This window comes from Perca fluviatilis, chromosome 7, assembly GCF_010015445.1.
Source record: "Perca fluviatilis chromosome 7, GENO_Pfluv_1.0, whole genome shotgun sequence".
Lineage (NCBI taxonomy): Eukaryota > Metazoa > Chordata > Actinopteri > Perciformes > Percidae > Perca > Perca fluviatilis.
The window spans coordinates 9,267,051-9,411,229 of record NC_053118.1 but is presented as its reverse complement, the minus strand read 5'-3'; positions in this window follow the sequence as shown (position 1 = coordinate 9,411,229).

Here is a 144,179-nt window from a genome sequence, read left to right as displayed (position 1 = left end):
AGATCTGTGTCTGCACCTGTGTGTAGTATCTGTGGCCTCGTTTAAGTTGAAATGTGTTGTCCACAAGTTGGAGACAGAAGTCCCTGTCACCATCACAAGCCTGCTGGACAGTGGTATTCCTCTGCTTTGCTGGACACTTTATTTCCAGGCAGCCTTTCCCACAGCAGATACAGTGAAGTAATCCATTGGGTGAAGCACTCCTTGCAGTCTCCTCATGCTCAATTCCCCATCTTGTGTCTTGTGTAGTCAACAGTGCTGTTGGGTAGCACAATTTTCTCACCGTGGACACAGCCGGCTTCTCAATGTTGCAAACAACAACTGCATGCATAGCTGAGGTGGTTACTCTCCCTGCCTGTACTCCATACCAGGCAGGTGACTTATGCTGCTGCTTTGTGTGTGTGCTGATGATGTCGGCTTGTTCCTTTGTCACAGCTGCAATGTCTTTCACTGTCTCACAGTGCTGGAGAAGGACAGATAGTGGAGCATGATCAAACTGTGGGTCACGCAGACGGTCTTGCAGGGGTTTTGGCATTGTCCATTGTCGACATACAAACGGCCCTATGTTTATGGAGAACAGGGAGCAGTGACGACAAGTCGTCCAATGTGGCTTGGGGCGTGTGTCTGCTGGCTCGCGTCCGTAGGCCAGGCATTGGACTGTTGTCATTGATGACTCTGTCCAGAGCAATCCTCTGAGCTTTAGCAGAAGTAAAGTCCATCTTGTGGGCAACCTCTCCGTGGACTTTGTTAATTCCAGATGGTATTTTCCAGTAAGCAGGCACATCTGTCACGGTCTTTTTTCCGCGGATGCGGACTGCTGCCTCAATCTTAAATAGTAGAGCCCCAACATGTGTACATGACTCTGCAATGCCAGCCATGCATGTACAGTGTGCACAGCAAACCTGGCCATCGTTGGCAATGATGACCCATGGCTTCAGAGGAGTCTCATTGATGCGTGAAGACCTGAGGAGACATAAATGAACATACATTACGCATTTGTTCATTTGTATTAAAACTGGAAAAAAACAGCAGTAATAATAAAGTAACACTTTACATTAAAGTGATGGTTCGGAGTAATTCACCCTAGGGTCCTTTGCACCATGACCTCGAGCCAAACACCCCCCCAGAAGCTTTTTGGGGGGGGTCGAACATTGGGAGAGTTAGCTAGAGTAGCTTTATCAGCTGAATAGCTTAGCGCAGGGGCTAATGGACCCACGTTTGTATCTTGTAAGTTACCCCACTAATAATGCCCGAAATGATACCAAACGTCTACAAGTAGTGCAAATAGGTTATGCTCTCATAAAACGATGGATTGGAAAGTTTGTAAGTACACCAGAAGTTTATGAACACTTGCCTGCTGGCCTCAGCTCTCTGTTGCTGCTGCTGCTACCTGCAGTTAGACGAGTGCTTAGGGCCGTCTACAAATTACTACACCGAAAAGAGTTACAACAAAAATATTTATTAATTCAATGATTAAATAAGGTAATGTCTCCAAACTTACCTCAATTATTACTTGTCTCCTGCTAGTTATACTACAGCACTTAAAAGTTAAATTAATAAATATTTTTGTTGCATCTCTTTTCGGTGTTGTAATTTGTAGACGTCCCTAAGCACTCGTCTTACAGCAGCAACAACAGCAGAGAGCAGAAGCCAGCAGGCAAGTGTTATTTACATAAACTTCTGGTGTACTTACAAACTTTCCAATCCATCGTTTTATGAGAGCATAACCTATTTGTACTACTTGTAGACGTTTGGTATCATTTCTGGCATTATTAGTGGGGTAACTTACGAGATACAAAGGTGGGTCCGTTAGCCCCTGCGCTAAGCTATTCAGCTGATAACGCTACTCTAGCTAACTCTTCCAATGTAAGACCCAGGTGAAAAAAGCTTCTGGGGGGTGTTTGGCTCGAGGTCATGGTGCAAAGGACCCTAGGGTGAATTACTCCGAACCATCCTAGAATGAATGTGACAATATAAGGATGACAGATAAGGACAACACTTCATTATGTTTCATTCTATGCAGGAAACCAAACATTAACCTCAGCCCCTCAGTAATGTGTATACATGACATATAAATGACATTTATATGTATGACATTAAAGTATAACATCTGAATATTAATTTATATAGCTTAAGTGAACATTGAAAATAGGTTACTCACCCAAAATACCGGAAAATTTCAACATTCATCTTTCTGTTGCTATCCCTCTGCTGACAGCAAAAATTCGTACTACAAAACTGCTGCATTAACTAAGCGAGTTGTGTGAAGCTAGATCTAACGTGACTTTGCTTACAGATTGGCGTGCTCTCACAACAACCACGCTCTTATCTTAAAAAGGCCAACATCACGCTAAGGTTGCTTTCAAGTAAGCAAAACGATGCTTTGAAAACATCTGTTTCGCTGGAAGGGCAAGGGGTAGCAACAGGACAACAGTACAGAGACTGACAGGCCCGATGGAAGGGCTAACGTTAATGTTATGAGAGTATTCAAATACGGGATATTTTACAGGAAAATACTAAAACGGGAAGACAGAGGGAAAAGAGCTCAAATACGTGAGAAAAACGGGAGGGTTGACAGCTACTAACTACACTTTTGAAACACATAGTTACAGTTTTTTTCAATTGTTTACACACAATTTTGAAAACCGGGTTCTTTTTGTCAAAATATAATCACAATTATCCAAACACCACAATCAATTTGCAAAATTCCTAGATTGTTTGCAAAATGAAACACTTCAGTCAAAAAATACACACTTCAGTCAAAACATATACACATATTTGTAAAAATGCTATTAGTTTTCATTTTAACCAACACAGTTGTCAATGATCATACACTATTGCAGCCAGTTTCACACTGCTGTGATAAATAAAAAACACATTTGTAAAAAAAAAAAAATGTAGGCAATTAAATTTTTGGCCAGACATTCTTATGTAAGAGATAATTTAGGTGACAAAAAATAGTGAGAAACTCACAACATCATTCATGATTTGTTTTGAGATCTAAGGAGAATGTACACAAATACTGTAGGCCAACTATAACCTTACCAAGCACTGCACAACACTTGATGCTGCAGACTGAATATTTCAAGTATTTATTTCAATACTTACAGTATTTCTACCATAATCAGTTTCAGTCATCAACCAACAATGATATCAATTACTGTAAACAAATAAAATCTGTAGACAAATAAAAATTACTGCATGAATTACAGTACATACACTTTGACTCTGAAGAAAAGTAAAGTAAAAGTAAACAGAAATGAAAGAAAGCTACAGTAAAAGCAACAAGAATACTGTAACTATTCGTCTCTCCGCCTGCGGATCTGGACGCCATAAAATTTCATGTGTCTATGTCTTCATTGGCAAGGCACCCGCTGAAGAATCGCCTTGTGTGACGAATCCACCCCTGCACTGAAGCTGCTTCAATAAGATCACATGCCTGTTCCATGGCCTGAATGAGGGGCAAACGGTCATAAGCCCGCAGGTCATATACCTTCCACCGCCACGCTGAAAAAAATTCTTCTATAGGATTTCGGAAAGGGAAGAAAGTATGGGGAAGATATAAAACTTCAAAATCAGGGTGATCATGGAACCAGTTCTGGACCAGAGCAGCCCGATGGAATGGGACATTGTCCCAAACGACAATGTACCGCATCTGGTCCACTTGGTGTAATGCGGTGACAATCTCAAGCAATCGGTCAAGAAATGCAAGTATCAGATTTGCATTATAGGATCCCAGATTTGCATGGTGGTGGAGGACCCCATTTTGTGTGATAGCAGCGCAAAGGGGTGATGTTACCCCCGCTGTCGCCCTGGCACATTAGTGATTGCCCTGTGCCCTATTACATTTCTCCCTCTTCTTCTTGTTTTTGCAAGGTTAAATCCAGCCTCATCCACATATATAAATTCATGTTGAATTTCAGCAGCATCCATTTGCAAGACTCTCTGAAACACAAGAAAATAGGATGCTATTCAATATCTATAGCACAGTATATTTTTTGTGACAGAACATTATGAGCAGTGCATGATACCACACCATAGTCAGATGAACAATGCATACCTCCACATACTCATTGCGCAGATGTTTCACTCTCTCTGAATTTCTGTCAAATGGTACCCGATACGGTTGCTTCATGTATATTTGATTTTTCTTTAGTTGACAGAGAGACTCGTTGGATGTTATTGAAAATATTGTCATCATTGATGATATTGGCTTGGATTTCTCGTAGCCTGATACAATTATTGGCCAAAACCATGTTCACAATTGCGGCCTCTTGTGCACGAGTAAACATAGGGCCCCTTCCACCTTGGTGTCCTCGACCCTCAATCCTATGTAAAAAAAAAATAAGAAAAATAAATAAATAAATTTATAAATATATGACAGCCTACAGTCAAATGTCACAGTAAACAATATTGATTATACAAGCTTCAGTTTCAATTTATACTGTGTGGTTAGCTTACCTGTTTTCTCGATGAAATGTCCGAATTACTGACGCAGTATTTCTGCTGAGATTTGGTTGAACTCTTTGTCCAGCTTCCATCAGTGTCAGTCCATGGTTGATAACATGGTCAATAAGTGTTGCACAGATTTCTCGAGTCAAATTTGGTCCTCGTCTTCTTTGTTCAGGTTCTTCTCTTCCTCTACCTAGGCGTCTTCCTCTACCTCTTTCTCCTCTTCCTCCTTCTCCTCTTCCTCTACCTAGGCCTCTTCCTCTACCTCTTTCTCCTCTTCCTCCTTCTCCTCTTCCTTTACCTAGGCCTCTTCCTCTACCTCTTTCTCCCTTCCTCCTTCTCCTCTTCCTCTTACCTAGGCCTCTTCCTCTACCTCTTTCTCCTCTTCCTCCTTCTCCTTTCCCTCTACCTAGGCCTCTTCCTCTACCTCCTTCTCCTCTTCCTCTACCTCCTTCTCCTCTTCCTCTACCGCCTTCATCTCCTCTTTGAGCTCCCCCTCTCATTCTCACTCTTCTTCTTCTTCTAACTCCTTCCATTTTTGTTGAAGACAGGCGAACTCACCTGCTGCCTTTTATAGCACACCTGAGTGCTGCGTTTTCAAATTAGCACATGTGTGCTTCCACACCTGGTAGATGTGTTTATCCAATTCGTTCATTAGTGTGGTAATTGGCAATTCGGTGCTTTGTAATGACAAGGAAGTAACCTCACAATCCTTACCTGTGTCTAAGGTGTGAAAATGTGTGTAGAGTTTTACAAATCACTGTGTGTAATGTTTTGCAAAAAGGGTGAAGCAGACATTGTGTGTAATGTTGTGCAAATCTGTGGAGGTGTTTTGCTCATTGGAGTAGAATTTTGCAAATTGTGTGAACATTTTTATTTTAGTGTGTAAACAATCGTAAAAAACTGTAAAAGTATTACATGTATGAATGGTTGTTAGCACTAACGGTTACTAAACTAGCAGCTAGGTGGAGTGCAGCTTACCTTTGTCCGGATTACTTTTTTCCCACTGTTTGCCGGCTTTATGATCTGCAGCTCCTGAACCCATCCATTTGTGAACTGCACATGAGACTCCAATGATTTGTAGCTTCGGAACTGTTCCGAAGTTTAGGCGCTCACACCACAAACAAGGTAGGCGACGATGTCGTTTATGTAAAACTGCGGCAGCAAGTCTTCGTCAGTGCTCCAATCTTTGTTGGGGAGTTCATAGGGATCCAAACCTTTAATAATGCTGATTTTGTCCACATACCGTTCCCTGGCTTCCCTATTTAAAGTATCCCGGTAAATTCCACATCCTTTTCTGGATTTTAACATCTTTTTTTTTCTTTTCTTTCTCCCAACTCTGCTTCTTCTCCTCGTTCGAATTGCTATATGTTTACATTCGCGAGGCCATCAACATGGCCGCCACGTCCCAGAATGCAACGCGGCGCCCAAGCCCTATAGCAAAGCACTGCTACAACACACACAAGTTCACCATAATCTAAAAAAGAACTACTTACATGTGTAGCCCCATTTACAAGAAGTCTCCCAGCTAATCCTGCCTTGTAAATTGGAGAAACAGCCTTTCTTTTAGTGTCTATGGAGCTAGCTAGCTGACATGATCTACATCTCAGCTACTGCGCATGTGCGAGTGCAATCAAAGATAGTACAGAAGAAGAAAAGAGGTCTCACTCTGTAACTAAAACAGAGACAAGGTGAAAAGAGGAGCTGCAGCAGTGAGAGAGCTGTGCAGTACAACAAAAATATGGTGTTTTTTGAAAATTAAACCATGTAAACTTATTCTGGTACAACCTTAAAATACAATTATGAACCTGAAAATGAGCATAATATGGGTGCTTTATTAAAAATTTAAATATCTTTTGAGATGAAATTGTCACATTTAAATTAACAGTAAATATTTCCAAGGCCTTCAGCTGAATGACTGCTCTGGTAATGGGCTTACCATCATTCCGTTTTTCAGTCACATTATCACACACTCTCCTGTCAGTTTCTTGGAAGCAGCCGTTTTGAGGACCACGGTAAGATTTTCTCTGACTGTTTGCATGTTTAGACGGTGTATCATCTCCACGCTTCGTTGTACTTCCGTTCTATCTTCCGACTATTAGGCTTTTTTGTAGCTGGTTATATCATTTGTTTGATTTTATTTCTTTGATTCAGAGCTTTGCCGCGGGGCGCTCTCTTTCTACAGTCTCCAAGTGATTGCCCTCCAAAACTAAGTGTATTGGGTGCAAAGGTTGACATTACCTGAACCCAGCCATCCAAAGCTGTGACATCCCGTGACACCCTAGCTGACCAAAATGAACTCCCCACTCCTAGGCTCTGGTGATGTCCAAAAATTCAACGACTACACTTTGTACGTCTTATCATCCAAGCAAGGTGATGCAGGCAGCATAACTCAGGAGACAACAGGGAAACTTCCCCTCAGAATCCTCCTACCCACTGAGGAGTCATTCGTGAGCTGTGTTCCTCTGATCTGCACTGACCCCTCCTCCAGGAATGGCAAATTTGAGGCTTGTTTGCTACAGAGCATGCAGAGTGTCGACTGGTAGCTAGTGAGGTGCCAGTTCACCCCCTAAGCACTGCCAATGTGCCCTTGAGCAAGGCACCGAACCCCCAACTACTTGGGCACCTGTCCATGGGCAGCCCCCTCACTCTGACATCTCTACATTTAGTGCATGTATAGGTCCTAGGCATGTGTGTGTATTTACATGTGTGTGTAAAATGTAGCCCAGGCTTAATAACGACACCCCTATATTTTATTTTAAGACATTCCTTTTATTTTAAGTTATTAAAATGTGGTCAAAAGTAGTGGGTAGAAGCTATTAAAGAAAATATTGGAACATGATTTAACATTTATTTATTTTTTGGTTATTTTTCATGGGCTTGTAAGTGAGGCAATGGGGGAACTTTATGAGTCTGTGAGCTGACCAATTATCTATCAACTAGGCTACGTTAGATCACTAGATTTATGTCTCCTCACGTTCCTATTGGCGTCTGCTTGGATTGAGACTCTGAATTTAGACGGATTGCCTAGGATTCCTTCTTCATTCTTCATGGTGGTAGGACAATCAGTAACCAAACTCATATGCCCCCCCAACATTTAAAATCTCTGAACTCTTGTCATCAAAGACAAGTGGAAACAAAGAACAATTGAGCTCAAAGAACTGAAATCTTTTTTATTTTATGTGCGCACTTTATAATTTTAGTTTATTTTTCATACCTGTGTTTTTATCTGTATGTATGCAATATTTCTGTGTGTTTTAATGCAATTTCTCTTAATTTATTCTGGTGTCCAAATCTCTTTGTTGATGTTCAATTCTCTGGCTCTTAAAAATTTAGTTTTCATCTGAATCTGGTCCAAAATAACACTACTACAAGCATAATACATAAATGTACATTCTTACTACACCGTTATAAGGGTTACAAATAGCTAACAACAGAGTGAAAAAATATAATTTCCCCTTGCGGGATCAATAAAGTATGTGTTATTCTTCTTATATGCTAAATCAACTAGTTACATTTTGTGCAACCAGCACCAGACTGTTTATATATATATATATATATAGCAACATCTGTGTTCTACTGTCTGTATTGTGATGCCCAACGTACAAATGCACATTATTATGCACAGAAGATATGGTGACTGCCAAATCTTTGACATGTCCAGAAACCGGACCGTGCAAACACAGGCTGCGATGTTTGCTCATCTTCTAAAACCTGTTGATATCCAAGTCTTTCATAATTTTTATGAGGTGTAGCTCTCCTTCTGACCAGAGATGTGGGCTTTTATGTTGGGTATGCATCTCTACCCCAGCCTTGTAAACCGTTGGCTAGTTAGTTCGTAAACTGGCGCAAACTGAGGTAAAACCTATGGTTGAGACGCATATTACAAATGCGCTGTATACATGTCCAAAGAATGCTTCCAAAACCCGAAAAATACTGGCATATCCCAAATGTCTTAATCAGAAAATGCTATATTCGGAAAAAGGCCTTATTCGGAATATTCAAAGAACTATGCTGTTTACATGACATGTATCAAATTCGGAGTCTTGTCATTTTCGTAATAATAGTGGAATATTGATGTCCATGTAAACATACTCAATGTCCAGAAAAGACAGAGTAGCAACCTCAGTTGTCTCCCTATAGAATGGCCTCTGCATACTTTGATGCATTGAATACAGCACCACTGACCCATGTCTGTACGGAAATCTGTGTGTTAATTCTGAGCTCTGATGGGTTTGATGTCATCCAGTGTATTAACTGAGTGCTCCTAAAAGCCAAGGAGAAGACCCAATATTGGCATGTCAATAAAGTGCGTCTGTCGTTTTCTGCCTTTGCTCATCCACATCAATACATCTTGCCATTTCATTTTTGGATCTGGCATCACTCTGAAGCAGATCCTGCAATTAAAATGTACAGAGCCTGTGTCGCTGTCAGCACAACTTGTCATTTCTAGTTGAGTGTTGTTTGAATCGAGGGAGTGGAGGAGAATTAATCTTGGATATGGCATATTGCAGCTTTCCTTTGTACATACATATATGTATGATATTACGATGAGAGACAGCATCAAAACATGAGTGAGCGGTGAATGATGTGCAGGTTGGGACTGGACTACAACTAACAAATACAAAGTGCATGAACATTTTCTGTATTTTTTTTATGCTTCAGTAAAAAACTGTTAACACTCAGTACAAACCCCAGTTTGTAAAATTGAATAAGGATGTGCCTGCTAAAAGGATATGTCTGGTGTTATTCTATATTTTTGTGGATGAGACAAAGAAGGCAGACATTCTTTGGAGAGTCCAAAACTTGATCGTGTGAGGCAAGGCTGTCTCAGCCTTGCAAAGTCAGAAAAAGTCTGCATTGATGAGCAAATCATGATCACATTCACAGGCCATTTTCCACTCAGTGAATATGTTCCCGGCAAGCCAAACCCTACTGAAATAAACAAAAACAGAAATCACACCTTGCCTTGTCGCCCTCCTCTACTTCTTGTGATGCTGAGGTCATTGGGACTGATACCTGTGCTGCTGCACCTTTCCATAGGTCTATAGTTGGTGACTTGGCTTTGTTAATCCTTGCTGTAGAGAGCTCATGCATAACTATGTCTAGAAAATATGGCAATCGCTGTTTTATACAAAGCGAGTGGGGGGGGGAGCCAGCGTTGAGCTATCATTTTCTTGGTCGTGGTTGATCCAACTAGCCAAATTTTCTTCTGTCTCCCAAGTAGGTGTCATTTAGAGTCATCATTAAGTAACAAAAAATTGGGTCAGTAGGAATTTGACATCCTATCACATCAGATGTTATTGATGTTGTTTTATTCCAAAACTCATGCACCTGCTCACACTCCCAGACCATGTGCAGGAAAGTTCCAGTTTGTTCAGGTTGGCAGAATGTGCAATAGAGAGCAGGAATGACTTTAGAGACGTATCTCTTCTAAGGAGTCCAATATATCCTGTGGCATACGTTGAAGTGGATCTGCTGGTGATTTGGGTTCTTGGAACAGTGGGAAATGTTGTCCCAAACTGTCTCCCAATTAATTACATTCCCCTCCGAGCTCAGCTCTCGCTCCCATTTCTTTACTATTGGGAGTTCTCCTACAGATACTTGCAGCAGTTTAGTATAAATCCTGGACACTTATCCTCTCGCAGGAGAATCAACAAACCATTTAATGATTAGGTGGGTCTCAAGACTGTTCCCCCATGGTACTCCGTAACATTTTAGGGCTGACCTTAAGCGAAGATAAAAGAAAAAGGATGTCCTAGGGATCTCAAAGCTAGTTCTCAGGTCAGCTTAGAGAACGTTTGTAGCTGGCTAGCACTAGTGTGTTCCTGGCTAGCTAATATGTTAATGGTTAGCTCGCCAACCATGGTAATTCATCAACTAGCCCTACAAGTATACATTACTTCCTGAAGCTTGCAGCTTTTGTGTGGACACATTAATGAATTTCACTGTGCCTATGTTAGGGCCTAACAAGATAGAACTACCATATATGTACTTGAGAACAGGTTAATTCAAACAATGTATCCAGGAATGAAATTGTAAAGCCCTCTTAAAACATTAATGATACTATCTACAGCCTACCATTTCAATCAGGAGACTTCGTTTCAGATATGTGATGATTTATTGTACATGTGCGTGAAATGTACAGTACAGTCTTTGGAGATTAGACTCCACCGTCATTTAAAGCCTAGACACTGATGGAGGAGTGAGGAGCCGGAAGACCAACGCCGAAAGCCGCCGGCAGAGGCCTGCCGGAAGAGGCCTGCCGGAAGAGGACCCAGGAGCCGAGAGGGGCGAAGACCGGAGGAGCAGGGGAGGAGGAGGGCGGTGCACTTATCCTGAAATGACAACTGAGCAGCAGAGAGAGACAGGTTTAAAACAGGGATGTTGTGCAGTGATTGGCTCGTGATTTTCATGGCCGCTTCTGATTGGTTATGACTAAAGTGAACACCTCTACAGCTGATGCATTCAGGGTAGTGAGAAGTGATTATGTTTAGGAAGTTGTCCTGAAAGAATTTGCGCTCAGCTCCATTAGAGGTTTTCCCAGCACATCCAACTCGTAAGAGACCCTGGGGTAGACCCAGAACACGCTGTAGAGATTATATATCTCATCCGGCTTCGGCAACGCCTCAGGGTTTACCAAGAAGAGCTGGAAAATGTTGCTGGGCTGAAGGACAAATAGCTTGCTCAGCCTGCTGCCCCTGCCACCCGATCGAAGATAAGAGGATGAAAATGGTTGGTTGGATGGATACCATCTAAATGATTTGCTGAACATGTCAGGTTATTTAGAGAGTATGTTGCAGCCTGCTCCATCCAGTCATAAACACACTGTGTTCATGCAGGCTATGGGACATGCCATTACATTGTAATTACTTTGGTATTACTATTTTGCACAATATATTTTACTGCCTGTCTTTGACATGATATAACCTTGTGAATGTGTCTTTAAAACCCTCATCATCATCGAGGGCCAAGCCCTGTCGGCATCCCATAATTCAAAAGTATCTCCGCACCATAATTCAACAGTTCCCATGCTGCTGTAGCCTTGAAGGGAGACAACCTACATCGTCAGGGTCTCAGACAGCACATGGCACAGGTATCTCTTTATATATGTATTACCACGCATTATCACATATTACAACCACAAATGGCTGCCCATTGTTAATCTTTTGACTGACTGATGGGGGAAAGCAGCGTGCATATTTACACCTATAGTTTAGGCTAAGCCTTAAATATGACCAACCTGATTTATTTGCAGTCTTTATGGACATACATGCCAGAACTACAAGATGGATGGATTCAAGCCAAATTATTCATATATTTACAAGGGTAGGTTTGGATTTTTCAAATCATATGCATGTTCAAAGAGGTCAAAAAGGTCACTGTCATCACTCCGCCTTCATAGAGTGAACCCAGAAATAGGGGTCAAAATCCACAGTCTATGTTCTGTGCAAAAATGCATTCTGAAGTTTAGCTGAAGCCAATAGTGAAACTCTGAGTTCAATTAAGACAATATCTTCTTCCTAACCGTCACATGTAACATGCATGCTGGTGTTTACACAAAGAGTACATTTCTCTCTAAAAACCTACATGGTAAATTGGGCAACTGCCCCAGGACAGAAGAGCCCGACCCCTTATGTGCTTTATTTTTTGTATTATTGATTAAACTAAGATCTAATGTTCATGTATGGGTTTGCTAAGGGGATATTAGTTCTCTCAGCAGAATCTTCAAAAGCCCAGCCTTTTCTGCCAAATGTAACTGTGTGATACATACACTTAGAAGTTAAAGATATAATATGTAACTTTTCTACATAAATGTTAAAAAATGACAAGACCCATATTATGTATTTTGTTGAGTTGTGTACTTACATTATCCCAAATGTTTCCAACGATTTTCAATCCCAGAGAAATCTGTAATTTTAATCAAGAACACGGTCTCTGTCATTTTGTCACCATCGCCTGTCAATGCTGTCATATCACCTTTGTGCATGCATCAAGCATTAGGGTCATCTGCCAGAAGCTGGCATAAATTTAATTTCAATGTAGTTTTAAGCCACATTTCACAGTTTGTTTTGGAGAGGAGGAGGCACAGTGAGGGAATCTTAGCAGGAAGAAACTAATGACGGCATTGCTGCGTCTTTTGTTATTGTTTAGGCCCTTTGCGGAAAAATTACAAAATTACATATTGTACATTTAAGAGTGTTCTCTAAGTGAAAGTAGGTGAGCTTTTTAAAGAAGGGATTCTAGTGACCTTTGAAGAAATCTCTCTAATGTATGACATGCCAAGGAAACATTGTTTGTTTGAGGAACTATATTTCTACTATGCAAAACCAATCAGTCGGGATTACTGCACTCTCATCCTTAGAAGAAATGATATCAAACAATTGCAATGAGAGGGGTTTGATTTCATCAATACATAACTGTCTTGCATCTGGCTCTGAAGAAACATCAATAGTTAGACTTGAGACATGGAAGGTGGACTTAAAAGAGAACATTTCAGAAAACGATTGGAAGAAAACTTGTGATGCATCTCAGAAAATACAAGCTACTCCAATATAATTGGCTGATGCATACATACACAACTCCTGTTAAATTGAAAAAATACAAGAGTAATATACCTCTAAGTGACTGATGAGAACAACAATCTTTGACATTGGTCCAGTATGAAGCAAGATCACTGCAGTCGGCAGCGGCAAAACAAGCTACAATGTAAGTTAATAGGGCAATTGTCCAGCTTGTATTTACCTTCACAAAATTGCTTGTTTTGCCACTGACAGGCTCAGATTAATATTCTAAGTGTCTGACAACATTATGGAAAGACTTTCTAAGGAGGTCGACCTATCTGTTAAAGAGTAAGATCCTTTTTTTAGACATAAAAACATATAACAACAAAAACCCACCAGACTCCATGTAAATAAACAGTAATTTAAGCACCGGAAAATATACTTCATTCAAAGTTGACACAGATACAAAATAAAACTGTGTAAAGCCGTTTTGGGTCGTCTTTCCACTTTTCCAACCATCACAACTCCAGTTTTGGATAAAATAAACACACAGTTTATGAATTTAAATTTGAAACTATTGTTTTTTTAAATGGAGTCTGGTGGGTTTAGCGCTAGCGACTTCAGAGCTGTTTCTGGTTAAACAGAAAGGTCTCAACAAGGTTTTAAAGGTCTACTCTGAAGGGATCCTTTCCATAATGTTGTCAGACACTTAGAATATTAATCGGAGCCTGTCAGTGGCAAAACGAGCACTTTTGTGAAGGTAAATACAAGCTGGACAATTGTCCTATTAACATTGTAGCTTGTTGCAGCAATCTTAGTTAATACTGGACCAATGTCAAAGATTGTTGTTCCCATCAGTCACTTAGACACAAAAACATAGGAAAATAGGGTCCAGGTTGAACAAAACGGTAATTACCCTTTAAAGGCAATGAGGTAAAAAAAACACTTATGCACTGGGTCTGGGAGTGTAACAAAATTAAAACATTCTGGAGGGAGGTGACCAATAAAACTATGTTCATCTTGTCTGTGAACATTCCACTTGACTCTAAGGTGGTTTTGCTATACCTGTATCCAACAAATCTGAATATGAAACCCCAATAATATAAATGTATTGAATATATTATTGTGATGGTTGGGGTCGGCTGGCTGTGAGTCTCTGTTTATTTTTTTCCCTGGCTGTTAGTTTTTTTCTGTTTGCTCTGTCTCTCTCCCTGTGTCTCTTTTTGCTTTCCCTCCTCCCCTCCTGCCTACTGCCTGCCGGCTGACAATACACACCTGCTGACAATCAACCATCACTGCCCTCCCGCCACACACACCTGCCAGCCATCTACAATCAAGCACAGTACTTCCACCCTGGCCCAACAGACCATCTCCGCTGAATCGTTGTCTCAACTCCATTGGTGACACTCGCTATTAACCACAAAAACTCTTTTGCTCTTACCTGTCCTTGTGTGCTTCCCTGGCTTACCCCTCTTTGTGTATGTTCCACAGTGTTCACCTCGAAGCCTTCCAGACACAGTTTACACAGCATTCTGGGATGGGAGAAAAAACGTGCTCTGATTTATTGGCATTTCTTTAAACCAATCACAATCGTCTTGGGCAGTGCTAAGCACCGCACAGAGCAACGGCACCTCTACAAAATAGCCTTGGGAAGGAACTTGTTTGGGTGGAACATGTGAATGTTCATGTTGTTTTAGTCAACAGAAAACTCAGATTGGACAGATAGTCTAGCTAGCTGTCTTGATTTACCCTGCAGAGATCTGAGGAGCAGTTAACCATAGTCAACCAGAGTTGCCAAAACAAAGAAAGTATAAGGTAACGGACATCCGGCCAATATGAAAGACATCCAGACATTCCAGCGGCACCTGAAAAATCCTGGAAGTGGAACGTCGTAGATATAGACTACTGGACAGCTAACCTGCTCTGGAGCAGGTTATGTTCAAGATAACAGATCAACCTGTATAAAGCATTGTTTACTGACAAATCAATTGTCTGGAAAATGACATCACCATTCATTAAAGATTGGTGGTAAGCAGTATATTTTTGACGTCATTAGGCAAATATTCTATAATAACCTTCCAGCATATTGGGAGTCAAGTGGTCTGAAAGAAAACTAGACTTCTGCGCCTTCTCATGGATCTGTTTAATTTTAGCGAGAGAGAGCATTCCTATTGGCGTTCTACACATGCAGCCAGAAGTCAGGTTTCCATCCAATCTAAATCAGGAAAAGAAAACGTTAATGAATACTTTGTGTTAATTAATTACAGTTATGCAATTATTAGAAGTTGGTTCATCGAGATAAGCAACAGGTGGCGCTAATTCTCCAGTCAGAAAACCATTAAACCACTGTAGAAGAAGAGGTGTAATTAAAAGAGCGCCAGTTGAACCCCAAATGGTAAAAAACAATGTAGAAAACTTGATGAAAATATGACATTTCTGGTTTTTTTACCCACTTTCCACACTCTCTCTTTGTTTATCAGACCACACATGAGACAAGAGCTGCAGGAAGGTATCATTCCACTTAAACACATTCTGGCGGTTGTTTTTGCTTTCTACCTACTGCAGCTTTAAAGGGCACATATCATGAAAAATGTCTTTTTCAGTGCTTGTGCGTAAACATTTGGGTATCTGGAGTGCCTACCAGTTATAGACTGTAAATAGTGGATGTAGCAGCAGTGACGTCACACATTTATTATTCTCGCATTGTTAGACCTATCTCCACAGCGCTATGGAGTAAGGTCTGGCTTCTCCTCACATACATTCCAGGACAGGAGAAAAAAACCACTCTGGGTTGTTTGTATTTTTTTTTTTAAACAATCTTCATGGTGGTGCAAAGCTAAAAATGGTTCAGAAACTAACTTGTTTTGGTTGAGTTCTGAGTTTAAAGTCAGAATTCTGAAAATAAAGTTAGAAATCTGGCTTTATTCTCTTCTGACTTTGTAAAAAAAAAAAAAAACTTAATGTTAGACTAAAGTCAGAATTCTGAGATTAGAGACAGAATTCTGGGAAAAAGTCTGAATTCTCACTTTAATCTCAGAATTCTGACTTTTTTCAAAAAACTTAAAAAAAAAATAATTCTGTAGTGCAGTGATGCTAAGATTGGAGTAATATGACAGAGCCTCCTAGACTTAGTTAATAATCTGGCTGCTGAATTCTGGATGAATTGCAATTGTGTGACAATGTGGGAGTTTAAAATGTATGATTTTTTTCTTGCTATTAACCCTCCTGTTGTCCTCGGGTCAAATTTGACCCATATTCAAAACGTTTCTATATCACAAATTTGGGTTTCTTTCGACCAAATTGTCAAAAAGTAGATGGTTCCATACAACCATTATCTTCAGCTCAGTACTTTCATTGCATTTGGGTGTTTTATTCAATTTTATTCTACTTCGTTTAAGAATGCATGATTGTGATTGGCTGGGAGGAGGGCATTAACCCGGCATATTGCCCGCTGACTGAGTACAGCGTCATCAAATAGTAGATCAATACGCCGCTTGTATTTTTTTTCTATCACAGAAATTTCAAACATGAGGTCCATTGTAAAAATAAACCTTGTTTAAAAAAAGTTTCTAAAACGTGTCTGAAATCTATCGGAGGGTCAGTCGATACATAGTTTTGCAAGCGAGATACAATGTAGCAACTACCTTATTAAACTAACGTTAGTGATCAGATGCAGCCTTGTGTGGTTGCTATAGAAACTTAACATTAGCTACAGTTGAGCTACAGTTGAGCTAACATTATTCGCTGTAGGCTAGTTCTAAATATTACAGTGTCTTTAAAATGGACAAATTATTGTCAATTTTAATATATTTGGAGTAGGGAAGACATTTTGAAGGAGGAGGACTGGTTGAAGAGCGACGAGGATGAGATGACAAAAGAAAAAGACAAGGCCCAGGGTACCCGTTTCCGAGATCTGACAGATGATGAGCTGCTTACAATTGAAGACGGGGCCCTGGAATCAAACACAAAAAAGGCAACTGCCTTTGCTATGAAGGTTTTCACCGAGTGGAAGAGCCAGCAGAAGGATAGACTGACAGTGACAACTGACCCAGACACCTGCAGCGCAGAAGAACTAAACGATTTGTTAAGACGTTTTTATGCTACAGTTCAAAGCGCAGTAGGCGAGCCATACAGTGTGGCAACGATGACCGGCATCAGAGCCTCACTGAACCGTCATTTCTCAAGGTTCAATTTATATGCGGACAGTGAGTTTACCACCAGCAACAGGGTGTTCAAATCCATAATAAAAACACATCGAAAGAATGGCCAAGACAAGGCGAAACACCATCCCCACGTCACCGAGGCTGACCTGAAATTGCTGCGTGAATCCACAGCTCTCTCCCCGGACACCCCGTTAGGTCTAGTTTCCAAAGTTTGGTTTGACCTCCAGCTTTACTTGGCGAGGCGAGGCAGGGAGGGCACTCGGGAACTGACTGCGTCCTCATTCGCCATAAAAGTGGATGACGCCGGGGACGAATACGTTAGTTTGTCGTTCAATCTGAAGACGAAGAACCACAAACATTCAAATGACCCAAACAAGGAAAACCTCCGAGGCGCAATGTATGTGGAGCCAGGCAACCCCAGATGTCCAGTCCTGAGCTTCAAAAAATATCTCGCCAGACGTCCTCCGGGTGTCACCGCCTTCTACCTCCATCCACTAAAGGACCCCAAACCACATCTCTGGTACTCCACACAGCCGATGGGGAAGAACTACCTGGGGGACATGCTTCCACGATTGTCCAAAGCAGCTGGTATGACCACCAGATACACCAACCAGTCTTAGAAGCACGGCTGTCCGTCGTCTGTCTGAGGCCCGGCTGGAGTCCAGACAAATCATGTCTGTTACGGGACACAGGTGAGCCTAAGCCTAGGTTATAAATTCATTGTGGTAATAATAACCTGAAGCCTACTGCAAATGTACATTTTTTATAATTTTTTTGCAGGTGTGAATCCAGCCTCAAAAGCTACTGGGCCCATCCTGAGTATCTTTATTTACAGCTTGAGAGCTACCATTGGAAAGTTGCGCCATATTGTTCTCACAAACCAATCAGAGCAGACTGGGCTTTTCGGAAGGCACAGGTGCTAAAACGGGATTTCAGACTGAGGGTGAATACATGAATATTTAGACAGTCAGTATGAGAAAAATATGTTTGAATGTGTTTTTTTAACATTAAAGCATGTAAACATGTTCAAGTAGAAACCCAAAACACAAGTATTAACCTGAAAACGACCATCATGTCTCCTTTTATCTCAGCGAGCAAATATGTACACCTTTGCTTCAGATAGCTTTGTTTATTTGGACGAAACACGCCAACCAGTGATCAATTAATGATGTCTTTTTCAATTTCTGACTAAAATCCTCAAGCCCATAAAGCCTGCATCGAGACTATTTCCAAACATTCGGTCTGCTTGCTCAAACATATTTATCCCACATTGAAACACAAACCATTCCCTTCAGATTTCACTGATCCATGTTATTAGCCTCCACTTGTACTGACAGGCTATTAATCTCAAATGCTTCCTTCCTTTTTCAATGTATTTTTTTTTCCTTTGTCCAAACTGCAGTGCTCTATCAGCACCGAAATTAGCAGTCTGGCCAGGCCAGCCCTGTGTCTGGACCTTGGTATAAAATTGAGTGTCACTGTTGAATTTATCATCTTTAAACTTCTTATCTGCTGTTTAGGACATGTCTTTCAGGAGCAAATTCTGTCTGCCACAAAGGTGATAAAGTTTATTCAAGAAAATTTAATAAACAAGAAAAAATTAATAAAAAATGTAGGAGGGAGCTTCAACTTTGAAAATTTGTAGGGGGCACTATATATAATTTTGGTGACTTAAGCCTCTCAAAAATGTGATTCATTGCACTTAATAATAATAATAATAATAATTCCTTCTGTTTCAATAGGGTCCTTGCACCCATCGGTGCTTGGGGCTTAATTATAAATTATGTGTTATGAATTCTCAATGTGTAAGTCACCGGTTCAGGACCAGAATGGACTTCAGACAGCGGTAGCGTTTACCTGACCCCAGCAGAGAGTCATTGTTGGCGTGATTGATAATGATCCTCGGTAGGGCTGAGTTGACATCCGATCCAGGCCAGGTAATCCCTCTCGTTGCTGTTCCCAAACCAGGCAGTGATGCTACCTTTTTAGGATGCCACTTTCATAAGACCATAATGGCGGCTCGTTTGGAAAACAATATCTTATTTTACGAAGATAGTTCACTTAATTGTGTTTTTGAGAGGCTGCCGCTCCTCAAAAGCGTTGACCTATGAACTTGCGTCGACCTATGAACTTGCGCGTGATCTTCACGACAGCACACAATAATCGTTCTGGGGGCTGGTCGATGTGATACTTGTAGTGTTGCCACTCTTCTGTCCAAGACACATCAAGAACGTATGACATTATGTCTGTCTAGTCTGACATAGTGACTGTTGGTCGTCTGGGGTGGTAAAGACACTGACAAGCTCTCTTCACCAAGGTTTCGACATGAGAGGACCATGATAAGACCTCTGTGATTCAGACACAGAGTTATCTGAAGCTGTCCTCCCTTTCCATTGATCCTGAGGCAATGATAGTTCCTCTTCTACTTCTTCCCAAAGTCCACTATAAGCTCCTTCACAGTGAAGTTGTTCCCCTGGCACCAGTTCTCCAGGTGAGCTATTTCCTCTTAGTAGGCCTTCTTCGTTATCGGAGATCAGGCCCACTACAGCCTTGTCATATATATATATATATATATATATATATATATATATATATATATATATATATATATATATCCAGATTAAGTGTCTTTTCTTAGCCCGCAATTTCTCTGCACCTCCCTTGCATTTTGACTTTTGTTGCAGATACTGTTAAATGACACTGAGCCCAAAAGGGGGAAGGGTCAGACAACAACAAAAAAGAAAGACAGACAGTTGTGTCGGCCCAAAATGCACGTTGGCCAACCGGAAAAGTACCAGATGGCCAGTCCACCTCTGCAGACAGGGATGTTTCTGTCACTCTGGGTAACTCTACTTCCTTGACGGCACCGTTGAGTTGTTGTGTCCCTCAAGGCTCCTTTCTTGGCACTCTTCTTTTTTCTATAAACTTGCTGCCTCTTGGCTAGGTTATTAAAAATGATGATGTGTTTAATCATTTTTAAGACACTATATGCCATTAAAACCCACAGATCATAGCAGCCAAGCAAATCTCACAACCTGCCTCTCTGATATTAAGAGTCTGGGATTATTCTGTTCGGCCCCCCAAATTCCATCAGCTCTTTTGGGGCTAATCTTGGCGATCTGTCAAGAAATAATAAGCAGTCTGCAAGGAATCAAGGGGTCATATTTGATGCTAACCTCAGTTTGAAAAACAGCATGTTTTTTTCCACCTCAAGATGATCTCTAAAATAAAATCATTTCATCAATTGCTGATCTACCAAAAGTTGAACATGCTTGATTATTGCAATGCACTATACTCGGGTATTAGCCATGGCTCTGTACACTGTCTGCAGTTTGTACAAAATGCTGCTGCTCGACTCGGGACTGAGAGGCATGATCACATCACCCCTGTACTTGCCTCCCTACACTGGTTTCCTTTTAGATTTCGATTTGATTTCAAAAGATTGGAAGAAAATAGTGCATACAAATAAAACAGAAACAAAGTTTACTTCATCACTGTTAGGGAACAATTGTGTTCAAGGGTAAAAGAAGCCAACGCCGACTGTCGGTGGGAAACAGAAAACAAACAGCAGTCTCCTATGTTACAAAATGTTTTGTTGACCTATCCATCCACCCTGACCTTGTCAATCTATGGACTTTGGCGCTCTATAATAAAATCACCTGACTAACTCCTTTGCTCCCAACAGATAAGAGTGATACATTAATGGCTCTCACCATGAGATGTAAAGTGTTGTCTCTTAGTATTCTGAACCTTAACACAGTGTTATGGCATCTGATAACTTGTTCCAACTCATGGATGTATTACTCAATCTGGACGCCCTGCATTGCAATTCATACAACACACCAATAAAGCCACTTGGCTTCTTTAACATTTACATTTCAAGTGCCTGCAAACCCATGTTCCTTTTACATATTGTGCCTGTGAAATATATTTTTGAAATAGCAGGTTTATACTATAAACACAGCACACACATCACGGCTGCCCATGAAGATGGTTATGCGGGAAAGCAGTTAAACATGAATAAAGTCCCAGCTGATGACAGATAAGGTGTCTCCAGACTATGACAGATTGGCTCCTGGAGAATTACCTATATCCAGCACTGAAATTCCATTTCATCACTCCGATAAGAGACAAGTGATAGCAGATAGCGATCTGTGTCAACACAAACTAAATTAAAATTGTAGAGACTTAAGAGTTGATAGTATCTCAAAACATAATGCAATTTATTCTGCTAACATTACATGTTTAACTTCAGAGGCCATGGGCAGGTAGGAAAAATGATGGCTGTTGATTGATGGTTGTTTGAAAAAAAATATTTACAAAGACAATGACCTCTGTTAGCTGATGTCACAGACATGAACTTTATGGGGTTTACTGTTTATCTCAAAGCTATAATTTTGTATGAATGCCAGAGAAAAGTAGTGTACATAACTGATAATTGTATAATAATAATAATAATAATTAATAATAATAATGACCAAGGTAAGACATGTTTAATTCTTAGTATTCATTTTTAATTTAATCATACCAAACGTTAACCGGCATAGACAAAATCAGGGCATAAGTACATGCATACATAAAAGTAGAATCAAATTGGGTCCAGATATTGCATTTATGTGGATGTTCTGAATACTTAGTCCGCAGTTTCTCCAGGTGATACAAATTCATGTAGCCAGTTTCTGATTCAATGTTTTCCAGTCCTTAAGAATTTTTTTTTTTGCCAGAACCATGCCCATCAATAAAGCTGTTTGAATGTGTAGAGGGAGGATTAAAAAGTCCTCTGAGCATCCTAAAAGGGCCAATTCTCTGTCAGGAGAGATTGTCTTTTTTTCTGGGGTTTATCATAAGACTAAGATTCTTGACCAGGAAGGATAAATTAATGGGTAGCTGTGGAGGGTGCACTTGGTGGCTGTGCAGATGTGGAGGGTTTGAGGAGTGCCTGCTTGAGCTTTTTAAAATCTGCCCCACCTGACACGGTACAATGGCGGACTTAAATGCACGACTCTGAGAGGTATCACAAGTAACAGTCTTTATTGTTCTCAGAACAAAATGCAGGCAGAGGTACAAAAACGGCAGGCAAAAAAATCGTAGTCGATAACCAAGGCAAAAGGTCTAGAAACACTGGAAAACAAACACTAGGGAAAACCGCTGGAGAGAGTGACATAAGTTCAACTACAATCTGGCACTGGGAAGTGGGACTGGTGAGTATTTATGAATGGAGACTGGGGAAGCTGAAAACAAACAGGTGAAACACATTAGGGGCGGGGACGGTAATCAAACAGGCGGGAAAGCAAACAACGGGAGGAAGACAAGTGACCTGGGATAAGGGCAACTGATGATTTCAAAATAAAACAGGAAATGCAAATGAACACACAACACACAATAAAAGCAGGAACATGACACCACCTGCTCAAGAGTCTGCAAGGTACACACAGATGTTAGAGGAACAATCCTTAACCACTTCTGGGCAAGTCTCCAGCAGGGAATCTGCAACTTTCTTGGATGGACGTCTGGTAGTCATGCTTACTCAAACAAATGCGCATGTTATGGCAATATCTGAATCATGGCTTACTCCTGTTATACCAGATTCCTTTCTCGCGATTGAAAACTACTCGTTATATCGCAGAGATAGGACTGATAGAACTGGTGGTGGTGTTGCTTTTTACGTAAATAAAAAATATGCACATTCCATAGTAAAACTTTCAACAGTATCAGAGTCACTTCAACTAGTAATACATTTTACAAATCAACTTTCAGTTACGATTATTGTCACATACAAGCCTCCAAATGTCAGTCCAACTGCATATTTACTGCAGTTCTCGGACTTAATCAAATCTGTGAAAACTAATGAGCTTGTTATTCTTGGTGACATTAATTTAAATTGGATTGATAATTCATCTAAACTTCTGAAAACAACTGCCATAAAATACGGTCTTCATCAATTAATTAAAGATCCCACCAGATTTGGTAAAACAAGAAACTCTATTTTAGATCTTATTTTTACTAATCAACCGTCCAAGTATGGTATATCTGGAGTGATAAATACAGCATTTTCAGATCATTCACTCATTTATGTCGTTAGGAAATGTTTTAAACAGCCAAAATGTCATAAAAATAATTACATTAAAAAAATACCAAATTCGAAATTGTCTCAATTTAATGCGGAATTTGCTGATGCTGATTGGAGTAACGAAATGTTAGTGCAAAATCCCGATCATTTTCTTTCAAATTTTCATAGAAGAATGGAGACAATACGTCAAAAATATACAACTACCTGTAAAATACATATTAGACAAAATAGAGTGCCTTGGGTAACTTCTGCCATTATACAGCTTCTAAAAAAGAAGGCCTCTCTCTTGAAAGCCTACAGATTATTAAAATCACCTGAAGCTAAGCTTATTTTTACACAGTTTAGAAATAAGTGTAATTTTGAATTATACAAAGCAAAACAGTCTTATTTTGAAAATCAAATTAGCCAAACAGTTTCCAACCCAAGAGCCTTATGGCAAACAATGAAATCTATAACTGGTGAAAATAAAATTAAAAATAATAATAGTCTACAATTATCCATAAATGGTACTCTTCTTACTGATCATGATAAAATTGCTAACTCTTTTAATGAGTATTTTATTGCATCTGTACAGGAATTATCCTCTAGATTTACTGTTCCTCTGTTACTCACATCAGTACCAGCATTATTTCAGCAATTCTCCTTTTCTGAAATTGTACAAAAGGATATAACTGATATTCTGTGTTCTCTGAAGACCTCTCATGTTTCTGATGTCAATAATCTAAACATGAGTTTTCTTAAAATCCATGCTAGTACTCTTATACCACTTTTTCATCATTTAGTTAATTTATGTATTAGACAATCAGTATTCCCTGCCATGTGGAAAACAGCCCAGATCACTCCGATTTTTAAGTCTGACGATCCAACTAATGTCTCCAATTACCGTCCAATTGCAATTCTTCCAACCATTTCCAAATTGCTTGAAAAAACGTTATATAATCAACTAATCAAGTACCTTGAAAATAATAACCTGCTCAGTGATTGCCAGCATGGCTTTCGACCCTTGCGATCAACTATGTCGGCATTGCTGCTTCTTACTGAACAAATACGGGCATCTTTAAATAAGGGTCAGATTACCGGAGTTATTTACATAGATTTTCAGAAAGCTTTTGATACAGTAAATCATCAAATTCTGTTAAACAAACTTCTTTCTTTTCATTTGTCATCCTCTGCAATAAATATGTTTACATCATATTTAAGAAAAAGATCTCAGACTGTAAGAATCGGCTCTTTAACATCACAGCCACGAGAGTGTTCTATGGGAGTTCCACAGGGCAGTATTTTAGGTCCTTTACTTTTCCTTATGTATATTAATGATCTTCCTAATGTTCTTAATTTTTCAAGTTCTTTGCTATATGCAGATAACACTGTTATTTTTCTTTCTGGTTCAAACATCAATGCAATTAATTACCAACTTAACACAGATTTGCAGTATTTACATAACTGGCTGCAAGATAATCATTTAACACTTAATGTTAAGAAAACACAATGCATGTATTTCTATTCATCCAGGAGACAGTTATCTATATCCAATCCTATCACTATTTCTAATCAAACACTTTCAGTTGTGTCAACATATAAATATCTTGGAGTCTGTCTTGACTCGCATCTCACCTATCGAGATCATGTCCAAACCTTAACCAGAAAGTTAAGCCAAAAGTTATTTGTCTATAGCAAAATTAGACCTTATTTGTCGTTTTCTGTTTCAAAAACCTATCTTCATGCCATCATTCTGTCCACTCTGTCATATTGTTTACCGATTTGGTCACTTACAACAAATTAGATTATTGTACCAGTAACAAGACTTTATAATAGAGCTCATAAGATCCATGTCAGGCTTCCAGGCTGGACTCACCACTGTACTGCACTATCTTTGTGTAATGCCTTGACATTTCAGCACTATAAGTTAAGCCATGGGATAAACCTGTTTCACCAAATTTCATATGGACACAGTGTAACTGCTTTTACTAAATTAATTCAGAAACTTAGCTCAAGGTCCGTGCGTACTACAAGATCTGTTTCGAATGGAATTTTGCCTTTACCGGCTTTTAAAAACTGTTATGGACAGAGATCCTTTTTTTATGTGCTTACTAAAGACTGGAATGAGATCCCACAGCACATCAGAACTATCACATCAAAAAGACTATTTAAAACAACATTTGCCCGTCATCTAATGGACCGGTATATCTGTGACCACTGAGACGGCTCTATGGCCCCTCTTGTTGCCAAATATCTTGGTTTGTGTATGTTGTTGTCTCTAGCTGTCTAGTGTGTGAGCTTTGTTGTATATGTGCCATTTATGTTCTGCAGAGCAGGAACCTGCTGAAAATCAGTTTTATACTGAGCCAGGCCCGATTGTGTCTAATCCTTTCCTGTTTTAATAAATAAAAATGAGAAATGAGTCTTGTTTTCGTGGCTTTGTTTCTTTGTGAGTTTATCATTATTTTGATAATTTAAAAGGGGAAAGTTCTGGGTCCGACCGCCTTTTGTGGGTTGGCCCAAGCTTCTTTCCTTATTTTGTTCTTTTTGGCCAGACCTCCATAGTTTTGGTTAAATATTTGGTAGTTAAAGGGGCAATATGTAATACTGACAGCTAGCTTTTGAAATGGTTACTGCAGTTCAAATTAAAAAGACTGGAGAGAGTCGTCACCCCGGGCCCCTCCTCCCCAGACTCGAAGTTCACGAGGGTTGCGAACGCTAAACCCAACGTTCCACAATGTCAATGTTAGCTACGTAGATTCTAGTCTCGCATTGCCAGACATTACTCCACAGCGCAGTGGAGTAGCTAGATGCTGGCTATGTTGACGGCCATAAAAGCCTTGCGGAGCTCTGTACCTGGCCGACAGTCCCCTTTTATCAGCTAAACATAACAACAACCGCTAAAAAGACCGAGCTGGCGATCCTCTGTACCTGACTGACAGCCCCCCTTTCTCGGCTTAAAATTACTACAACAACCGGTTAAAATCTACTCATTTGGTGGTGGTAAATAGTTGTGACCTGCCCTCCCGAAGCGCTTTGAGTGTCTATGATTAAGCGCTATATAAATGTAATGAATTATTATTATTATTATTATTATTAAAAGACCGCAAGCTTGCGGTTGTCTGAACCCAGGGCACAGTCACTGTTTGGCTGAACAGAAGCGGGAAAAAAATAAGACCACCAGCTCACGGATGTCTGTACGCAAGGCACAGTAACCATTTGTCGGATACAGCCACTGAACAGAAGCAGTGGGAAGAATTTTGGCAGGGATAAGATTTTCCTTCTTCTACTTTCCAGACCCCGTTATACATAAAACATTAAATAAACACATAGCCTTTTTACACTGCTTATCTATACACTGTACATTACACATTATGGTTGCAATTCAGTTTGTAACAAAGTGGGAATCATCTTACTGTCCATCATATCATAACTTTGAAGCTGGCGATGGTAACGTTAGCCACAAGAATATTCCATAACGTAACATATCATACATTGCAAAGCGACCTGTAGAGAATGTAAGCTGTGTGCCAATTCAACAATTCAGGCTACACGGTTGTTTTGCCAAAGTTAAACGGCATGTTTTCATTATTTCATTGTTTCTGTCATATGTCTGTCACAATGGTTGTAAATAGCGGCGGCCCGCTTGCCCGGTCCTACAGTAACATTAGCAGTTAGCGTGAGTTAGCATGGCAGCATTAGCACCAGTCAGGATCACGTCACCGGCTGTGTCTCAATTTTCTGCAAGTAACTAACTTGAGTACACTATACAATTTAATGCGAGCACACAAATCTTGAAATTACTGAAAATACCCATCCCTACTCTTAACGTTAAATGCATTTCCATTTCCCGTGTTACCATGTCTCTGATCATGCAAAGGTTTAGAAAGATGCTGAGTTTTTTTTTTTTTTAGGTCGTTAGAATAAATCTCTCTTAATCCAGTTGCTGCTAACCACGGTGAAAGCAGGTTGTTATTGCGTGTTTGTGTTTCATTTCTGGCAAGAGGTTCAAGATGGATTGACAACAACACACAGGCCCAAACAAATACAGACATTCAGTCCCGGAATAGAAATTTCAAAGGGGAAAATACTAACTTTAGCATTGTTGAGAAAATAGCATTTCAACTTAGCATGTGTCCTTAATATCTGGTGATTTAATTACTGTGAATAAAATGTATTTACTTTTATTAACTATTAACTAATCCTTGGGTGTGGTGTCCTTTTAATATGTTGACGGTTACAGTTGAGTTGGATTCTTTTGTTATGGCTGTAACAGTGGTGATATGAGAGCCGTTTCAGGAAGGAGGTTTAACAAACTCTGAGTCTAACCCTGATCTCTGAGTTGATTTACCCTGAGATGGAAACTCTGAGTTTTCGGTTCCAGAACAGCTGATTTAAGTTTGTTCAATCAACTCAGAGTAGGTTCACTTAGAGTTAAGCGTGTGCACCACCACAATAAAAAGGCAGTATGAATTTGAGCGAGTTTGAACATATATTTCGTTAAAAAAGCAACACAGCGGCTGCTGCAAAACAGAGAGAATTTGCGTGGGAGAAAATTGCTGCAAGAGTAAATGTGTATATTCCAATATAGGCTAGTGTTTCATATTTAAATCATATGTATAGCCTAATATTACTGGTGAAATGGTATTGAACCTATAATCTATTTCATTTATCAATCCTGCGGGAGAAAAAGTCCCACGCCTACTAATCCCATTCTGAGGCTGCAGCACCATCATTAACAGAATTATAATTCATAATCTTTAATTTCAAAGGGTTTACATCATTCACCTGCAATACTGTGGAACTCCTTTTTAATGTCGCTTACTGGTTTGTGTCCAGGGAACACTACAAAAACGTTTAAAAAACGTTTCAGAGCGAGTCACACTCTTCTGACGGTGCCTAGCTATACAGTGGCTTTACTAATATGCTCCGCATCACCAATGTTTTAATGAAAACTGCCGTTTGCAAAAAAAGTAATGTGACACAGATAATCTGCTGGGATGTAGAGCATGTCCACAATGGGTGACGTTAGTGATATGAGGACGGATAAGGTTATGTAGGCTACATAACTGATAGACTGGGAAGAAAAACCATACCGCTCAAATAGGTAGGCTAGTATCTGGAAATGAAAATGCATCTATAGTCGGGGCCTCAATATCATCTCCAGACGTATGTTTATCTCCCTGCGGAGTAATACAGCTTCTTCATCAACGGGATCGTCGACAAGAGGAAATGCCATGTTTTGAGAAAAAAAAAACATTTTATAGTCTGCCTAACACAGTTAATAAACCAACCCCTGTTTTATTCATGCAGATAACAAACTGCGCTAAAAAGCGCCTGATACAGACTGAATGAATGAGGAAATGAAAGAGCGCTGTGCCAGAGGGAGGAGACTGAGAGAAACTCTCACCCACCCTCATCCCCGTCGTCGTCATTTTTATTAGAAAGTGATCGTGGATGGACAGGAAAGGGGAGAGAGATGATAAGCAGCAAAGGGGAAAATCGTGATCTGTACACAAAATAAACGAGAAAATCGTGACCTGTACACAAATCAATAAATAAAAATAACGGGACTATTTACGAACTGGCGTGAGACCGGGTTGAAAGGGCCACAGGCTAGATTTGAAACCAGCCCGCTGCCAAGGACTCAGCCTACGTGGGGTGCACACTCTACTGGGTGAGCTAGAGGTCAGCCAGACAAAATCATTTTGAGTGCTTCATGTGCTGTGTATTTTTTTCTTTGCATTTGTCTGGAGTCAGCCCTATGTTCCCACAGCCCAATGGTCCCACAGCCCAATGGTCCCACATTTCTAAGATTGTTTTTTCAGTGAAAATTAGGCCCTACAGTACAGGCCAAAAGTTTGGACACACCTTCTCATTCAATGTGTTTCCTTTTTACTTTCATGACTATTTACATTGTAGATTCTCACTGAAGCAAAACTATGAATGAACACATATGGAATAATGTACTTAACAAAAAAGTGTGAAATAACTGAAAACATGTCTTATATTTTAGATTCTTCAAAGTAGCCACCCTTTGCTTTTTTATTAATAAGAGAAAAAAAATCCACTAATTAACCCTGACAAAGCACACCTGTGAAGTGAAAACCATTTCAGGTGACTACCTCATGAAGCTCATTGAGAGAACACCAAGGCTTTGCAGAGTTATCAAAAAAAGCAAAGGGTGGCTACTTTGAGGAATCTAAAATTTTGTTAAGCAACTGTAGGAAGGCATTCGGAAATGTCAACAGATGAGCGCATCAGCGTACACGGGTCAACAAGCGCACGTTAATAAGCTGTTAAAATGTTCAATGTGTTAACCTTTCCTGATCGCTTCGTTTCCGACCGTGGTCAGAAAACCAGGAGAGACTCATTACCTCCAGGGCCCACGTTATAACATGAATAACCACTAACTCTGCTCCGGTTGCATCTACAACACGTCTGCTTCCTCTTTCTCTATCTCTCTTCTGCCCACTTACCACACACACACACACACACACACACTGAGCTCTCAGGAGCCGCAGCACCATTTTACAACAAATGCCTTATCGCGCTGCTGTGACCGAGCCAGACCCGACCCCGACCATAATTTCTAAATATCTGTCCGAACCCGGCCCGGCCTGTCGGGTACCGTCGGGATCCGTCGGCCTCGGGTTGGGTATCCATGCCTTAGTTCCCACAGCCCTAAGATTTTTCTTAAAATTTGGCCGTATGTTCCAACAGCCCTATCTTCCCACATTTCTAAGATTTTTCTTAAAATTAGGCCCTATGTTCCCACAGCCCTATCTTCCCACATTTCTAAGATTTTTCTTAAAATTAGGCCCTATGTTCCCACAGCCCTATGTTCCCACATTTCTAAGATTTTTCTTAAAATTAGGCCCTATGTTCCCACAGCCCTATGTTCCCACATTTCTAAGATTTTTCTTAAAATTAGGCCCTATTTAGGGTTAGGGTTACATTCCATCTGTAGTCCATTGCTACTGGATAATAGGTTGGGTGTAATTGGCTACCAAACTGGGAGAAAGGGGGATAAAATCTGATACAAATTTGTGAAAAAGGAAATGTGGGAACATAGGGCCTGATTTTGGAGAAAAAAATTTAGAAATGTGGGAAATGTGGGAACATAGGGCCTACTTTTATAGGATTGTGGGAACATAGGCACGCTCCGGTCCGTCTGTGTTGGTGCGCTCCTCTCAGCGTGTGTGTCCCACTGCGTTGCTGTGTCTCTCCAAAATGAGAGATCCTCCTTTCTTTTCTTTCTTTTTTATTACAAAACGCAGATCGTCCGTGACCGTAGTAAGCGTAACATCACAGTTTTTTTCCCCATGATTTCTGGTCTATTTCTTCTTCGTCTGCTCCATGTCAAGAAGCCAAATAAAAAGTGCAAAAATAGAATAAAAACTATCCATGCTCAATGCACTCAGGGCGCACGCATGACTATACTACCTAAATGAGCAAAGGAGAATATACACATTATGTATTACATTTATGTTTTTATTATTTTAGGCCTTTATTACATAGGACAGCTGAAGACAGGAAAGGGAAGAGAGAGGAGGAAACGACATGCAGCACAGGGCTTCAGAACCCACTGCGGCTACTGACAATATTGTTTAAATTTCTTTTGTTCATTGGGCCTGAATTTGTTGGATTTTTCCCAAGGCTGCTCTGCACCTCTGACCATTCTGAGTAATCAATACCTGTTTAGAGCCGGCATTTTAGGGCTGCTCTCCACCTGCCTCTTTACTTTTATGAAAGCCCCTGGCCTTTGATTTCTATCTGTACACCTTCACACAGAGTTATTGATTACTGTCGCATTCTCTATCCAGACCTCGAGATTGCTTCTCTCCGTTCAACACTCTCTTGGAGTTCCGTGGAGTTGTCGCTGTGTGTCCCCGAAGGGTCTCTGGCTCTCCTGCAATTTGATTTGCTGCGGGCATGCCCGAGGATGAATAGATAATGGGATGCTTCTGATTGACTCGACCATGCTGAGGCCAAGTAGTCGTAACGTTACAACAAACTCAAATGCAAGCTAAGTAGGAGAAGGGTAAAGAGTGTGTATGGGCTTGCAGTGCTACGCTTGCATGCCTGAGCATGTGTGTGTGTGTATGTGAGTGTGAGTGGTAAATCCTCCAATTTGGATGACAGAGAGGCAGGGCTGCTTTGCTCTAAATGAGCTCCCAAGAGTGAAGAGTCCTCCAGTTTTTATCCCTCCCAGTAGGTATGCAATGCTGAGGAGCTGCCAAGCACGCACACACACACACACACACACACACACACACACACACACACACACACACACACACACACCTACCTTGAGCACACCTACCGCATGCACTAGCAAACCAACAGGGTACGGTACATGGCAAAAAGAATGTGGACACATGAACACTACACCCATATGTGATAGTTGAACATGCCATTCCAAACATGCAATTATTATTATTAATGCATTTACGTGACAGTACAGTAAATAAGTGAAATCTTGGTTCCCAACCTAGGGGTCAGGACCCCCCAAACAAAGGGTTGCCAGGAAACCAGAGATAATCCATTTTTGATGAATAAAAGGTATATTTATTTTTCAGACCTACGAATATTTGCTTTTCCAATATCTGGATAATTTTCAGTGAGTGAGTGAATGAGGGACATTAGTGGTTCTCAACCAAGGGGGTTTGCGAGATAATTTCTGGGGGTCGCGAGATGGCTGGGGAGGAAAAAAAGAAAAGAAACAACATGTTTTAGACTGGGGAATGGTTTTTACATCAATGTGTGAAGTTTGGTACATTTCATGTGTTATATTCAGAGCTTCATTTGTAAATCAGGAGGTCCTGGAACACAGAAAGGGTGCTGTTTCGGCGCGTCAGGGGGCGAGAAAAAGTCACAAACACATAAAAAAAATCCATAGAGTCTGAAGCACATTGGACAGGGCTAGGTGCTAGCTGCTAAAAGTAACTGTAACTGTAAAACTGTAAAAGTAACGGTCATTAAAGCAAAACATTATTTGTGTTTCAGAGCATTCACAATAATCACTCAAAACCAGCAGGGGGAGGCACGTAGAAACAGCTGTTTATACCGGTTTGCAGCTCTTTCTCTCGTCGTCGAAAGGGGGTGGGGGTCGTAATACCAACCTCATTCTGGTGTGGGTCACGACTCGAAAAGGTTAAGAACCACTGCACTACAGGGTTCAGCAGGTTCTACCAACACACAAGCCAATCAGAGCAGACTGGGCTTTTATTGGAAGAGGGGCCTTAAGAGCAGGGGCGGATCTACAGGGGGGCAAGGGGGCAGCTGCCTGTAGGCTCCCGCTGCTCCCCTAACTTTGGCATTCAAAAAACTTTGCTTGTAAAAACAAACTGCCACTATGTGCACAGGCTTCTTAAAACATTGAAACAAACAATTAATTTATATTAATTCATAATAAATAATAATTGTAGATGTAATCTTAGCCCCCTGCCCCTCAAATACTTAGCTACGTCCCTGCATCAAACGTGCAGAGCGGTCGGCATTATTCAGGCTCGCACACAGCGAAGTCTGCGCCGTGGGGCCCTGCATCCCGGCAAAGACTGGAGCAACTGAGCTGCCCCCCCCCCGAGCCTCTCAAAGTGAAGTCTGTTTCCCAGGTGAAGTTAAAACACACGTTTCATCTAAAGTTAAATTTGTAATAATTATAATGTCTGCTAAAGGCGAGTCAGTATCAACAACAGCGGCGTCTGTTAGCCAAAAGTCAAATTGCTCCCTCGGTTGTAAGCGTATGCATCCTGCTGTTTGATTAGTTTGATTTCAGTAAAGACAAGAAGAGCATAATACAGAATATTACAAACTGGCATGTTTGAATTCATAACGTTTACAGAGGGTCGCCGCTTTCGGTGGCGTGATGCTACAACACACTACACAGTGCTCGCTGAGACCGATCATTTGTATATGATTAGTTAAGGAGTAGGCTACTATAAAATCCACTTCCTCTCACATATCACGGCAATACGGCTGCACAAATTAAACCAGGCAACATACTTTACTGTCAAACTGGGAAAACAACAAATACAACGGGATTAAGAAGGCTAGTCTAAACATAACTGATGTGTGCATGTAATAAATCTCGTCTGATGTTATGTTTTTAGGCTACTTATTAGCTACAGGGCCATACAGTGTAATGTAATACAATAATAACAAGAGCTTTTCACATCTTGACTTTTGCAGGCCAGAGTAGCTGGAGATATTAGCTGAAGCCTAAAAGTGGGGATATAGCCAGCCAAGAAAATCCTGAGTAGTGCACAGGAGGAAGAGGAGGAGGGAAATGAAGAAAGAGAAGACAGTAAACTGGAGAGACCAGGCAGGTCAGAGCAGGAGAAGACCACAGAAGGAGATGCAGAAATGAGTGAAAGAGAAGAGGGAAAGGAAGAATTGACAGTGAGGGATGAAGAGGAGGCTGCAGGTTCAGAGAGAGGGACAGAGGCAGAGAGTGATCAGGAGGATGAAGATGACAGAGAGGAAGAGGAGGCTGCAGTAACCCCTGGACCATATGGTTGGTTTATATTCTCCTTACATATAAATTGCAGTACAGTAACATAACATGTCCTGTGACATGATGTGTTTTCAGTTTTTGGCTATTTCCATTCTGTTGTATATTTTATAGGGTTAGATATGTAAATATTTACATATACAACAACAGTTCACTCTTCTCAAGACACTTTACAGATAGAGTAGGTCTAGACCACACTCTTTAAGTTACAATGACCCAACAATTCTCCCAAGAGCAAGCATTTGGTGCAACAGAAACATCAGACATATCCAGGGTCTTGGTGGTCGCTGGTTACATACAGATGGATACAGATATAGAGAATTATGATTCATAATAATGGTAATTATAGTAACAAAAAAGATAATGGAACTATGAATAGAAATAATAGTTGTAGCAGTTTAGGGCGTAGCAGTTTAGGGCATAGCAGGGCGTTGCGGGCCGTAGTAGGGCATATCAGTTTATGTATGAGGGTTTCCATGTACCGTCTTCCCCTGCCACCCTACCAAGATCTCTTGCTACCCCTTTGCCCCCCCATGTAAAATTTTCTAGATCCGCCACTGCTTAAGAGACAGCGCAAAGAAAAGTTTACAAATACTAAAAGCAGCCTCTCTCATCATTAAAAGTAACGTGTTAATGAGAATACTCATACAACGATGCAATACAAAATTGAAAAGCAATGTAGCCTATGGGGACTGGTAGGGGGGGCAGTGAAGTGTCCATACGGGTCTCTAAATTGGAGAAAATAATTCATTCAGGTGGCTGGAGGCTGGATGGATGATTTTAAGCCTACAGCTGATTCAGATGGAGAGACTATTCATACATCACTAATAATGTGTTTGTGCATATATATATATATATATATATGGGTATGCATAGTATTTTTCATACAAACATAGTGCTTTACACAATAAAATATATAACGGCTATATATACCCTATAGTCGTATATATGTGACAAGATATTAGTAGAAGCAGGTTTAACATTGAATGAAGTCACAGGCACAATGAGTGGCCTAGTTAAATGTAGCGTGTGTGTGTGTGTGTGTGTGTGTGTGTGTGTGTGTGTGTGTGTGTGTGTGTGTGTGTGTGTTGTGCGTGCGCGCGCGTGACCTATTTGTCTCTGACGTTGAATTCTGGCATATTGCATTTCCCAAATTCTTGACTTGGTGATCTTTGTTACTTGGGCAGATCTGACACAGTCACTGAATTAAGTACAGTTGTTATTCTTAGCGTACTCACTTGCTGCTGCTCTGTGTGTATGTGTGTGTATGTTCAACACATTCTCACTCCCATCGGGTAAAATACGGATGCTTGGTCAGGCGCCTTTGGCGTTGTTATTAACGCTACAAGTCTCCTTTAGCGCCATATCTAAACTCGCTGGGTCAGGACTATTGGCGTCACTTTTGACGCAGTTAGGTTAAGGAAAAGATTGTGGGTGGGATATAAAAGTTACATTTCCGTGACACACGGGACAAGATCGGGACAGTTAGGTTTAGGAAAAGGACACAAAGGTCTCCGTGGTTAAAGTCCTGTGCTGTTTGACCCAATCGCCACCCTACGTGGAATTTCGGGCTTTTGTACTACTCGCTACCGTTGTCGCTCTACATCATCTTGAAGCACCGCGGAGCTGCTGCTCTGCCCGGTGCGTCCTACACACACTGAAGGGTGCTTTTTGCGTCGTATCTGACGTTGAGAGCCACAGCCCAAGCGTCTTTATTTTACGAGTTTGGAGTGAGAACGGGTTGGTGTGTTTGAATGAAATGTTTAAAGGGACTTACGGTTTTTATTGTCGATGTTCTCATTTGCTCTGTGTGCGTACTGTATGTGTTTAAAAAAAGGTGCATTTAGCCTAAAAATGTTCAAACAGGTTGTTGTTACACTAGTCTCGCATCACCAGACCTTCCTCCACATGCTGCTGCGGAGGGTCTAGGCACTTCTTTTAACCAATCACAGTCGTCAGAGGCGCCGTATTGAGCAACGTCGTGGATATAGACTATTTTTACACAGTTATTATTCTTAATGCTCTAACTCGCTGTGTGTGTGTGTGTTACAAGAAATAAAAATGCGAATTAAATTAAAAGTGCATAGAGAAGTTGTCATGAACACTGCTATGCTCGTCTCACAGAGAACATAAAATCCAGTGTATGACCAGACAACTGACAGATGATGCAGCCGTTCCACACATCATATTTAATTGACGTTGCTTAGAAATGACAGCTAAGAGGAAAGGATGTCTCATTTTGTTAAATGCCTGTTTCCTTGACTCCTCTCTTCCTAGACTCCTTTACTCGTCTCCTGTGGGTGGGACTTTTCCTTTCACTGTTTTTTGTGAAATGAATGGATCTAACAGACGATGAAGAGGAGGACTGAGTAATCCTTTTATAATTTATATATATATGTACAAACAATGATTTTATGTCTGACATTTATGTCGTTGGTTGTATATGCATGTACACATTTACAGTACAGGCCAAAAGTTTGGACACACCTTCTCATTCAATTCGTTTCCTTTTTATTTTCATGATTATTTACATTGTAGATTCTCACTGAAGGCATCAAAACTATGAATGAACACATATGGAACTATGTACTTAACAAAAAAGTGTGAAATAACTGAAAACATGTCTTATATTTTAGATTCTTCAAAGTAGCCACCCTTTGCTTTTTTATTAATAAGGGGAAAAAAATCCACTAACTTACCCTGACAAAGCACACCTGTGAAGGTAAAACCATTTCAGGTGACTACCTCATGAAGCTCATTGAGAGAACACCAAGGGTTTGCAGAGTTATCAAAAAAAGCAAAGGGTGGCTACTTTGAAGAATCTAAAATATAAGACATGTTTTCAGTTATTTCACACTTTTTTATTAAGTACATAATTCCATATGTGTTCATTCATAGTTTTGATGCCTTCAGTGAAAATCTACAATGTAAATAGTCATGAAAATAAAGAAACACATTGAATGAGAAGGTGTGTCCAAACATTTGGCCTGTACTGTATGTAAAAGAAAAATTCTAATAAATATATTGTTAAACAAAAGAAGTACCGTGTAGATTTCAGTGTTTCCATGAATAAATGCTGCGGCTCTTCAAGACCAACATTTTATTGTCATTGGTTGCAATCTAGGCCTGGTCTGTTGAACAAAGTAACATTGATGACACACTTTAGATGAGTAATCCAGAAAAACAAGTTGCTGGAAAAAAAAGCATAATTTCATTTTCATTGTTCATTGTTGAAGTCATGAAATTAAAGCATTCCTCAATTATTTGCCTCAAGCATATCTATGATATGCTACTTCAGTACACTTTAACAACAAGTATTATTGAGACAACTACAGATGAACATTTAATATCCAGGAATTTACATTATAGACACCACCTCTTGCTATCCCTCTAACAATTTGGGCACAATTAAGCACATTGACCATACGCGGTCTTGTTGTTATGTGCAAAACGCTGTGAGTGGATGCCACCGGGGGAACTCTGTGGGATCATTAACATTCCAGGTAGACCACAGACCAGCCAGTTACTTCTTAAATGAGGTTGACAGAAGGTCTTTAAATTCTGTACAACCCTTGCCCAAACAAACCAATTGTTTACAAGAGTGCTAATTAATTCATCAGTCTTAATCAGCAGAGATTTACAGCAGTGGAAAAATAATCAGTGGACCTGCTGTATGTGTACCTGGACGTAATGTGTGTGGATCAGCAGTCGATGCACGCATTCACATCCAAAACACAGGCAGAAAGACACTCATGGGTTAATTATGTTAAAGTAAATGCACAAAAACACCCACTGCTGAGGTCAGAGGGGACACTGTGATGGAAATACATGGAAGAACAAACACAGCAACAGGATAATAGCACTAAAAACATGTAATGAATGCTATAACTACAGACACACACTCACACACAAACACACTAACAAGCCAACACAGTTGTTTGCCAATTGGTATTCTACCGATGGTCGTGTTGTGTCAATTCATTCGCTCAAATCAGAGCCAGAGGAGAGTGCTAGAGGACTGCTTCATAAGTAGCTGAGCGGAGCGATGAAAGTAGTGATTTGCTGAGCTGAAAGAAGAAAGCCACATACACACTAATAACAAAGTAAATTGTACCCCTGCCCTTGACAATAAAGGGCGAAGGTCTAGAGGAGACACAAGATTGAAACAGGACTAATTTCACTAGCCTCGGCACCACCTCATTTTCACAAATGTGAATTCTGAATTGCAGTTGAATCAACTGTTTGCGTTTAATCTGAATTTGGAAATGATTGGCACTTTTCCTTCTGTCAGCTGAATTATATGCCACCTGCTAAAATGTTGCAAAACACACACACACACACACAAAATAAAATGTTTAATTCATTGATTAGAATTTGGATGGATGCTGTTGTACTTTAGTGATGTAAAGCATGTGTGACTGTTTTTTTTCCATGATCAGAATCAGCAGCCACGCTGGCCATGGTTTTCCCTGATGCATGAGGCCATCGGGAGACAGCCCTCTATTGAGCCCCCAGCCCTGATTGGGTAAAAGAGTTAGCTCCTGGCTGATGTGGCCTCCAGTGGTAGTGGCTCATCATCTGCTGGAGCTGGAGCCGCTACTTGTAGCCAGGCATGTGAGGAGGAAGAGGATGCTGCACAGCCTGGCCCAATTGGTGGCTTTATCACATACGTGGATGATGCCATCCACCTCTACCCTCAACAAAAAGAGATAGCGTGCCACAGTTGGACTTGAAGGAGAAGGCAGAAAAGGAGGAGCAGAGGTTGCAGACCACGCAGGCAGGGGCGCAACTACCCAGTGTCAGAGGGGTATGCAGCAACAATTTTGGCACTCCCCCCCCAAAAGATAAATAAATAAATAAGTGTCCCGGACATCATCATGTATGGGCTTTAAATAATAAAGGTTTATTTTAAAGTATATCAGCCACTGTAGGCCTACCATAATTATAAATAATGATATGGTATATATGTACATACAGTGCCTTGCGAAAGTATTCGGCCCCCTTGAACGTTTCGACCTTTTGCCACATTTCAGGCCTCAAACATAAAGATATAAAACTGTAATTTTTTGTGAAGAATCAACAACAAGTGGGTCCCAATTATGAAGTGGAACGAAATTCATTGGCTATTTCAAACTTTTTTAACAAATAAAAAACTGAAAAAGTGGGCGTGCAAAATTATTCAGCCCCTTTACTTTCAGTGCAGCAAACTCTCTCCAGAAGTTCAGTGAGGATCTCTGAATGATCCAATGTTGACCTAAATGACTAATGATGATAAATAGAATCCAGCTGTGTGTAATCAAGTCTCCGTATAAATGCACCTGCTCTGTGATAGTCTCAGAGGTCCGTGTAAAGCGCAGAGAGCATCATGAAGAACAAGGAACACACCAGGCAGGTCCGAGATACTGTTGTGGAGAAGTTTAAAGCCGGATTTGGATACAAAATGATTTCCCAAGCTTTAAACATCCCAAGGAGCACTGTGCAAGCGATAATATTGAAATGGAAGGAGTATCAGACCACTACAAATCTACGAAGACCGGCCCGTCCCTCTAAACTTTCAGCTCATACAATGAGAAGACTGATCAGAGATGCAGCTAAGAGGCCCATGATCACTCTGGATGAACTGCAGAGATCTACAGCTGAGGTGGGAGACTCTGTCCATAGGACAACAATCAGTCGTATACTGCACAAATCTGGCCTTTATGGAAGAGTGGCAAGAAGAAAGCCATTTCTTAAAGATATCCATAAAAAGTGTTGTTTAAAGTTTGCCAAAAGCCACCTGGGAGACACACCAAACATGTGGAAGAAGGTGCTGTGGTCAGATGAAACCAAAATCGAACTTTTTGGCAACAATGCAAAACGTTATGTTTGGCGTAAAAGCAACACAGCTCATCACCCTGAACACACCATCCCCACTGTCAAACATGGTGGTGGCAGCATCATGGTTTGGGCCTGCTTTTCTTCAGCAGGGACAGGGAAGATGGTTAACATTGATGGGAAGATGGATGGAGCCAAATACAGGACCATTCTGGAAGAAAACCTGATGGAGTCTGCAAAAGACCTGAGACTGGGATGGAGATTTGTCTTCCAACAAGACAATGATCCAAAACATAAAGCAAAATCTACAATGGAATGGTTCACAAATAAACATATCCAGGTGTTAGAATGGCCAAGTCAAAGTCCAGACCTGAATCCAATCAAGAATCTGTGGAAAGAACTGAAAACTGCTGTTCACAAACGCTCTCCATCCAACCTCACTGAGCTCGAGCTGTTTTGCAAGGAGGAATGGGCAAAAATGTCAGTCTCTCGATGTGCAAAACTGATAGAGACATACCCCAAGCGACTTACAGCTGTGATCGCAGCAAAAGGTGGCGCTACAAAGTATTAACTTAAGGGGGCTGAATAATTTTGCACGCCCAATATTTCAGTTTTTTATTTGTTTAAAAGGTTTGAAATATCCAATAAATTTCGTTCCACTTCATGATTGTGTCCCACTTTTTGTTGATTCTTCACAAAAAATTACAGTTTTATATCTTTATGTTTGAGGCCTGAAATGTGGCAAAAGGTCGAAAAGTTCAAGGGGGCCGAATACTTTCGCAAGGCACTGTATATATAAATACGGGCTCAACATTAACGGTTGCCCTTGGCAACCAAATTGTGACAAGTGGCAACCTAATCATCATCCCTGGTTACCCCCGTGGCAACTACATTATTGTAGCCCACTTTTTTCTTGTACTGTATTTTCATTACAATAAATAAATCATCATTGATGGCATTCAAGCATATGCGTTGCGGATGTTTAAATTTGCGTTTTGATTTGTTTACTACGTCCCCGCTGTCAGACGTAGGCTAATAGTTATATTTTCCATCTCTGTCTGCACTATTTTCCCCCAAAAAAGGACACAGTGAATACGTTGGTCAACAGAACTTCAAACCATACTGGACATTTAGTTTTGTGTGGTCTAACTAATACCTGATGTCATCACTGGTCTCATCTCTACGTGATGTCATCGCCGACTTCATGCCTGTCTCATTCACTCCTTGCCTGTGTTCTTCTCCACTAAGACATATAGTCAAACAACATCATAATAGATTTTTCATTAGTTGTTCGATATTAATAATATTAAGAAAGAAATCTGGTGGTATCAAGTGGCTCCCCTTGCCTTCCCTTGTCTTTCCTGAGCCACCATCCTCACACCTGAATGAAATTAAAGTGATGGTTCGGAGTAATTCACCCTAGGGTCCTTTGCACCATGACCTCGACAAACACCCCCCCAGAAGCTTTTTTCACCTGGTTCGAACATTGGGAGAGTTAGCTAGAGTAGCGTTATCAGCTGAATAGCTTAGCGCAGGGGCTAATGGACCCACGTTTGTATTATTAGGCATTATTAGTGAATAATATAGAGAACCATTGGAAGGGAGGGTGCAGAGCTGCTTCAACTTAGGCTAAATGGACCCACATTTATATCTTGTAAGTTACCCCACTAATAATGCCTGAAATGATACCAAACGTCTACAAGTAGTACAAATAGGTTATGCTCTCATAAAACGATGGATTGGAAAGTTTGTAAGTACACCAGAAGTTTATGTAAATAACACTTGCCTGCTGGCTTCTGCTCTCTGCTGTTGTTGTTGCTGCTGTAAGACAAGTGCTTAGGGACATCTACAAATTACAACACCGAAAAGAGGTGCAAGAAAAATATTTTTTAATGTAACTTTTTTTTTTAAGTAAGTGCTGTAGTATAGCAGGAGACAAGTAATAATTGAGGTAAGTTTGGAGACATTACCTTATTTAATCATTAAATTAATAAATATTTTTGTTGTATCTCTTTTCGGTGTAGTAATTTGTAGACGGCCCTAAGCACTCGTCTAACTGCAGGTAGCAGCAGCAGCAGCAGAGAGCAGAAGCCAGCAGGCAAGTGTTATTTACATAAACTTCTGGTGTACTTACAAACTTTCCAATCCATCGTTTTATGAGAGCATAACCTATTTGTACTACTTGTAGGCGTTTGGTATCATTTCAGGCATTATTAGTGGGGTAACTTACAAGATATAAATGTGGGTCCATTAGCCCCTGCGCTAAGCTATTCAGCTGATAACGCTACTCTACGCTAACTCTCCCAATGTTAGACCCAGGTGAAAAAAGCTTCTGGGGGGGTGTTTGGCTCGAGGTCATGGTGCAAAGGACCCTAGGGTGAATTACTCCGAACCATCACTTTAACTCACTGTTAAATACAGCAGCCTAAATTAAATTCTTAAATCAGCCTAGTGATGGAATCAGATAAGACAACTAATATGCAGTAAGGTTGCACTGCTATTGAAATTACATTCACATGTTGGATTTTAAAAAGTACAAATATGGAGAGCCACTTAGCACAGACCTTTAAAGAGAGATGTGACCCTATACAGCTTCCATGTCACCCAACAGATGTAACTATAGCCTGTATATGTCTGACAGCTAATGGTAAAACAAAATATATGCATGATTCCATGGTAAACCAAAGTTATTGTATAAGTTATGTTTTCCAGATTCTTGTCATTTATTGTACATGCTACCTTATATTTTCCAGTTTTCAGCTCAGCAACCTCGGTTTTGCATAATTCTAAGATAGCTGTGAACCACCATCTGGCTGCTACATTCCCAGTGTTAGCAAACGCAGCTAGTCTGTTATCATGAATATTTGCAAGCCTCCAAGCACAGACGTCACACTTTAAATCCTACCTGTTGCCTTTCACCATCCACTTATTTAACTGCTGTTGCATCCCTTGACATGCTATCTCCTTTCTTTTTCAATTTTTAGCCCCCGACAGCTTTTTTGCTTAATCCATCTTTTTCCATAGTCGACAACTCACTATGGCCACCCCAAGACCCGCCCTTCTAGCCCGGGTCTTGGCGTGGCCATAGTAGGGAGCGCCCAAAGTTTCCTCTTCTACAGTCTGTCAACATTCTATGATGGAATCTTATGAGATAGGGCGCCTACTCTAGCCCGTTAGTCTCTACAATGTCATGTAACATTGAGGAAATGCAGAAATGATTGAGAAACGCACAAAAGCAGCTACACTTTATTTTTTATTTTTTTTCATCGCTTTGGCGCCCCTATGCGCCGCATATAGCGCATACCCACTTTTTGCACCACTGCACGCAGGCCAACTCTCAGCGGTTTTTGGATTTATTCGAAGAATTAGTCTGCAAACAATTTTCAAATTTATTTTATGTTATGAAACCGATTTAAGTTATGTCAAGAAGTACTTCATTTTGAGTTAAAGTTGTGGAACACCTTTGTTATATTTGTCTGTCATCATCCAATGAAATTGTGTAAACCAGTCTTGAATCAGTGTTCTTCAAATCCTGGGTCTGTCACGTACTGTAATTAACATTATCTTTCAGAGTAAGGTTCCAAGGACAGGAGTGTTGCACAACTCAAACATTTCTTATTTATTTGCAAAAGCATAGACTGTCAAAACATGAGTGCAAAGCAAATTAATAAATACACAACATATAAATACATAACAGGTAAGGAGATGTTGGGAAAAAAATGGAATAATGAATGACAACTTGGGTAGAGCACAACATCACTTCCATTGATTTTCTTTATAACATAATGCAACAACACAAACAAAAAGGAACTTAGAAATTGCATAACTATAACAAAAAGGGCTTTAAGGCACACGGCTCATCATAAAGTGTGGTGGCCCATGTTCCAGGCCTTCATGTCCCCAAGTCTACAGATAATCATGTTCTTGCAGAGCCACAGGGTGCAAATGGTCTCGCTGGCTATGTCGCCTTGTTCCCCCTTCACTGGCCGTGGTTGAACCACACCAATGTCCCCGACATCCTCTTTGGGTTCAGGATGTCCCCCGCCGTGAGGCAGTTGTTGTGAAGCACTGCACAGGTGGTGATAACTGAGGGGACAAAGGTGTGGTGGACCTCCAGAGCCTTAAGAACAGCAATCCAAAGGCCCGCTCTATAATGGAAGCATGATGCTAGTTGAAGCAGCTCTGCACCCTCCCTTCCAGTGGTTCTCTATATGGGGTGATGATGGCCACAGGTCATTCAATGCAGGGGTAGTCACTATCACTGACTCCTGTGGGTGTTTTTTGCAGATATAGCAGCCATCAATGGCACCAATACATCTGGAGAACACTGGGGTGTTGGCCAGCCGTGCAAATGCTTGGCCTACCTCATCCAGTGCTCCAGCGGTGGGCAGTTTGGTGACTGGCAAAGGGCTACACTCTTATCCACTCCACTGTACACCAGTCTGAAGACTGTAGACCTGGGATCACAAGACACAACACTGTAGCACTGCAGCATAAGTGTAATAGGGATCAGTGAGGAGTAGGGAGACATTAAAAAGGACCACCTTTATGTGAGAATGGCTGTCATTGGTTTGTGACTGATAGAAATGATAATTCAATTAGTGGGCGTATGAATTCCGTGTCCTGCGTGAACTAACCCAATGCTTCATCTCAGTCAGGAACACTCTTGTCATAGATTTAACCATTTACTGCAACACATGAACATACAGTTATGTGTGGGGCTGAAGGCTCTGCTCTAATAATGCTCCCTGGATCAGCCAAGCAGCATGCTAAGCTGAAACAGGAGCTCAATGCTGAAACCCCCAAAACAACGGTACACAACACCAAGAATAAGGCCCATGTTGAACAACAGCTAAACGGTGTAAAACTCTATGTGTAGCAGCAAGCTTGCTGCAGGCCTCGAGGATGCAAGCATACAGTATATCCTGTGAGAGGACATCATATATGTATCTCACATACATACATATAATTACTGTATGGGAGATATCTACGTGTAGCAGCACACATGCTGCAGACCTTAGCTGTCGCTTCTCGTGAGGAAAGCAAGCATGCAATTCATGTAAGACCACACAACCTAAATCAGCATTAAAAACCCAGCCAACCACTTCCAAATGCAACATTTTCTTTAATTGTGCAGTGAGGTACTTGAGGCTGTCCTTAGATGTTAGCGCTCATAGCCTTTTGAGCTGAGATTATCTCACCAATGCCCGGACGAACGTGACGTTCGTAGGCTGCTGAAGACCAGCGACCCATTGCTTTTAGAGTGGATGCTGGGACCAAGGATGCTGCAGCAGTAGCTGCACCGATGCGGAAGGAGTGGGATGTGTACAACTAAGGAGGGAGTCCAAATCCTTTGCAAAGGAGACGAAGGCGGGCTATGAACCATGACCGTGACATGACTTTTCCTTTGTCGGTCAGGAATAGGGGTCGTCTTGCCTTGCACGAGGACTCCATTGCAGGTTCAGAGATTATGCAGATGAGGGATACTTTAGGAAGAAAACATAAGCCAGCCAGAAAACCTTGCACCAAACCAGTCATTAAATAATTGACAAAACAGTGATTTGGATGCTTCTTCAAAGCTTTGCCAAGCTCTTAACGTTGACAGGTGTAGATGGTTTATTTAGGCCTACTTCTTTTACACATCTTGACTGCGGCGATGTTGTTATGAGGACTATGGTTAGCTGCTCCTCAGATCTCTGCAGGGTAAATCCAGACAGCTAGCTAGACTATCTGTCCAATCTGAGTTTTCTGTTGCACGACTAAAACGACCTTTGAATGTTCCACATTGTTACACCAAAACAAGTTCCTTCCCCTCCCTGCAGGGAGCTTAGCACCACCCAAGATGATTGTGCTTGGTTTAAAGACATCCATCAAAGAATGCTGTGTGGACTAGCCAGACCCTCTTCCGCAGCGCTGTGGAGGAAGGTCTGGCAATGCGAGACATACCACTGGTGGTATGCAGGCTCCCTCTAGTGGTATGCGGGGGGAATCACCTTTTTTTTTACAAAATGAAATACAGTTAATTTAAAAATGTATAATACTATCAAAGTACTATGACAAATGAAATGAAAATACTGTTATCATGAGATAAATGTTATGAGGTTTAAAATAAGTTTAGTTTGTTTAGTTTTTGCTCAATATCAGCCTGCTACGTAGTTGGGTTTTGGCACGCGTGCCAAAACCCAACTACGTAGCAGGCTGGAGCGGCTGGAGCAGGCTGGAGCGGAGGAAGCTAAAAGTATGAGTTTAAAAACAATCGTGCAATCGTGGCTCCAAACAGGAATTATTCGGAAGAAAAGTGTGGATCAGGAGGAGAAAATTGTTAGCAGCCCTGTAGAAACAGCAATGGAAGACAGTGAACATCACTGTCAGCATCAGTGAAGCCTTCACAGCATCGAACAAAAGTAGCAAACGGCGAAAAATAGTAAAAAGAAATATGACTCTGGTTACGTCAGATTTGGATTCATTTGGAGCGCGATGGAGAAAGAGGAAGCCTGAAACTAACGCATCTCAAAACCAAACACGCAGCGCTGCAAGTCAAACCAGTGGATTTCTTTTTAAGAAAGTGGCTGCCTTCTTAAGAAGAAAGAAGTTGCTTTATTTCAACCACAACTGGAGTTGTGATGGTCAGAAAAGTGGAAATACGATCCAAAGCGGCTTTTCATAGTTTTATTTAGTTTATGTCGACTATGAATGAAGTGTATTTTACGATGCTAAAATTACTGTTTATTTACATGGAGTCTGGTGGCGTTAGCGAACGCAATTTCGCAGATGTTTTTTAAGTTTAAAAAAAGGATCTTACTCTTTAACAGAAAGGTCGACCTCCTTAGAAATCCTTTCCATAATGTTGTCAGACACTTAAAATATCAATCTGAGCCTGTCACTGGTAAAACGAGCACTTTTGTGAAGGGTAAATAAAAGCAGCACAATTGCCCTATTAACTTGCATTGCAGCTTGTTTCGCCGCTGCCGACTGCAGCCATCTCGCTTAATACTGGACCAATGTCAAAGATTGCGGTTTCTACCAGTCACTTAGACACAAAAAACATGGGAAAATAGGTTGGAAAAAAAACCCGGCAGTTACGCTTTAACCATGTCCTGTCCCCTTTTGGCATTAAAGCTTTTGTCCTGTTGTTGACTTGTTTGTGTATTTGTGAGGGAGAGAGGAGGGATAGCAGCTATTCAAGGTGAAAATGTCTACCCAGCATGAGGGGAGTTCAGCACTCTCCAGCAGACTCTATTCAACTGCAAAGTTCAGATGAGCTGCAATAAAAAAAAATAAAAGAAACTCTGCAGTGGCTCATCAGGTGCAGCCGTACAGGCAAGAAGCAGTGCTGAGAGGAGACTATTGTATGAACAAAAACATTACTTTGAAACATTCATGATTCTTGCACCAATAGGAGTGCTTTTGCCTTTGTTTTGGCCAAAAGCACCTGCAGGGAGATGCCCTATTTTGACATCAGCTTCACAGTCGGGTGCAATCAAGAAGTCAGAGGTCACTATACCTGCAGCACAGAGCGGACGAGAGAAAAAAAAACAAGGAAAGATGGGAAATAATGAAGAAAATAGTGTATATCCTTCATCATGTAACTTAAAGGTACAGGGGTCATGCTTTACAGAAGAATGTTTAATGGTCCACTCACTGAACCTCTTTGCGAAATGTCAAAAAGTTTCTCTTTTCTTTCCCTTCAGGAGGATTTGATCAATACACCTCAGCCTCCTGTTAGCTTTTGTTCGAGCTGCGTGTGGGAGTCAGAAGCAAAGTGAAATAATTCTTTCTAAAACACAAGAAAGACGGTCTGTAAAGAATAATAAGCCACCGTATGGATCTGGCTAGAGTAAAGAGTGGTTTTATATGAAATAATTTAGATCTTTGTCATTTCTCACAGCCATCATTGGCAAGGCTTAGTAGTTAAGGTATTATTTCTCTCCTAATTTTTCAGAATGTATACCAATCTTTGTGTATTCATCAAACTTTTAAGAATTTCACTTGAATGCTCTAAATGGAGTCTGGTGAGTTTGGAGATGGCGATTTTGGGGTTGTTACTGGTTGATCAAACAAGGATCTAACTCTTTAACAAAAAGGTATATCTCTGTGGGGAAGAATGTTAACACACTTAGGATTAGGATACAGCGTTCTCGACCAATTTCAAAGATTGTTTTTCACAATTTTTAGCCAACACGATTGCTTAGCCTCTTAGGGGGGCTTTCACACCCACATTATTTGGTTCAGTTGAATCGCAGTAGAGTCGTTAAGAAAACAATTGGGAGAAGAGTTAAGTTTGAAGCCCCAGCAGATTGGAATAATTTACCCGTAGAAATAAGATCCATTCCAATTCTTTGTTTGTTTAAGCATTCCCTGTCTTCTCACTTTAAGATGGACTGCTGTTATTATCAATGAAGCTGTCACTTTTCATACCTACTGTTTTTCCCCTTTTGAAGTTAGTGATCTACTGTTTATCTATTACTGGCCATTTTGGCCACTTAGTGGTTGTAATGTTTTGTATGTGGTTCGTTGTCGCATTGATAATTGTATTTCTATTATTTATTTTTATTATTTTTCTCTGTCTGTAACACATTGTTATGTAGTGATTGTGCTATATGTTGGGACCCCTTCGACAACAGGATGATACGTCTCAAGGGGTTTATCCTAATAAGCAGATTTTGAACGCAGTTGTCTCTCCATAGTAGGACCAGGCATGTTATATTGTGACCAATAGAAGAGCAGTTAGGAAATACATTCAAAGACACATCTGGCCAATGATGTGAATGTTGTCCCGTGACATGTGTTGCTGCATTTTGGTTCCTTTCAGCAACTCATCAACTGATTCGGACCAGAGCAAACAGTGTGGTGTGAAACATACTTTACTTTTGAAATACTTTAATTACCCTTTAAATTTTTTTCTTTAAAGTTTGTACACTCATCCACTGTCTTCTGTATTTTACATTCAGAATTATAAATCAAGTGGAGGAGATGGAGTCATTTTTCATTTCATTTCATTTATTATACAGGAAAATTTAAAAGCAACAATTAAGTTACAATATAAACGGGCCTGACTCAGTTTAAAAACTGGTTTCCAGCAGGTTCCTGTTCTGCAGAAACATAGAACATTGAACACAACAAAGAGTAAGGAGTAAGGAGATGGCTGTCTATCGGATACACTAAAATGCTCAGATGTAAATTAGTCACTATGCATAATTACCAAATCCGACTTAAAACGATTGCCTTTTGTCTGTTTTTCCTGCCAGCCGTCAACTACAATTTTCAGGCCAATCGTAGAGACACGATGTGTATCACCCCACCCCCACCCACCTGTCTCACTATCCTTGACATGAGGGAGGCATACAGTACGTGATAGGTAGAGGCAGTCATAGCTGTGTGTTCGATGCTGTTTTTGAGGGAGTCTCGATGTGTCGACACTGTGCTTCTCCCAGAGCCTGTGAGAGAGCAGAAGCTGTCACAGTGGGAGTTAAGGCCAATACATCCATATGTAATCTTTACTGGGATCTGCTTCATTGTGCTCCAGTGCCAACACAGCTACAGTCAATGTGATGGAGCCAACCACATACACCATTTAACAATCCCAAAGCATAGAGCATAGTGCTTGTTTTTATTGTCCTGGTGGATATAGCCAAGTATATATTATACCATTATACTATTATACTTCAGTATGAGCTTGTTAGACACTGACCCTTTTAAAGCAGTGTAAACAGACCTAGCATAATTAAGCAGACTGTTCCTTGTTGTGACATATGTAGGTATCATCTGTATGCAAATAGATACAAAATGGGAGCATAATGTGGTTGTCCTATTTTTGCTCTCTCTGTGCTGAGAGTCTATAGTGCTTGCGCAACCTTGTTCAGCAACTTGTTCACCTGCTCCCAAGATTATTTTTAAGCTGTTTCTATTTTATTTAGCTTTGAGCAGTAGAGTGACGCTGATGAAGTACCATCCAGGCTGAGTCAGAAATCACAGCTCACAAATCACAGTTACATGGTACAGTAAGGTTAATTCTCTATTTAGAAGTTTTAAAGGTCCCATGACATGGTGCTCTTTGGATGCTTTTATATAGACCTTAGTGGTCCCCTAGTACTGTATCTAAATTCTCTTTGCCATAATTCAGACTTGGTGCAGAATTACAGCCACTAGAGCCAGTCCCACAATGAGCTTTCCTTAGGATGTGCCATTTCTGTGTCTTTAGCTATTGAGGAGGAGAGAGAGGGGGGGCAAGGTGGAGGGTGGGGGTGTGGCCTTGACCAACTGCCACTTTTCTCGTTTGAAAGCCATGATGTCTCTCTTTCTCATGGGTGGGCCAAATTCTCTGGGCGAGAAGCAGAGAAAGAGGAGGTAACCTTGCTCCTTATGACCTCATAAGGAGAAGATTCCAGATCGGCCCATCTGAGCTTTCATTTTCTCAAAGGCAGAGCAGGACACCCAGGGCTCAGTTTACACCTGTCGCAATTTCTAGCCACTGGGGGACCGTAGGCAGGCTGGGGGAACGCATATTAATGTTAAAAAACCTCATAAAGTGAAATTTTCATGCCATGGGACCTTTTAAAGAAAACGAAGATGACTTTTGTTCAATTTCCAGCATTTGTTCTTCAACCTTGGATAGGTGCTCTATCAAAAACAATTGACAATGTTGCCTGATGCCGTTGAGGGATCATGTCCTTGTTGCCGCACTGGCGGTTCCTAGTTGTTGGCTGTAGTGCGTGACGATGTTAGAAGTATAATATATGCAGTGCAGTATGTTAAAGGCTAACTACCGTTTTTTTTTTCAACCAGAAAAATAGGTTTAAGAAGTCTATCTTTGAAGGGATCCTTTCCATAATGCTGTCAGACACTTAGAATATTAATCGGAGCCTGTCCGTGGCAAAACAAGCACTTTTGTGAAGGTAAATACAAGCTGGACAATTGCCCTATTAACTTACATTGTAGCTTGTTTCCCTGCTGCCAACTGCAGTGTTTTTGCTTAATACTGGACTAATTTCAAGGATTGTTGTTCCCATCAGTCACTTAGACACAAAAACATAGGAAAATAGGGCTACGCTTGAAAAAAACAGTAGTTACCCTTTAAGACAACTTTTTACATTTCTCATAAAGAGGCAGAGAGCACTCAGAATGCAGCATAGTTGCTGCTTTCAAAGGCAGCAGTAACTACAATTGTCCAGCTTGTATTTACCTTCACAAGAGTGCTCGTTCAGATTAATATTCTAAGTGTCTGACAACGTTATGGAAAGGATTTCTAAGGAGATTGACCTTTCTTTTCTCAAACCACTCAAAACAGTGCCAAAAAACCCTTGGTCTGGGTGAATAATCAATTCTGATTGGTCCATTAGAAAGTTAAATAGGGGGCGCCTGGGTAGCCACTTGGTAGAGCGCGCGGCCCTTTGCTGTATGTCATTCCCCCTCTCTCTCCCCTTTCATGTCTTCAGCTGTCCTATAAAAATAAAAGGCATAAAAATGGCCCCCAAAGGAAAAAAAGAAAGAAAGTGATATAGGACACCTACTAATGAGATCTGTTGAAAGTAATGCGCTACATTAAATGAAAAAGAAAATCTGAATCTGTTATTATTATTTCCAACATTGATTGTAGTCCTACAGGATGGCGCTAACACACAAGCTGCAAGAAGTATGTTACACTGCCCCTCTGAACTTACTTTGTTTCACAGCAATCATCTCCCGTTTGCTGTTCACCTGTGTAATAATGGCATCTCTTACAGTCAGTTACAGTAATCTAATCATCCTAAATTCAGGCACACAGTACTTTTTCTATGTTTTACATTTCCATTTTTGTGAAATTATACGTGTTTTTTTGTTTTGTTTTTGTGTTAACTTTTTACAGTATGCAAATTCATTTTTGTGAAATGTAATGTTTTCCCGGGTGTCAAAATAAAAACACAGGATAACGTTTTTTAGTTTTCCAACAGAATGTGGAGGACATACTGTAAATATAACTGCTGTTTAAGACCACAGACACTACACGTTTGGTATGTTAATGTTTTGCAGGATTCACACTGCCATTTGAATTGCCTTGTTGACTTTTTGGGCTGCTTTTGAAATGTTAAAAACCAGAGGACAGCAGTACAGCAGTATGAAGATGCTGCTGAATAGTTCACTGAGTCCATTATCCTTGATACAAAAGCAAACCATTTACTCAGTCCTGAGCTGTGTATTCAGCACAATGTGCTGTGTGTGTGTTTGAGCCATTCAGCTCTGCCAGTGCAGTTTAATTTTGAACCAGGTAAGGTGTATTTATCATTGAACCTGATCTCTCCTTTATGACTACATTAATGCACAATGGAAGAAAAAAAAATGAAAATAATAAGAGTGATTTTTCATTCCCACTGAATCAAATGCTAACAACACATGTAGCATGCTGATTGGACAGAATTAACTGCATATTCGGGAATCTGTTTCTGTCAGTTTATCTGCAGGCTAGAAACTAATAATGAGCTTATCTTACCCCAGGCAACCAAATGTGACACCTCATTCCACGGCCAAAGAGCTGGGCAGGCGTGACAGGGTGTGTGTGTGTGTGTGTGTGTGTGTGTGTGTGAGATAGATAGGGATTGGTTGGAGAGTTACAGGGAGGCTGTTCTCTATCTAAAGCTAACCTTGACTCTGTCCTCTACTCTCACCACTCTGCCTGCTTTCAAAAGAACCACTCTTTTTCTCTCTCCTTCACAGTATGCTAATATTCACACATCCACTTTGGCAACAAACAAAAAAAAAAAAAAGTGCAATCTTTTTTTCCCCCCCTGCCTGTATACTTGATCATTCTGGGATGGCTGTGAAGCATCAAGAGGCATATATTCATTATCTGTCATCATATTCATTTCTATGCTAATGAGAAACCCGTTCCCGATGAAAATCTGTTTTCAGTCCCTCAAACAGAAGTAAGTGGCAATCACGTATTGTTTGTTTTTGAGGTTTGTCTTTAAATGAGAGAAGACATTTCCAACACTGTGCCGTGCCCAGGCTACATTCCATAAATCATATTGTACCCCAAGCACTACAATGCAAATACTAACCGGTTTCATCTGCAGCACCCAGTGCAGCTCGAGCCTCTCTGTCCTGTGACGTTACATTGATTAAACAATATTTGAGCCGAGAGGGGGAGAAAACGCTGGTTTGATAACCATTGATTGATGGGGAGAGCGAAAGCAATATCATTCTAAAAATGTTGTTTCTTTTTTTGAAAGTTTTTGAAAATGAATAATGAGCCTGCTGGGGAGGAAAAGGCTCAGTACCCCCACACACACACACACACACCCCCAGTCCATTAGATGTGTTGTCTGCTGAGAGGAATCATTCGCAGTTTGGAGCAACATGTTTTGTTCATGGTGGACTGATTTGAATTTTGACAGCAGTAGCACAAGCACAAATTAACATATTGGGAAAACAAGTTTGGTGAGATCTTCGCTAATCCGAAACTCAGAGAGCCGAGGTCAGTCAACCGAGTGAGTGAGATACACTGATATACACCGACAATTGAAAAATAATAATTATAATAAACCCCCCCACAAAATGAAATAAAACCGTTTAACTTGCATGTATCAAAAATAATTTAAAAGAAATTTCCAAAAGTTATACGAAGATAATATCTCATTGATAATTATTCAATATACAGTACTAATATAAAATATATATCATATACAAATAATTTGTATATTCAGTGACCGGACAGTTTAAAGGTCAATAGTTTGACCATATAATCAAAAAATAAATAAATAATAAACATGTGGAGCTGTACAGTGTCAAAATAAGCAGTAACCCCATCCCCCCACAACTATTACAATTGGCATCAATTAAGCATCATTATTAAATCTTGTGTTGTCTTCCTAATTGTCTAATGTCATACATCGTCGAAGAATGTATATATATGGGTGTTGAGTTTGAAAATCATGGGCATTTATTAGGCAGAGAGGGTTTAATGAAAGGCAGCGTGCAGTTGCATTATGGGACATGTAGGATCCAGTGGATTTGGTGCTTGACCCATCTTAAAAGTCGGGATATCTCGATTTATGCTGTTGACCGTTCTCGCTTTTTAATCTGTCACTTGCAAGTCCTCCAATTTTATTGACATGCTAAATCACTGGAGTAACAGCACCAGACTATACTTAAGTGTTAAGGGCTTTTCACATGGGGAGCTATTGTCATGCCTCGTAATTCTTTTCAAGGAGAGGCGAGCAGGCAGGTAGGGAGGCGCGAGCATTTTGACAGGCGACTTGCACTTGAACACGCACACGCCCGCTGCAAGAGTTGAAATGTGTTGAACTTCTCCCCACGCGAGCGACACACAGCGCAAGTCAATGAACGAGAGACTGATTCTTGCTTGTTTGTGAGTTCCCTAAAATATAAAAAAATGTTTTCTAAACAGTTATCAGAACATGGACAGCGGGGCTTTTGCTTGTCAGAGCATCGGCACGAGACCGGATTCATCAGGTTATCGTCCGTAACGATGACTATGCTAATTTAGCTAACTTTAGCCATCAACAATAGCAGTCCGTGGTTAGGAAAGACTAGGATCACCACCATTTCTTATAAATCGACCTGTGATTAGGGATATGTGATACCACAGTCAGCTAATCTCATTCAGTTGTACGGCAGGGATACAGTAGTGCACAGAATCCCCATGGTTACCACACATTGATCGCCTGGCCTTTAATCGGGGAGCGTTTAAATCCGATTAAACTGACAAAATTCTGAGTCAGGTGCAGCCCTAGTTAAGTGGTTAGTAGTCTAGGGTCCTTTTATGGACAGTTGAAGTCCTGACATCGCTTCCTGGCTAGTCTAGCTTTGCCAGACCCTCCTCCAAAGCGCGCTGAAGGAGGCTATGCTAGTCCACATAGCAATCAGGGATGGGAGGAAAACGTTCTTTGGTTTAATGGCATTTCTTTAAACCAATCAGAATCGTCATGGGCGGTGCTAAACTCCGCACAGAGCCGCTGCTAAATAGTCGCGTGTGAGAAAACTCCGATTGGACAGATAGTTTAGCTAGCTGTCTGGATTTACCCTGCAGAGATCTGAGGAAGAGTCAACAATAGTCCTCATTAATCCACCGAATTTAAAATACATATTAATGCATCAGTAATAATAATCCGATAATATATTATATAATAGTATATCACTCACAGGGAAATTTTTTCTGAATTATGAGTAGGCTACTTTGTTTTTGTATCTAAGTGACTGATGGGAACAACAATCTTTGAAATTGGTCCAGTATTGAGCAAGAACGCTGTGACCAGCAGCCGCGAACCAGGCTGCAATGTAATCCTATGGGGCAAATGTGCATTTTCAATTGGTCCACTAGCTGAGTCTAGTGGCTTTAGCTATTGCAATTTCGTGGATGTTTTAATATTTAAAAAAGGATCTTACTCTGTAACAGAAAGGTCAACCTCCTTAGACATCCTATCCATGATGTTGTCTGACACTTGGAACAATAATTTGAGCCTGTCAATGGCAAAACAAGTAATTTTGTGGACGTAAATTGAAGGTGCGCAATTGCCCAATAACTTACATTGTAGCTTCTTTCTCTGACTGCTGACTGCAGCGATCTTGCTTAATACTGGACCAATGTCTAGAAGTTAAGTAAAAAAGTAAAAACGAAGTCACCCTTTAAGGAAATGATCTAGATACCTTGTGTAACACTGGTCTGCTGGATGTGATATAGATATCAATAACTGTTGTGATCAAATCTGTCAGAAATTGTTCTCTCAATATAGTTTCACTCCCCTAATTGGCCAAAAATGTATTTATACAGCTTTGTATTTTTGTTATTTAAAGACCAATTGAGTGAACCACGGAATGTTGAGCAAGGTTGCCGTATGTCATACGGCAGGATGTTTTTGTAGTTTGCCTTATACTTCTAATTAAGGATTTTAAATTTAGGATTTCTGACTTGCGGAAGATATTTTCCAGTTTCATTTTGGCTCTGTTAAAAGAGTCAATCAATTTGTGATTGACAGCCTAAGCCTGAAGAATCATATAGTCCAATAAATGATGGTGTAATGCTTTAGAACCAGTATGGTCTGTCTGAAGACACACAGAAACAGTAGCGGTTTGTTTTGAGCTATTCATGTAACTAAAATGTACTCTACATATGTGTGTTGAATAGTCATTATACCTGGGGCCATGTGGCTTCATATATTGTTTCTTGAATAGATATTATTCAGCCCTGCTGGCATTTGACTGAAGACACTTTCACAGCCAGAGGCTCACTCACTCCATGTAATTATTTCTATACCACTTGGCCCCAAATTTAAAGAATGAATATAGGCCTATATTTCCTCTGAATGCTGTCGTTTAAGAGGCTTTTTATGTGAGTAATAAAGCAGGGGCCGCCACCCTCTGTCACTAAGGAGCGAATCATTTCCTAGGGAGGGGAAAACATCTGTTCCCAATTGAGGAGCCTGCCTGATGAGAAATAGTGGCTTTTCACATGATAATCCATGATAAAAAGGTTGAAATCGGGTCCACAGTGTAGAGGAACTGGATAATGATGCTTCAGACATGTAAAGAGAAGGAGAAATAAGGGCTCTGCATGCTCAGTAGAACTCTCCTTCCCTCCACTAGCTATTCAGCCTCATCTGAGTCATCAGTCTGGACCAAATGTGTTGCACCGTTTTACACAAATTGCTTCAATTACCTGTGTGGCAATAACAATAATGCTAGCAGATGATTATGTGCATATAGACTGACAAACTGACACCAATTCTCAATAGACCTAAGATGAGGCCACACACACACACACACACACACACACACGTCTAATGTTCAAGGTACCAGGTTATGTAATAGAATAGGGGAATGTACAATGATAAGTTAGGAGTCAAAAAAGAAGGAAAAAGTAACATATTAGGATTCTGTGTTAACACTTCAGTTCTATCACAAGATCAGTGTTTTTCTGATTTTTTGCCATTTGATATGACAGCTTTTTTTTTTTTTTGAGGGAACAAACTGGAACTATTGGCTGTAAGAATACATTGCACACACACCCACACACACTTACTTTACCAGTCACTGCTTTTGGCCTTTCTCATTTCTTTGAGAAATCTATACAGTATATTCACACACTGATGAGACTGCACACAAAGATCCAAAGAAACACTGTTGACTTTCCGCTGTGTATATATATATATATATATATATATATGCCACACGCAGTATCATAAACACACACACAAACATAAAGTGTTGATGGCGCACAACCCCAGGTGTGTGATCACCTCGGGCTCTGTGGCAGTCAAAGCTTTTAGAGGTTTGCCCGACAGCTAGTTTTACCGTTTGATGAAGCGTTTCTCGACCATTTTGTGATTGCCCAGTGTGTGATTGCCTGCCTCTGTCTTTCCAAGGTGGTACTAGAGTGTGAATTATGTACCTCCACTCTTCCATTCCTGGTTCAACTCGCGGCTTTAAACTGAGGTATCACCCCAAAGCCCAAGCGCTCCAAGCTGGGACACTCTAATAACCGCCCTCATAAATGGACAGTAAATCTGAGGCAGTATAAAACACAACCTTATGAGAGGCAATCATTTGGAAGCGCTCACTGCCTTGTGGCCTCAACGTCCCGTCTTTCTCTTTTTTTCCTATGTCTCCGCTCCTGTCTGTCTCCCTCTTTATCCCTACTTCTTTGTTTTCTCTCCTCCTTTCGCTCTGTCTCACTTCCCCGCTGCTCGATTTCCCACCTAAATTACTGCAGGCACTGCTGCAGATTCTGAACTACACCTACAGGCTTGACTGGAAAGGTCAACAAGCTGCTTAAAATGAAGAATAGCGCAGGAGCAGGGTAATCTACTCTCTCCATCTTCTCTTTCTTCTCCTCTTCCCCTCTACTCCTCGGCTGGCGGCGTTTTTTTTTTATTTCTTCCTTCCATTTTTATGTCCGCCCAGGTGCCGTGGTTTTTCTGCAGCATGCGCAGAGCTGTGTGTTGATATCTTCTCGTTGGTTTATCAGTCTATTTGTTTTTCTATTTGTGTCTCTTTCTACACCTCCCCCCACCTTTTCTTTTTTTCTCTTGGCTCTGTGTGTCTTTTACCTCCATCTGTTTCTATTCTCTCTCTCTCTAGATATATAGGTGTTCTTACTACCTGAGACAAACTGAGTGTATGGACTCCATGAATCCACCTCACAGCGGCCGTTCTTCTTTTCGACTCCTTTGTTCTCTTATTCCCTCCCTTGCTTTGTTTTTTTTTTTTTCCTCTGCTTTGGCTTCCCCCTCCTGTGCTTCCACTCACACTCCGGCTCAGACTGGATGTGGTTTTGAATATCAAACAGGTTATCTGCTCCTGTCTTTAGCCTCTCTGAGAAAATAATGGAAGCAAAAGTTACAAATGACACTGATTTGCTATTCGCTTTCCCAGGTGGCATTTCGTTTCCCGCTCCTTGTCTCCAGATACAGCAGATTTTTATGCATAAGCTTCAAGGTAGAGATCCATTACAGCGACAAAAGTACACATGATAGTTGATTTCAAAAACATGGTCATTATTCTGCTTCTGTAACAACCACTCTTTTTTTTGGGTTGATTTTGGAACCTGGCAGCGCTGCAGAGTAGGTCTGGCCCCTCCACACTTACACTCCTCCTCTTAACTTTTGGTCTGGCAGTAGCTCAGTCTGTAGAGAATTGGTTCAAGTCCCCGTACGGACCAAAGTATGGAGTGTGGATTGGTAGCTGGAGAGATGCCAAATTCACCTCCTGGGCACTGCCGAGGTGCTCTTGAGCAAGGCACCGTACCCCCCCACAACTGCTCAGGGAGCTGGTCCAGCACTGGCCACTGACATCTTTCCATTTGTGCATGACTAGGTCCTGAGCATGTGTGTGTGCAACCCGGTCTCACTCGAAAGCGTACAAATAACACGGGTTTACAACCATGCAGTGTGTACGCCAAAGTGAAATTCTTCGTGCATTACATACGCGGAGCGCTCCAATTGAAGTAAGGGAGACCGGTGCGTTTTATATGCACGCAGCTCGCGTCGCCACGTTGTGTGTTATTGCGAGAACAGCGTCACACACAAAAAGATAAATATGGTTGAGTTTAGAAAAATAATGCAGGGAAAGGCTTTAGTAACACAAGAAAGTCACAAAAACACGCTAATAAACGGTTGGGTTTAGGGAAGAAACATTGGGGAAGGCTTAACAAAAAAACACAACAAAGTCGCAAAAACGCGCCACATAAACATGCTAATAAACCACATGCTGAAAATCTTCAAACACGGGACACGAACCCCGGTCTCCTGGGTGAAAGTCCTGTGTTTCACCTATCCACCACCCCAACCAACCTCCTTATGCGGTCCCACGTCCCTTTATACTATAAACGCAGCGGTTTCCATTACTGTAACCTAATCCATTACTGTATTACTGTTACTGAGCGCTCCACGTATCTACTGTACGCACAATTTTACTTTAGCGTACACATTGCCTATATTTTCACAGGGATAAACCTGTGTTATTTGTACGCTTTTGAGTGAGAGTGGGCTGGTGTGTGTGTGTGTGTGTGTATTTCAGGCCTGTGTGTAGTGATTTTTAACAAAAGACTGTAAATTAGGGGGTGGTGATGGTGCAGTTGATATGACACATGCTTTTGGGCGACCTGGGTTTGATTCCCACTGCGTCCCTTAGCGAGAGACTTAACCCCTAGTTGCTCCAGTGGCGTGCGACCTCTGATATATGTAGCAATTGTAAGTCGCTTTGGATAAAAGCGTCAGCTAAATGAATGTAATGTAAATTGTAATTTCCCCACTCGGGATCAATAAAAAGTATAAATTCAATTAATTTAACCAATCACAATGGTCTTGGGTGGCGCTAAACTCCAGTCACAGCGACTGTGGCTCTGCCAGATGGACTTGGGAAGGAACTTGTTTTGGTGGAACATTTGCACACATCAAAAGAAAACACCACATACAATATTAAATGAAGTTAACTGTTCACACAATACAGAAACGTGAGCTATTTAAATTATACATGGTTAAACGTAATTTGCTCTTACCAGTGTATCGCCATGTGTATTTTGTCAATAGCAAATCCCTGCCAATTGGTCCCAAAACGTCCAAGTTAGATGGTAAATCCCGTAAAAATATATTTTGTAAATCTTTACAATTATTCCCCAGAAGAACCAAGCAGGCCGGCCTTGTTGCACGATTCAAATTTTCTTCAAAACATGCTACTTTCGGCTAATAGCTTGCTAGCTCGAAGTTTGTTGAGTTTTGTGCAGCGAGGAACATACGGTGGAAGATCCGTCTGTGTCGTTACATTTTATATAATCCTTTCACTGCAAAATATATATCCAAAGCACCCTTTTTTTGGGCACTTTGTCAGTGCAGTCAGAGCTCTGGTCAATCTTATGCTGCCATACAGTAAGAACCACCTCTATCCCAGCTTCCACCTGCGGGCTCTGACTCTATCGTTCCCTATGGGAGAAGTTATTATTGCTACTCTCCACTTCCTGCTGTGCTGAGCTTGGTGCTTACTTATGGGGAGTGATGAGGTCAGAGCCCAGATGCCAAAAATGTGTTTTACATATTCTACATTTACATAATCTATTCCTTGTGGCTTGGGTGACTGAACTTTATTTAGGAATATGAACCATGTGAGCACAATATAAAAATAATGAAGGGTTTCAAACTAGATTTTGACACAGGCTCCATCTGGGAAAAAAGGTCTGAAAATGTACAGTATGTGATAATGCAGGACCCAGTTGATATTGTAGCCTACTTTTGTGGTAGAAATTCCAAAACAAATCTACAGTTAATAAAATTTTCAAAAAACAATAAAACCAGTAAACGTGGTAACCCAGCCTCGTTTCAGCCATAAGAGCATTAGTGAAGTTGGCCAATGATGTTGGCTGATAAGTGATAACTGATAACTGGCTCGCAGTCTGCGTTTTAGTTCACTCCAAAGGTATTGGATAGGGTTAAGGTCAGGGCTTTGTGCAGGCCAGTCTAGTTCTTCCAAACCAAACTGGGAAAAACATTTCTTTATGGTGCTGCCGTTGTGCAAGGGGACATTTTCGTATTGAAACAGGAAAGTAACTAAGTAAACTGTTACACACTACGGTCCAACGATGGGTTAGCTAATGTCAGGTATCTTAGCTGACGTCAGGCTCTATGTGAAAAAACAACGGCAGAGAGATACAGGATCCTATTTTAACGATCTGAAATGGAAGTATCAAACGCCAAACGCAAGTAGCTTTGTGGGCAGATCTCGGGTGCTATTATACCGGCGGGATAAATTACTCTTGCGCCCGACGCAAATCTAAAATGGGTTGGTCTGTAGCTACATTACTCATAGGTGTGATTTGGGCGTGCAATAAACCAATCAGAGCGTTATCTCACATTCCCTTTAAAAGCAGGTGCGCTTGTTCCATGGCGGATTGCTATTATAACGGCGGATTTGCTAGGCGCACGCTCTTAAGACATTCATGGGCGCACGCCAGGAGCGGTTCACAGCCGAGGAGACCGACGTTTTTTTTACAAAATGTAAATAAAGAAATGTCACAAAAACATACTTTCCGATGTTTTGGGCTCACTCTCACTGAATCACGAGGTTATGAATGCATGGTGATATTTTTGCAATGTTATGCAACATTAGACGATGCAGCTCTTCTGTCTCTCCTCTCCCGTGCTGCTGCTGGGGCATTTGGGTTAAGTGGCATCAGCACATGCAGTTCAACATCACATCTCCTTAAGTCCTCTAATATTTCCTCATTTATGCCATCAACACATCCATGATTCATGGAAATGTTGTGTAAAACAAGGTCATATTTTTCCTTGGATTTATGTATGGTTTGCAAAAAGGTGGACTGCTGGGTCCGTGAGATGAGAGAAGCAAAGTGTATGCGCGGTGTGCACACTCTACATCACGGCCAAGCATGCGCCCTTAAAATAGCATATGAATAACGTGCCACTGACTTTAGACTAGGTTTTTCCTGGTCTGTGGCGGAATTGTTTTCTGAAACTGCAAAATAGCACCAGGGAACGTTTGAGCCGGAACACGCCTCCTCTTTTTGCTGAACCGCCCCCCCGGAGCGCAAGTTCATTCCCTAATTTACCGCCGTGAGTCTGTGGAGGGAAAAGTCCGCTGTGCGTCGGGTGTAAAATAGGAATGATACATGCGTCGGTGTACAAAGTCAGTTGCGCTGGGTGCAAGATAGGGCCCATAGACTTACTTGTGGTTTGGAAGTTCTAGGTGAACTTGGGAAAGCTGTTGCCATAGTTCTACGGTAAAGCCAGAGGCTTACTGCTGTCACGCAGTCAAAGTGTGCACAGAGAGGAGGTCGCCGCAAGGCTATTCACAGACAGGTCCGAGAGAGAGAGGGACTAGGAGCGAGCGCAGCTCTACAGTGAAAAAAGATTTTACCCATTTAAAAAAAATCGGTTTGTGGGATGCAACGTTGAAATCGTGGCAGGCCGCCACAAGTAAATCAATGTACGGGAACCACTGACATTAAACTTTGATGCCTGTCTCTGCTGTAAATGTCCTCAACAACTGATTTTCAACTTAAGTACGTCATCGGTTCGTTAAGTATTGAGCAAGTTATTACCACTGTTCCACATCCAGCAGTACATCAGAGTTGTTGAGAGTCCATCTGTATTGTTTTTTTCATTTGATGCACTCATCTGTTGACATTTCCAAATGCCTTCCTACAGTTGCTTAATAAAAGCGGGCTTTCCACACAAAAACATAGCCTACATGTGTCATTAGTATGAGGAAAAAATTAGATTTTAACTGTGTCGGGCTCGGACACAAATTTCTTAATGTCTGTCGGACATGGGCCAGGTTCAGAAAAAATTCAGCCCGATCCGGACTCTAATGTGAACACACAAACAGACCAATTGGTGGGGAGAGAGAGAGAGAATTATGCATTTATACCCCCCACCCCACCCCACCCCATGTGTCTGCAATGACACTGTCAATTTAAAACCAGTAGGTGGTGCCAGAAAGGTTGGGAACCACTGAGCTAAAATATGGTACTGACATTACGATTTCCCTTAATTGGAAAAAAAAGTGTCTTAGCCCAAACCACAAATACATTATGGTGTGTGTTCATATACTTTTGATAATAGTGTGTATGTGTCTTGCAAGAGCAGCTCACATAAATGCAAGTTATATCTAAAGAGATGTGACATTTAAAAACTGTTAATACCAACAAATGAGTCAAAAGAACACTCTTATGTTTAGTTCTCAAGACCCTGGCATTCACTTTCTGATGACCTGCAGGCAATTTTAACAGAACTACGTTGCCCCCTAGTGTTTAGAATGTGCACTGGAGTGCATGGGTGCGTGCACAGACACACAACGAAAACTCTTCGTGGCTGTTTGTGAGAAAGAGAGGAGTTGAGGAGTGAATACAGTACAGCCGAACAATGTTGAATGGTCTGTCAATTTGCACAGCTGAAACCGAGCTGGGTTGTGAGAATGGGAAGGAGGGACTTATACAAAGAATTGACATGCTTCACAAAAGGTTCAGAGAATAAAAAATTACATTTACATTTAAAATAGTTCTTCAGAGAATTCATAAAATTAGATTTCTGAATGTATTAAGATTCTAATGTGTGCAGCAGCAGAGCCATGTGTGACATTTTAGTTCCTTAACTGTTTGAATCTAGATGTATCAAATAGCTGACGTAGCTGGTGTAGAGTAACAAATTGTTTCCGCCATGTTCCCCAGCAGTCAAGATGTATTTTGTTGGTATAGGAGCATATGGCCGAGTCATTCAACCATACATACTCACTTCCGGCTGTGAGTGCACTCTTCTTTATACATGTTGCCACGCAGACATAATTTCTCAACTTCTAAAAGCAGACTGTTGTGGAAAGTTTTGTTATTTGATTTGACTCGGAAGTTATCTGAGACAGGTGATCCATCACAGTGGAAAACTCACAGCTTTTATTTTTCTGTGGATCTTACATTATCATAGCTGGTGTTGCAGTAGCAATAAGAAGTCTGCTTGTTCTGTTCAAAAAGACTTGGAAGTCAGTTTCATTTTATACAGAAAGCTTTGTTGTTAGAAATCAAAAATATCAAAAGCAGACAATAAGCAAACATGAATATTATAAAAAGGAAAATGTCATTTTAATAATTTCTTGCATTTAAATGTTTGCTTTTCAGTATATTAACCACAATACCGCAGTGATATGATGCCTACCGCGGTGTTACGCTCATTACGGTCGTTACTGCAGTTTTTTTAGGGTTCAAACACCGAAAGGGTCCAACCCTATTGATTGATTATTCATCGTCTTCCACCGCAGCTCAAATTGCTGTGAGTTGGAATGAGCTAGAATCACCAATCTTGGCCCAAAGACTGGAAATTCTGTGCATTTCTGTTCCCAAGAAACATGAGCCAAATCGGCCACATGGTGGTGCTATAATTAATGATCAAAAAACAAAGGACACGCCCCTCGCCCTGTAAGTCCGATTGACTTAAACATTCTCACACAAGTCCAGCTCAATGTGTTCTACAAAAAAGCCTCTTGGACCATAAACGTCCACCATGATGTTTCTTTGCTAATTTGCATAATGTGAAAAACCTAAAATGAAAAGAACTTTGGCAGTTCTGATTCTATCAACACCACCAAGCCTTGCGGGACTGAGATACGCTTTTCCACTATGAATGAGCAAGATTGGGCAAAAACCATGGCCACAATCAATTAAAGAAAGCAGGAAATTGGCCATAATTCACTAACAGTTTGAACAATCATTAAATTTGTAATATCCGTCTTGAGCAATAGGCCTACACAGAGATTTTGAGTTTTACCCAGAAACACCACAAGTTCAACGCAAAACCTGGTGCCAATTTTCATTAAAATCTGTAAAATGCAGGCAAAATGGTGGGACTTATTATATTGCTGCATCAACTGTTTTGTTCAAAGAGGTGTGTGCTTGATCTCATCCCTTTTTCAATACAGAATTAAACCAACTGAAGTGCCTGTCTTAGCTTTGTTAATATTGAAACCCGGTCAATGCTGCTTTGTCACGGCTCAGAGAATAGCAGGACCCAAATGCAGAGATAGCCAGGCAGAAGTGATCAGCCTGAGGATTGAATCACCAACAAAACATATACAAACAAAAGGAGTCCTGGAAAAAGCAGGCAAAACTATACCAGAATGTAGTCCAAGTCAAAACAGGAATCACAGGAACCAGGAACACTGAGACAAAATAGGGTAGAGTCACACACAGACACTCGACAGACAAAGGAAACACAGAGACTAAATACAAGAGTTAACGAGCAAACAAGGGACAGGTGACACTAGGGCTAGGGAACAGGTGAAAGACATCAGGACGGCGAAGACTCTCAGGCCAGCGGCGAAACCCCTCTGGCGGCCGATCAGGACGGCGAAGACCCTCTGGAGACCGGTGGCGATGGCGAAGACTCACCCCCTTTGGAGGCGAGCAGGACGGCGAAGGCCGAGTCCCTTTGTGGGCCGGGCAGGTGAAGGGGCAGCAGGGATGGAGCCCGGCGACTCCGTTGTGCAGGAGCCAGGCCAAGGGTCAGCTGGGCCAGGGTCCAGCAACAAGGCAACAGGAACATGAGTTGGCTGAGTCACCGACAGAACAAGGGGGGCAGGAGTCGGCCGAGCCAGCGACAGGACACGGTTGGCAGGAGTCTCTGGGATACCGGGCACCGGCCAAGTCTCTGGGACGCCAGGCACCGGCACAGTCTCTGGGATGCGACTCAGGAAGACTGGTCAGCTGCTGAGACTCTGGAAGGACGGTCTGTTGAGGCTCTGAGAGGCGGGTCTGCTGAGGCTCTGGAAGGCTGCACGTCAGCTGGGGCTCTGGAAAGCTGGACCGCTGGGGCTCTGGACAACTGGTCAGCTGAGGTTCTGGAAGACTGGTCAGCTGACGTGCAGGACAGAAGAGCGGTTGAAGCAGGGCATGGCGTCGGAAGCCATGTTGCCACGTCACCTCTTGTGGCCTCCACGGTTTCCGGTAGCCAGGCGGGTACCCTCAAAGGACTGCTGGTGGAAGGGGGTACTCACTGACCATGTTGCAGTAGGGCATTCTGACAAGAGTTCTGGGGAAGCTGGCAAGGAGACAGGCTGGGTCAGGAACAGAGAACCTATAGCCAAGATGCTGGCAGGCCGAGCAACAGGCAGGCTGGTGGTTGCTAGCTGGCATTGGCGTAGGCCAGGGATCCGATGAGGAGCTGGTATTTGACTGTGAGAAGCTGTTTACGCACGGGGTAAATACATTACATGACCAACATGCATTTCGCGTGAGGGCCAGGGAGATGGCGTCAATTGTTGTCAGACATAACAGTTGGACATGAAGACTGATGAACTTCTCTCCAGTGTAGCTGACAGAAAAGCTGTCATAACACTCATAGCTGGAGCTCCAAACTTAAGATCTCCTGTATCCTGTTAAGCAGCACTCTGTAGATATTTCACACCATGCTCCCTCCATTCTTCCCTCTTCCTCTCTGTGTAGAGCAGAAAGATTGAAGAGGAGGACAGGATTGGGGGGTGCCATCTTCTTCAATCAGCTGTGCAATCAGACGCCTACTCAAATCCTGACGGTGACAAATATGGCTTTTAATGTCCTGCTGCTCCATGTTAATTACATTTCTCTACAATTGAGACGAGCGTCACACAGATTGACTGTTGGCATAACAGCTAACACCAAAAGGCACCTATGGTGTGCAGCTTACACAGGTCAGTTCACTGTACTGCAAGTCTGTGGAGGAACATTGAGGACGAGGGTGAAAACTAACTGCCCAGTCACCCAGCGGCTCAGCTCAGAGTTCAGCAGAAGCTCTTGCAGGCGTTTGGCTAAGGATTTTTCTGGTGTTCTTATTTATAGACAGGCATTTCCGTTATTGAACTGCCGGTGTTATTATGTTTCAGATTTAGATGAAGGTATTTAACAAAATTCTCCAAACTTTTGCTAGGAGTTTCAAAGCTATGACAAAATGTGGTTGTTGCCAGCTGCTATCAGTAAAACTGGGAGATAAATCTAGTCTGCTCAGCTCATAGAACATAAAATATTTGATCAACTGCAGCAGCACACGTATACATGCTGAATTGTCCTTGTGGTTTGGTGTATGTTGACCACAAAAAAAGGCTTTTAGGATCTGAAACTGCAATACACACGTGGATAATGTACAAATTAATCATGGCGCTGAAGCGACATTTAGGTAAGTTACAGTACATGAGGTTACTAAAATGAACACAGTTGAGCCTTTTGGCTGTAACAGAACTGAATTTGTCATATTCCTCTAATTGATGATACCTTTTTGCTGCAGTACCTGTACTTCATTTACATGATTACTTTATGTGTTTTGGTCCATCTGGTGCCCAATTGGTTAAGATGCATAACATTCGACTGTAACTTTGTTGGTTCAGTTGTATCCATCAATTCCAACTGTCTAATAAAGGCAAATATGCCAAAAGATCTATTTGGGCTGTTTTGTTTCTGTTGTGATTATAATATATGGGGTGTGGCACTTGGACATTGGCTATGACACCTACACCCTTGGAGCCATTTGAAAATGTTTTGGTTGAATGTATTTATTTATTTTCCTCATGTTTTTGACAGTGTTGCCTTTGATGAAATGTAGGTCTGCACTATTGAAGGCTGCAAATCAATCAGTGTGCTCTAGTCCTTTATTCTACTCTTAAGTCTTCAGAAAATTGCTTTGAGATGCTGTAAACGTCCTTGCTGTAAACGTCCTTGCCATTCACCATTCTTTACAGTTTGCATCATATTCTTCATTGTGACATAGGTGGGCTGAAAGTGTGTTTGGTCTTAGAGGCTCCAATATGTAGTGAAGACATAACATGATTAAAGAGGAACACTGAGACAGAAATGTCATCCAAGCAGTCTCATGTTGAATTTTTAGTCATAAGCTGTATGATGCAGGTATTGCTGGTACAAGTATTTACCATGTCCCTCCTCCAGCTCTAGCCCTGGATCAGACAGGCAAGGGGCCTGCCCCCCCCCTCCTCGAGCCTGAGGCTAGCTCCGAGGCATTCATGCTGCCTTAACCCTGCTGTTTGCCACTGGCATGGAGGACTCTCAAACTGGGGCAGCAGATCCATCAATATTACACGAAGTGGAGCCTATTAGAAAATGAATTCTTTATACCATCAAAAAAAGGAGTTTTACCTTTCCGACTGCCGTTAGGGGTTAGGCTTTTCACATACAGACTTTTTCAGATTCTGACAGCAAAACCAGCTTGAAGGACTGTCTTGTCCATATAATACCACATACACAGGGACTAGCACAGTATGGAATGAGCCATGCAGTGATTTTCACACTTAGATTTGATTGACAGGATTCTAAATGCCAATATAATTGAAATATTTTTTGAGCTTGACAATATGTCACATCAAGTATTTTCTGTTTTTAAAACATACATTAAAGCAAAATGTATTCATACTGTACTTTTAACTTGAGTAACATGGATATACAATACCCAGGAATACAGTCCAACCTTTAAAGGACAAGACTAACAATATTGTAAAGTGTCCTTATTGTCCCATTAGCCCCTACATAAGACAGAAGTCTTTAAAAATGGCAAAAATATATTTTCCCTAAAATAACGTTTTCCTAACTTTACTAACAACTCTGGAAGCCCGGTCAGCGGAGACTCTGGAGCACTGGACGGCAATGAGGGCTCTGAAGCACTGGACGGCAACGAGGGCTCTGAAGACAGACTGTAGGTCAGCGGCGGTGACTCTGGAGCGCCGGTCAGCGGCGAAGAGTCTGGAACGCTCACCGGCTCGGAAGCATGGTAACTGCTGGGGGCTAACAGGCTTCCTCTCCATGCAAAGAGCGGTAAAAGTTCATGAGACTCTCACCGTCTGAATCCAATAGGTGAAACTGCGGCTTAAACTCGGGGACCTGGGGCTGCTGCTTGGGAACAGCATACTCATGGCTAGCAGGTTGTAGCGGAGACTGCCTGCTAGCAGGATGATGTGGAGACTGGGTGGTGGCAGACTGGAGGTTGACTCGACGGGCTCTGGATCGACACGCCATAGTGGCAACACACCCCAAAGTAAAACAGGACCCGCTTTCCTGAAGCCTGGGAGTCTGGCAGGCACTATGAGGACCCCCCAGAGCAAGTTGGGTTCCCAGAAACAGGTGGGGGCAGGAGCAGTGTATCTAGTCAACAATTTCCTCATAACATTCTGCTGGGTCCATTTCTGGTCGGTACATTCTGTCATGAAAGTGAGGCTCGGACCCAAAAATGCAGTGTAGAGGATTTATTGAACAAAAAATAAAACTTACAAATGAAGGTGTCCTGAGGCAGGCAGGCAGGCAGTCAAAACCAAGACAAACCAAAAATCGAAAACCACTAGAAAACCAGATGACATGAAAAGGGGAAAACACAACCAGGAAGAAGCGATGCAGAGAATGACAGGGAGGGAATGACTATGTACGGACAAGAGAGGCAAAGACAGCACAGACACAAAATACACAAGGTAACGAGGGTGAAATAAGGGACAGGTGACACGAGGGCTCAGGAACAGGTGAAACACATCACGGCGGGGCAGACAATCACAAAGGTGGGAAAACACAAGGCAGGAAGTAAAACAAGACATGACAAGGGAAAAAAAAAAACAGATACAAAAAAAAAAAAAAAAAAAAAAAAAAAAAAAAAAAAAAAAAAAAAAAACATAAAAAAACAAGAGAACACAACTAAAGCGTGAAACCATAAAAACAAAAAAAAAAAAAAAAACAAACCACAAGGAACCGGGGAATAAATTAACATGATGAACAGGAAAAACTATAACAGACAACCATAACCATAACAACACCCCTCTCTTGCAAATGGGCTGTCAGCTCCACTGGGGAAATGTCTGCATATTTTACAGAAAAGCATGTCTTTATTTACACTGTATTCCAACAAAGAAAAATGACCATACCACTTTGAAGAGAAGCTCCTCTAACAAACATATTAAAGAACTTTATTTAGCCATTGTTGTGGCGGCCCAGAGAGTCTAGCCAAAATCAAAGGTCTATATATATATATATATATATACACACACACACACCGTATAGATATAACATTTAAGTGTATCAAGTACTTTCTCAGAAATAGATTCTTAGTTTCTAAAATATTTCTTTAGAATCAATTGCGGCTGAGGTTTGTGGACATCTTACTTAACAGATAATCAAACAGCATCACATATTGTATCCGAGGTGGACAGTACTGACAGCACTAGCGGAGCTAGCTAACTAGGGGAGCAGCTCTGTACGTCGAGCATTCTTCTTGGCTCCGTTTCAGTAGACCTACTAAGGACAGCACACACACACACGCACCCCCTAATTACTAATTTCCCCATTTCATAGCACAAATACCCACTTGCTTAGCTGTGGGGCTTACAGTAATTATATGCCAAAATATTTAGACACAAAAAGCATTAAACCACTTTCCAGCATACAGTGCATCTACCGGTATATAAACACCAATCTGATTATGCTGTGGGGGTCGCAACTCAAAAAGACTGAGAACAACTGCTTTAGTTATAGACCAATATATTTATTTGCTCTTAATATTTTATGGTATGCACCAAACACCAAGCAGATTCCTTGTAAGTGAAAACCTACTTGGCAATAAAGCTCATTCTCATGCAGATACACTGCAAGAGAAATATACCAATCCAGCACTAATACACCCTGGTCCAGAGTGGTGACAGTTGGGGTAAGTTACCTGTTCATTGACTGCATGCTCCATTGTCATTAGCTGATGATGATGACAACCTTGCCCAGCTCAAACAGATTTCAGTTCAGTTGTTAAGAAGGAAGCAGCAGCTCCTATAGACTCACTAGCAATCTTTCTTCTTGACTCCCAGTAGTGACATGTTACAGTCTTTGACACTAGTCTTTGCTTGTTATACTGATCCACCGCCTAATTTAACACTCCGTGAAGGCCCTGAGACTTGACCTAAGCTCTGCTGCTGACCTCAGACCAGCTCTCTGCACTACTGACAGTGGGATGAAATGGAACCAACCAGTCAGCATTTGGCAACAAATACATGCAAGTGAGCTAATTAGAGAAGACAGCCAGCAAAAAAAAAAAAACCTCCAGTGTAGAAGTAAAATATCATCATGCCAAACACTGGCGTAATCATACAGCTTTGTCCATTGCTTTTTTTTTTTTGGCTTCAGCTCAAGATTGCTTTTTCTACAGAGCTGTAATGACAGATGGGAGCTTCTCGAAACATCAGTGGTTTGGGAGTTTTTGTTCCAAAACGGCATGGGTTAAAGAATTGTATTGGAGAGGCAGAAATCTCAGCACAGCCAAGTATTGATCAGCAAATCTTTATACCCCCTGCCGATACATTCTGCTTATTTTACACTGCCAGCAAATAAAAACTTGAGGTGTTGGACCTTCATGGGTGCCCTTTGCTGTGTGTCATCCCCCATTTCTCTCCCCCTTTCATGTCTATCCACTGTCACTGTATATAATAAAGGGAAAAGCCCCCCCACAAAAAAAAATAATCTAATTTCTCCAACACTGGAAAACAGTAACCTTAATTTGATAAGTGATTTGTAGAATTGATCTGACTTGGTCTTGAACTATAATAACCATAACCTGTAAAGCGGGAACCACGACATCTGTGCTGGTTTCACATTAATGTCCTGTGTTAAATTGTGAATGCTGTGTTAAACAGGTCAACTGCCTTGTCCTTGGTGATGTTCTGGCAGGATGTGGAAAGGAGGGCAGGTGCAGTGGAGGACAAGACTGCTCTCTCAAGTCTTTTGGGGACCTGGAGTAGCCAATCTTTCAGAAACTCCATGGCTGCGATCACACTGCAGGCAAATGAGATCTTTATTGCAGAGTGTCCGCACTGTTGTTTGCAAGTCATCAGATCAGATTTGTGTGTCCAAACGTCACCAGTATGGCTACGCTGGTGACGCAGCTTTCCAAGTCCCCAACGGGCTGTTATTCCCTGTGATGTCCTCCATAGCGCTCTGCCAGTAGCAGCATCTGTCGCTTCCGTCACGCTGGAGTATGTCGCGTTGTATGTTATGAATATTATTTGGTCTTTTAATGTGAAAAGTTAAACTGGAAGCGTAAATCTGCACAGCTGTTGACAATGTGGAAGTAAATAAAGGCCGTCTTGGTTTGGACTACAGGGCCTCTGTGTTTTTATTTTTTTTATCATCTGCATAAGTAATGCATAACCCTTGGCTACACGAGACACTTTGAAATCCGATTTGAGTGGACAAAGCAGACCAGACTGAGAAATACAATTGGAATTGCATTTTAAACCACCTCCAATAGTGGTTTTAATCTGATTTGCAGAAGTCACATTTAATGTTTTTTTTTTTTTTGCTGTATAGACTTCCTCTATCTGGATACAATCTGGATATGCGAAATACGGATTGGGGCTGGCAGTCTGAAAAAGGCCCATGAGGCAGTTACATTTGCAGACGGAAAGGAAACATATGTTTAAATCACAGTCAGTGATATTTTAATTGACTCGCATAATAAATCATATTTAGGGACTGAGTGATACTGCTAACTGTATGACGACTTTTTCTTGATAGCGCAAACTACATAACTCACCATCACTGGTTCAAGCAACCTCTTAGCTGCCATTAGGGTTGAAATCTAAGGCTACCAAGAGGAGCCTGTAGAAAAAAAGATTATGCAGTTCACAAGTCGTACATGTGAATAAACCCGGAAGTAGAGACAACATATTACAATATTTGTAAAACACATTTTTCTTGTACTGTGTAGAGCCACTCTGTGGCTAAAAAGTGCCATAAATCACTAACAGGACAGAATATTCATATACAATAAATACTTGCTTCCCCCGTGTAATAAACATACACCAAGTTAAAACAAATGCAGTCTGACACAACAGCATGCTATACATTTTATCTTCATGACGTTTATAATGTTTTTTGTTCAATGTGTTTTTGAAATGTAATGAATTATTGAACTTTTTTATGGTTCTTTTTAAATCTGCAGTTGAATTATAATTGTGAATAATATTGAGAGGTGTCTCATGTTTTGTCCACCTCATTTTAATCAATGGGGTTTGGGCTGCGTTAGTTTAGATGTACTCATTATTTTCACCATATCATATTTACCTGCTGTACATACCAAGGAAGGAGAACCCAGAGTGCTTTTGTGCAAGGTGGAGGATGAGGGAGTGATAATGTCTGATGCTGTTAGCACAATCCCCCAACATCTTTTCCAGTGCTGTTCTAGTAGCTTCACTCTCTGGTTTAATTGCCAGACTTGATCCTCCATATTGCATACACACGTTTTGTTCTGATGCTAATACAACTGTATGCATTTATTACGTACACTGAAAAGGCATGATTGTGTGGTTACTACTAACAGTCATGCCATAAAATCTACCTTTACAAAGCTTACAATGTTCAACTTTAGTTGACATTTGGTCTGAGATGTGTTATATGGTATATAAGTATATGTTAATTATTGAGGTCATAGTTAGTGTAGTCCGACATTGCCAGACCTTCCTCCACAGCGCTGCAGAGGAGGGTCTGGCTAGTCCACACAACATTCCTCTATGGGAGAAAAACATGCTCGTGTTTTATTGCCATTTCTTTAAACCAATCACAATCGTCTTGGGCGGCGATAAACGCCGGACGGAGCCAAGGTGCCTCTGCATAATAGCCTTGTGGAAGGAACTTGTTTTGGTGGAACATGTGTAACCATAGTCCACAACACAAAGAAAGAGGAAGGTAACGGACATCTGGCCAAAATGAGGGACACCCAGTGACACCTGGACAAAACCGGAAATGAAATGTGGCCGATGTTGGAGTTGTATCAGACTGCATCATACTGGGAGGAGTTTCTATTTCTTTGCCCTACTACTTCATATAAGTGGAGTGGATCTGTTAGCTACAGAACATGTACAGCTAATGCTAGATATAGGAGTACACGGTTCTTTCTCTGGGTCTACAGACACTGCAGCACTGGCTGTAGGTGCATCTGTTTCTACATGCAGTATCTCCCAAAACCTCAAAATACACCAACATAACGCATAAAAACTAATTATAAATGTATAAGCTGTGCAAATGTCATTAAGCTTGGTAACTGCACTTCATGGCTCTATGCCTTTCAAATTGTACGTTTTACAAAGTAGGATGCTAATGCTAGCCAACATTAGCTGTTATTTCTTATTAGCTGGTGGGTTTCACGACAAGAACATGTTAGTGATTTGAATACACAAATAAAGCTTTTTGGAGTGTTTTGAGATTAGGATACAACAATACATAAACATTTTGTTTTTGCGATTCAAATTTCATAATCGTAATGTCTAACAACGGGATAAGCTGGCACTTAAGTAAAAGTATTAGCATCAAAATATAATTAAGTTAAGTTAATTAAGTACCCAAATTTAACAAACTGTGACAAACATAACAAAATGGTTTGTCGCTTTTTTTTTTAGCAAATAAATTTATGAACAAAGAGCTACTTTATACTAAACACTTATTACCAGTTTCACTGAATTGGCCTGCAACTGAAATATTTCAAGACAATTTGAAGTAGTCAAAATATAATTTGGAAAGCAGTTTCAATTATTATTAACCAACTGTATTTACTTCTAAAATATGCTTAAAAATGTCAACACTTATTTTTTAAGTTGTGTTTACCTTGAGGTTCCATTTAAGCATATTAGGCTCTTGGTTTTTTTCCCCTGGCAGTAGATATGTGTTTCAAACACAGTCTGGACTTTATAGTGTTAGAAAAACGCAAAATGATAGCGCTGCTGCTTTTTTTAGACATTTTGAGCAAGCTCCTCTGAGCTGATCCAAACTGAGCTGAGTGAACTGCTAGAGACATCCTCCAACGCACGCACACACACACACACACACTACTCGGTAGGCCCATCAGCCTAATCCACTGTGACATCACATTACCGCCAGCGCTCAGCACCAGCCCCCTCCCTGCACAGACACTGTTAATTAGGTTTGGACCAGCTAACACTACAACAGTAGAGAAGGAATGCAAACAGCTGTTGGGGACGGATGCTCACACACGCACACACACACACACACACACACACACACACACAGCACCTGTGCATTCAGAAATTCAGACAGTGTCATACATATCTGCTCCTAACAGAAATCCATGTAGAAATACAAATATCGGTGTAGAGCAACATTCAGTTAGGATTCAGTAATTTCTTTCGTGCATTTTCATACACATATGCACACACACACACAACATTTGCTCAGTGTGCCCAAACATTTACCATGAGAGAGATGGACATAAATGTAAAATGTCACCATACTCGAAAATCATCACATATCTTTCTTTTTTTTCTACAAAGGCATGCACCCATTAATGGTCACACACATGCAGCCAGGTTAATCATACTGGCAGATTCAGCTGATTCACGCGTCAGATGTAACTGCTTCTGAGGAAAATCAATGCTTCTCTCTATCACCAAATGTCAATCTGATAGATTACAGGCCATGATGCTGTAGCCAGACCCCTCTCATCAACTTGCAGCTATTGATGATATGATGGAGGTGATCACTTTCTGGGCTCAGACCGACCCACTATCCCGGACCATGTTGACGAAAAGACCAGTCACTCTACCGCTAACAGACTGAAAGACCAGAACATTGCTATGACAATGCTGGAGCTGCTTTTAACGTCCATGACATTACTTGTTAGTGATGAGCAGACCGGTTCATTTATGGTGCTAAAACAGTATCATAAGCATTTGTAACTCGTGAAACACAATGCACAAATAAATGCAGAGTGATTTGTATGTGTATATCTGTGTCATATCTGTGCCTCTAATTTGTAACTCGGAAAAACACAATGCGCAAATGAATGCAGAACTATTTGTGTGGATACTTTTGAGACGGTTTTTCCGCGCGGTGTGTAGCCACAAGCAATTGTGTGTCTCTAGTGTCGATCCAAGCGCTCTCCAGTAGATGGCTTCATGAGCTTATGAAGGAAGGGTTGTATTTGTTTGGCAGTTGAGTTCAAATATCAGCAATCTGCGTACGCAAGTTAAAATAAATCAATGTTGCCTTTTGGTTTCACACAGGACACGAACAGCGGTCTCTTTGATGAAAGCCCTGTGTTAGTTTGACCAATCCATCCACCCCGACCGTGTATCCCTCAAAGTGTTATTGAAAATGCTGTTTAATTGTATGGAAACAGGATTCTTAGGAGTCAGGGATGTTCCAGCTCATACCAAAAGTGTTGGATGGGGTTGATGTCAGGGCTCTGTGCAAGCCAGTCAAGTTTCTACTCCAAACATTTGTTTATGGAGTTGTCTTTGTGCACAGAGACACTGTCATGTTTTAACAGGAAATTAAAATTAATTTTCATTAAATCTAAGGGGCCTAAACCAATTAGTCGCTGCAGTCTGAATTGGTAATCTCTAAGCTCTGGAACCTGACATCCTACTTACTGCGCTCTGCTACTGGTAATCGGCTAACTAGACTGCTATGAAAATAGCAAATGATGCATTTTGATTAAATTGGTTGTTGGTAGTCCAATAAAACATCATAAACCATAGTAAATTAAATTAAATACCTGTATTATTAATATAGTAAGCCTACATAAAATGACATGTAGCTTCTGTGTTTGAGAATTGATGCTGAATGATAATAAATGATAATGAACCGTATTGACCCTAATATAGGACGACCCCATCTTTTTCCTGTGTTTTTTATAAATATTATATATATAATCTTCAACTTTATCACTGAGGCTTGTTTGGATATGATATATAGTTCTGTTAAATCATATCATATAGGTCTGGTATATCAAAGCTGTCCCCAAGTGCCTGTAATGCCTGCCGTTTTGGATGGTATTATTAATATAGTAGTCTATAGATCAGGTTTCCATATACTGTGCGAGAACAGGCCGATTTGCAGTAATTCCTGAACGTCTGAGAAGTTTTTTTACTTTTTTTCCGCCAGTCATCGTAATTCGGTGAAAAGAAAGAAGAACTGCCAGGCCATTAACATACTGATCAGCATTCATGAGGTGCTTTGCATTGACTATTAATGGTTAAAAATGGTGGGATAAGAGGCTGATTCACGTACACACACTTGTGGGTAATCTGTGATTTATAAAGGGAACATTGCTTACAGATGTATATATGCATGGTTTTATAAATCTGATTTCTTTTTGCCGTAAGCCATTTTTGGCTTTTGGGTGTACGTACACTTTTATGCACAGTTTTATAAATGAGACCCCTGATGATGACCACTAAAGTTGATAAAATTCATCCTGAGGGGAACATGAATGTCTGTACCAATGGCGATCCATCCAACCTCCGGGACATTTGACTTAAACCATAAATGTCAGCCCCATGGTGGTGCTAGAGAAAAAAATCACGGCATCACCAAGATCTTTATCCTCTGGGGACCATGAATGTCCGTACAAAATGTAAAAGCAAACCATCCAATAACCTCAGATGAACTTGCTCTTTGCTTTGTAGGGCGGAATACATGCCCCCACTCCCCTTCCCTCTCGACGTTAAACACAATAATTAGCCCTTCAGTTCCTGCAGGCAGTATCGGCATTAGCATTGATTCAGTACAACTGTGTATTTGTAATCATCAACACAGAGTGATGTTGAAGGTGTCGGAAAAAGGAGTAGAGCAGTGTCATCCCAACACCTCTACTGTCCCCACTGATCCACTCCAATAATTAATCATCTGCCCAGCTGCCATTACCACACCCTCCACCTCCTCCCCTCCTCCCTCTCTGCTACTTATTAGCTCTTCCAGGGCTTGTTGCATAATGCCAAAGGGCAGCGAATTCAACATTTATTTCATTAGCAACAAAACTCATTGGCTTAGGTCTCCTATTTATAGAGGACAAGATATACCTTCAAAGCACGGAGCTCACATTTAATAAAACCCGAGACAATCAAATTTACTTTCTCTCCCTGTTCCTCTCTCCCTTTTATCTCTCTCACTCCATCTGTGAAAATAGGCGAGAGAGAAGTCCCATATGTTTGGGTGAGGGAAGTCATCATTTGCTCTAATGTTTATTTGCTGAGGTGGAAGGGAGGCAAGGTGACAAATGTGCTGACTGGAATAAGGAGCATTAGCAGGTGAGGCAATGCATTAAATCCTTCAGACTCAATCATTTAGGTAATGTCCCGTTTGTTTTAGATTCATGGCTCACACTGCCTTTTTACAGATTGAGAGTGGCCAACCGTGAGTCTCAGGCTACCATTATCCTGCAGTGTTTCACACGCTCTACATCATCTGCTGCAAAACAGACAGGAGGCAACAGGAGTTGAAAAGGTGGACAAAAAGGTTTTGTAATAAGGAGTTGCTGGTTCAAAACTGCCAAATGCCTAGAGGAAGTACACTTAACGGCTACTGTCAAGGGGCCTTTGAGCAATACACTGAACCCCCCCCAGCAGCTTCACACGTTCTGTGATTTGGGCCTCCGCCCACTCCGTAGTTTGGTAAATCAGGAAGCGAGGCAGCAGTTACATAACCTGACTCCGCCAGATGGATTGCTTCGCATTTGCTCGGCATATCCATCTGGGAACTTTCCGTTGGAGAACTTTTGGGAAGGGGCGAAAATACTGGTTAGCTGATTGGATAAACCACCTGTCTATCACCACCTATGTTGGTGATAGACGGGCCAAACCAACCAATCAGATCAAACTCTTGCCGAAACTTCGGAAGAAGAGCAAAAACATCTTTTCCTCCGAGAAAAGCCTCCGGTGCCGTTCTTTGCTCTTCTTTCAATGAAGGAATACTTTCTAATCCGGATAAAACTTGCGCGATAGCTACGCTCATCTCATCCGTGGAAGCTGCCATGTTGTTTAGACTGAACAGTCGCTTCTCGTTGCGTCACACCTAAACCCGCCTCAAAACCAATGCTGATTGGTCGGTTGTTTGGCGAACGGCTCCAAATTTTCTCTATCTCAAGATGCCAGACTGATCTGCGAGTGGAAAACTGGAGCTTGCGAGATCAGGACGGTCTCACGAGGCTAGCAGTTACATTGTCTTGGCGACTTTCAGTCTTGATTTAGCGACTTTTTAGCCTGGTTGACAACAGACCCTTCTCAGTTGTAACTGAGAGTGGGTCTGGGGAAGGTTCATCCACAGGCCATTTCCAAAGGGACATCACCAACGGACGCCGCTCAAATGCCTCTGGGCGCAATTGGATAGTCCTTCAACCAATCAGACCAACCGATCCGGGTGACGTAGCAGCGACAGCGGCATCAACGGGTTGCTGCACTTCAGTGGCTGTCATGTTGAACGTAAACAAGAAGCTGCTCGCTGTCGCTGTGCTATCATCATCGTGTAAAGTCCGCCTCAACAGTTTGATTTGGAAAAATTGGAAATTGGCTTGAATGGGCTCTTGGCCAGACTGACTTGCAGAGCAAATCTCAAATTTGCTGGAAGTTCGTCAGGGTTTTCCCAGGTTAGCGACTTTTCAGACCCTCTTAGCGACTTTATTTATAAAATACAACAAATTCAGTGACTTACATACAGTACAGGCCAACAGTTTGGACACACCTTCTCATTCAATGTGTTTTCTTTATTTTCATGACATGAATTTACATTGTAGATTCTCACTGAAGGCATCAAAACTATGAATGAACACATATGGAATTATGTACTTAACAAAAAAGTGTGAAATAACTGAAAACATGTCTTATATTTTAGATTCTTCAAAGTAGCCACCCTTTGCTTTTTTTGATAGCGCTGCAAACCCTTGGTGTTCTCTCAATGAGCTTCATGAGGTAGTCACCTGAAATGGTTTTTTCACTTCACAGGTGTGCTTTGTCAGGGTTAATTAGTGGAATTTTGTCCCTTATTAATAAAAAAGCAAAGGGTGGCTACTTTGAGGAATCTAAAATATAAGACATGTTTTCAGTTATTTCACACTTTTTTGTTAAGTACATAATTCCATATGTGTTCATTCATAGTTTTGATGCCTTCAGTGAGAATCTACAATGTAAATAGTCATGAAAATAAAAAGGAAACGCATTGAATGAGAAGGTGTGTCCAAACTATTGGCCTATACTGTATTTAGTGATTATATAAAAATATATTTCCATTGTAATTATTTCCCATGCATGCAGTCCACGGCTCCTCGGCCAACAGCGCTAACGCCTCTCCCCCTCTCTCGTCTTGCGCAGCAGAACTGCACAGCCAGTCAGTAGGGGTGGGGGGGACGGGGCTGCGGCAGAGATGAAAACACAGGACAGGAGTGGATGGCTAGCAGAGACATACCTCCGTGATCAGAAATGGATAGAGAAAAGGATAGAGAAAAGGGTATTTTGAAGTGCATGTTCAGTTTCAAAGCCCTTCCAGATGGTTCTCTCGACAAGAATAAAGTTATTTGCATTTACTTGCAAGATTACCAAATCTATTTGTTACCAAATAGATAGAAAAACATCCCCTTTAGTGTATATTTAGTACGGATAATAAAATGTGCGATCAATTTGTGGTTAACTATGTTAAATATGGACAAACGTGATTAATCATGATGAAATATTTTAATCGATTGACAGCCATATTTAAAACAATAGCTGTATTTTTTTGTCATTAACATTTATATTTTAATGACATTACATTTAATTGACATTACCAGAGGATGTATTTGTCATGACAACTTGACATAATGTCATCCTGTTTAATGTCAAGTTGTCATGACAAATACATCCTCTGGTAATGTCACCCTGGTTAATGTCAAGTTGTCATTACAAAGACATCCCAAACAAATTTAATGTCAACTTGTCAATACCAAGACAACTTCTGGTAATGTCACTTTGATTAATGTCAAGTTGTCATAATCAAGACAGCCCAAACAATGTCAACATGTCATGACAAAAACCGAATGACACTTAAGGACAGAAGTCATAAACGTTTGTGACTTGTTTATAACGTTTATGACACGTTCATGACAGCGTCATGTCATAGTTATGACAGTGTCATGTGATGATTATGTCAATACCTTCAAGTAAAGTGTTACCGAATACTTACAAGCTCTCTAAAAGCTCTACATAAGGCCTACATGCAGGAATGTAAGAGAGAACATCTCATGTCCTACAGGGAGTTTACAAAGTACAGACCTTTTTATATAACAGAGGCAAAGCCAAGTGACCGCAACGCATGCGCGTTACCAACATGCAAAAATGTGTCTCCTGGTTGACACTATTGAAAAAAGAGGCTTGGTCCCCACAAAAAGCCATTCTGCCTCCCTTTCGAGTTGGCTGTAATGTGCAATACAGAACATTAAAGATGTGCTGAGTGCTGCTTTGACGAGGTACACAAACAGAATACTGTTCCCTTTCCAAACAAATCTAGAACCTCTACATGCACCATATTGTGCTTTTTTATTACCACAAGTTTACAGATACGTCTCTGCTGATTGGGTATCACCTGTGACACAACCAATAAACAAGAGACACACCCACCAAACGAGAGAAAGCATAACTCAAAGCCCGTTGCACACCGTTTCACACCATTCAGAGGAAACATGTCGTTCAACCAGGAAACCGTAGCAAAACAGTGCACACCGTTTTGAGATTGAACGTGCCCCAGGCCATCTTGACTCCCAGAATGCAGTGAGGTGAGTGTGTCGACCAATTAGAGGCTGTCTGTCTGACCATCTTCTTCTTTGGTGTTTTACGGCAGCCAGCATTGGCATTGTTGCAATGCTGCCACTTTCCTTACTGCGTTAGCTCGCTACTACATATGTTAATGAAAGATTTCAGTTGAATGAAACAGCCGAAATAATAATATAACAGCCTAAACAAAATAAATAATATGCAAATTCTCATTTGCGCATTTGGAAAGTATTGTAGGAGGTTTATTCGAGATGACACAACTAACATTTTGGAAAAAAGTGTATAGACTTTTATGGGGGAAAATCTAAATAGTTTTGTATTTGTGTTAGTTAAAGTGTATATTTTCGTTTCCCCTGAATGCTAAGACTTAGCAGAACAATTTTCAAAAGTATTGTTCATTATTGTTCTCTGTGTGATTTAAATACACCATTGGAGATTTAATTTCCAATTTAGTTTTTTTCTTTCGTCTTTATAGCATACATTAATTTTAATTAATTAATTTTATTCCAGTGGGGAAATTACATTTTTAGCTACCAGTCCACACTTCATACTTGAACCAGCAACCCTCCGGTTCCCAATCAAACTCCCTATGATTGGGCTACTGCCACTCCCATCATATCCTGATAGCCCAGGATAAAAAAAAAATATGTCTATAACTTGATTGTGCATAACAGGGTTGAGGTTATACAAGCATTATTACAAAAGGAAACCAGGCGACCAAAATATTGGAAAAATTGGAAAAACTTTTGTCTGAGCCCTACCCTATAGTTTTACCCTCACTTTTATTTGAAGTGACAATTCAAAGACGGTAAGATCAGGGTATAACTCACACTCTCTATCTCCAATACATATCCTCATGTAGTTATGCTTTATTTTTATTTACTTAGAAAAACCTTACAATTTGGTCTATTACTACCTCAGAACTTATTGAACTAGCTAGACTCTAAAATAGTGTCACAGTTTCAGTAGGTGGATGCAAATGCAAGACTCTTCAGCAGAAGTGCAGAACAAACACTTTATTTTGACTCACAACTTACGAACTCACAACTACAAACGAACAGGACTCTCACAGGACAAACGGAGAGAGACGAACCGACAAGAGACAAAAGGAACACAGGGGTGTAGAAATACTCAGACCAATAAACAGAAAGACAGAGGATTGGACAAGACAGTAACGAGCAACAGGTGAGAGTAGAAACGGAGGGAAACTAACGAGACAATTGGAAACAGGTGAGAACAGAACTGGAGGGAAACTAACGAGAGGAAGTGCAGACCATATAAGGGGATGAGTGGAGACAAAGACAGATGACAGACAGGTAACAACAGAACACATGGAACACAGCAACAAGCACAAATAACAACAAAATACAAAAAAAGGCCACAAGAGTGGCACAAAGGCAATCAGTCTCAGCTGGATCCTGACAAATAGAGCTTACAAGATTCACCTTAATTGTTCTCTCTGGATCCATTGCTTTGTAGTTATTTTTCACACAACAGACATGTAATTTTCAGAATTTAATTTAACTTCCTCCTACTTTTCCCCAAAAAAGCTCCTTTTTCTGTACATATATAACGTTCTAGAGTTCTGGGTGCCCACAGTGAATAATTAGTTCCTCCATTTATGACTCAACAATGTCAGGACATCAGGATAATCCAAACACTGATAGGCTTTCATGACACAGCATTACGTTGAAATATTTCAACTTGGGCAATTCGCGTGATTCACAATCCAATCCAATCCACTTTATTTATATAGCACGATTTTAACAAACACAAGGTTTCCAAAGTGCTGCACAAAAGATAAAACAAAGTAAATAGATAACACAATAAAAGCAGAGGTACCCACTATAAAATAAATGCAATAAAAAACAATTTAAATTGAATTAAATAAGTAAACATCAATTAAAATATGCACATAACATCAACACTCTACCTGGTGTTAAAAGCCAAAGAAAAGAGGTAGGTTTTAAGAAGAGTTTTAAAATTAGACAGAGAGGAGGCCTGTCTAATGTGCAGAGGCAGTCCATTCCAAAGTTTTGGAGCTGCAACGGCAAACGCTCGATCCCCTCTGAGCTTGAGCCTAGCTTTAGGCACCATCAGGAGCAGCTGGTCAGCTGACCTGAGAGATCGGCTAGGGGTGTAGGTGTCAAGTGTTTTGTAGCTGTGAGGTGCCCACACTTGAAAAGGACCAGACTTGGGATTTCACTCAGAAGAATGTTTATTCTTTTCCTTTTATCAGTTGATACAATGATGCAATAGGTTCAGGAAACAGGTGAAAACCTTTAAATAAATAAAGAAAAAGAAACAACAGCATTAGACAAACAGGTATTTTATCACATAAAAGATCAAATGCACTCTACAGGCAACACAGCTTGGTTTTACCCTAGAAACTATTAATCTAAGCATTTAGTGTTTTAACATTCCCTTTAAACCATGCAGTCATCAATTACTCTCAACTTTATCTCCAACATTAACACATGTAACATTAACACATTTCCCTCATTTAACACCAAACGGACAACCAAACAACTAAATAAACAAACGGACCAATCAGACAAAATGATCCAAAAATGAGAGTCTGTGAAACAAGATTCCAAATGAGCTTACCGCTAGCCCGTCACGATCAAAAGTCCCAGTTCCTCACAGTAAAAGAGTTTGTACCTCTGCCGTCCTCTTTGTCCGTCTTCCCCTCACAGTGAACTAATGCCTATTTGAGCCACTGACTAAGCAAGAGCTCCTAATTACCTTAATTCAGTTCACCTGGTTGAGCCTGCACCAGAGTGCACGCGCACAGCCACTAGAGGGCTGTTAGCAGAGCACGCTCAGGGGAGGCGGCATGCAGCAGACAGAAATGACAGGTACACAGAAGACAGCCACACCTCCGCCAGATTAGCGCGACACCTCCCACTCGATCTTTTCTGCGGCAATGCCCGGAAAGATCGCACTCTCAAATGGGCTGGTCTTCGCCCTGATTTTCCACCGGTACAAGGACCACAAGGCCCCGGACATCCCGATGCAGAATGGTACTCAATTCGGGATCTTTGGCACCCAATCTTGGATCTCTCACCGAAACGTTGGAGCTCAGAGAGACCCTCACATAAACATCTCGGACAACACTTCTGGAATCAGGATTCACGCCGACGACTCTCGCAAGTCTGAACTGCCCTCTCAGAGCGTTTTGGTCGCAGAGCCACACTATGTCTCCAATGGCAACATTCCTTTCAGTAGTATGCCACTTACTGCGAATGAACAGGTTCGGGCCAGCAAGCTGGCTCCAGGACTTCCAAAAGTTGTTGACTATACTTTGAACTTCTCTGAGTCTTTTGAATGGATACATGGTGTAGTCGACAGCTTTGAAGTCTCCACCTTGTGTGGCTCGCCCAAGCAACAGGTTGTTTGGCGTGATATACTGGATGCGCTCTTCTCGGCTCTGCACTCTGGTGTCGATCGGTCTCTCGTTAGCAAGATTAGCAGCTAGCTGGAGCACAGTCAGGAACTCACTGAAGGTAAGGCCTTCTACATTCCCAAGACTTTGGAGAGCTCTCTTCGTGACTCTGACAGCAGCTTCGGCGGCCCCATTTCGGTGAGGTGAATCTGCCGGGAGAATTTTCCACGTCCAGGTGGTCTCATTTCTGGCAGCATACTCTTCAAGCGATTCCTTGTTCTGTTGGTTCAGGTAAGTGTACATTTCTCTTAGGACAGTCTTTGCTCCAACAAAGTTTGTACCAGGATCAGACCAGATTTTGCGGGGATGGCCTCGGACAGCGGTGAACCTCTGGTAGGTAAGCAAAAAGCTCTCTGTTGACAATGTGTTTGCCAACTCGACATGGATCGCTCGGCTGGACATACAGCAAAATACAACGCTCCATACTTTCATAGTTACTCTCTTCTTGACATCATCCTTCACATGATAAGGTCCAAACAAGTCAACGGACGTAAACTCGAATGGCGCAGCAGGACTTGACCTCTCTTCAGGTACGTTTCCCATTATCTGCTTGCAGGTTCTTCCTCTTGCCTTCCTGCAGACGATGCACTTGTCAACGACTTTTCGGGCAATAATTCTTCCTCTTATGACCCACGCCTTCTTCCTCATCCGCAACAGAGTTCCCGCCACCCCGTCATGTCCCTCGCTGTGTGCTTCTCTGGCTAGCAGGGTGGATAACCAAGTTTGGAATGGTAAAAGAGGAACAGCTCCGCGGTCTTCTCCGAAGGTCTGGACTCTGCCACCACAGACCAGAAGTCCACTTGTCTGGTCCCTGTAGACGACTAGTCGGTCTATTGTGGTGCTTGGGAAATTGACGCCCTCTTGTGCTGCTAGACAAAGGTCCCGAAACACGTCTCGTCTCTCGCCGACTGTAAGAACCCCCAAGGAAGATACTGCCTCCCACTTTTCTTGATCTCTGATTTTGGCGCTCAGGAACTTTTTAGCTCCTCTCCAGATCCACACCACAGTCCCGACCAACCTTCTCAGATTGCTGAAGCGCCTTATATCGACAAGTTGCCGAATTGCTCTTCCTGCCGGTGGTCTTCTAGACTCCACCCGGGCCAGATCGTATGCTGGATCTTGCGCAGTCTTCAGGTGACTTCTAGTAAGTACCGCTACAAATGCCTTTTTCTGGATCTTTGTGACCTTGTCTCGAGCCTGGGCTGCGACGTCTTCAGCGGATTTCTTTGGCCACTCATCGTCAGGAAGTCGAAGGAACTTTGGACCCGACTGCCACTCGGAGTCCTCAGTTAGGGCATCTGGATTGGACCCTCTGGTGATGATGTCTGCAATGTTTGCTAGCCCTGGAATCCACCACCAGTCCTGGACGTCGGTGCTGCTCTGAATCTCGCCAACACGGTTTGCGAAAAAGGTCTGGTAACCATAACTCTCACGCTGTATTGCGCCCAGGACGGTCTGACTGTCGACAAGATGGTACCATTTCTCGACCTGGAGTCGGCAGTGTCTCTGGAAGTAGGTCTTGAGCCGGGCTGCAAATACGGCTCCACACATCTCAGCTTTCACAGGATCTCCTCTGTGGTCGTGAGTGGATCGGGAGTTTGATTTCTAACTTCTTCTCTCACCAGGTCTTGACCAAGGCGCATCTTCCTCTTTTTCTTTGAAAAGTTCACTGCAACCATGACATGAAGCTTGTCATCATCCATGGTATAACCAAGGCCAAGGGCTTTGTTGTCATCTTCCATCAGCTGGTTAGGCAGGATCATAGTCTTTGGCTCTGTTCTGAGTCTATCACTCTTGGGATCTTTCCTCCCACCTCGAAAAGAGTAGACCCAGGGCTTTATGTAGAATCCTCCAGCTTTCAGGATGTGCTCAATGTTGGTTGTGAGGCATTTCAGATGATCAAGGTTGTTGTGCGAAGTCAGAATGTCGTCAACATAGGCATCCTCTTCCAGCACGCGTCTCTCTTCTTTGAACTGACTGAATGAAGGCAAGTTTGCAGTCTCTCGCATGGCGACTTGGGCTATGCAACCGGCAGGTTTATCTCCGATGTTGACTCTTGTAATGGCATATTCTTTTATCTCAGTATCTTCACTGTCACGCCACAAGAATCTGTGCAGGTGGACCTCTCGATCTTCCAGCCAGACGGAGTTATACATCTTGCGGATGTCACCAAGGGCAGCATAGACTCCAGTTCGGAACCTCAGGAGGACAGCTCTGATCGGATTCAGGACGTCAGGACCTTTGATGAGGATGTCGTTCAGACTGAGACCTCTGTACTTTTGGCTGCTGTTCCACACTAGTCTCACTGGGGTGGAGGCTGAGTGTGGATTTGGCGCGATGAGATGGCTTATGTACCACACTGGCCCGGTCCAACTCTGCAGGACGTCTTCAGACAGCTCTATTGCAGCTTTGTTGTTCACCATCTCATGAACTTGCGCAGTATAGGCCGCCTTCCACTCAAGTTCTTTCGACAGCTGCTTCTCAGTTCTGAGGAATGTTGCTTCTACTGGTCTCTTGTTGTTTGGTAGAGTTGTTGGATCTTCTGCCCACGGATACCTTGCATGCCAGTGTGGTTCAGCACTGTGATCATCTCCAGTTGTATACGTCAAGCCATTTCTCACGATCTCCATTTCCCTTTCTTCTGCGAGCGTCATTTCTTTACCCCCTGGCTGGCAGTTCCCGCAGCGACACCCTCCACATCTCGGCTGGCAGGCGGCTCCAATACTTTCCCACCTCCACCACTTCAGAAAGTCCCTGCTGCTGGTGGCTGTGCTCGACTGGGCTTCAGAGTGATCTGGATACTGGCAGAAAGCTGGGTCAATTACAGACTCTCGATACTTCACTGCTGCAGTTCTCATCGATCTCGCAAAGTGAGTCTTGGACGTATGGGCCTTCAGGGTGACTTCCTCGAAGAGATCTGGATGCATGCCCCCGACTGTCTTGCCGAGTGGACCGTCCCAGAGCACTAGAGCATTAAGCCCAATAGAGCGGACTTTTTGGGGCACCAGCTGGCCTTCCTTGTGGCTGATCAAAAGCTGGATCTCTCTGGGTCTAATGAGGTCTTTGAGGGGAACATCAGGAAAGATCTTCTGCAACTTATTAGGTGGAACATGTCTTTGCACTTCTGCAATCTTGTCAAGTCCGTAGCAGATCAGTTGGTGAGACTTGAGGGTCCCTCTTAACGTGCTGATACGAATCTTGAGGATGTAGCGCTTGGTTGCTACAGACACCTTCATCCCTCCGACGCCATGGACGACCAATGTGACATCTTCACTGCGGAGGTTCAGTTTGCTTGCAGCTTCATGAGTTATATAATTTGTGTCAGACGCCAGATCAATAAGTGTCCCGATCCGTCGCCCGTCATTGGCGGTGACGTCAAGGAGCATCAGAATCACAGGGTACTCATGCAAACCAGTCTCCTCTCGCTGCAATGGAGTTGCATGCTCGGGATGCAATGTTACAGAAAGCATCGCGACCCTGCTGCGCTAGCTCAGGTGGAAGTTTAGAGAGGAACTCTTCCTGGACCTCAGTGCATCTTCTCCCCTCAGCTCTCACTGGACCAAACTTGGGTCTTTGGGACAGAAGTCTAGGCAAGGGACAGAGAAGGTAGTGGTGTTGGTCTCTGCACTCTGGATTCCCACACAGGTAAGTTGTCTGTCTGCAGGGTTCATCGTGAACTTCCAGGCACCTCTTGCAGGCTCCGAGCTGTCGCACTGCGTCCCTCTTCTCCTGAAGCTTTGTGGTAGTTCTAAATCTCCTGCAGATGTAGAGTTTCCTCTTGTGCTTAAGGGTCTCCACAAATAATGCAGCCTGTTGATCCACTGCTGGCGTTGGCTGCCTTTGTTCGAGCATACTTTGTTTGAAACCTGGTCTTCTCCTTGGCTGGGTCGATATCTCTCAGCTGCTCTAACTGCTCATAGATGGACTCTTGGGATTGGAGATATGCAAGTAGCTTGTCAAAGCGGTTCTGGTGGCTCACAGCATTGTTCAGGTCAGCAGCGTGGGTAAGCCAGTCTTTCTTGAGTGACCCCGGCAATTTACTCTCGATCGATTTTATTACCAGTGGGTTCTTTATGGCATCTGCACTGCTCAATTCATTCAGATCATAGAGGGCTTTTCCAACTGCTTGGATGAGCTCTACGATTCTCCTGGGGTCATTTCCACGAACAGGTGAGATAGCGTTTAGCTCTTCAATAATCTCGATGGCGATACTGGCTTGGTTCCCATAACGGTTCTCCAAAACTCTAAAGATCTCGTCTGCTGAGGTGTAAGTAGACAGGCGTAGATCTTTGGCCACTCTTTCATCGAGGCTGTCAAGCAGTTGGAATTTCTTCACTTCTCTGGACCCGGTTGGTTCGCCTTGCTTCTGCAGAGCCTCCCATTCCTTCCTCCATCTGTAGTACTCACGCTGGCTGCCAGTAAACTTCGGTAAAGCTGTGGCTCTGAGCTTTATGGCAGCGACAGGGGCTGCTCTCTGGGCTGTGGCAGGTAACCTGTCGGTGTCCTCTTTAATCTTTGCTGCTATCATCAGGGTGGCCTTCCCCGACACCAGTTTAGGGAGGAGGGTTTCTAGCTTTGTTAGGCGACAATTGAAGTCTTGCTTCTCGGCTTGTGGAGCCCAATGGTTCCAGGCTTTGTGCGCTTCCTTGGCTTTATGTACCAACCCCTCTAAGTGGTGGAGCATAAAGTCATATGCCTCCAGGGGGGTTTCAGGCTGGATGGAAGAAACAGTCTCACACTCTGCCTCAGCAGTGTTTAGAGCGAGAGTCAGCTCCCTCTCACCAAATGTGGCCCACAATGTATCTTTGATTAGGTGCTTTACCTCTTTTAACTTCTGCTCACACTCTCCCTCTGCCCTGCCGAGGTCGGCTCTCTGCTGGTCGCTTAACTCAGGTACGCCCTCTTCTTCTGTCTCTTTGTACTGCGCAATGTAAGCAGCCTCAATCTCCTCATTTACATCCATCACTTTGGATCCCTCCACTGTGACTCTTCTGAAGCTATTTTCTAGCTCCTCCACAGACATCTCCATATGGGTCCTCCTTATATAGTTGGTAAGTCGGGAAAAAAGTCTCTTTGCTGTTGTTCGCTCAATTTTCAACTCTTCGAGTGACTTGGACTCGGCCATGTTGCTTTTCTGGCTGTTGGACGAACAGGTGGACGGACGGGTGGACGGCAGATAGTTGGCTTCCCTCCAGGCCCCCAGGTGGAAATCTTCCCCTCTTGTGGCAGGCTTTTTGTGGAGTCTTCATTGATGCCACGGTTTTCACTGTCAAGTGTTTTGTAGCTGTGAGGTGCCCACACTTGAAAAGGACCAGACTTGGGATTTCACTCAGAAGAATGTTTATTCTTTTCCTTTTATCAGTTGATACAATGATGCAATAGGTTCAGGAAACAGGTGAAAACCTTTAAACAAATAAAGAAAAAGAAACAACAGCATTAGACAAACAGGTATTTTATCACATAAAAGATCAAATGCACTCTACAGGCAACACAGCTTGGTTTTACCCTAGAAACTATTAATCTAAGCATTTAGTGTTTTAACATTCCCTTTAAACCATGCTTTTCCTTATTTAAGTCATCAATTTTCCCAACGGACAACCAAACAACTAAATAAACAAACGGACCAATCAGACAAAATGATCCAAAAATGAGAGTCTGTGAAACAAGATTCCAAATAAGCTTACCGCTAGCCTGTCACGATCAAAAGTCCCAGTTCCTCACAGTAAAAGAGTTTGTACCTCTGCCGTCCTCTTTATCCGTCTTCCCCTCACAGTGAACTAATGCCTATTTGAGCCACTGACTAAGCAAGAGCTCCTAATTACCTTAATTCAGTTCACCTGGTTGAGCCTGCACCAGAGTGCACGCACAGCCACTAGAGGGCTGTTATGCAGAGCACGCTCAGGGGAGGCGGCATGCAGCAGACAGAAATGACAGGTACACAGAAGACAGCCACACCTCCGCCAGATTAGCGCGACAGTAGGGGTGCAGCAGCTCAGAGAGGTAAGGTGGGGCAAGGCCATTCAAGGCTTTAAAAACAAATAAAAGAATTTTAAAATTAATCCTGAAATGGACAGGCAACCAGTGGAGTGAAGCTAAAATAGGTGAAATGTGCTCATACTTTCTTGTGCCAGTTAAAAGACGTGCAGCAGCATTTTGAACCAGTTGAAGACGAGCAATGGAGGACCCACTAGCCCCTATGTAAAGTGCATTACGGTAATCCAGCAGAGTAGTCACAAAGGCATGGATTACTGTCTCAAAATCTTGTCTCTGAAGGATTGGTTTTATTTTTGCCAGCTGCCTTAACTGAAAAAAGCTAGACTTCACCACAGCTTTAATCTGGCTGTCAAATTTGAGATCACAGTCCACTTTTACGCCCAAATTTTTTATAATTGGCTTGCGATACTGTGCCAGAGAACCCAGATCAACTAGAGGAGTGGTCACAGAAGTACCACCAAAGACCATGACTTCTGTCTTTTCTTCATTAAAATTTAGAAATTTCAAAGACATCCAAGCTTAAATGTCATGTAAACACTCTAGCAGTGGGTTAACAGAGTAGGACTCTGTCTTTTTGAGGGGGACGTAGAGCTGGCTGTCATCAGCATAACAGTGAAAGGAAATCCCATGTTTCCTAAGAATGGAACCAAGAGGGAGTAGATAAATAGAAAATAAAAGAGGGCCGAGTACAGAGCCCTGTGGGACCCCACATGAAAGAGGAGCAGTGGAGGATACCGAGTCATCAAGGCCGACACAGAAAGTCCGATGTGACCGGTAGGACCTGAACCATTCCAGTGCTGTGCCACTGACGCCCACCCACTGCTCCAAACGAGCAATGAGGATATCACGGTCGACTGTATCAAATGCTGCAGTCAAATCTAAAAGTACAAGGATAACACAGTGACCAGAGTCAGTAGCTAAAAAGATATCATTAAAAACTCTTAAAAATGCTGATTCTGTGCTGTGCTATATGTTTTAAAACCGGATTGAAAAATTTCCAGAATACTTTGTTCATTTAAAAAGTCCATGAGCTGGGAATATACAATTTTCTCTAAGATTTTAGAGAAGAAGGGCAATTTGGAGATAGGCCTAAAGTTTGCCAAAATAGTAGGATCCAGCCCAGGTTTTTTTAATAAAGGCAGTACAACTGCATGTTTAAGAATTACAGGAACTACTCCAGACGACAGACTGCTATTAATAACCGTGAGACAAGATGGCCCAACAGTAGAAAAAAACTCCTTAAAAAATGGGGGCGGGACAGTATCATCCTGAGAACCCGAGGGCTTCAGATGACCCACAATCTCCTGCACAAAAGGCAGGGTCACAGGCTCAAGCGTGTCAAACACAGCAGGGCAGGGGACAAACACCGAAGGATCAGAAGCAGCAGGTGAACTAAGTGATCTGGTAGACGTGATTTTATCAATAAAATAGTGAAGAAAATTCTCACACACAGCAGGAGAGGCCTCAATGACTTTCTGTGGTGCATTTAAAGCAAAGTTAATAACTTTAAACAACACACGAGGTTTACAAGAGTTTAGAAGAACAATGTCAGAGAAATATTTTCTTTTAGCCTCTTTCACTGTGGATTGGTAATGACGCCAGCGATCCCTCAATATTTGAAAAGACACTTGCAATTTGTCCTTTTTCCACTTTCGTTCAGCTCTTCGACAATCCTGTCTGGCAGTGCGGGTAGCTTCATTCAGCCAAGGCTCTGATTTGGCTTTCTACTGCCTGGTCTTTAATGGAGCCCCAATGTCTATAGCAATTTGATAGGTGTCGAGAAACCATAAGTTAAGAGCCTCTGTATCCTCCAGCCCGGTCTCATGGAAGTTCGTGTAAATGTGACGTTATTTGAATCTATTGATACGTGTTCACGGAGACGTTTTTGTCGTTTTTTACGTGGTGGACAACACGAAAATGTGAAGTAATGTATTTCAATGGGAAGCATATTTCGTGGCCACAGAACGAAATTGTAGGGAGTAATATAAAAAGCCGAAAATCCGCGTAGGGAAGTTGGTCGGGGTGGTGGATGGGTCAAACAACACAGGACTTTCACCCGGGTGAGCGGGGATCGCGTCCCGTTTGCGGGGCTTTGTTTCCCGGGGATGGCGTTCCCTATGTTTTGTCGCGCGTGTTACTGTGGCGCGTCTCCCGGCGTTTAAGGCGCCCTTTCCCCGGTGTTTAAGGCGCCCTTTCTCCGGCGTTTAAGGCGCCCTTTCCCCGGCGTTTAAGGCGCCCTTTCCCCGGCGTTTAAGGCGCCCTTTCTCCGGCGTTTAAGGCGCCCTTTCCCCGTAGGTTTTTTCCTAAACCCAACCTCCGCCATCCCGTTATTGTGGGCGTCCCCAGCGGGCCGTCTCCGCAGGCGCCCCCGGCTTATGGAGCGTCCTTTTCGCCGCCTCGGGCGGGCCCCAGCGGGCCGCCTCGCGGGCGCCTCCCGGCTTATGGAGCGACCTTTTCGGCCGCCTCCCGGCGTCCTTTCCCCGAGAAAATAATGTGACATTTACACGTAAAAAATAACGTGACAGTTACACATAAAAAACGAGAAAAACGTCTCCGTGAACACGTATCAATAGATTAAGAATAACGTGGACATTTACACGAACTGCCATGAGACCGGGTTGTATCCTCACACGCAGACTCGGGAATGACGCAGATTTGGCTGAAAACTGTGGAGAACTGAGCAGCAGTGGAGGGGTTAATAGCTCGACATCTGCGAGCAGCAGCGCGAGGTCTAACTGTCTGACAGCAGACAGCAGCTTCAAAAAGTACAGGCATATCATCCGAGAAAAAAGCGTCACAGACCACCAGGTTAAAAACAGGCAAACCATAAGATAAAACAAGATCAAGTGTGTGACCATGTTCATGTGTAGGCCCAATTACAGACTGCACAAGATTAAAAGAGTCAATGAGGTTTAAAAAGTCACGCGCCAAAGGGTTTTCAGGGCAACACACATGAATATTAAAATCTCCAACAATAAGGAGCCGGTCATATTTAGGCATAATATCAGCCAAAAACACAGAAAATTCTGGTAAAAAGTCTCTGTTGTATTTGGGTGGCCGGTAGACCACAGCACACAGAACCGAGTTAGAATGCCCCAGCTCAAACAAATTGAGTTCAAAGCTGGTGAAGGATGACGGCGATAACTGTTTACATTTAAAGTCACTCTTAAAAATTCGCAATTCCTCCTCCACGGCCAGACGTCCTAGGAGAATTAAAAAAGCAGCACTCATCTGGTAAAAGGTCGGCGAAAACACTGGACTCACCAACACTCAGCCAGGTCTCGGAGATAAAAAGGAAATCCAGTTCCCGGGATACGAAGAAATCCTTAAGGATAAATGATTTATTCACAAGCGATCTGGCGTTTACCAGGCCAAACCTGGCAAGAGCTGGCGGGACAGGGCGAACAGCCGACAAGGAGGCCCGACACAGAGGCCGCAGGTTCCCCAGATTGACTCCGCGCCAACGAAGGCGAGGAGAGCAGGGTCGGCGGGGCCGGAACACCACATCCGGGCCCGCCATCGACACCAACCAGGCAGCGACCGGGTCCAGCGAATGTCAAGAGATACAAATGCGAGGTCCCGCTTCACATCCACCCCGATCAGGGCGTAACCAAGCCTCACGAGACAACCACCATGCTTACCCTGGCGGCGGTGCCGCTTTCGCCGCGGGAGTGGGATGTCGGGATGTCCGATAGGAAAGGAGGCAGAGTTTTATGTCCATAATTATAAAAGTTGACAGGGTTTTTGGCGATTCTCAGATCTAGCAGCGTTTGGCGATCATACACCAGCAGAGTGTTGACAGTATGTGCAACAAGTGTCACAAGCAGCAGAAACACACACAACAGTCGGAGTAGCTGATGGCCCGCCTCACACACTGGCGCCATCTTGCCACGACAACCTCAAGATGACCACAACCTGTATCTCATGTAACAACCCCTGAACCATTTAATTATATAGATATATAATTCAAATTAGTCAAAATGTTCTTAGCTTTTTATATTCTATTCTTGTAAACTTGTCATATAAATGTTTTATGATGGACCTTGTTAGTTAGAATGCATTGTTTTGATTCAAACCAACTTACATAAATATTCATTTGTTTCTCTGAGCAATGTCCACTTGCAGAGCTCCCTGCCAGGCTGTGTACGGCCTCCAGCGAGCTCATGTGTGCAGCTTGGGTCTCCTAATATTGACTGCAACCCTCAAGGTAAAATAAACAGTAGTGGTATGCAAACGATAGGCTACTTTCTTTTGCTTGATCTGCAGTGATTGGTCAATAGTTTGCTAATCTCACATTGCCAGACAGCGCTGGAGTATGGTCTGGCTACACTGCTGATCTATTCTGGGATAGGGGGAAAAAACGCTCTGGGTTGTTTGGATTTGGATTGGATGTGTCTCTCATGGGCTGGATGTCCCTCCCCTTCCGCTATCTCCGCTGTCTAGGGCCTCAGCACTGTACATCCGTACCAACTTTAAGACCGGGATCCAGTACAGCTTTTAACAGGGTTCTATTTTTCTAGTCACTCAGTGTAACTTTTGTCTAAAACACACAATTCTGAGTTTAGAGCTTTCCTGCCCTTACTATTAACCAAAATGCAGTCACTCTGTTTTAAGTTTTCAATGTAATGTCTTCAAGGAGAGAAACTTGGTGACCCAGATATTACACTATCCCTGATTCAGTAGAAGAAAGAGAAGCAAAGATAATTCAGCATTACAATTTGGGAAGATGGATAGGGCCATTATTATTTACTTGCGAGCCTGCTGCCCTTGTGGCTGAGCTTTGGAAAAGCCTTGGAAAGGAGCAGCTTCAGACCTTGCCCATACAAATGTAATATGTGATTCTCTGAGGGGACTGTGAAAAGCGCTTTCCCAGTCGGATGGCCATGTTTGACCTCCAGTCATCCCACAGGGTCCTTGCAGAAAGTGCAATTTATCAAGCCTGTTCTCTTCAGCACCTCAGCACTCTATACCTGGATGACGACTAGTTTACCTGCTCTGTGCCTAAAGAAGACCCACACAAAATGAGGGATCAACAACACAACCCAGTTAATATCACATCTGTGTACACTAATTATTCGAGTGCAAGTATTCTAGCACTTCTTTAACTTTAACGTTAAGTTAAAGTTCTAAAGGACAAGAAGTTAAAAGTATAAGACCAGTACGGAGCTAGACAGGAGTCGTGTGGGTCCGGCCAATCAGATCATGTGTGTCTGCTCTGTGGTTGGAGTGATCACAAAATGGAAACTGTTGTATGTTAAAACAAAAAACAGGTGATACATGGGTGTATGCCTTTTCTACCAAGTGATATTGGTATCTCTTTTGTCCACTGAGAATAAAAAAAAACATAAAACTATTGAGAAGCATTTTAATAAGGCTCTCCAGACTGTTTTCTTCTGTATTAGTAATTAATTAAATTAGTTAGTAATTGGTAATTTGTAAGTCATTAGTAATCTAATGATGTTTTCTGTACATTCACAGTACAGGAACTGCTTGTAGCTAATGCAGGATAACTTTGGTACCACTTAATGCAGTACAAATCATTGGGAGAAGTGAATCAGGAACAACAAGATAATTAATGAATTGAAGATATTGGATTTAGTAGATAATGTTGACTTACTAGAGAGATACTATATCAATGAAACATTAAGTAATGATTAGTTCATAAATATCTATGAATCGACATGCTTAGCATTTTCCCCATGAGTTCCTGTCATGGATCGGTTCAGACTTTGACCCAAATGCAGAATAGGCGAGGACAAGGCAGCAGTTTAATAAAGAACACAAAGAGAACTTACAAACTCGTAAGCTGATGATTGTCCCTTCTGTGCCTTTTTTTCCCACTACAATTGTGTATTTGACATTATATTTACACATTTCAAACCGAAAGCCACATAGGTTGGATTATATGTTGATCACTGACTGCAATTTCCTGTTGCTAATAAAGCTTTTACTTCTGCAATTCGGTCACGTACAATGTTTAATGTACTGTACATTTTATAAAATAAAGATGACTCATTCCCTTTTACATAGTTTGTAGCCAAAAATGCACACATTCGCCCCTCAAGCCAAAAATACAGGGTGGTTTAAAGTAAAAGGAAACTGACTTACAAAAACAATGGATTTCACATTGTCTATTGTATGCAGGTAGAAGTTAAACATAAAAACTAATGGAGTTTTTGTAATGCCATCAACTGTTAGTATTTAGAAAGTTGTTGTGCTATGATTGACTATCTGTTTCTCTTGTGGGGAAAACATGCTGATGTTGGTGTTTAATGAACAAAATGTGGTTTTGAGCAGAAAATGTACTATTTGGCAAGTTGTGTGAGGTGGTGTTGCTGTATTAAGAGTTAAGAGCTAGCTTCTAGGTGACGTAAGTTGTACGAGACGGGAGATGTAGTTCACTGAGCGGTTTCACACAAAACTAAGTGGTCATACGACAAACCTACGGCTAACTGAGACTTTCTTTGGCTGAAAAATTTTCTTTTAAATTGACGAACATCATATTTGTAATCCATGGCTCAATTCAAACGGGATCAAAAAATAATTTGCCTCTCCCCGTTCACTACCGTTCATATTTTTTTCCGAATTAAGGTCCCAAGATCCCAAGGTCCACCAGAAGGGACGTGACTTCGGCTCTCTATCCTATGTGGACTAGCCAGACCCTCCTGTGCAGCACTGTGGAGGAAGGTCTGGCAAAGCGAGACTAAAGTATAGGTGAATCGCTGTTAGCGATTGAAAAAACTGTATTATTATTAATTCTACAATCTTTATTGTTACTTTAATTGCCACTGTTCATCGTGTCATGCCATTAAACCAACTGCTATACTACGTCATATTTCTACATTTATTATAGTTAGGTCTTACTGTAGTTGTTTTGCACCTCTTTCTGCCTGTTTTTCCCCACCGTTGATGCACAAAGTGTGGTCTAGATCTGTAAAGTGTCCTTAGATAACTTTTGTTATGATTTGACATTTTAAATTGTATTGAGTTAATACCAGTGCTTTTATTAATAATGATCAATTAGTTTTCTGTGGTGATATATATATATATATATATATATATATATATATATATATATAATAAAAAATAATGAATTATGTTATTAAAGACAAAAAGTTAAACACTTGTCCTTTTCGACATGTCTGTCTTTTCATTTAAATATGACACTAAGTGCATACATACAAAAGAAATTGTATATAACAATGAATATTGAATTGATACATGATAGTAATACGTGTATCCAATGATATACATACAGAGAGTTTGCATCAATTGTGCATCAAGGTACAGTTTTTCCTGCATAGAGAAAGTTTTGGCGCGCAATCACAGCCATTCAAGTCAATGCTTCATTGATTAATTGGTGGGTGGTGATGGCGCAGTGGATACGACACATGCCTTTGGTATGGGAGACCCAGGTTCGATTCCCACTTCGATATATCAACCAATGCGTCCCAGGGCACTGACACTTAACCCATAGTTGCTCTGACATATATAGCAATTGTAAGTCGCTTTGGATAAAAGCATCAGTTAAATGACATTTAATGTAATGTAGTGATATTCCACCAGCTGCGTCATGGCGTGTCCCAGAAGCGAGCATGAAAGATACGCGCCAGGTTTTCACGTGAGCCGCCGGCCGTTTGGACAGCCGGGCAGGAATTGAAACAGCGAGAGCTTTCAGTCAATTTACTAAAACATTGTACCTAATATCGTATCCATCTCCTCTACAACATCACAGATGACAAGAGATTCATCAGGACAACGGAATGGAGTATCAGAATGTGGAATATCGGCGACTCGGCCCAAAAGTGCGTCGGCCCACCGGGAAAATGCCCGGTATGGCCAGTCCAGCCCTGCCCTGACTCCCTGAGAAAGCTATAGAGGCGGCGGCGTCTCGCTCCGCCTCTCTGCTGAGCGCCGTTCACGTAACAGCTGCAGATCAACTCTATTATTTGCAATTAATCCGCAATTAACATACGTGCCGAACTGTTGGGGCGGTCTGTTACACTATTGTATATTCAACATCACTGACGATTTAATAATCAATATAGAAAATATTACACTTCAAAATAGAAAACTGTTGTATTATTGTACAAATTATCAGTTACCTTATGTAAGTCACTCCTAAATCTTTTAAAGGTACTCTAAGCGATGTGACGCGTTTTTTAGGCTACAAAATGTTTTGTCACATACAGCAAACATCCCCTCACTAGCCGCTAGCTGCCTGTCCCCTGAACACACTGTAAAAAAAACGCGGTCTCCGTAGACAGCCCAGGCTCCACAAACAGCAACAATAACAAACTGCGCCAACCTGCACCACCAAACATAACAAAGTCTTCCAGCATTCCAGCCAATAACTGACAAGAAGGATTTGGGGGTGGGGCTTGGGGGGTTACGGTACAGATCCGCATGTCCGACACGACTGAAGCGTGGTGTCTCGACGTTATACAGCCATTGTTGATGCTCCACGCCCCTTGACCAGCAGCTGATTGGACGAACGCGTGACGTGGGTCTGGCTACTCGAGAATTTCAACAGAGTGTCATGGCGGCTCGTTGAGGATACGATCTCGTATTTTACAAAAATAGTTCACCAAAACGTGTTTCTGAAAACATTTTAAGCGAGAAATAGGCCATGCAGCTGCTGAATCTGTCTTCATTTCAGATCGACAAAGGTTAGCTTGAAAGATTTGCATTTACTTCTACTGGATAGTCGCGTCGCGTTCAACGGATTAATTTGCATAAAGCTGGGCATTGGCCACCTTTTTGACGCGCAGCGTTTTTTCCGCTGCCTTCCCGGAATGCTTTGCAGACGCGTTGAAGTCGCTTGATGTCACCCATAGGAATAGAGTGGAGCGCGGCGCGACAGAAGCGTTGCACGGTCAAATGGATCTGTACCGTTAGTGCTCGGAAGCACGGAAGGGAGGGAGAGGGGACGGGATGAGGAGATGGGAGGGGTGAGCTAGCCTCGTTTTGTTTGAAAATACTTTGAACGTCAACAAGAAGTGCCGTCCCCCAGCATCGCTTAGATCACCCCAAACTCTCAACTCCTTTTGAAAAAGTCACAGAATTTTGTGTTTTTCTTGCCATGAAGAAAGACGTTTTCACCATAAATTAGTGCCTAAAACATTTATCAGAATGCAGGAAGGACCCCCTGGACCCCCCACTTAATATGTGTCCCCCCCCAAAGGCCCATTCTGAGCCAGGAAAAACCCGGAGTACAGTACAGTGTTGTTCCCCAATTTTTGAAAGGTATGACTGAGAATGCATTTATGCACTCAGGCAATTATCCCTCTTAGAGACCTGCCTGTGTGTGATCTCAGCTCAGCTGCTACAGAACACCACTCTGAAGGGATAAACAGGAAACAAGCAAAGAGGATTTTTGAACACTGCTGTAGCTGAACATAAAGCCGATTTTCTTCCAGCTGTACCCAGTAAGTGTGGGTCTTGTTAGTCTTGGGGCATCTGAGGGGCATCATTATCTCCTACAATTGTCAGTGTGCTTCGAGTGCTCAACATGCTGAGAAAACCCCCAAAGACACAAAGCTAGATGTTAACAAAAAAAGCCACCGTGCCAGGTCAGTGTGCGGGGGGAGGATGTTTGTGATTAAGGCAGGTGTGACTGCTTAGTTGTATCCATCAATTTGCAGGTTAGTGTGTATGAAAATCAGCCTGGTTATCCATCTGCATTTTGCTGCTTGTGTCCAAAATAGGTTGATGAACGGGGGACAGATGTGCAGTTTCTTGATGCGAGTTGATAAGCAGAGCGCCATAGTTAACCTGCACACTCAGCCCAGAGATGATGAACACAACCAAAGAGCAGCTATAAGAGATGATCCCCCCCCACCCGTTCCCTTGAGATCAGTGGACCACTGACCTGGAATAATAGCTTTTGTTGAGCTGTGAGCTCATACCTCGACCTGAGACTGAACTGAGGATATAGCCGCTGCACTTCTTCAATTGTACTGCAAAGAGCCTTGTTAATGCTTTGACTTCAATCCTTTATTGCTTGAAATCAGCCAGTTGTTGACGTTCAGTAGCTCAAGATGACATTTGTGCATGGGCGTAATTTACAAGGGGGGGGGTTACAACCCCCCCTAATCAAAACTGGCCAGTGCAACCCACCCCAAAAACCTATTATAATTTCCCCAACATGAAGAAAGACAATTAATGCAGAAAAATCCACCAGAATGCAGAAAATGAAGTGTTTGACAGTTAAACATTTAAATTTTGCTCAAAAGTGGAGATCTCACCCCCCCTCCCAATGTTGAACCCAAAGTTACGCCCTTGCATTTGTGTGTACTTAATTTCCGTAGCATGTCTTACCATTATCATATCAAGCATGGGACCTGTGCTTGGCTTCAGGCATCATATTCTTATTAATTTCCTGCTATGAATTATGACTAATCTTCCAAATGAGGTCTTGTGAAGTCCTACAAAGGTTCAGCCTTTAAAGAGCCCCTGTTACACTCCTTGTTGTACTCTTGGGGTCTACTAGAATAGGTTTACATGCTTTGATGTTCATATTTTTTTTACGTATTATGTTTCTAATACTGCCCATTGCTGCAGCTCCTCTGCCTAAAACTCTTAGCTCTTAGCCCATTCTGCTCTGATTGGTCAGCTGGCCCATTCTGTTGTGATTGGTCAATCAAATTCAAACAAGCCACTGGGCGGGCTGTGCTTGCTCAGGCAGCATGGGCAGCACATTGACAATGACTAGCCTTGTGAGACCGTCCTGATCTCGCGAGCTCCAGTTTTCCACTCGCAGATCAGTCTGGCATCTTGAGATAGAGAAAATTTGGAGTCGTTCGCCAAATGACTGACCAATCAGCATTGGTTTTGAGGCGGGTTTAGGTGTGAGGGTGTGACGCAACGAGAAGCGTCTAAGCAACATGGCAGCTTCCACGGATGAGATGAGCTTAGCTATCGCGCAAGTTTGATCCGAATTAGAAAGTATTCCTTCATTGAAAGAAGAGCAAAGAACGGCACCGGAGGCTTTTCTCAGAGGAAAAGATGTTTTTGCTCTTCACCCGACTGGTTTCGGCAAGAGTTTGATCTGATTGGTTGGTTTGGCCCGTCTATCACCAACATAGGTGGTGATTAACAGATGGTTTATCCAATCAGCTAACCAGTATTTTCGCCCCTTCCCAAAAGTTCTCCAACGGAAAGTTCCCAGTTGGATATGCCGAGCAAATGCAAAGCAATCCATCTGGCGGAGTCAGGTTAGACAATGACATCACTGATTGAGGAATTTCAAACAGGAATGTGGGCGAGGCGTTTCAGGCAGTTGAGAAACAGTGTTGTCTGTGGAAGAGTGAAAAAAAACCATTTGGAGTGAAGTATATTTATTTGTACTTTATACATCTTTTACATACACAATAAAACTATATAACATTAAAAGATGGTGGAAATTAAAAAAAAGCATTATAGGGGCACACTAAAGACGGGTAGGCCGAACCAGCTCACAGAAATCATGACTAAAAAGTATTTTAATTTTGAGATACTGTAGACTACCGGACCACTCTGAAATGTGGACTTTGATAAGGATATGATGAGATCGGCAACCTTTTTAATAGTGTGCCAATAATGTTCCATTTTAAAATGTTCTTGTTAATCCTGCAATTATCTTCCGACAACATTCAGGAAGGTAACAAGTACTAGCCAATCAGAGGCAGAGTAGGACAGGTCTGTGCAGAATGCAGATGGGGAAAAAGTCAATGTAAACTACAGTAAACAACAGGCTGTGCAACTGGCTGTGAAATAGGTCATTTGACATGAGGCTTGCACAGTTATTGCTAGTGTTGGTTAAGCTACCGTGTGCCAGTGGAATGCGTGCCTAAGGTTGCTGAACCCTGACTTATATTGCACACTCCTATAATTCTAATATAAAAACACAATAGAGGCATCTGTGTATGCAGTGTCATGGGTCAGTTGTTTTTCATTTGGCATTTAACTCTGGTGTGCTAAAAGGCAGCACATGTTTAAGCACAGCAGCCCTGGTACTTTGGAATAAATCAAGGCTCACAGTGAAAACACACCAGGCGCAGAAGCATCGCGTATGGCAGCGTAGCGCAGCTATTTTTATTCCGGCGCCCATATTAACCAATCCGTCGGCCAGCGCGCTGCAGCGATAGTTTTGGCGTCTCCTCTATTTCTTGCGCGAGATGCGAGCCTATGTGTCAAGCCAGGTGGGTAATCACATACAGGAAGACCAGCAGCCGCATCCTTTACAAAAATAAAACTAATTTCAAAATAAAACACATTTCAAAATTAAACAGCCAGGTTTATGGTGATTTTGGCTGTCTTGAATTCTCACAGCGAGACAAGCGATCAGGCACATGGAGAGAGAGGCGCGCGCACACACACACACACACACGCAAGTCTGTAGTACTATCTTTGTGGGGATATATCATTGACATAATGCATTCCCTAGCCCCTTACCCTAACCTTAACCATCCCAACTGAATGCCTAACCTTAACCCTTACCCTCACCTTAACCATAACCTAATTCTAACCATAGTCCTAAAACCAAGTCTTAACCCTCAAACAGCCCTTTAAACTCATGGGGACCAGCATTTCAGACCCCACAAGTATACTGTAGTCCCCGGTTTTTGGACCCCACGAATATAGTAAAACAGGTACACACACACACACACACACACAGCCACATATAGGCTACAATTACCACAGTTTTCTCCAGTCATCCTGTCTCTTTCTATCGGTGAGAGAGAGAGAGAGCCGAGAGGAGAAGGATCACTTTGTGACCAGCGTGTAGAAATACGCGTCCGCCGTCCGGTATGAATGGCCAGGCACGTATCTACGCTACGCGGGCTATACGCTACGCGGGCTATATGCTACACGGGCTATACGCGACACTTGCGCGGCAGGTGGGTTTTCCGTGTTATATGTGGAGTTTTGTGTCAGAGACATTTAAAGGGGATTTTAACAATACATTTACTTTTAAATGTCTTATAAGTATTTCTGTCATGTCATATATCACCCACTTTTGGTTTTCTATACATCCAGTAGAACATTGTGGTCTTGGACTCTCTCTCTCTCTCTCTCTCTCTCTCATGTCAAAGGTTTTGGTCATTGTGCATATATCTGAATTCATATTTCTATCATCTTTGGTCTGGTGTCATGTTCCCTGTATTGTGTGCAGGCTGAATAGAGCACATTCACTATCACACATTTTCTGAATCACAATAGCAAGTGAGCAGTAGTGACAGTGAATTCCAATTTTCCTCGTAGCCTCAGAAGATGGAAATTCTAATGAATAAAAGATAATCACTTCAGCAGAGCTTTTGTCAGCCAGTTTCAGCTCATTTTCAATTATAACCCCAGCCTCCTTTTCACCTCTATGAATGCATTATGCTCAATAATATTTAAAGCTTTTTTTCCCCAAGCCTTATCAACCAACACAGCCACTGAACATATATTGTCATCTTAAAAAATCTCTGTCAGGTGAGTACATACTGTTCCCGTATTGAGGATCCAAACAATCTGCATTAATGTCTAAATATTTCAGGTGCTGTGCAGGAACATTTAACACTAGAATCGCCATAGCCCATGTCATCTAACCTTGTGATCATTGTGTGTGCTATGTTTCCCTCCTGCCCTGACTTTTCCTAAATACCTATTCTTACTATATGTCACAATGATAGAATAACCTTAAGGAAACCAAATAGAGGTTGTTGTTTTTTTTTAAATACAACCTCTAACGTTATGGTATTCCCATTCCAAGCGGAATTTGCGCATTGAGACACTGAAAGGGACATAGAAACTCATTTGCGCACCAATAATCACTAACATGTATGTACAATCACTTACACTCACACTAAGGTATGTATGCCAACAGCATTTATCCTATCGTACGTATAAAATATCAGAAAATAAATCAAAACTAATCACACTTTTTGTCTGACTATAAAATTTGTGTCCTGTCACCGGAGTCCTGTTTGAACTCAGACCGTACTTGCTCTGTGACTGATATTATTTCACAAGTCAATGACACAAGTACACACAAGAATGCTGACTGAGAAAGGTTTCAAAGTTACAAAATAAAAAGTTTTTTTTTTTTACTGTTGGAAACATCAAAAAGTCCAATAAAAAAAAGCCAATCAGCCAATGGGAACCAGTGTCAAATATCCACTGACGTTCAACAGCATTTGATCACCATCATGATCACTTTGGCTATAGTCTCGCTTTGCCGGAACTTCCTCCACAGCTCTGCGGAGGACGGTCTGGCAAGTCCACACAGCATTCCGGTAAAGGACAGAAATGTCCTCTGATTTATTATTACTTTAAACCGATCGCAATTGTCACGGCCGGCACTACGCGCTGCATGGAACCCCGGTGCCTCAGCCAAGTAGCCTCCGGAAGGAACTTGTTTTGGTGGAACATGTGTACATTCAAAAGTTGTTTCAGTCGTGCAACAGAAAACTCAGATTGGACAGATAGTCTAGCTAGCTGTCTGGATTTACCCTGCAGAGATCTGAGGAGCAGCTAACAATAGTCCTTTAGAATTTAGAATTACGACACAAAGAAAGAGGAAGGTGATGGACATCCGGCCGAAAAGAAGGACATGCGGCGGAATTTCCAGCGGCAACGGAGCAGTCCCGGAAGTGGAAGGTCGTGGATATAGACTACTTTGGCTATAACAGTAAATCCTGTCCCCTGACATCTTGCTAACAACAGCATATGACTGAACCCTGCTGCTTCACTAATTCTAACCAAACTAACTGCATCAACATTTCATTTGGGTTCCATGTGGTTCCAATATTACTGCAGGGAAAAAGACCCATCATCTTTTTCTTGCCAGATGGTTTGGTCTTCTGCAAACACACACACACACACACACACACTGTCTGCCTCCTGCTCACAACTTGACAAAGGAAAGAGTAATTTGACAAAGAAGCCTCTGACATTACAGCTTAATTCCTCGGTAAATACACAATAGAGCAACAACACCTGCTGTCGTCCTCCACTGCCAATCCTCCTCTGACTTTCAACAGGATAATTTTTAGAAAGGGCCTCTATGCAGCCGGGGCTCATTCACACGTCTGTGTTTACGAGTCTCAGTCGTTATTTGTAAGAAGAGCGTGTCACACATCACCTTGCAAACAGGACCGTGTACTGAAACTGCGAGAGAAAGAGAGCGGCGCTGCGGGCGACGGCGGTATTTTTGGAGGTGTTGTTGAATGCGTCGAGGTCAAGTGAGAGTCCTTGGTTCGTTTTTGCTTTTTTTTGTAGCTCTGATTTACTTCACAGAACAAGAGTTCAACCTCTCAGTAAACTGTACTGCTGCAGCTTTTTAGAGCCCAAGGTTATATTCGGAGTCTTCTTTGGCTCACTAAACCTCCACAGCCTGTGCAACTCTTTTCAGTATTTGTTTGGGGGGGGGTTCTTCATTTCCTTGTGTTTTCTGATGATTCGTGTGGGCACTGGGGACTCGTTCCTCTGCTGTGGAGTTGGGGGACCAGAGGGAAGCCTTGAGCTCTTGATTAACAAACACATTATTGAACTTTCTCTTGCTTCTACTGAGATAGAGTCAAACTCTCCGCCTCTCGTTTGCCTTGTTCTCACACTCAGACGTGTATTGTCTGCTCTGCCCTGATAATTAGATTTTGGGCCTGTGTAGGCGTGAGAGAGGAAATAAATTCAGCTGAACTACAGAGCACACAGTTTTATCACATGATAACCATTCTGTGAGGGCTTTGTAAGCAGCAGTTCCAATGTTTTTTTCCATAGATCTTTTTTTTTATTATTATTAAAGTGATGGTTCGGAGTAATTCACCCTAGGGTCCTTTGCACCATGACCTCGAGCCAAACACCCACCCAGAAGCTTTTTTCACCTGGGTCGAACATTGGGAGAGTTAGCGTAGAGTAGCGTTATCAGATGAATAGCTTAGCGCAGGGGCTAACGGACCCACGTTTGTATCTCGTAAATTACCCCACTAATAATGCCCGAAATGATACCAAACATCTACAAGTAGTACAAATAGGTTATGCACTCATAAAACGATGGATTGGAAAGTTTTTAAGTATACCAGAAGATTATGTAAATAACACTTGCCTGCTTGCGTCTGTTCTCTGCTTCTGGGGGGGTGTTTTGATCGAGGTCAAGGTGCAAAGGACCGTAGGGTGAATTACTCCGAACCATCACTTTAAAGATTGTGTTTTGGGCATTTTAGGCCTTTTTATTTATAGGACAGGTGAAGACATGAAAGGAGAGAGAGAGAGAGGGGGGGGGGATAACATGCAGCAAAGGGCCACAGGTTGGAGTCGAACCCACGGCCGCTACGTCGAGGAGTAAACCTCTGTATATGTCATCATGTGCATCATAGATCTGCAAAGAATTGGCCTTTCACAGCCAAATGACACATGTGAGCAAATCCTTAGATTGTGCTATTTTTCACCTCATTTCACATCAGATAATGGACATATAGCAGAGGAAAACAGAGGGTAACATCTCCCCGTCTTTCATTGATTAGATTACGTTTCTCAGTGGCCTGCTCCCACTGTGGCTTAGGAGGCGAAAGCCCCTAAAATGAGGTGTCATTGCAAATTAGAGGAGCAGCTGAGGCCCAGCGCACGTCTTACCGGCTAGGCTCTGCCACCCGGGTGGCACCCACAGTAATCACTTCTGATCTGGCCCATAGTGAAGTAACAGAAATTGGTGCTGATGTGGCGTTTGTGTCAGCGGCGCGGTGGGGGTGGGGTTGGCTGAGGAGTCCAAAGCAGACATATCCCTCCACCACCACCGCCAGGTTCCTAACACATAACGTGTTGTAAACGCATTTTCAAGGGAGCCGTATAAAAGCTGAATAAAATAGGACCTAAGGTGGAACCAGGAGATGAATGCCAACAACAACAATCAAAGAAGGAGATTTCACAATGAATATAAAACGCACACAATCACAATTCTCACATTCTCACACAGGTTCTAACCAGACAAATTAAATACCTGAGATGTGAATAGCTATTTTCTGACGTTGTGTCTAGCTATGTATACAGTTTCATCAAGTGTCTGTAGCATCTGTAGTATCATGTCTCCATGAGATAACTCCCTTAAAAGTTGTCTTAATTCTCCTTAACCCCCTTATGTCGCTTTAGGGTTATTAACATCACCTTATTCTACCCTGTCTGAAAGTATTCTGTATCAGCTTGTTCTTCATTGAAGCTATATAATTAAATGAGTCAAATGTTCAAAGCCAAAACTCCATGATTTTATGGCTGCATTCCATCAAATAGAAATGTGCAAGATGGCCTGTGCATCATTTTATACACATTTCCATACAATTCAGCTTGTATATTAGGTTTCTTTAGAAACATTGGAATCTCAACTAAAATGTAATTTAAAGGTCTCATGACATTGTGCTCTTTGGATGCTTTTATATAGGCCTTAGTGGTCCCCTAATACTGTATCTGAAGTCTCTTATATAGGCCTTAGTGGTCCCCTAATACTGTATCTGAAGTCTCTTTTATATAGGCCTTAGTGGTCCCCTAATACTGTATCTGAAGTCTCTTTTATATAGACCTTAGTGGTCCCCTAATACTGTATCTGAAGTCTCTTATATAGGCCTTAGTGGTCCCCTAATACTGTATCTGAAGTCTCTTTTATATAGGCCTTAGTGGTCCCCTACTACTGTATCTGAAGCCTCTTTCCCGAAATTCATGGTGGAGGGTGGGGGTGTGGCCTTGACCAATTGCCACTTTGCTTGTTTGAAATCCATGATGTCTCTCTCTCTCTCTCTCTCATGGGTGGGCCAAATTCTCTGGGCGGGCAAAGCAGAGAAAGAGGAGGTAACCTTGCTCCTTATGACCTCATAAGGGGAAGATTCCAGATCGGCCCATCTGAACTTTCATTTTCTCAAAGGCAGAGCAGGATACCCAGGGCTCAGTTTACACCTATCACCATTTCTAGCCACTGGGGGACCATAGGCAGGCTGGGGGAACTCATATTAATGTTAAAAAAAACTCATAAAGTGAAATTTTCATGCCATGGGACCTTTAAAATTGTGATTGTGTGGGTTTATATAATATTTGTACTTGACCGAATGGGTTGCAAGTGAGGCTTCAGAGTTTACATTTTCACAGAACTACAAAGTGTTTCAGAGCTAAAAATACTTCAGTTTCTCCTATGCCACGTTTCTATATGTATATTTATGAGTCTGTCCTTCATTAAGCAATTAGGGAGCCCTTTTTTAACCTTATGTGATGTCTGGACAGTAATGCGTCTAAAACTAAAAAAAAAGAGAAACCTCCAGACAGCTTGGAGATCAGACTGTGGTATAGACCAGAGCAAAGAAAAACAAGGCAGTGGGAAGAAAGTTATGGTTTGAGACAGGGACAGCAAGCTACTTGGCTCAGTGACATGTGTGCATTTGTTTGGTCCCTGCTGCACAGCGGGATCATCTTGCATCACTGCGATGTTCCTCCAAATGGAAGAAATGAGCAGAACGACTGACCCCCGTGGGCTCGTTCCCCAGCTAAGGTCAAGCATCGCCTCCTTCCCCCTTCTCCTGCTCACTTTCCTCCGCTTCGGAGGGGCCCTTGAGCCATACACACTTCTCCTTCACTGCGCAGTAAGCCTCCAAGTTCTGGATATAAATGATCTGTGCTCATGCTCCCTTGCTCTACTGACACAGCCTGGATGGGGATAAAAATCCATTCACAGCCATATCTCGCCCATCTCTTTATCCAAAACACGTGCTTGGGTTCCTTCCCAATTCACAGGCATCTATTCATTTCTGAGAGCACTCCATCTACTCAGAAAGAAAGAAGAGAAAAACGGGTCGGATCACTTTTGGATGTTTTTTTTCAGCAGATTAATGAAACGCCTCTCATTACACAGATGATTGAGATCCAATTATTTGCTAAATCATATACAGTTTTAATTAATTTGAATTTACATTGCATGAGCCTGGAATTCAAATTTCTATTTTTAATCCGAGGGAATCTGGCGGGTGGCTCTGATTGAATTAATGGTTCACGCTTCCCGTACTCTGGCTGTGTGAACCTCTGTGGTGTGACAGTGGCCCCCGTGGGTCCGCCGTACCTAGCGGGGGCGCTGTCTTTAGCCAGCTGGCAAGGTCAAGCTCATGGCAGGGCTGTGATCTCCAGCCACCGGAGACACAATTAGAGTGGACAGAGGAGACAGATCACATGGCAGGGTGATATATTACAGCTCTGTCAAAATGAGACACCCAAAATGGCCTCAGTGACACCCAAAATGGCCTCTGGCATATTGCTGTGGTAGACTTGGGCTGTCTGCTGAACTGGTCTGACAGCTAGGCTGGCCGAGACGGTTTTAGGCCATTAGCCTCACAGGAAAATCCCAACTCAGAGCGAAAAGGCAGCTTTAATTTATCTGTACATTGCTTCATGTCAAGAAAACTTCCTTTTGCTCTTTCACAAAGTTCAATGTAAAGAAACAGGAGCTGTAATTGTCTTGACATAAGTCAGAGTTATCACATTTTACTGACTAAAGAACTAAAAAGCAAAATATTGTGCGTGCTTGTGGGAGTCTTTGTCCTTATTTTACATGGCCGGTCCATTCTCCAGGCCTTCAGTCCAGAATTAGTGTGATTGTGAGGTGTATTTCACCTGGGGACATATCAGATCAAAACCAGGTATGGACAGAAATGCACGACTCAAGGCAGAGGATCAGTTCACTAGAGGGTTTATTACACACCAGGCAACAGTGTCCAAATTACAGGCCAAACATGCAGAAGTAAGGTAACTAGGTAGGTACAAAATAACTAGGGGCTAGAGGCAGAGTCAAAAACAGGCAAGGGTCGAAAAACTCACTAGGAACACGTTGAATGGAATGCTGGAAGGTTGTGTCGTGTTCGTTTAATTGAGAAGAAGTCATAAAAGCCCCAACAACTTCTCTCATTCAATCTTTATTTAGTTATAAGTAATAAAGCAAAAGGATTACAAGACACACATCGATGTGGGCAATGTCTACTTCGCTCTGGACCTCCGCAGAATGGCCTCGATTTCCTAGTCCAGACACTTAATATACTATTCTACTCCGGCCGTAGTCCTATCCTATTGGTTGGCTGGGGCCAGGTCCTATTGGCCCCTTGTTGGCGCTTAGGCGTGTCCACGCCTCTTAGTGGTCCTCCTGGTCCAATGGTTCTTCAGTCACCCTCATAGGGAAGAGCTTACCTATATCTATTGTTACTCTTACATGACTTCTCACATGACCACACTCATTACAGTTCAATCAGGAGAGACTTCCTTGCAAATATGAAAAGATTTATTGTTACATGACCAAATTATGAAATGTACAAAGTCTATGGAGATTAGACTCCATCCTATTAAATATGTTTTAAAGGGGTAGGGAAACCCAGACTCATACCCCGATGGAGTCTAGACACTGGTGGTGGTGATGAAGATGCACAGGAAACCCAATCGAGAGCCCCAAGGGGAGGTCAGCTGACGAAGACCCGAGGAACATGGGTGAGACGAGCGGTGGTTTGAAGGGGAGGTGGTGGGTCGCGCTGTGATCCTGAAATGACAACCAACAACCGCAGAGAAGAGAAGAAGAAGAGACTAGATTTAAAACAGGATGCCATGCTGTGATTGGCTTGTTAAATACATGGCTGAATCTGATTGGTTTAACTGAAAAGCGAATAGCTGAATCTGATTGGTTACTGACAAGTGAATGCCTAGAAACAGCTGATCACTAGGAGTGATGAGAAAACGTTATTGAAGTCTTCCTGTAAGAACTTACGCTGAGCTCCATTTGTTTCGCATTCCCTTTCTCACATCCTGTTTTTAGGATCTTTGTACTTTTCCACTGTCCCACACCCGATGAAACCTGTCTATATCAGCTTATCATGCGTTAACACGCGGAGGGTCTTTGTCTAATCAAGCATATACACACACAAACTGAAATGATCTAATCAAGCATACACACACATTAAAATGAGCACCATTGTACTTTCATTTTTATTGCTGTTAACTGTTTTTTTGGACATTTTATTGTATTCACTGTAAAAATGTGACTTCTATTATTTGAACTGTTAAAAGCCCTCCTAGGGACAGGTGTTGCGAATTAGCCATGGCTACAAACACTGTGATACAGGCATCGGATTGTTATTTCTGTAATAATCTATGTTTTTTGTATCTGTCCCTATTTAAATAAACTACAAATAAATATTCCACAGCTGAAACTTTGGTACAAGACGATCTGGCAACTAAAGCTAGAGAGAGGGGAGTATTTATACTAAGGGAGGCGGGGAGACAATTAGACATGGGGCAGGTGATGATCACAAAGGCAGGAAAGCAGACAAAGACAGGGGTGTGAAGTGACCTGAAACAAAACACAAAACAGTAAATTCCCAAATAAGTGGCCAAAAAATAACTAAAGAAAACATAAACATGACCTTAGCAAATGTATCCGCAAATCATACTGAGATCCCTAGAACACAAAACAATAGTGTTAATTGTATCACCTATTTTTAATTTAGTCTTAGTCTTATGCCAAATGTCCTTGTTAGTTTTATTCATATTTAGTCTCGTCATTTTAGTCTAGTTTTAGTCAAAAGAGAACTCAAGGTATCTTAGTCAAGTTTTAGTTGAGTAAAAGTCTCGTCATTTTAGTCTAGTTTTAGTCAAAAACCTTTATAGCATGTCTACCTTTTGATATGATAGCCATCTAACAGTTAATGTTAAACTAAAAGTGTTACATGCATAGCTAGATGCTAGGAAGTAAAGCATTCAATTCAATTCAATTCAATTTTATTCATAGTATCAAATCATAACAGAGTTATCTCAAGACACTTTACAGATAGAGTAGGTCTAGACCACACTATAAATTCCAAAACCCCAACAATTACAGTAATTCCCTCAAGAGCAAGCATTAGCAGTGGCTATTGCGACAGTGGCAAGGAAAAACTCCCTTTTAGGAAGAAACCTGGTTTTGGAACCAACGTAGACAGAGCAGCTACAGTGTGACAGGTCATCGTGGAAGTTCATGTCATATCAGGGCACATCGTGTCATACTGAGTAGTGCAGTCTCCTATACCGGATCCTGACTACTCTGTGCGTATAAACATCACAGCAGGGCGTTGCGGGATGTAACGTGGTGCTGCAGAGCATGGGTGGATGCGGCGGACGCAGAGAATAAAGTAAACTCCCCAGAGCTAGGTTAGTAACAAGCATTTCTGGGACAGGATGCATACAAAAGGAAACAAGTGGAAACAGATATGAGAGAGCAGTTCAGTGTGTCATAGGAAGGAAGGAACTTCCCCGGCAGTCTAGAATTATAATAGCATAACTAAGAGAGGCAGGTTAAAGAGAGGTGCCTGGTCGGGCTAGAACTCTCCCCAACCGGATCGGGCTGTACTGGCCTGCCTCCCTCTACTCTCGCTATATTATTGATTATATAATAAATAAAACTGATGACTACAAAGAGGAGCAGATGGGCCAGGTTAGGTGGACGCTGCAACTCCTCACTCCCTAACTATAAGCTTTATCAAAGAGGAGGGTTTACGGTTTACTCTTAAATGTGGTGACGGTGTCTGCCCCTCGAACCCAAAGTGGGAGCTGGTTCCACAGGAGCAGAGCCTGATAGCTGAAGGCTCTGGCCCCCAGTCTACTTTTAGAGACTCTAGGAACCACAAGTAACTCTGCATTCTGGGAGCGTAGTGCTCTACTAGGACAATAAGGTACTAAGAGCTCTTCTAGGTATGATGGTGCTAGACCATTTAGAGCTTTGTAGGTCAGGAGGAGGATTTTAAATTCGATCCTAGATTTCACAGGAAGCCAGTGCAGAGAAGCCAATACAGGAGAAATATGATCTCTTCTCTTAGTTCTTGTCAGAACACGTGCTGCAGCATTCTGGATCAGCTGGAGAGTCTTAAGGGACTTATTTGAGCAACCTGATAGTAACGAATTACAGTAGTCTAGCCTGGAAGTAACGAATGCATGGACTAGTTTTTCAGCATTGTTTTGAGACAGGATATTCCTAATTTTGGCAATGTTAGGAAGATGGAAAAAGGCTGTTCTTGAGGTTTGTTTTAAGTGGGCATGGAAGGATATATCCTGATCAAAAATAACTCCTAAATTTCTGACAGTAGTGCTGGAGGCCAGGGCAATACCATCCAGAGTAGCTTTATCTTTAGATAATGAAGTTCGGAGGTGCGTTGGTCTCATCACAATAACTTCAGTTTTGTTTGAGTTTAACATCAGGAAATTGTGGGTCATCCAGGATTTTATATCTTTAATACACGCTTGAAGTTTAGCTAACTGACCACTTTCATCTGGCTTAATTGACAGATGTATAGGCGTCGTCCGCGTAACAGTGAAAGTTAATTGAGTGTTTCCTAATAATATTACCTAGAGGAAGCATATATAAGGAAAATAGAATTGGTCCAAGCACTGAGCCTTGAGGAACGCCATGGCTAACTTTAGCGTGCTTGGAGGGTTTATCATTAATGTTAACAAATTGGGATCGCTCAGAGAAATAGGACTTAAACCAGCTTAGTGCGATACCTTTAATGCCAACTAAGTGTTCCAGTCTCTGTAACAGGATGGTATGGTCAATAGTGCCAAATGCAGCACTAAGATCTAGTAAAACAAGAATGGAGACAAGTCCTTTGTCTGCAGCAGTTAGAAGGTCGTTAGTAATTTTCAACAGTGCCGTCTCTGTGCTATGATTCTTTCTAAATCCTGATTGAAAGTCATCAAATAAATTATTGCTATGTAGAAAATCACATAACTGATTAGCATGGTTTGGTGTTGCAAATTCTGAACTCTAAATAACTGATCATGCACGTCCCCCAACACCTTTATCCATTCCCAATCTGGCTCAAGATTCTGCCCTTGTCTATATCAGTTAAATGTAGGATATAGCCTATTTCCCCACATTAAAATAGACTGTCAGCGATGTTCCATAGGAGAGTAAAAAAATTGGGGTACAAAAAGTAGCTTATTTTAACCAAATTGAGTCATTTCTCCGATCAACTTGGCCATTAGGTTCTCTTTGATTGTCCCGTCTTGTCCTCTTTGCTGGCCGTATTGTGTCAGATGTGTGTGCTTCTCACTGATGATGTTGCTCAGAAACCTGTCTATGTATCAGTGTTAAAGACCCTGCACAATCCATTTTCAGTTATTCTGGTTCTTTGAGCCTTTGCAGATGGGCAGAGCTATGCTAAGAATTACGTGAGGTCACAGGATACCATGTACCAATAAGACTGATAAAGGTCTAATCAGTTGACTCACACTACAACAGTGACTCGGATTTTCTACCAGGTGTGTCTGCGTGCTGTGGTCCGGCGTTATTTAACCGTCCTCCGCCACGCGCGATACCATACCGGGAGCGTCTCAGAAGCAGAGCTTCTTGCCTGCCCTTGTTCTTTTCAAGTACTTGAAAGAACAATCACGTGTTTATTAAGCTAGCATCTACTTTCCACTCCAAGCTCTCCTGCAATTTAACTGCATGCCTTCTCTTTTCTGGCGTTGTCCTTATAAAAAGGATCTGTGGTATCTTATTGGATTCTCTCGCTGTTGCACTTCCTGCCCGGCCGATCGAACGCCCTGAAAATAGACCTTGGGGCGTAGCTCTAGCAGAGCAGAGAGCCGCTTCACGCACGCTTCTGGGACGCGCCGCGGGTCGTGGAATATCAAGCATGGACTTGAATGGCCGCGATTGCTTGCGGATGTTGCGTCGCCTCCAGAACACAGCGCAGACGTTCACGGTGGAAACTAGGGGTATGAGGAATTTTTAAATTGTTACTGGTTTGTGATTTTGGTCTTGATCTCAAAACTGCACAAAACTACTTGTCAGATTCCATTCATGAGGTCCTGACTAATAGCCCTAGAATAAGTTAACAAGCCTAAGAGTTTACATGTGATGCCAACTTCTGATATTAGATGATGCAGACACATTTTAGTTGGGAGTGGTCCATGCATAATGGCCATGCACGATTTAAGACAACACTACCCTGTCGAAATTTAAGCACTACACAAGTGAACATAGCGTACTACATGTAAGTGCACTCACGGAAGTTTACGAAATTGAGATACACTACCAGTCTTAGTTTTGAGAGGAGAGGAAATGTTGTTATGTTTCCATTAGATATAAGACATTCTGTAGCTATGTGCAGACTGTAGGATTTGTCCACCTTGATTCCCATGACATATTCTTGCTCTGGCGACACCATTCTACCAGTAATGGATTAGCCTCTTTCTTCTGTGTGGCACTGTTGATAAGCCTGGGATTCTCCTTATTCTCCTCCCTCTGCTCTGCCTCCACCCCCCCGCCCCCAACCAGCTCCCCATCCCTTCCGCTTTGTAGGTCTGAGCCTTCTGCTGCAGGGCTGAGGGAGTTGTAACAGTGGTGTCAGGGTGTCACTGATATCCTCTTTAATGCAGATAAGCTTTTGGACTGAGGAGAAGAGACTGACAGGGAGAACCCCCCTCACCCCTCCCCACCACCACCTCCACTTCCTCTTTTTCTCATCCAATCCAGAACAGAGGCAAGGCCAGGCCTGATGGACGTCTTCTAACCTTCTAACTTAACCTGTAGCCCTCATTCTTAAAGCCACAGGGGGACTAACTAAATAAATGGGGAAAGGCATGTTGGTGGTTCCTTCTATAAATTGACACATTTGCAGCAGATCACAAAGCTGGTAAATTACCATTAACGTTAATACAATGCCAGTGACATTAAAAAGACAATTCTTCAAAAGAGAGTACCTTTTATTTAGTCAATACAGGTCTAATTTTAAGCAGAACTAAAACTCAAAATATTCACTAGCAGCACAGAATAATTAACATACTGATGATTTGCTCTTTAACTTGTAGTAAGAAGTAGGGCTGGATGTATGAATTTGTCTAGTGGTATGGGCTAGACAAAATCCATCCTATCCATGCCCGCTTATCCTAAATGAAGGGTTAATCCTCTGAGGATACCAAGTTTTTGCTGATAATGTTGGCATTCATCCTCTGCTGACAGTGACATCTTTAGGTTACCTGCATAATTCCAGTTCTCTGAGTAGCATGACTGAGATATCTTGCTACGGAATATTCCTCCTCACATATTCACAGAAGCACTTATGCCATTATACCTGTCCAGAGTGGCTTACAGTCTTCATGCAGGCATAGAGACTGGGGGTGTAACACAAGCTACTATCTGTATCTAAATATCTGTATTAATATCCGCATTTAAGTTATACCAGAAGACGGTGTGGCCTATACCAAGAGAGGTATTAGATATGGTCCAATCTGCCTAATTGTTTTTAATTAAACTGTTTTCTACTGCCATATTGCTAAGTGCTTTTTGTATCTGTTAAGATCTCATTATCCGTGCATATCTGTAGTATATTTTGGTGCACCTGCATTTGAGACTCCAGCTTTACATATGGCTGACCATCATTCAAAGCAGCTCTCTTCACTTCAGAGGCAAAGTTATATTTCCCCTGCATGCCAAGGCTAACTAGCTGAACTATCCTCAGACTGAAAGGAGACATCTCCTTTACCGAGCACAAGCTTGCAAAGGATTCTGGGGGAATCTACCATCACATATGGATCCTTCAACATATGTAGATTTTATGCTGCGCCTGTCTCTAGCACACCAGCTTATAGCTGCCAAGCTCCCACCATGGAGAAAGGAGATTCCAGTGCTCGTCTGTGTACCTTCAGGAACAAGATTTCTAGGAAATACACATACTAGGTCTGCTATGCATGCCTCAGGCTCAAAATTTTGGCCTGATAGTAACTGACAGGCACTATCAGAGAGGTCACAGGGCCACAATAGCATGGCATTCATCCTCTGTGGAACATGCATATACATTTTGAAGTAACCTTCACCCCTATCTGGTCAGACATTGTTAAGATAATCTTGCTGCTGACCAAAATTTTAAGATGTGAGAGTGATGAAAAGCACTTTCGGTGGAAGCTGATGACTGTCTTCTTTTTTCTGTACATTGGTTCAGAGAAGAATATAGCCTGAAGCACTAGGTAGTATTGCCTCCATAAGCCTGCAGTTGAGAAAAATGTCAACCAACATAAACCACCATGTATTAACAATAAAATATTTAACAATAGACAGTAGAAGTTTTGCAGTTTGAGGATAAAGAAGGGTTAAGGAAGACATCATCTTCATTGACAGGCCTGCTGTCAGTTCATAGAAAGGGAAGATCACTTGTTTTCCATCTCTATGAACATGGATGACAGCAGTTTCTTCTATGGATGGTGGAAGAGCAGGATAGTGCCTCTGTAAACAAACAACAAACCTCTGAACAGCAAAACCTGAATCTGACCCAAACCAGAAACAACAATTTGACGCTAATGTTGGGTGCTGAACTCTGTATTTTTATGGGGGTATCGACCGAATTATGTCGGTACTACCGTGGACCGATTCACGTTAAATCAAACGGTGCCAATTTCAGTACACGAGAAGCAAAAAGTGCAGACATATCTGTCCTATCTGCATGTTGACCGAGAGCGGAGCTCCGACACACACACACACACACACACACACACACACACACACACACACACACACACACACACACACACACACACACACTTTACTATGCCCTATTGACTGACTGACAGGCTGAGGTTGTAGGTCAAGGCAACTTTATTTCTACAGCACATTTTGGCAACAAGGCAATTCAGAAGGCTTTACATAAAACATTAAAGAGCAGTTTAAAAAGAGATAGAAAATAAAAACAGGCTAAAATAGAATAGGATACAAATACAAGAATAAAAGATACTATGCAGTGTAAGAAATGAATAATTATTTGATTGAATAGGCTGTAGAGAGGGATTAAGTTACAGGATTTATTATAGGAAAATATATCGTTATTGTTGCCATCTACAGTTAACAAGAGAAATGTTCTGCCATGAAAAATTAGGTAAAAACATTGGTGTTTTTTGTTTTAAACTCATCACCTTCATGGTTCAAACTCCACTGCCATTCATTACCCCACAATGCCTGGCGATGTAATGAGGATGCCCCTATCAGCAGTCCTGTGTCTTCTGTCTTTGATTGTGTTTAATTTCTGTGTGGTAGCTTTGTGTGCTCTGCATTAAATCATCCTCTGACAAAGGGCCTTCCAGGGGAGATAAGGTTGTAATGCAATATAGTATTCAGCACAGCTCCAGGAAAGAAATCCATTTATTCTGTTGTGGCTGCTGTGCATGTACTTCACAATGTGCCCATGGCACCTTGTGAGTACTTTAATATTCGCTAAAAATTACATAGCTAAAAAGTTCCATTAGGACTTTTCATTATTCCTTTTAGTGTTTCATTCTACAAGTTTATATATGAGAGGAAGTGCCATAACTCATCACTCTGTTTAAACAGGTTCAATTCAATTCAATTCAATTAAATTTTATTTATAGTATCAAATCATAACATAAGTTATCTCGAGACACTTTACAGATAGAGTAGGTCTAGACCACACTCTATAATTTACAAAGCCCCAACAATTCCAACAATTCCAGTAATTCCCTCAAAAGCAAGCAGTGCGACAGTGGCGAGGAAAAACTCCCTCTTGGGAAGAAACCTCGGACAGACCCAGGCTCTTGGCGGGCGTGTCTGACAAGCCGGGTTAGGGTGTGATGAACAGTGGCGATAGTAGTCACATTAATAATGGAACAGTGACTGGATGTAGCGGGAAGCTGCAGGGTTCAGCAGGACGCAGCATGACATTGCAGGGCATCGCTGAGCTCAGCAGGGAGTGCAGCAGGACCACGGCGACAGCTGCAACCAGGATCTTGGTGCCAACGTTCTCCAAGGAAATACGCTGGAGGAAAAAGCATAAGGGTCTGGGAGTAAACTCCCCAGAAGCTAGGATTAGTAACAAGCATTTCTGGGACGGGCTGCACACAAATAGTAATAGTAATAGTAATAGTAACAGTAATAGAAAGGGAGAGGAGAGAGCAGCTCAGTGTGTCAAAGGAAGGAAGTCCCCCGGCAGTCTAGAACTATAACAGCGTAACTATAACAGCTAACTAAGAGAGACAGGTCATAAGGAGAGGTAGCTTTTTCGGGCTTAGAACTCTCCCCCCGTCGGATCTGGCTTGGCTGGCCTGCCTCCCCTTACTTTGTTATGTATTATTAATCTAACAATTATGAAGAGAAGCAGTTGGGCCAGTTAGGTGAACACTGCAACTCCTCACTCCCTAACTATAAGCTTTATCAAATAGGAGAGTTTTAAGTTCATTCTTGAATGAGGTGACAGTTTCTGCCCCCGAACCCAGATCGGGAGCTGGTTCCATAGGAGAGGAGCCTGATAACTGAAGGCTCTAGCTCCCATTCTACTTTTAGAGACTCTAGGTACCACCAGTAACTCTGCATTCTGGGAGCGCAGTGCTCTAGTGGGACAATAGGGTATTAGGAGCTTTACTAGATATGATGGTGCTAGACCATTTAGAGCTTTGTAGGTCAAGAGAAGGACTTTAAACTCAATCCTGGATTCAACAGGAAGCCAATGCAGAGAAGCTAATACAGGAGAAATATGATCTCTTTTCTTAGTTCTTGTGAGAACACGCGCTGCAGCATTCTGGATCAGCTGGAGAGTCTTAAGAGACTTATTTGAGCAACCTGACAGTAGGGAATTACAATAGTCCAGCCTGGAAGTAACAAATGCATGGACTAGTTTTTCAGCGTCGTTTTGAGACAGGATATTCCTAATTTTGGCAATGTTACGAAGATGAAAAAAGGCTGTTCTTGAGGTTTGTTTTAGATTGGCATTAAAGGATATATCCTGATCAAAGATAACTCCTAAATTTCTAACAGTGGTGCTGGAGGCCAGGGCAACACCATCCAGAGTAGCTATATCTCTAGATAATGAAGTTCGGAGGTGTTTAGGGCCCAGCACAATAACTTCAGTTTTGTTAGGGTTTAACATCAGAAAATTATAGGTCATCCAGGATTTTATGTCCTTAATGCACGCTTGAAATTTAGCTAGCTGACTGGTTTCGTCTGGTTTGATTGAGAAGTATAATTGGGTGTCATCCGCATAACAGTGAAAGTTAATTGAGTGTTTTCTAATAATATTGCCTAGAGGAAGCATATATAAGGAGAATAGAATTGGTCCAAGCACTGAGCCTTGAGGAACCCCATGGCTAACTTTAGCGTACTTGGAGGATTTATCATTAACATTCACAAATTGAGATCGATCAGAGAAATAGGACCTAAACCAACTCAGAGCAATTCCTTTAATGCCAACCAAGTGTTCCAATCTCTGTAACAGGATTGAATGGTCAATTGTGTCAAATGCAGCACTAAGATCTAGTAAAACAAGAATGGAGACAAGACCTTTGTCTGCAGCAGTTAAAAGGTCGTTAGTAATTTTCACCAGTGCCGTCTCTGTGCTATGATTCTTTCTAAATCCTGATTGAAAGTCATCAAATAAACTATTGCTATGTAGAAAATCACATAACTGATTAGCAACCACCTTCTCAAGGATCTTGGATAGAAAGGGAAGGTTAGATATAGGTCTATAGTTTGCTAAGACTTCAGGATCCAGGGTGGGTTTTTTCAGAAGAGGTTTTATCACAGCTACTTTAAATGACTGTGGTACATAACCTGTTAATAGAGACATATTGATCATATCTAGTAATGAGGTGTTAACCACAGGTAATGCTTCTTTGAGTAGTCTCGTTGGGATGGGGTCCAAGAGACAGGTAGATGGCTTAGCTGAGGATATCTTTAACATTAATTGTTGAAGGTCTATAGGATAAAAGCAGTCTAAGTATATGTCGAGACTAGTCTTTATTTCTAACGACTCTGCGTTTAAAGGTGAACCGTTAGAAGTTGAGTGTAAAAGGTGATGAATTTTATCTCTAATTGTTGTAATTTTATCATTGGGGGGCAGGTGGACCCATAGTCCACCTGCCCCCCTCCCTTTTTCATCTGTATCTTGTTTTGTTCTACTTGTTTTGTTTGCTCGTTTTGTTTTGTTATGTTTTTATAATCTACCCTGCCCTGTAAAGCGACTTTGAGTCCATGAAAAGCGCTATATAAATTCAATTTATTATTATTATTATTATTATTGAAGAAGCTCATGAAGTCATCACTACTCAGAGCTAGAGGAATAGATGGCTCAGTAGAGCTGTGACTATCTGTCAGCCTGGCGACAGTGCTGAAAAGAAACCTTGGGTTGTTCTTGTTTTCTTCTATTAGTGATGAGTAATAGTCTGATCTGGCCTTTCTTAGGGCCTTCCTATAGGTTTTGAGACTTTCTTGCCAATCCAAACGAGATTCTTCCACCTTGGTGGAACGCCACTTACATTCGAGGTTTCGCGAGATTTGCTTTAATTTGCGAGTTTGGGAGTTATACCACGGTGCTAGTTTCCTTTGCTTCATCATCTTCTTTTTCAGGGGAGCGACAGAGTCTAAGGTCGTCCGTAGGCATGTCGTAACACCGTCTACAAATGCATCAATTTGAGAGGGACTGAGGTTAACATACAGGTCCTCTGTTATGTTAAGGCATGACATAGCGTTGAATGCTGTTGGAATATCTTCTTTAAATTTAGCTATAGCACTGTCAGATAAGCATCTGGTGTAGGAGCTTTTATCTAATTTAATATAATCAGGTAGTAAGAATTCGAAAGTGATTAAAGAATGATCTGATAATACCGAATTCTGCGCAAATATTATTAAATCCTCAATTTCAATACCATATGCCAGCACAAGGTCGAGGGTGTCGCCTTGTGCACACTCTGACTGAAACCGATTGAATCCAGTAATGAGTTGAAAGCAGTACTAAGGCTGTCATTGTCAACGTCCACATGGATATTAAAATCACCTACAAGAAGTACTTGGTCTGATTTAAGGACTAAACATTATAAAAACTCTGAGAATTCAGATAAAAATTCAGAATACGGACCTGGAGCCCTGTAAATAACAACGAATATAATTGGCTGTAATGTTTTCCATTTTGGATGTTGAAGATTAAGAACAAGACTTTCAAATGAGTTATAATGTAATTTAGGTTTAGGAGTAATTAACAGGCTTGCATCAAAGATGGCTGCAACTCCCCCTCCTCGGCCTGAGCCTCTAGGAATTTGAGTATTAATATGGCTGGGAGGAGTGGCTTCATTTAGACTAACATAGTCTTCATGGCCCAGCCAGGTTTCAGTAAGACAAAATAAATCAATTTTATTATCTGATATCAACTCGTTTACCAATACTGCTTTAGAAAAATTTTTTTTTTTTGAACAGTTGCACATTTTAATTCCAATTAGGTTGTTAAGTATAGCGCATCTTTTGTTTACCTTTGATTTAACCGATCTGAGCCGGGGACAGACAACGTGCTTATTAGACTATGAGTGGGCGCGACTGCTCCAACGGGCAGCCAGAAGGGGCGTAGCACTGCACCTCTGATTACTAATATCAAACTTGGGTTGTCATGGTTTATGTCTGATAAATTCGTTCAGATTTTTTGATAAGAGAGCGGCACCGTCCCAGGTGGGATGAATGCCGTCTCTCTCAATCAGACCAGGCTTTCCCCAGAACACGCCTCCAGTTATTCACATAGCCCACATCAGCGCTGTACCACCCCGACAACCAGCGGTGGAAGGATGACGACGGCTGTACATTTCATCATTGGTCAGGTTTGGCAGGGGTCCAGAGAAAACTACTGAGTCCGACATTGTCTTTGCGTATGCACAAAGTGACTCAACATTCATTTTAGTGATCTCCGATTTACGACCATTACCACCTACGTGAACTATGATCTTACTGTATTTACGGTTCTTTTTTGCCAGCAGCTTTAGATGGGTTTCTATATCGCCCGCTCCAGCCCCGGGGACACATATGACCGTAGGTAGGCCTACTGTAGCCGCCGGGGCCGCTGGCTTCACATATCGCAGTATAGAGCTCCCAATAACCAGAACTGGCTTCTCAGCGGGTGTATCGCTGAGTAGGGAGAAACTGTTAGAGAGGCGAAGACGCTCCGGTTTAGAGCGACCTTCATCATGTGCACTCCCTGGTCTAGATCTAACGCTACGCTTCCCTCGGACAGTCACCCACTCGCCCGGCTGCTCGGGGTCTGCCGGGCGACAGCTAGCAGAAGCTACAGAAGCTACAGTATGTTGGCCCGCATTAACTACATGGTACTGGCTAGCTACGGAAGCATACGATTCTGATTCCATGGTGCGGAGCCGTGACTCAAATTCACTAAGCCTTGCCTCCAAAACAGCGAATATACTACATTTATTACATGTATCGTTATCACTAAAGGAGGCAGGGGAATAGCTAAACATTTGACACACAGAGCAAGAGAGAGCAGGAGAGGGAGAGGAATTAGCCATTGCTAATGGCTAAGCTAAAGTAGCTAACAGTGTTTTAACAATTGTAAATTCAGCGAGTCAGTCGCTGTAAGTGAAGCTAAGTATAAGTGCTTGAGTAAAACAATTGTAATTCAAATGCAATCCAGGCAAATAGCTGCTAATTTAAACAGTGAAGCAGAGTTCAGTAAGTTTTTGCCGGAGCAGCAAACTAGCGTTTGTAACACGGGAACACCGGAAGTGACACAATACGCTCACCTTACACGTCGGCACGTCACGTCTGTGAATCAAAGATAATGTCAGGGTGTTTTTATAGTGGCCCTGAGGTACAAAATACAACAATGTACAAAACCCAATAACCAAAAAGAAAGCACAGCAAAACAGAAAACACATTTTACAAAACGCATTAAAGTGGACATATTATGCTTTTCCGTATTTTCTGTCATATCTACAATGTTAGAATGTCAGATTTTCATGTTAAACGTGGCCAAAACAATGAAAATTAAAGCTGCAAGCAGCATTGGACGGGCCCTCGCACCTCCTTGCACGTTGGGGTTACTGGCGGATGCCGCGCCTTGCCACCGTCACTAACTGGCACTGCAAATCGTCACTAATGAAAAGGGAACTCTCTGCTGAGTTCAATGATACCTCACACAACACTCTACGTCATACAGTTCATTAGCTGTGAAAGGGGGCGTGGCTAAAGCTTAGAGGGCGGGCCAAACCATGACCAATGAAAACGGAACTCTCTGCTGAGTTCAATGATACCTTACACAAGAAACGGGTCATTAGTTATTAAAGGGGGCGTGGCTTAAGCATATGGGGCGGGGCAAACCATCATCAATTAAAAAGGAACTCTTTGCTGAGTTCAATGATACCTTAGCCTGGGAAAACCCTGATGAACTCCCGGCAAATTTGAGATTTGCTCTGCAAGAGCCCATTCAAGCCCATTTCCAATTTTTCCAAATCGAGGCACCAATCAGAAGCGTTGAGGCGGGCTTTACACGATGATGATAGCGCAGCGACGGCGAGCAGCTTTTTGTTTACATTCAACATGACGGCTACCGAAGCGCAGCAACCCGTTGATGCCGCTGTCGCTGCTACGTCACCCAGATCATTGGTCTGATTGGTTGAAGGACTATCCAACTGCGCCCCAGAGGCATTTGAGCGGCGTCCGTTGGTGACGCCCCTTTGGAAATGAGCTGCGAATGAACCTTGGCCAGACCCACTCTCAGTTACAACTGGGAAGGGTCTGGTTTCAACCAGGCTAATGATACCTCTCACAAGAGTCTACCTTAAATGGTTCACAAGTTATGAAAGGGGCATGGCCTGAGTACATGGGCATGGTTCAGTATCACATGTAGACCACACATTCTCAATATCATGTAAATTGGATGATGTTTGTCATTTAAGGCAGATTTCCTGTTGCCAGCATGGGGCACTATGACCAAAAGTCAATTTTGACCTGTAGATGACCTCAGGCCTGGACTCTTGTTGATCATGGGAAATTCCAAGCAGAATGACCAATGTACACTCTAGTTACAGCCACTTGCTCGTTCATCGCTAAACACTGAAAATGGCCGCCATGCCACGCCCACACCGTTTGACAAAAAGTTTTGCTTTTAATAACTTTTCATCTTTAAGGTGTTGAGATGGCACACACCAAATTTGAAGTCCATCGGATGAGATCTGTAGGAAGAGTTCGTTAAAGTACATTATCTTAACTTTTAGGCCTACTTCCTGTTGCCACTAGGGTGCGGTGACGTTGAGCCAATGTCGTAGTGCTAAATATTGAGTAGCTGCATGCTAATGCAAAGATAGCTGTAATTTTGGGAGAGGGCTTAAAGAGACAGACGCTCCTACAGAGCATCTCATACAGAGGGTGAATACAGGTACAGCAGCCATGGGCAGTATGAGAAAAATAAAGTTTTTTTTTTTTTTACATTCAAGCATGTAAACATGTTCTAGAACAAACACAAAATATGTATTAAGTATTATCCTTGCCTGAGTGGATTCAGGACTTCCTAGAGACCCCTGGCTGTGAGCCTTCACTCCAACCTGCTATCAGGTTGTCTTCTCTCCAGCCTGCTAGCAGTCAGCTACTTCTCCTGTGTCCGGCGCCCCAGAGATTTTGCCGGTTTGGATTGCACTTTTAACTATTCTGACCTGTCTGGTAAATGCATTGAAATGGCCCGGGATACACATGTTGCTATGTCTGCTTTTCAAAATAAGATGGAATATAGAAATAAGATTCATTGGATTATATTCACAGCAAGTATGAAACATGTTATGAAAAATGTATTCTTTGATTTGGGGTTGCAGGACAGAAAAATTCTGACAATGAAAATTAGGCACACCCCTGACTACTGACTTAAAATCAAGCATTTTTACTGTAATTTAGAAAATGTCCTAAATGAATGTTACTGGACATATAGTTTTTATATATTATCTATGTGTTTGTAGCGTGAAGGGCCTACAACTTGTAAAATGACAAATGAATTAACCATGACCTTGACATTATTTTTCCTATATTAAGGTGCTATAGTAATCAGGAGGGTGTTGTATGCATGTGTTGTGAACAGCGCGGGCCACCAGTCCTTCTTCTCTGAGATGCGTTGTGGAAACCTGCCTCTCTTTCATAATGTGTTGCGGTGCAGCAAGTGGCCCTGTTAGATTGTGTTAAATAGTTTCCATGGAGGGTGAAAATAGCCTGTGGGCTCCCATAGCATATGGCTGTCAGCAACCTAACCTTTGAGTTGTCATGGTTATAGCCAGGCAAGTGTTTTAGCCACACAATTATTACTATTATTCGTGGGTGTTTGTTTTTAATGGGAAATACTAGCCATGGCAACACGTAGGCACTGACCTATAATAGAAGCATGAGTTCCTGTCAGTAGAAGTCATGCATACATCATATCATGGAATTTTTTCTATCTGCTGCCTACTGAAGAATATACAGTATAACCCTGCCCAGTGGGTAACTCTGTGCATTTACCTGTACAATTGTTTTATGTCACGTCATAATTTAGCTTAGTTTCATTGGCCGCCAGGCTGGGGTGGGTGGTGGCTTTTCTGCGTCACACAGCCGTGGGGGACGCGCAACAATAATGGGATGGCGGAGGTTGGGTTTAGGAAAAAACAACGGGGAAAGGACGCCTCACACGCCGGAAAACGGCCGCTGGGGAGGATGCCTCACACGCCAGGAGATGGCTGTGGGGAACGCGCGACAATAACGGTAAAGTTAACGGGGAAACAAAACGCCACACACTGGACGCGATCCCCGGTCTTCGGGGTGAAAATCCTGAATTGTTTGACCCAACCAACCTCCTTAAGCGGATTTTTGGCATTTCATACTACTCTCTACCGTATTCGTGCTGCGATCACGACATATGCTTCCCATTTAAATACATTAGTTTACATTTTCGTGCTGGCCACCACGAAAAAAACGCAAAAAACGTCCCCATGAACACGAATCAATAGATTAAATTTCACGAACTGCCATGAGACTGAGTTGCACGTCGGCGTCTTTAATGTTTACCGAAAGATCTGTCAAGCGAGTGCCAATGCCGTTGGACGCTACACCGCCTGACGAGGGATGAGGAGTGGGCGCCGGAGTCGGCAAGCGGGTAGACAGCGAGAGACAGTGAAAATTGGTTTACTTTTAAAAAAATAAAAATAAAACTTGTTTCGGGGAGAATAAAACTACTCTGGGCTGAAAAAAAGGCTCAGGATGCAGCAAATATTGGTATAATATGAAAATGGCTGGTGGATTTAAGACTAAAAGTAATAATTGATTGAATTAATCAAATTGTAACATGTGTCAGTGGCTTGTTGATCTTTACATTGTTAGTTAATTTCCTATCCTGCCCTGGGCTGGGACACACATTCATAGTTAACAGTATATTCAATCTTTAAAATTATATTCAAAGTTAAAGACAAGCTAGCTGGTCATTAGTTTGAGCAGAACTCTTAAGGAGTAATGGGAAATGAAGGCACCTCCTGTAAGAGAGGTAAAGAAAGAGGCGGACAGAGAGCAGTACCCAGCATACAGAAGTAGGCGTACGTCTCTTGTTAACAAGCTGTCAGATCAAAGGTAAGCAGGACAAAGGCTTTTTCTATCCAAGCCTCATCCTTGCCTCCACTCACCTCTGCTCTTCCCTCTCTTTGGCTTCCCCCCTGAACGCAGCCTGCACTTCATCACACCACGCACTGTTTGACCGCTCTCAAGACTTGTACTGAATAAAGAAAGGAAGAAGAATGAAGAGGTCCCAGGTATATAACAGAAGGCTAAAGTAATACTTAATGTCTTTTTCAGAAAACTCTACAGCCTTTTATAGCCGTTTGCTGTTATGAACACACAGAAAATTAGCTTTTCCTTTTTTGGGAAAGTGGCATAGTACAAAGAAAGTAAGGTATTACACAAATACGCATATACAATAGTTACTATTAAACCTCAGTGTCAATACTTGAACTATGAACTATTTAAAACTGATCTCTTGACAAATCATCAGGGTCCGGTTTTTCAAAAGTAATCCACTAGGATTTTGGATAACGGATTGGATCAAATCTTGAAAATGGGTTTTTCAAAAGAAAAAACGGATTACATAATCGGATTAGATCACGTAATCCAATCTTGGTTTTGATCCGGATCAAACCTTTAGTTTGGGTTTTTCAGAACTTTTTTGTAGGATTTGGATCACTTTGATCCAAAAAATCTGGATTAAACTGATCCCATCAGAAGGGTGGATTCAGCGTGGATTTCATGCGCAAAATGTAATGAAAACTTTAAAAATGTATCAAATAATACTATATTTGGATCATGCAGTATCTTACAAGATATCCTATTTATTCATAAGGTTTTAATTTTATTTGTTCATCCGTCAGGCTACAGTGATTAGGTAGGCTTTAAGATGATGATTACAAGGCACTTCTGCAAAAAGAGACTGAAAGGGCAGAAGCACAGCTTCGTCTGGCAGAGGAAGAACTGACTCTGACCAAACTGCAGCAAACCAAGGCCGGACTTGAGATCCGCCTCCTAAAGGCTACGCTCAGACAAGCTGGTCTCTCCACATCAGGTCTGAAATTATTGTGGAGTATTTGACATTAAGTCTTTTTTTTTATTGAATACATCTATATTTGAAACTTGTTATGAATATCCTCAATGTACGGTGTTTGTGTTGTAGGTCTCAGATGAGCGGACTGCTGGAAGAGGATGGGGTGGGTTTTTTTCTTGTTTTTAGTTTTTTTTAAATGTGTGTGTTTTCATTTCAAATATGAATAAACTTATATTGACCCCACACTGGCTATTCTACTTGTTGCTCTTTACATATCTATGGTTCTACATTGTGATTTCCTATCCTGTTTGACACTGGTTATCCAGATTTGGTGATCCTGAAAAGTTCCTATCCGGATCAGATTGATCCAATCCGATGTTGCTTTGAAAAACTGCCTCAAAAGTAAGCTGGATTACGTGATCACGGATCGCAAAAAAAAGGATTACTAAATCCGGATCAATTTTATCCGGATTAAACCTTTTGAAAAACTGGGCCCTTGCGATCAGATCTAACCATGGTGACAAACGTGATTGATTCACAATAAACAGTTGCCCCATGTATTCTGTTTTTATGTGAAGCAGCAGCAGTAGGAAATGTTGGGTTATCACTAGCAGAAACTTAATACAGCTCCGACATGATTGGAGGTGGGTGGACAGGGAACAGTGAGGCTGACATCAATGGGATCAAATTAAAAGCATTAATGCTAATTACACGTTGCATCGTTTTCTGTGCACCTCTCGTGCGTGGAGCCAATTTGAACTTGGAAATGGCGGACTCCAACAATAACAATGAAAACTACTGAGAGGTAATTACTGAATGTAAGTAGATTAAATGGCCATTGCAAGAAAATGCAGACCATAAATAGCATCAGAAATTGGGTGACATTTGATATACATTTTAAAGATTATACCTTTTAAATGCAATATAGAGCCCCACTAAATTATACATAAAGAAGATCTCTTGAATACATATTGTTAAATTGTGCTGTGTTTGTACAAGTTTGGTAATTTACCAAGCTTTATATTTTTTAGACCTTCACAGAAAGACTTTAGCCCCCATGAGAACTTAAAGAATTGTAGAAAATCAAGTGCCCTGTTTGGTAAGCTCAATGGTGTTTTTTGCCCCCAACTGCTCCTTCCTTCAAGGCACCTAACCCTAACCTTAACCCTAACCATAACCAGTGCCTAATCCTAGTGCCGTTGGGGGCAAAAAACACCGATAAACGTTTGGTAATCTAGTCTGCAGGTGTGGGGAAGTCATCCTCTGGGGACCATGAATACCCATGGCAAATATCCAGATCAACTGATCGATTTTTTTACTAGTGCACAACTCAACATCTTAAAAAAACACCACAATAACATACAATATTTAACAATTTGGTCATTCATTGTCCAGGAAGATAGAATGTAAACCATTGGAGACATGACAAAAAAAAATATCAGCAACAATTACAATCTCAACGGTTCCTATAGTGTAGTACCAAGAAGGGTCATGTGGGAACAGTTTTTTAGTGAAGTTCAACGTTCTTTTTGTGTGCACTGTGTGTGTGTGTGTGTGTGTGTGAGTGTGAGTGAGTATGTGTGAATACTCCAATAATCTGTTTGGCTATTCAAAAATGTCTTAGGCGAGTTCCACTAGGGGAATTTGTGTTCATAACCTTTGCATGGCTAAAGTTCTGGCTATGTCCCTGACAGAGAGGCCAGACAGGATAGATCCTTCAGTTGCCTTTCATCCTGGATATCTTGTACAACAGACAAAATACATTTAAAAATAAATCCCTGATGCTTTGGAGTCAAATAAGCGCAATACGCTGGCAGAAACCCTGGATACATGACAGAATCTATTTTACAGTTATATTTAGGATTTCTTAAAGTGCTCATATTATGCTCATTTTCATGTTCATAATTGTATTTAGAGGTTGTACCCGAATAGGTTTACATGGTTTAATTTTCAAAAAACACCATATTTTTGTTGTACTGCACATTGCTGCAGCTCCTCTTTTCACCCTGTGTGTTGAGCTCTCAGTGTTTTCTGTTGGAGATGGTAAGTCCCTTTGGGGTGGACTTTGGGCTTTTTCACTTTGTAAACCTATTACATGCACAAAAAAGATATATAACACAATAGAGGAAAGGGAAAAAGCCAAAAAGCATAATATGAGCACTTTAAGTTAAGATAAGATATGAGGTCTGAGATAGGATATGACATCATGGTAGATAAAGTAGAAATAGGCTACCAATTAAGCTATTAAGTATAGTAGAGTAAAAAATAAAATAAAAATGATCTTGTCCCCATGTCTAAACGAGAAACTGAAAGAGTAGAAGCACAGATACTCCTGGCAGAGGAACAAATAAACTGCAGCAAAACAAAGCCAAACTTCAGAGCCGCCTCCTAAAAGCAGGGCTTGGAAATGCTGGTCTGTCCTCTTCAGATGAAGAAGAACCCTGAACATTCTTTATTTTGTTAACTATTGGACATTTAGCCTTTATTTGTTTTGTTTTTAAGACGTTTTCAAAATATCCACAATGTATTTGTTTGTGTTGTTGTTGTTGTTGTTGTTTTTATTTGTTGTGGCTCAGATGAGGGGTCATAAAATAAATTATGAATGGAAGTGGATGATATTTTTGTCTCAAAATAAGAAACACTTACAGTGACCCCATGTTGGCTCTTCTACCTGTTCTTTACATAGCTGGTAGCCCTCATTGTGATATGTTGTCCCATTTAGAGCACTGGTAATCCGGATTTGGTAATCTTGAAAACTGTGTATCTGGATCAGGGTGATCCAGTCCAATGTTGCTTTGAAAAACCGGCATAAAAGTAAAACAGATTACCTGATCCTGAATAGCAAAAAATGGGATTACCAAATCCGGATCATTTTGATCCAGATTAAATGTTTTGAACAACTGGCCCAGGAAGATAGGATTTTTCCTATCTTTGAAACTTAAGTTAACATAGGACAAGCAGTTGGGATATTTTTCTGTAATAAGGCCCCAGGGCTCATAGCAGCATGACCAAATGGCATATAGCTACAGTCTACTAACAACCTTACATATTTTTACTTTTGGAAAATTAAATAAAAAATGAAACTACCAACACAATCAGCAGGCACTGGAGGTTTGGGAACACACTGGCTTGTCTGATCAATCCTGCTATCTGTTGTTTCCAATAGCACTGAGGTATGGAGGGAGCCACAGAAACACTGGCAAGTAGCAGGTCAATACTTCAGGTTGTTGGCTATGAAAGGATTGGTTAGTCTAAATGCCGGGTACATCTGATCATCATTGTCAGTCAGGTAAATGAGTTAACTGTAGCAGTGTGTGGTGTCCCGATAGTTCAGAAGAATAATGTTGATACTCAGTGCTCGTTAGCCTGTGGTAATAAGTTATAAGTTATAGGTTGGGATATAGGTGGGGCCCGTGTGTGTGTGTGTGTGTGTGTGTGTGTGTGTGTGTGTGTGTGTGTGTGTGTGTGTGTGTGTGTGTGTGTTAACCAAGTGTACATTTTGTGTTCAACAGTATGTTTCTTTTAAATATGCACAGGCTGTGTAAGCAAAACTCCCTCTAGGACAGCAAAGATTATATCTATACTATTCCTGCAGCTTGCAGAGTTTGGAGGGTTACTGCAGCAGTGGAAACATAATACACACATAGTATTAACACAATTATCGCAATACTTCATTATTTCTTTAGTTATCAGCTTTATGTAGCCTACAACATAATTGCTTCACTTCCACTATATACCCAAACATCCTGTTTTCATCAAAACGAGCAGTCCTCCGACCTGGAGAAATAACATTGGTCTCTACGAGCAGCCGGCAGTGAGACGGCAGTTAGACCGGAGTGAAAATATCTATTGATTTAATGATTAAATAAGGTAGTGTTTCCAAACTTATTTTTTAAATGTAAGTGCTCTAGTACAACTAGCAGGAGACAAGTTATAATTGAGGTAAGTTTGGAGACACTACCTTATTTAATCATTAAACTAATAGATATTTTTGTGTCTGTGTTGTAGTTTGTAGACGGTCCCTAAGCACTCGTCTTACTGCCGTCTCACCGCCAGCTGCTCATAGATACCAATGTTATTTCTCCAGGTCGGAGGATGGCTCGTTTTGATGAAAATTTGTTTGTAGCTCGTTGTTAACCTTACTACGTTAGGAAAGATGCATCATTTGTGATTTAATAACATTTCGCTATAGAGTAATTGATAGTTGTTGTTTTTTTTTACTTTGCTGACTTTTATAAAACCGAGGGAACGGATTATGAATCCGTGCTCACAGTTTATGAAACCGAGGGAACGGATTTTTATTCTGTGCGCACGGTTTAGTTTTTTTTTTCTCTGTTACAGTGCCATGCACTACAATTTTTTTTTTTTTTAGCTTTTTGAGATAGACAATCCAACAGTCATCTTCACTTTACGTAAAGATTGGCCTGGTGTGTGGAAGTGTGAAAGTAAGCAGGGTCTGAACTTCTCTCACAAGCTCTCTTTTGTCACTCTATTATATTCACTATTTTTGTCACTTCTTGAGTGTATTCTCGAGTATAACACAGTGTTATTAACACCATAAATTTAAAGAGACTGTCCAAAAGTGTGTGCTGTTATCCCCATTATCACGCCTTACCCCTCTGTAAACACATTTGTCTTTAGACGTAGTGGTACAATGCTTCATACATACGCATAAAGTTGAATCCAGGCTACTTCATGCAAATCAGGGACCGTTGTCAATCTAAAATAAAGACAGATTCAGCAACTGCATAGCCTATTTCTTGCATAAAAAGTTTTCAGAAACACATTTCGGTGAACTATATTTGTAAAATAAGCGAAAGTTTCCAAAAGAGCCAGCTACGTTGTTCTGTTTTGAAATCAGGGAGCAGACACCCCATGAGTGAAGCATTCATCCAATCAGTAGCAGCTTTTGCGGTTGTAGGAGGATGAAGCCTGTTTTCTTTGCATGTCGGTGGTCATTACCATTGGTCATTGAGAAATTGATAACTGCCAGTGGCAAGGGTCGGCAAGCCCATCAAGCGTCCAATGGTGGGAAGCGGCACGATCCCTTCCATCAAAAAATGCCCCTGAGTACACGTACCATCAGTATTTTCCTCCCCCAGGAACAGCTTCTTATTTTCATTTCATTGCTTGTCAATTTCCTCCACGGTGAAATCCCCTGAATAGAAACTCTTAACAGGCATTTGCCACCTTGAAGGATGTAATTAAATGGAGTCAGATCTGAATGCACAGCTTTTTCGACTAAATATATCCTGTTTGGATGTGTTGATGGTGATTGGGGGAGGGGGTGCTGTCAGACCTCCAGAGGACTGACAGTGACAGACATTCAGGTAGAGGGAGCTGCCAGCTCCACTCTCAACTCAAAGCAGATGTAAGCGGCAGCTTGTTCCTATTGATTAATGTCCTCTAGCACTTTACTACTGAGGACTTCAAATAGAGGTTTGATGCATATAATAAGCCGCCAGTCACCCTCTGAAAGAAAGAAAGAAAGAAAGAAACTTTTAGTGAAGCTACCAGCTGTGAAGAAGCAATGCTGACTCGGAGGCTATCTGCTCTGATTGTCTGTGGTGCTATGTTTATAATGGCCACCAGAGAAAAGGGAAGTGAGGCTTTTCTTTGTTGCATTGACTGAATGGCATGACTTGTGAGTACTCCCTTCGTGGGAATACCTGCTTAACTGAGAGATCGCCTGAATGTCTGGCTCACTTCACAAGCATTCAAGACCACTACAACAATGCTTCTTTTGCGATTGACTAATGGACACAGAGGATCCATTAACACTTGTCATTTCAAGTGTCTTGTATCCAGATGAGATTGTAAACATTTTTACTTACACGTTACATTTATGGCTCTCAGGTGGCCAGATCACAAATCTGATCACAATCTGTCTTGGTTTTCATAGCTACATGTAAATCAGGGTTTTTAACTGACACAAACTCCAGAAGAAGAATGACTACCCTTTAGCAGTTGAATTACAACAATAACAGTTTAGCTAGCCAGCTAACAACTATAGATTCACTAACTAACTAACTAACTAACTAACTAACTAGCTAACACTAAACACGTGACTAAATCATATTTATGAACTGCGAGCAAGATAAACGATTTATCTTCACCTTGTTCAGGTCCCATTTTGACCTGGTACTAAATCCAATCTGAGTGATCGGATCACAAGTGGACAGCTCTAAGTACAGGTGTGAATGCACCCAAGACGCATTACTGTATTTACACACTGCCGCCGACTTAAGCTGCAAAGAAGCTCTGGCCGCCCTGTCAAGGACGCTTGTCAAAAAGTACGAAGAAGCTTTGTGTTGAGCTCATGTTCAACACACGATTGAAGAAAAAAACACAAGCAGCCACTGCACGGCCAATACACGGACACTAGAAACCTTTTTATAAATTACATATATAATGACGGAATTTGTATTGTTTGTTGGTCGCAGCGGTGTCTGTTAGCAGTTAGCTCGCTCGTTAGCCGCTGAACCGCAGCAGAATGCAGGCAGAGCGAGCAGCCGCCAGTTTGATCCGTGCAGGACTTCACTGTGAGCGGCCTGTTTAGAGACAAGGTGACCGGCAGGTAACGTTAACTGGTCCCTATACGCAAACAACGTCATATCATAAATGATAGGGAACCCAGCAACGGCGATTATGAGCTTTTCCTCCATTTTCTCGGAACTAATGTTTTGGTAGGAACGAAAGTTTACATCGTATGTTTCTCTGGAATCAGTCAGCGCGAAGGACGTCTATATTCCGATTGGTTGCTGGCGTTTGCCACTGCTTGCCGCTGAACCGTGTCATAGCTCATTACCATAAAGTTGACCTACTTTCAACTTTCTGATTGACGCTCTGGTGATGAATGACTTCCGGTAACTTTAGAAGCTTGAGTCGGCGGCAGTGTGTACATACAGTGTATGCATTGAGATCCGATCACCCAGACCACATTCCGAGGTGGTCTGGGCCATATGTGGCCACGTTCTTATAGTGTAGTGCAGTGTGTACGAGAGTCAATCGTTTGTTTTGGATGATATTATCATACCTAATTTTTAGTTTCATAAAACGTATTCACCAATATGTAGGATATTACTACAGACGTTCTTGTTTGTTTTTTTATTTTTTTGGGGGGGGTGCTTTCCTGACCTTTATCGATAGGACAGCTTGAGGACAGGAAAAGATGGGGGACGACATGCAGCAGAGGTCTGTATTCGAACCTACGGCCTGGCCAATGATTCAGCCTACATGGGGCACTCACTCTACTGGGTGAGCTAGAGGTCGCCCCAGACATTCTTGTTCTTATGATGCAACTTCTCATTTAGCTATTTAGTAGTCTGACATTGCCAGACCTATCTCCTCACCGCTGGAGTAAGCCAGTGAGCCTGAGTGGTAAAAGCTGTAAAAACGGTTTCATTTCCTATAAATTCTTTAATTCTATTCAATAAAAGTCCCCCCTGTTATTTCGTCATTTAAAAACTTTTATTATGAAGCAACAAAATCAGGAAATGTTGGACCTTCATTAGCAGTAACTTAATATGACTCCTATAATACTCAATACAATTCCTGCACTAATCCAGCATTACTAGTTAACCTATTCCCATCATCCTGTGCTGACACTCTGGACTGTGTAGCTTCTCTGAATCTAAAAAGAGTCCATGCCAACAGTGTTGGAACTTTCCATGGTCTTAGGTGAGACTGTAGGAGCGCAGATAGTTTAAAGCTCTACCAAAGCACTGTTAAGTCAGCTAAGACAAAATATTTTGCTGAATTAATTAAGACAGTGCCCATAGACCTAAAATCCTGCTACTGCTGCCGTTACAACCCTTGCCCCCCACGACTGAAACGTCTGAGATTTTTTTACCAATACAAGTGCTAGAATTTGATCTCACATCGCACCTTCACACGTTGACCCGTCAGAGCTACGTTATCCAGTTAGTCGTCTCCAGCTGTTTCAGCCAGTATCATCCTCCCAGCTGTCTCATGTGGTCTCTAGTATGAGCACTTCTTGCCCCTTGGACATTTTACCATTTTTGAAACCATCCTTTCTTAATTTATGCTATAATAAACAACTGCCTAACACATGGAGTTGTGCCATCCGATTTTAAAAATGCAACTATACAACCGTTATCGAAGAAACCCAATCTAGACCGCAGTGACCAAAAATAACTACAGGCCCATATCAAACTACCCTTTATTTCCATGATCTTGGAAAAAGTCGTTTTCACCCAGGTCTCCTCCTATTTAAATTCATTCAATATCTTTGACAAATTTCAATCCTGCTTTCGTGCTCTACATTGCACAGAATCTGCTCTGCTTAATTTCTTTCTGTCGATACCGGTTCCTGCGCCTAGTCCTAGTTCTAGTCCTGCTTGATCTCACCGCGCCATTTGACACAATAGACCTTGTCATTCTTTTAGAACGCCTGGAAAGTAGGTTTGAAGGGCCCAGTAGTAATTATGTTTGGCCCAACTATCTCTGTTGCCAACTTAACCGATGAACTTGGCCCCCTTACTGTAAACCTACATGATGTAGTCAAAAATGGTGGTGTCTTCCTGGACACTTCACTGAATTTTGACAAACAAGTCAGTTGTGCAGTGAAGAGCAGCTTTTACCAGCTTAGAATCCTAGACAAAGTAAAATCGTTTTTATCTAGCCGGGACTTGGAAATAGTTATTCATGCTTTTATCAACTCTAGGCTTGATTATTGTAATTCTCTGTATTTTGGCTTGCCCTACTCCACCCTCTACAGACTCCAAATGGATCAATGCTAGACTTCTAACTGGCACAAGGAGAAGGCAACACATCACTCCTGTTCTGGATCACCTGCATTGGCTACAAGTGAAATATAGAATCGATTTTAAAATCTGTTTGTTTTTAAAGCCTTGAACAAACTTGCTCCACAATATATTGCAGACCTGCTAACTCCATATTCTGCCCCCAGATTACTCAGGTCATCCTCACAACAGCTTCTCCTCGTCCCTCACTCACGCTGTAAAACTAAAGGGGACCGTGCTTTCTCTGTGTCTGCTCCCAGGCTTCCCATATTAAGGCATGTCCTACGACTGAAAACCTAAAATCTAATTTAAATACCCGTTTTTCTTCTTGCTTTTAGAGATGTCTGAGGCTGCCTGGCTTCTGTCAAGCTACCTCCTGATGCAAGTTGTTTTGTGGTATTGTGTTTGTTATGTACTTTTTTATTTATGAAGCCTGCTGTTGTTTAGCTATGTATCGAGGCATACTTCACCCCATCTGCCCTGGTTGTAAAGCATTTTGGGTCAGCTTATGCTGTTTCAAATATGCTATATAAATAAAGATGACTTGACTATAAGCGGACATAAAATGTAAAATAAAGCAGATATAAAAATTAAACTTCAAACCACAGAGATTCAGTTAGAAGCTACAAACGTACTGACGGTACGTAGTAGACATCCCTGTTTCGGCACACGGACACAATTCTAATGTATGAATTATGTGAGAGTACCAACTGACACACACACAAACACAACCAGCCTATGCATCAGATATGATGTACGTGTTTATTTGCATATCGAGCAGGGAAGTGACATCCTATACCAAGTGGTCGCTCAAGACACATTTGGAGACAACTTCTGCTGCAAGGTGTAAACACACGTACTTAGAGCTGTCCACTTGTGATCGGTTCACTCAGGACAGATGTCAAAACCAGGTCAAAACAGGCCCTCTTTTCACACGCTTTCCCAACTCCCTCACCTATACAGATCAATGCTCTCTCACCCACATCGATCGTTCAGTGGTTGAACTGATCAAGGATGAGATAAACACTATAACAACTCATCGTCTGGGGGACATGCATATCTTTACCGCATTTCATGACAATCCATCCAATGGTTGCTATTTCTATATATTACACTTTTACTGCCATGATTTGTTAACTTTGCGGGAATGCTGGGGGAGAACTCAGTCTTTAGGATACATCATCTTGGGACCATGAATGTCTGTACAAAATTGCATTGCAATCCTTTCAAAAGTTGTTAAAATGTCAACCTGTTATTGGCAGCAGTTGCGAAGTCAGGGAATTACTTTTGGCATTGTCATTAGGTTACATCGTTTGCACCAAATTGTGTGCCAGCTGTACAAGTGTATGTTTAGAAATTTCACGGGATGAGTGAAAACTTTGACCTGCTGGTAGTGCTAGAGGAACATTCAGAGGATCACCAAAGTCATTAGGATTCTTCTTCTGGAGACCATGAATGTATGTACAAGATTTCATAGCATCCCATCCAATCTTTGTCTCTTTGGACTAAAGTGGTGGACCAAACAGTCAATTTACAAGGCTATACCCAGAATCAAGCCATAACTATGGCTTAAAAAAATAAGGAAACAAGATCAAGATTATACAGCAATGCAAGCAGCTCTTTGAGTCTGTACTAATGCTCAACTGTGCTTTGGGCTAAATGATAACATGCTTACAATGAAAATGATAACATGCTGCTGTTTAGCAGGTATAATGTGTACGGTACCATCATCATTTAGCATGTTAATATAATTAGCACTCAACACAGTGCTGAGGCTGATTTCACAAAAACCTGAAATGTCACGGTGGCACTACAGGAAAAGTAAGGGGTTCACCAAATTCATTAAGAAACATCATCTGGGGACCATTACTTTACCATGAACATCACCTTGACAAAATGTCATTTAAATCCAGTCAATAGTAGACCAAAGTGGTGGACTGAGCCTAAAAAGAAAACTAAAGTCAAATAAGGCAGAGAATGGATATAATACCTTGTATTTTGCTTTTGGAGAACCACCTTTTATGTATGCACAGTGCTTCATTTGCCAAAAACTACTAGGAGAAATCAATGACAGAGCCACGATAAATGTGTGTTTGATGTGATTCATATCCAAAACAAGGGTATGAATTTTGATCTGTACATGTGCGTCCCAATGCCCCAGTCCTCTTTCAACACCTCCTGTTACTCAGCAGCCTGTCAGCCACCTGTCTCATCATCACTCACACTGTTTATGCTTTCTAACCGGAGGCTTGGATTGCATACAAACTACTTCAAACCCTCATAACAGTCTGAAAATAAACATATTGGTGTTACATAGCAGAAGGAGCATTAAACATACTCTTCAAAGCAAAGTCTTTCACTACCTACCTGTCCACTACATATTTGTGCCACCACAGTCTCATTATGGCCTGGTCATCAGGACTCGCCCAAACACACAGCTTCATCCCTCATTAAACCTGTGATATCCCACAGTGCTCTTTAAGAAGTGCCAAGTTCACACTGCTTGATATAAACAGTTGGATAATAAAAAAAACTGCTTTTTTAGGAGCTAAGAAAAAAACACCTTGATTTTAATTTGCTGCCCATCGATTTGTGAGGCTGTCCAACTAGGTTCTGAAACACATCACATCACACACATAATTTTCCAGCCTGAAGGACCAGCCAGTGTTTATACATTTGTATACTATCTGCTAGTAGACATTTCATGAATTTTGCACATGAAGTTGAGTTCACTCATCACTAGAGGTACTACTCTGCCTGTGAAAACAATTTTATAATTGTCTCTGGAGGAGTTTTGTCCAGTATGAGAATGTAACGCTTTTATGGTGTCACAGTAATGTCATCGGAGTTATCTCTCGGCCTTCAATTTGAACCACTTTTTTTATATATTCTGTCTCTTGCCAGTCCTCCAAAGTGCAATACTAAATCACTGCATCCCTTTATTTCAGTCCCACAGGTGATTTCTTCATCCCTCATTCCTGCAAAATGACCATGAAATTGAATCAGCACCTCTTTAAAACAGCGTCAGCATAAAAAACATCAAATCAGATATTTTTTTTAAGAACATTTTTGGGGCATTTTAGCTTTCAATAGACTGGACAGCTGTAGACAGGAGGGGGGAGGGGTGAGAGGGGGAAGACATGCAGCAAATGGCCGCAGGTCGGACTCGAACCCTGAGCTGCTGTGTCGAGGACTGAGCCTTTGCATATAATAATAATAATAATAATAATAATAATAAATTTTATTTAAAAGGTCCCATGGCATGAAAATTCACTTTATGAGGTTAATTACAGTTTTTTTCGATTGCTAAACGACAGTGAGCACAACTGGAGTCACATGTGCAAAACGGTAACTACAGTCTGCACAGCAGCAGTTCATGTGGACCAAACTCTAGTTCGTTTCTCATTGCTTGAACACAGTTTTCAAAACTCTACACACTTATCCCATGACTTTAACCACAACGTGCACAACACTGTAGATTTACAGCACTTTGTTCAAATGCTAACACACTGCTGTCACAACTGTTAACCACACATTCAAAACAGAATAGATTTCAGTCTGGTGCCTATCAAACACTGCTGATTGCAATTTTAGTTGAAAGCCTAAGTAGGTGTCTTATTTTAGACTAGTTAGTGAACATATACGGTATTTATACAGAGAAAGCTCAGAAAGTCTTTTTTTTGTATACAAACACCAAATAAGAATGAAACAATTATACACTGTACCGTTTGAGAGAAACAGGTAAAAGAGCAAAGATACCAATATGTCCAGGTAAGATGTCTGAGGTTATATACACAGCTATAAAAAAAAGTGAAAAACACTATATCTTTACAATAGTAAAACTGCATTCTTACTTTTTTTCAGAAAGTAATGGGGTGAAAGCAATAGAAACACCACATTCATTTTTATTTAGAGATGATGCAGACATCCAATGTGATGAAGAAAACTTGCCACATGATGCTGGAGAGGCAGGATTACTCACACTATTCTTTGGTACTGTTATGTACCTTTAGTTTTTTTCCCCCAGTAATTCCATAAATTACTAGAGACAAAATACTTTATTATTGGTATGCTATACAATCTATATTTTTCCTTAAATAAACTATTGAGTAGTGTCAAGTCACTCAAATTGTTCAAACTGTAAAGATGAAAAAGTTTGTAATTTCTGTATTGGTGTTTGACGCTAGTGTTTTTACCCTCAGTGTGTTCTGAGTGACAGTGTGTTATCTCAGTGAGGCTTGTGCATAGTGTTTGGCTGCACTGAGCCTGTTTTGCAGGTGATGTGAACTGTTTAGCTCAGGTGACTCTTGGTAGTGCAGACTGTAGTTTGAGTTTTGCACATGTGACTCCAGTTGTGCCCACTGTCGTTTAGCAATCGGAAAAAACTGTAATATGAGTTCCCCCAGCCTGCCTATGGTCCCCCAGTGGATAGAAATGGCGATATGTGTAAACCGAGCCCTGGGTATCCTGCTCTGCCTTTGAGAAAATGAAAGCTCAGATGGGCCGATCTGGAATCTTCTTCTTATGAGGTCATAAGAAGCAAGGTTAACTCCCCTTTCTCTGCTTTGCCCACCCAGAGAATTTGGCCCACCCATGAGAGAGAGAGACATCATGGCTTTCAAACGAGCAAAATGGTTTGTTGGTCAAGGCCACACCCCCACCCTCCACCTTGCCCCTCTCTCCTCCTCAATAGCTACAGACACAGAAATGGCACATACTAAGGAAAGCTCATTGTGGGACTGGCTCTAGTGGCTGTAATTCTGCACCAAGGCTGAATTTCGGGAAAGAGCACTTCAGATACAGTAGCCCGGAGGACCGAGGCCTATATAAAAGAGACTTCAGATACAGTATTAGGGGACCACTAAGGTCTATATAAAAGAGACTTCAGATACAGTATTAGGGGACCACTAAGGTCTATATAAAAGAGATTTCAGATACATTATTAGGGGACCACTAAGGTCTATATAAAAGCATCCAAAGAGCACCATGTCATGGGACCTTTAAAGTGCCTTTCATGACACCCAGGGTCACTTCACAAACACACAATCGTCAAACATCGTTGAAATTATAGTCATAACAATAAAAATAAAAATAAAAGTCAGTCAGTCCATAAGCCATCTTGAAGAGATGTTTTAAGTCTGTTTTTAAAGTCAGTAATTGAGTCTGGCAGTGAATTCCACAGCTTGGGGGCGGTGTAGCTGAAAGCCCTCTCTCCAAGGGTGCTGAGGTTCACACTAGGGACATACAGTAGTATGGGTTTGCACTCTACCAGGTGAGCTACCCTGTCACCCAGAACCTTAGATTTGAATGTTTCAGCTAGTGTAAACTGCAACAGACACCAGTGCTGTATGGCACACATCAATCACCTGTGCCTATTGTTTTCTATGTAGGCTAAACCCTAACATGGGCTGCATTCAAGCTGAAGCCATCACATGTTTGGCATATGCTACTGTCTTATTTCCCAACACCCACAAATGAAGCAATTTTACAGCATTCGCTAACTCATCAGCCATCAAAAAGCGCCTGAAAATAAACATTTTCTTGTTCTGTGGCTGCATTTTTGATGAACACTGTCAGCGCTAACCTTGGTGAGAAAAGTTTTTCCTGTGACTGCTTCACCATAAAAGCTAATAGAAAAACGTTGGATTGCATACACCCATTGTTTTCAATAGATCTTCTGTGCATGTGAAGCCAATTTGAATACGTTTGAATCAATTTGAATTTAAAAACTACTGAGATGTAAATACATTGAATGGCTATTGCAGAAAAAATGCTGACCATAAATAGTTTGATTTCATAATAATCTTCAGGATTATAGTATCACATAGCTTTAGAAAAGTGCTGGATCAGAGAAAACATTTCTGGAATTAAAATAGAGCATTTGAAATGATCTTATGATTCGAACATGGGAAACTCAAAAGGGCTGGAGTTAAGGGCTGAAGAGGTTAAATAATTATTGGTGTCACAAAGGTATTTAGGTCCCAGTGTCACAACATGCAGCAGTGTGCAGCAGCTACTATCAAAATGTTTGCTGGGCTCTCTCCATCCATTCTGACGTACAAGACCACCTTTGAACGTACACATTGCGTCGCATCAGGCATAGCCGCTAAGGTCCCGTACATATGCACCACCTAATCACGCCCCGCAGGTAGACAGATTGATTACAATGTCTGAGGAAATTCAGGACGTGTTGAGGAGGCGGGGGGTGGAGGATGATCCTGAACCATGCTGAGAAACCGCACACATCCAAGTGACATTCGGGATAAAGGGCTCCGTAATAGCAGCTATACAGTATATCCCCCACACAACCATCACAGATACAGACAGGCCTCCCCACCACCAGCCACCCATATTCTCTCCCCCCACCCCCACGCCCCAGGACAGTGATCCAGATCAGGCTTAGCCATCAGTGGGGGTGGAGGGTGTCTTGGGGGGGGGGGGGAAGCAGCAGTTCATTTATCACCCTGATGCAACTTTAATGAAGTGATAATGCATTAACACATTCGCTGAGGGTGGCACACGGACAAGAAGATGTGATGAGAGGAAGGGATGGCTAATAAGAAGGAGAATTCTTGTTCCCGGAGTAAAGGTGACGGTATACTCATGGACTCCTAAGCATGTCGATGCATACAAATTTGTGTATAGCTG